Source organism: Elephas maximus, chromosome 10, assembly GCF_024166365.1.
Source record: "Elephas maximus indicus isolate mEleMax1 chromosome 10, mEleMax1 primary haplotype, whole genome shotgun sequence".
NCBI classification, from domain to species: Eukaryota; Metazoa; Chordata; class Mammalia; order Proboscidea; family Elephantidae; genus Elephas; species Elephas maximus.
Genome location: NC_064828.1, coordinates 106,816,359 through 106,960,537, shown reverse-complemented (window position 1 = coordinate 106,960,537; position 144,179 = coordinate 106,816,359). Strand labels below are relative to the sequence as shown.

The 144,179-nt window shown below is 40.4% G+C and overlaps 1 protein-coding gene across 5 annotated transcripts; it reads left to right on the top strand.

Moving 5' to 3' along the window:
* Nucleotides 1–33,636: 33,636 nt before the first annotated feature.
* Nucleotides 33,637–134,431, top strand: BTBD7 (BTB domain containing 7). Of its 5 annotated transcripts, none has more exons than XM_049897616.1 (11): nucleotides 33,637–33,851; nucleotides 77,317–77,504; nucleotides 78,223–79,302; nucleotides 112,872–113,080; nucleotides 114,609–114,684; nucleotides 117,227–117,387; nucleotides 120,940–121,083; nucleotides 122,630–122,819; nucleotides 125,934–126,112; nucleotides 127,470–127,910; nucleotides 129,905–134,431. In XM_049897616.1, the coding sequence occupies exons 2-11, from the start codon at nucleotides 77,423–77,425 to the stop codon at nucleotides 130,718–130,720; spliced, it is 3,378 nt and encodes a 1,125-aa protein (XP_049753573.1). In that variant the 5' UTR covers nucleotides 33,637–33,851; nucleotides 77,317–77,422; the 3' UTR covers nucleotides 130,721–134,431. The 5 variants fall into 5 exon arrangements, with proteins under 5 accessions (XP_049753573.1, XP_049753575.1, XP_049753576.1 ...); XM_049897617.1 differs by lacking the exon at nucleotides 33,637–33,851 and adding an exon at nucleotides 34,063–34,359; XM_049897618.1 differs by having other exon boundaries at nucleotides 127,470–129,993.
* Nucleotides 134,432–144,179: the final 9,748 nt, after the last annotated feature.

Below are 144,179 nucleotides of genomic sequence, written 5' to 3'. Positions count from 1 at the left end.
TAACCATAAATTCTATTAACAGTAACTGCTTATCTTACTGTCTGAGGTACTATGCTAGGAGATTCTTTATCTTTGCTCAATGTTTTATTCCCCACGACATCCTTTAAGACAGTATTTAAGTCCTCATTAGAGAAATGAGGAAGCTGAGGCTTAGAGCTGAACTATGCTGTCCAAGGTTACACCATAATTGGCAGAGCTTGAATTAAAACAAAGATGTGTGTGGTTTTTCAAACTTGAAAGATAATAATAAAATTGAGAGGTACAAATTAAAATAAACTACACATGTATGTATGTACTCACCAAATCCTTGAATGTAGAAATCTAAAGTTGAGGCAATCTTAGAGGCAAATTAATAAAGAATTCTATTTCTCACCAAAAAAAATTAAAAAACCTGTTGTCATCGAGTCTATTCTGACTCATAGCCACTCTATAGGATAGAGCAGAACTGCCCCATAGAGTTTCCAAGCAGCACCTGATGAATTCAAACTGCTGACCTTTTGGTTAACAGATGTAGCCCTTAACCATTACACCACCAGGGTTTCTTAAAGACAATTTAATAAAGAATTCTATTTCTTACAATGAACAGTAAAGTGTGGATCTCATTACTCTAAGTAACAGTACCAAAAGAATATGAAAATAGTATGAAGAACCATTTACCTAAACTGACCAGCTTACATACTTAATCTTTTAAGGTTGATGTCACTAGATAAAAGCATTCAACGCCATAAAATGTCATCTGATGCTGCTAACTGGATGAGATAAATCCTAAGTCTGACCTTGCATAGCAGTTCTCATTATTGTATTTTTCATCAATAAATTTTCATGTTTAGAAATTAATCTGTGATCACACGTAATACCAAACGTGAATAAGCATTTCAATTTTATTTAACACTGAAACGAAACAGTCTTAAAATGACTATATAATTCACCTTTATATAACACAGTATTTAAAAACTGCAAAACATTTATCACAAACACATGGTTATAGAACTGCATACCCAAAATGGCTGCATCATCAACCCGACTACTAAGCACTTCTACTCATTTAAGCAAGCCACAGCCTTTTTCGGAAAGCTTTCGGATGTTAACGGCGGCTCTGCATCTTCTTCCATCTTAGTGTCTTCTGAACTGGTTCAGGTTGCTGAGCACCCAGGCGCCCGGGGTGACGGTGGATGTAAAAATCACCACCAGTCCCACGGTGGCCTCCTGAACGACGAAAGGCATGGTTAGTGAGGATGGCTTCCTGGCACGGTTCCCCGCTGCACAAGAAAAACTGCTCAAAACTTTCTGAAAAATTTCATCAGTTGTCTAACAAAACGGGGCCTGGTGAAATCTAAAAAGCAAAAATTCGATTCCTAGATGACCCGAGTGGATTCGCTAAAAAAAAAAAAAAAAAAACTCATTTTTCTCCTAACGGTCCCTCAGTTCCGACCTTTGAAATGTGCAACACAGATGCTGCCCAGGCTGTCCCTGTTTGGGGCAACACGAGCGCTCTGAGCAATGGCGAGGGCGTCAGAGGAAGCCGAACGATTCACTGAGGTAAAACCACGGCTCTGCCCCCCGCTCTTCGTGCCCATTTTGGGCAACGACGACGGCGGCCCGAGGCCTGCCCGGCTCTGAGGCCCGCGCCCTCCTCGCCTGCTTCCCGCCCAGTCCCCCGATGGCGGCCCCGCGCCCTCAGGAGGCCCTTCGGGCCCGGCGGCCTGGTTCCCCCGCGAGGCCCGCGGCCCCATCTGCGCCCTCCGCCCCGCCGTCGGTCGCCCCCGCTCGGCCACGCGCTCCCCGCTACAGGCGTCGCGGGGCCTCTACTCACCACGCCCGACGTGGGCTGGCGGCGGGGATCCGAGTGGGTGAGGCGACGGTGGGTCCGCAGGCCAAGGAGGACCACGCGGCGGCCGGGGAGCAGACAGAGCACCCGTAGACGGGGCATGGCGCGGCGGCGACAGAGGCGAGCGCGGAGAGCTAAGGCGAAGCGACGAGAGGCAAAGGCGAAGTGCAGCGAGGCGCAGCTCCAGGGCGGGCGGGCGAGGGGGATGGTCTGCGCAGGCGCCGGGGCCGCAGGGGGCCGCCGGTTTCCCGCTTTCCACAGCCCTGCCGGCCCCGCCCCCGCCACGCCCTTCCGCTCGGGGCCCTGTTCAGCCCCGCCCCCCCTTTTACCCTCCCAGGTGGTGGGCACCGTCCATCTTGCCTCCTAGATCCCAAAAGAAAAACCAACAAACCAAACCCCAGTGCCGTCGAGTCGATTAGGACTCATAGCGACCCTATAGGACAGAGTAGAACTGTCCCATAGAGTTTCCAAGGAGCACCTGGTGGATTCAAACTGCCGACCTTTTTGGTGAGCAGCCGGTAGGACTTAACCTCTATGCCACCAGGGTTTCCTGCTGGATCCCTAGGCCCAGCTTTCTACCCTCTTGCACGCTGCCCTTTTTCCTGCCAGTCCTGCCCAACTCCGACCCCAAACCAAGGCTTGGAACCAGTTCTTCTCGGTTCAATCATGGCCGAGGAAGCGACATCGGAGCTGACCTGAATTTTTAAAATTTGGGTGAACCTGAACTATAACCGGAATGGGAAAAATTATGGGTCAAAGCCCTGCTAGAAACTTACTCTTCTTAGAAAGCAACAGCAGCTTATGTGTTGCATAGCAATCACATCTCTTGCCTATTGGATTTTGGGCAGTCAGAAACAGTGGTGCCCCACTCAAAGATGGTACCACACGGCTTTGAATGTGTGTTCACTGCTCAGTCCTGGCTATAGTCCAATCTCACACATCAGGATCCTGAGAGGGCTCACTACCCCTCTCCGGCGTCTCCCATGCCAGGGCTTTGACTTGTAATTTTACCCATTCCGGTGATGGTTTCAGATCACCCAAACTTTAAAACTTCAGGTCTGTTTTGGTTTCACTTCGTTTGCCGTGACTGAACTGGTTCCAGCCGGTTGGAAACCCTGCCCCAAACCCAGTACCTTTTTTGATTTTCTATTAGATAGGATGAGGAGGAACTCAGCACCTCCTCACTTTCCGTCATCGTTCCTCCCCTCCTGTACTTCCCCACATCGCATTACTTGTCATTGGCGGGGCTTATAGCATTTATACTGCTTTCTGATTTAATGTCCATATATTGTCTATAGGTTAATTCTTAACGTAAAAAGCCGAGGGCAAGTATTTGTAAAATGCTGATGATGTAAAAACTATTCATCGTAGAATCAAATAGAATGCTTGGATTAGTAAAGAAAATTGTAATTACGTCACTAAATTTTTGTATCTTTTGAAAGAAAAAAAGAACATATCGTGATGTTTAGATTTAATATTATAATAAACGTTTACCTGCTCTCTAAGATTTTCAGGTTTCTTCACACTATTTGCTTTTCAGTCCTGTTCCTCAGCTAACATTCTGGAATTTCTTTTGATTGCCCTGTTTCAGACGTCTGATTTCGTGATTCTTACATTCCTGTTTCATTTTGCTATAGTATATCCTTAAGCAATTCTTTCAGGAAGAGCTGGTGGGTGATAAAGTTCCCCAGTCCTTGGAAGTCAAAAAATCTTTTACTCCGTAGTTAAATGCTGAGCCTGGGTGGCGCAAGCAGTTTGCAATCAGCTATTAACAGAAGGGTTGGCGGTTGGAACCCACCTAGCGGATCCATGGACCAAAGGTCTGATGACCTGCTTCCGTGAAGATTACAGCCAACAAAACCCTATGAAGCAGTTCTACTCTGTAATACATGGGTCGCCATGAGTCAGGGGCCAACTGTACGGCAACTAACATCAACAACTTAAATGCTAATTTGACCGGTATAGTGGATCAAATGGTGGATATCTTTGCGTCCTAAGCACTTATGTGACATTGGGAGAAAGAGTCTTTGCAGATATAAATCAAGTTAAGAATCTTGAGATGAGATCATCCTGGTTTATCTAGGTGAGCCTTAAATCCAATGATAAAAACCAAAAAACCCTTTACCATCGAATAGATTCTGACTCAGGTATTCAAAGTAACTGTATAGGATAGAGTAGAACTGCCCCCATAGAGTTTCCAAGGTTGTAAGTCTTTTCAGAAGTAGACTGCCACATCTTTCTTCCACAGAGTGGCTGGTGGGTTCAAATCGCCAACCTTTCAGTCAGCAGCTAGCTGTGCCACCAGGGCTTCTTAAATCCAATAATAAATATCTTTATAAGCAACACACAGAGAAGAGACACCACAGAAGAGGAGACGATGTAATCACCAAAAAAACAAACAAACCCATTGCTGTCAAGTCAATTCCAACTTATTGCAACCCTGTAATGGGTCGCTATGAGTTGGAATCTACTCGAAGGCACTGGGTTTTTTTTATAAGGCAGAGTAAAGCTACCCCATAGGGTTTCCAAGGAGTGACTGGTGGATTCAAACTGCCAATCTTTTGGTTAGCAGCTGAGCTTTTAACCACTACACAACACCAGTGTGATCACAGAGGCAGAAATTGAAGTAATGTGGCGATAAACTGAGGAATGCGTGGAGCCACCAGAAGCTGAAAAAGCCAAGGAACAGAATCTTCCCTAGACTCTCTGGAGGGAGTGCTCCCTGCTACACCTTGATTTCAGGCTTCAGGTCTCCAGAACCGTGAGAGAATAAATTTATATTGTTTTAAGCCATCCAGTTTGTGGTAATTTGTTACAGCAACCTAGGAAACTGATACAACTGGTTGTAGAACTTTAGGTTCAAAATCATTTTCCTTCAGAATCTTAAAGACATTTGTGATGGTTAAGATTGTGTGTCAACTTGGCTGGGCCATGATTCTCAGTGTTTATATGTGATCACTCCCATGATGGAATCTGCTGTGAGTAGTCAGTTGAAGGAGAGTTTCCTTGGGGGTGTGGCTTGCATCCGAATATAAGCAGACATTCTGGCTTTCTGCTTGCTCTGGACCCTGCAGCTGCCTCCTGTTCACCTGACCTCCAGTTCTTGGGGCTTGAGCTATCAGCTTATCTGCCAATCTTAGGATTCTTAGATCTTCACAGCCTGTGAGCAGGAGCCCAGTCCTCCAACTTGCCCATCTTGGGTTCGACAGCCCCTGTGGCTCTGTGAATCTAGAGAAGCCTCTACCTAATCCATGGACTTGGGACATTCAAGCCTCTACAATCACAATGAGCCGTTTCCTTGGTATAAATCTCTACACATATATGTATATATTTTATTGGTTTTGCTTCTCTAGAGAACCCAGCCTACAAAAGTATTGTTCCCTTGTTTTGTAGCATCTAATTTAACTGATAAGAACTGTGATAATACAGTTTTCAATTTGAAGACTCAGATCTTTCTTTAGCTCTAGAAAATATACTTCTATTACTTATTTTCTTCTGTTTTCTTTATTCTCAATCCGAAACTCCTACTAGATGTACATTGATTCTCTTTAGTGGTTCTTCTGTGTCTTTCAATTTTTCTCTCACTGTTTATCTTTTTAGCACCTTGTACTGTATCCTGGAAGAGTTCCTTGACTTTTTCTTCTAGCCCTTCTGTTGAATTTTGCATTTTAGAATTACACTTCTAAGATTTTTGTTTCTTTTAGAGTCACCTGGTCATATTTTATAGGTGCATGATCACCTCATATTTCTCTGGGAATATTAATTTGAACTTCTTTTTAAGTTCTTCTCTGTTCCCTGATCTCTGTTTCCTCTAGGATAAGTTTTGGCCCACTAGCTTTGCTTAAGTATCTTATTACCTTCGGTTGTCCTTTCATGCTTATGAACAATGAGAGACCAGGTGAATTACTTGGGTTTCTTTTCTATTGACAATGTCTCCCCAGAATGAAAATTCTGATCACATGTTCTATGTGTATGGTTTGATTATATCAACTGACAGGCAAGCAGGTATCCTCTCTCAACTACCGCGCTCCCTGGCCATGCCAAAGTGATTAAGGTTCTACTCTAGGTTTCTCAACTTCTGCTCTGCCAGCACAAGAAATAATGCCATTTCTTTAGAGGAATTTCTCTAGCTTTAGCCCAGAACAAACTCTGCCAAATATGCACGAGTTTGGAGGAGGAGCAGCTGACCCACACATCCTTTGCACTGACTGTTCTTCCATCTGTCACCTTGAACTTCTGCCCTTCTTCCCACTCCAGCTTGTTGTAGCTGTCAGTTTAAGTGTCCAGGTTGGAGGCCCTCTGTTGTGAAAAGCTTCTCCCTTATCCTCTGCAGCCTCCTGTGTGCTCAGAACTATGACTCCATATTCCCTGCTTTACCTATCAATAAAACCTTATCCATCTTCAGTCTTACAGAAACTCACCAAAATCTTTGAATCACTGGTGTACTGTTGCTCATCTACTTATTTCACTTGTGGATTCATTTCCTCTTGTGCTTCTTTACTGCCATTGTAATTGGTTTTCAGGAAGAAGGACTAGTAAACACAGGTGGGTGCCCTACTTGAATCACTGGTGATGTGAAATCATTAGAAGCTCTAAGCAGGGACCTGTGGTCTGGTTTCCATTTTTCGAAGATCACCCTGGCTGCTGTGTGCCAGGGTGAGAGGCTATTGCAGTAGTCAGTACCGACTAACCACATATGGCTCCTGAACCCTTGAAATGTGGCTAATACCACTGAAGAATTGAATTTTTTATATTATTTAGTTTTATTTCATTTTAATTAAAAATTGATATTTGATTCAGTTACTGGAAGACTTTTAAGTGTGATTGGAACAACTTGCATATGCAAATCTACTTTTTCAACTGTAAATTTTACGAAATCTAGATACAGATGGCTGTCGCAATGGGCTCAAACATAGCAATGATTATGAGGATGGCACATGACCGGGCAGCGTTCTGTTCTTTTGTACGTAGGGTTTCTATGAGTTGGAACGGACTCAACGGCACCTAACAGCAACAACAAATACAGATGAAGTATTTCTGATGAAACTACTATTCAAATTAAAATATGACTATATTTATGAAATACAAAGACTTAATAAGAAAAAATAATGTGAAATATTAATAAGTTTTTATACTGATTACCATATTTTTACACAAATAATAGCACCTTCTACATTTGTTTGCCAACCACTCCCTCCCCCAGTGAGGTATTTTCATAAGTGTGCTAAAAAAAATTAGCGTGGGGTGCTTATGAAAATACCTCGTGGGGGAGGAAGCGGTTGGCAAACAAATGTAGAAGGCACACGATATTTGAGTAAAGATATGGTATATGTTGAAATTAATGCTTTGGATATATTTGGTTAAATAAAATACCCACTGACACCCACTGCCCACAAGTCAATTCTAACTCATACTGACCCTACAGGACAGAGTAGAACTGCCCCATAGGGTTTCCAAGGCTGTAATCTTTACAGAAGCAGACTGCCACATCTTTCTCTTATGGAGCATCTGGTGGGTTCAAACAGCCAACTTTTTGCTTAGCAGCCAAGCACTTAACCACTGTGCCACCAGGGCTCCTAAATAAAATATCCCATTAGAATAAATTGCATGTGTTTCTTTTTAGTTCTTTTAATGTGGCTACTAGCAAGTAAGTAAAGACGGCCCTGGTGGCACAATGGTTAAGCACTTGGCCGTTAACCGAAAGGTCAGCTGTTCAAACCCCCCCAGCATCTCTGGGGGAGAAAACATCTGGTGATCTGCTCCCGTAAAGATTACATTAGAAAACCCTATGGGACAGTTCTACCCTGTCCTATAGGGTCCCTATGAGTCAGAATCAAAGCCACAGCACACAAAAACAACTAGCAAGTTTGAATTTACAGACATGATTCAAATTGTATGTGCCTAGTACTCCTCTAAACACTTGACATATATTAATTCTCTTTATCCTCACAATGTCCCTGTGAGGTAAGTACTGTTATTATCCCTACTTACAGATGAAGAAACTGAGGCACAGAAAAATCAAGTTATGTTGCCATAGTTACATTAAGCGTTCACAACTTTTTTGTCTCAAATACCCAAAACCCAAACCCACTGCCATGGAGTCGATTCCAACTCTTAGCAAACCTATAGGACAGAGTAGAGCTGTCCCATAGGGATTCCAAGGCTGTAAATCTTTATGGATGCAGACTGCCACATCTTTCTCCCATGGAGCAGGACCCCCTTAAAGATTATTGTTAACTCCAAAGAGCTTTTGTTTTTTAAGGTTATTTGTTGTTGTTAATTGCTGTTATTATACCTATCAATATTTACTGTATTAGAAATCTTTAAAATATGTGTAACATGTTTAATGTGTATTTACCAATAAAATGTACTTATTAATTTATTTAAAAATAACAGTAACAAACCCATCACACACTAACATAACATTTTTATGAAATATAAATATGTTGTTGTTGGGTGCCACTGAGTAGATTCCAACTCATAGCAGTCTTATAGGAGAGAGGAGGACTACCCGTATAGTTTCCCAGCCTTTTGGTTAGCAAGTAAGTGCTTAACCACTGCTCCACTGGGGCAGCTTGAACTACAAATAAATTTTGCACAACAAGCCCGCAATGAGAAGAGTGCATTGTTCCACATTTTTTAATCTTTTTAACATCTGGCTTAATAGAAAATTAAACCACCTGGAGTCTCACATCTGATTTTGATTTCAGTCTGTTATAATATCACATCATTGAGCCCCTGGAAAACCCCACTGTACGCTCTTAAGATAATGAGAGTGAAAAAGGCAAACAACATTTTAGTATTATGAAAAAATTTTGTTTTTATTACAATAGATTTGACACTGTGGACTCCCTGAAAGAGTTTAGGGGATTCTTAGATGCCCCAGAAAAATAGTCTGAACACCACTCATTTACAGAATGAGTCCAATAACCAAAAATACCAAACCTGTTGCCATAGAGTGGATTCTGATTCATGGCAACCCCATGTGTTACAAAGTGGAACTGCATCATAGGGTTTTCTTGGCTGTACCCTGTGGAGAAGCAGATCACCAGTCCTTTCTTTCATAGGGCCACTGGGAGGGTTTGAACCGGCAACCTTTAGGTTAATAATTTAGCATAAACCGTTTGCACCACCCAGAGACCTTATAATGTGTCCTATAAGAACTGCTATTTTAGTACATCATCACCCCATTCCCTGGCCACAGTTGAATGGATGATGGGTGGGCTCCTCACTCAAATATTGGGCCAAAGAGCCCTTCTTCAGGGATGTTATGCTTGGGGCTGAAGGGCTGGAACTCAGTCTCTGTCGTAATGGTCAGTATAACTTGGGTGCCATGTTTTTTTCTGCCCTGTGGAGAAAGTCCTTCCATGGTGAGTGAATCATGAAGCCAAGCTGCTAAAAGAAGCAGAAAAGAGAGGAGGGAACACTCTTGACAGTGTTCAAGTCCCTGGCTCTCATTGTTCCTGAAGCTTGAACACTTTCCTGTCTTGAGTTCTGGGCCACCCCATCTTCTTGATAAGTCCTGTTTTGGACTTAAACTAGTTAGAACTTCATTTCCATCACTTGCAACCAAAAGAGTTTTAACTAATATTATGTTGTTAGGTGCCATGAAGTCAACTTTTGACTCAGCAACCCCATGTGACAGAGTGGAATTGCCCCATAGGATTTTCTAGGCTGTAATTTTTTTTCAATCTTTATGGAAGTAGATGTCTTGTGGAGTCGCTGAGTGGGTTTAAATCACCAGCTTTTCGGTTAGCAGCCGAGTGCTTAACCGTTGCACCATCAGGATTAGCCAAGTCTTTTATTCTCAGACTATTTTCCCTTTTAAATTAAAAAAAAAAAGTGACAAAAGTGCTGAAGCAAACTAAAAAAGCGCTCAATAGAAGACAAACCTGACTGAACTAATCCTAATCTTGAAAAGCTTAGAGGAGAGTGCAGTTGATGGAAGAACCAAAGGTTTTTCTCTGTGACAAAAACCCCCTCAAATTACTTTTGACAGTGTCAGTAAATGTGACTCCAGATTCAGCCACAGCACAGTTAAATTCCCTGCCACCCACCCCCACCCCAGGAGATAACACTTTTAGCTCCTCAAATTACCGGTACAAACAACCTTCCTCGGTTTAATTTCTCTAAGTTACAAAAGACTGGCAATGTTAACTCAAACCTCTACAATTTTCAATAAAAGGCTTAGTGGGCCCTCGCTTCAATCTATTCCCAGTGACCTGCTACGAAGGACCTTCCTTCTGCTGTTATATAAAAGGGCATAATTAGAGCTACAACCTGGATATCAGGTTTTTTTTAAGCTCTATGTATACAATGAATAAGGAAGACACTCTTGCTCATTTACCTCTTTTTAATGTGATTTTTATAAATGTTCACGCTCTAAATAAACTGATTTTAGAAATCAGTTCTAGACAATTATATAATGAATCAAGACTGCAATACCTCAGGCCCAAACACCTTGAATTCTCTCCTCTCTAGAGAAACACAGTTAATTACTGTTAAAGAATCAGAGGACTTTGAGGAAGGCAGTGCCTGTCTTTGTGTCTACCTTTGCAACTGAATGACCTTCATGACAGAGAAACTCAGATAAGCACGCAGCAAGGGTAGAAGAGCTGCAAAGGTGGAAAAAAACACTCAAGTTATGCAACTGGTAATGTCAGTAACACACTTTTGAATTGCAAGCACAATGGTAATATAAGATCCAACAAAAGCTGCAGCCCATTATTACAAAGAATCCTGAGAAAGAATTGCCCTTAGGCAGTTCAAAAAATAATCTTGGTGTTCCAAGTTCAGTGTTCTTAGATGTGTAACATTATCAAAAAAAAAAAAAGTTTTTTCAAAAAAATTAGATATGATGAAAATAGTTGTAATTTTCTTAAATCACCTTTTAGTTTTAAAATTTGACATTTCTCTTTCTCTCCTGAACTCCATCTAGAAATTCCTCAATAGATATCTGTTATGCTGAAGTGAAAAGATATTGGCCAAGAACCAAAAGATTAAAGGTCAGATCCCAGCTCTATCATTTATTAGCTGCATAACCTGAGATAAATAAAAAAATTTTTTTTTTTAAGGGGGGTATAATAATATTTCTCTTACAGTGGTGATGGAGTCCCTGTGTGGTGCAAACACTTAACGCGATCACCTGCTAACCAAAAGGTTGGAGGTTGAAGTCCACCCAGAGGTGCTTTAGAATAAGGGGCTGATGATCTACTTCCAGAAAAACCGGCCATTGAAAACCCTATGGAGAGAGGCGTAACCGACGTGGTACCCGAGACAGACGCGTCAAGCTGCCCCTCTGCAGCAAAGACCTGAAAAACTAAGTAAAACAGATACAAACATCAGTCCTGGAACACTAAGCACCAAATGAAGGGATAAAGAACTAGATCAAACACTGAATGGAAAAAAAAACTGAAGGAAAACAGAATGAGGAGAGATACAGAGTGGAGGTCCCCTGCCAACTAACATGGCACAGTGTCACCATCTTGGAGCACAGCTAGCAACAACCTCAGACAGGGAGTACGGGAAGGCAACTTCACAAAGCTCCCAACAGGAGACAGAGCATCCATAACCAGAGAAACATGCTTTCTCACCCCTCACTCTTTTGACCCATACACCACCCCCACCTTTCCTGACCGGCTATGTCATTCCACTTGGCTAAAGACACCCTGGGCCCACCGTTCCTGCGCCCACAAGCTCCTGCCATGCCTTTTTCCCCCTTCTTCCTTTTCTTTCTCTCTCCCACCTAGCCCCATATACCACCTCCCCCGCTTCCCGCTGGGACACACTGCACTACTATGGCTAGAGAGCTGTACACCACCTCTGCCCCCTTCCTGCTGGCTCCCAGGTCTGGCCCACCTAGACAAGGTAGTGAGAGCTATAGTGCCCACAGATGAGCAAGCAGCAAAGCATGCCTGGCCCACACACCCTGACATATCAAAACAAAACAAGGAAGCAGGACTGCAACAAAGGAACACACAATCAATAAATACAGAAAATAATACCTTAATGTCTCAGCGACAGTGGACAATATCAAAACAAAAAAGCAGGACAAAATGGCTCCAGCCAGTGATCAAAATAAAGAATCAGATGACCTTCCAGTAGAGGACATTCAGGCAGCTGACAGGCACATGAGGAAATGCTCATGATCGTTAGCCATTAGAGAAATGCAAATCAAAACTACAACAAAATACCATATCACCTCGACATTACCGGCACAAATCAAAAAACAGAACATAACAAAAGTTGGAGAGTTTGCAGGCAGATTGGAACTCGTATGCGCTGCTGGGGAGAATGTAAAATGGTACAACCACTAAGGAAAGCAATATGGTGCCTCCTAAAAAACTAGAAATAGAAATACCATAAAATCCAGCAATCCCACTCCTAAGAATATATCCTAGAGAAATAAGAGCTGTCACATGAATAGATATATGCATACCCATGTTCATTGCAGCATTATTCACAATAGCAAAAAGATGAAAGCAACATAAGTGCTCATCAACAGATGAATGGATAAACAAACTATGATACACGCAATGGATTACTACCTGACAATAAAGAACAATGATGACTCCTCAATGTGATAGTTAAGATTGTGTTTCAACTGGCGGGGCTATGATGCTCAGCATTTTGGCAGTTGTATAATGTTGTGATCGCTTGCCTGTTGAAATTTGATATGTGCTCACCCCTATGATGGAATCTGCTGAGTGGTACCAGTGGGGGCGGGGCTTGTGTTGGCTCACCACCCACCTCGGCCTTCATCTCTCCACCTTCCACCTCCTACTTCCTTCCTGCTCACCTTGCCAAGGTTTTTGGCTTGTTCTGGATCCTGCAGCTGCCTCTTGTTCGTCTGACCTCTGGTTCTTGGAACTTGAGCTAGCAGCTTACCTGCCGATCTTGGGTTTGCCAGCCCCTGAAGCTACATGAATCAGGAGAACCCCTATCCTGATCCATGGACTTCAGACATCCAGCCTCTATAATCACGTGAGCTGTTTCCTTGAAATAAATCTCTCTCTGTATATATATGTATTTATACACTTTACTGTTTTTGCTTCTCTAGAGAACCCAGCCTAAGACACTCAAAATATCTTACAACATAGATGTATCTGGAAAGCATTATGCTGAATGAAATAAGTAAATCACAAAAAGACAAATATTGTATGAGACCATTATTATAAAAACCCAAGAAAAGGTTTGCCTACACACAGTAAAATAATCTTTGATAGCTACAAGGGAAGGGAGAAATGGGAAGGGGAAACCACTAACTAGATAGTAGACAAGTGTTAACTTTGGTGTATGGAAAGACAATACACGATATAGGGGAAGTGAGCGCAACTTGACCAAGGCAAAGCCATAGAAGCTTCCTAGATACATCCAAACACCTTGAGGGACTGAGTTAATGGGGCTGAGGGCTGGGGACCATGGTCTTGGAGGACATCTAGGTCAATTAGCATAACATAGTTCATAAAGAAAATGTTTTACATCTTACTTTGGTGAGCAGCACCTGCAGTCTTAAAAGTTTTCAAGTGGCCATCTACAATACCTCTGTTGGTCCCATCACAGTCGGAGCAAAGGAGAATGAAAAAAAACAAAGATGCAAGGAAAATACCAGTCCAAAGGACTGACATACTACATGAGCCACAGGCTTCACCAGCCTGAGCCCAGAAGAACTAGATGGTGCCCAGCTACCACCATTGAACGCGTTGGTGGGGGTCATAGTAAAGGATTCCAGACAGAGTGGCAGAAAAATGTGGAACAAAATTCAAATTCACAAAATAAGACCAGACTTACTAGTCTGACGGAGACTGGAGGATCCTCCAAGACTATGGCCCCCGGACACCCTGCTAACTCAGAACTGAAGCCACTCCTTTCAGCCAAGGACTAGATAGGCCTGTAGAATAAAAAATAACACAAGTGAGGAACATGCTTCTCAATCAAATATATGAGACCAAATGAGCAACACCTGTCCAAGGGCAAAGATGAGAAGGCAGAAAGGTATAGGAAACATGGACGAATGGACACAGGGAACCTGGGGTATAAAGGGAAAGGGGGAGAGTGCTGACACTTTGTGGGGATTGCAACCAATGTCACAAAACAATTTGTGTATAAATTTTTGAATGAGAAGCTAATTTGCACTGTAAACTTTCACCTAAAACACAATAAAAGAAAACCCCATAGAGCACCTGATATACTTGAGGTCACCATGAGTCAGAATTGACTCAATGGCAACTGGTTTAGAGTACTGACGTGTAAATTAAATGAGATAATATTTGTATCATGTAAGATTACTTTGGATGAATGTTAAAACCTAATAGGAAAGGAAATTGATTGGTTCACATAATTGAAAAGGCCAGAGGCAGCACTGATTCCAGGTGAAGCTTGATTCAGCATCCCTGATGATACCACCAGGGACTTGATTTTCTCTTGGTCTTCTTGCTCTAATTTCTGCCATATCAGCTTTACCCTAAGGTAGGCTCCCTCCTGTACCCAAAATGGTTGCCAAGAACTCCTAGGGCTACACCCTTTCACAGTCGTAGCCTGTGGAAAAGGGAGCATCTCTTCCAGTCTTTCTTCTGAGGAAGAAGCGATTTTCTTTTGCATCCTGGAGTAGATGGGTCTCTTGATGGGGTTACATGTTCATTCCTGAACCAATCTCTGAAGCCAAGGTGATAACATTTGCTGAAAATCTTAATCAAATCAGACAACTGGGTATAAAACATGGGGTGGATAATCACTTAAACCACTTGATTGGGGAAAGTGAGGAATTACGTGAAGAAAAAGGTGAAGAAAGAAGGGGGGGAATGAAGGACCACAACAATGTGTGCCAATATGCCCTGAAACATAGTAGGATGCTGAGTAAATTGAGGTGAATCCCATCCCTAAGATTCACAGGGGAAACAAATACTTCCAAAAGATTAAGGATTGGCTGGCATTCTTACCTAATAAACCAAAACCAAACCAAACCCGTTGCCATCGACTCGATTCCGATTCATAGTGACCATATAGGATAGGTTTCCAAGGGGCGCCTGGTGGACTCAAACTGCCAACCTTATGGTTAGCAGCCAAACTCTTAACTACTATGCCGCCACAGTTTCCCTTACCTAATAGACTTCCAGAATATTCCCTAGAATCTTAAGTACTTGGAATAGTATCAACAATACCCATCCTGGTTTTTCTTTACAGTTTCATCTATAAAACAAACTGCTTAGCTTTGCCTGTTTTGGTATTTCCTAGATTTTAAGATGTCATCAATTTTAAGACGTAACAATTTTATGTCTCACTAAGAAAGAAAAAACACCTGTCAATTAAATCATGACCCAATGATAAGAGCTCCTCGTAAATAAAATATAACACAACTGCAGCATTGTTAAAAAATATATATTTTAAAAATGTGTATCTTAAGGTAGACAAAATGTAATACATGGAATTATCTTGTATGATTACTTTTGTGTCTTGTTTCTTTGGCTTAATATCATATTTGTAAGATTTATCCATGTTGTTTATAGTTCTAGTTCATTTATTGCATGAATATACCACTTTTTTATCCATGCTATTACTAATGGATGTTTTGGGTTATTTACACTTTTTGACTCATATAAACAATGCTGCTGTGAACATTCTTATTTATATCTTCCGGTACACATGTCTGTAAGTTTTTCTATATACCTAACTAGTGGTATTGCTGGGCTGTAGGACAAGGCAGTTTTCGTCCTTCTAGATAATGCCAAACTGCTTTTCCAAATGTTTATTTCTATTTTCATTCCCACCAGCAGATTTTCCATTAAACCATTTCTTCATCAACACTTGAAATTGTTGGAATTTTTTTTTTTTTTTCATTTTTACCAATCTGATGAGTCAGTAGTGTATCTTATCGTGGCTCTAATTTGTACCTTCCTTACATTAAGATGGTTGAGCCATCTTTTCATTTATATTTCCTCATTTATTCAGGTCTTTTGCCCATTTTCTCTTGGGTTGTCTGTCTTTTTCTTATCAAATTATAGGAATTTTTTTTTGTGTATGCTGGATATAAGTTCTTTCTTGGTTTGTTACAAATATCTTTTCCTATTATGTGTGTTGTCTTTACACTCTATTGTATCTTTAATCAATTGAATTCGTATTTTAAAAGTAGTTGAATCCATCAATCTTGTCTTTATGACCAATATTTTTGTGTGTCTTGTTTAAGAAGTCTTTTCTTCCCCAAGGTCATGAAGATATTCTCCTATATTATTTTCTAAAAGCTTTATTTATTAATTTAATAATGAATAATTACTCATATATTTTTTAATTTATCAAGCACCTACAAGGTACTATCACTGCCCTGGGCACTATGAGATACCTGTTTTCTTTCTTCTTCACCTTTTAGGCTTCATGACATTCAGAAAAATTAATGCAAACGGTGTCACTAGATACAAAGCAACAGGAGGAAAAACGATTTTCCTTTTCCTCATGTTTCAAAAAACCAGCTTCCATACTGTATTTCCAGAAAGGTGAACCAGAGAGGACGTCCGTGAATGGTTATGTATAATAGAAATGGGGATATAAAGGAACAGACCAGGATGATACAATGTGAAATGTACAGTTAGATGTGGGTGGTGATTCAAGTTTTCAGATTAGGTGATTGGGTGGATGAGGTGCCACTCACTGACAGAGAGAATGTAGGGAAAGGAACACAACATGAATTCTAGACTCTTTTGGTTGCAAATGACAGAAACCCACTTCCAACTAGCTTAAGACTAAAGGAGGAGTTAGGGCAACTGAATGGCTTATAAAAACAAAAAGATCTAGGATGGACTGGTTTCAGGCACACCTAGATGCAGTGTTCAAATGATGTCCAGATGAAATGATGACCAGATGACTAAATGAGTTGTGGGATAGCATCAAGGACGTTATATATGAAGAAAGCAAAAGGTCATTAAAGAAGACAGCAAAGAAAGAAAAGACCAAGATGGATGTCAGAGGAGACTCTGAAACTTGCTCTTGAACATAGGGTAGCTAAAGCAAACAAAAGAAATGATGAAGTAAAAGAGCTGAACAGAAGAGTTTAAAGGTGGCTCGAGAACACAAAGTAAAGTATTATAATGAAATGTGCAAAGACCCAGAGTTAGAAAACAGAAAGGAAAGAACATGCTCTGCATTTCTCTACTTGAAAGAACTGAAGAAAGAATTCAAGCTGCGAGTTGTAATGTTGAAGGATTCTACGGGGAAAATATTGAGCAATCCAGGAAGCATCAAAAGAAGATGAAAGGAATACGCAGAATCACTATACCAAAAGAAATTGGTTGACATTTAACCATTTCAGGAGGTAGCATATGATCAAGAGCAGGTGGTGCTGAAGGAAGAAGCCCAACCTGCACTGAAGGCATTGGTTAAAAAAAAAAAAATCAAAATCAAGGCTCCAGGAATTGACAGAATACCAATTGAGATGTTTCGACAAACAGATGTAACGCTGGAAGTGCTCACTTGTCTATGCCTAGAAATTACCTGGCCAACTGACTGGAAGAGATTCATATTTCTGCCATTGCAAATAAAAGTGATCCACAAAGCGGAGGATAAGTACATCATTACATAGCTGCCAAATTGCATCATTACATAACTGCCAAACCACTGAAAATCATAGCCCAGCCAAGTTGACACATAATCTTAACCATCACAGGTTCCATACACCTTATTTGCTTTAGCAGCAAGCTGTCCAGTCTCCTTGGTGGGCCACAAGCACCTCTTTTGCATAATCCCACCCAATTGTTGTATGGAAGTCACAGAGACTATGGCTAGAAAAGCAATATAAACAATTCACTGCACCACAAATGTTAAAAAGCAAAGATGTCCCCTTGAGGATTAAGGTGCACCTGACCCAATCCTTGGTATTTTCGATCACGTCATATGCATGTGAGAACTAGACAATGAATAAGGAAGACCAAAGTAGAACTGATGCATTTGAATTTATGAAAAATGTTGAATATACCATGGACTGCCAGAAGACCAAACTAATATGTCTTGGAAGAAGTACAGCCAGAATGCTCCTTAGAAGAGAGGATGGTGAGACTTTACCTCGTGTACTTTGGACACGTTTTCAGGAGGGCCCAGTTCCTGGAGAAAGACATCATTCTTGGTAAAGTAGAGGGGCAGCAAAAAAGAGGAAGACCCCCAACCAGATGGACTGACGCAGAGGCTGCAGCAATGGGCTCAAACATAGCAAGGATTGTGAGGATGGCACAGGACCAGGCAGTGTTTCTTTCAGTCATATATAGGGTTGCTATGAGTTGGAACTGACTCAATGCCACCTAACAACAACAACAACAAATGATGTCAGGGTTTCTCTTTCTCTCAATTTTTCTGTTTCTTTCTGCCTGGTGTCTTCCTTCTCTCCTGTTGCAGATAGCTTTCTCCTCATAGCTGGAGAAGACAATTTACACTGTCCTTTAAAATTGTAATCTGAGAGAAATAGAGTAGGAAGAAACATCTTCTCTGATAACCTCGACAGAAATTTCCAAAAATTTTCTGATTGGCCTGGTTTGTGTCATATGCCCATCAGGTCTGTCTGAGTCTAGAATCTGTATCATTCACCACTACTAAATCTTGTCTCTTAGTACTAGCCATTCTCCACTACCCCTCCCCCCCCCAAATTATTATAAAGCTCTTCAAAGGCCAGGAACAACTTACATTTTTACTCCTGGCATCTAGCACTGTGCTCAACACATTGTATTGGCTATTTTTTAAAATGTGCATGGGACTGAGTTGAAATAGACAAATCTAAGGATTAGAGCTTAAAATCTAATAAGCATGTAACTTGAGTTAATTCAATATTGCAACAGTGCAGCTACAAGGTGCTCACAAAGTGAATGAATTAAAGGATAGAAATAATCATGGAGCACTTATGCCTGGTTTCTGTGAAGGGGAATCGTTCCCAACTAGTCTAGAATTCTTAGAATGTGCAGATAGGCAAAAAGACAAGGTAGAATTAGTAGACCTTATTTGTTTTTCAACAAGCCTTTGGTAGATTTCCACATCAAAGGCTCTTTGAAGAATGGTGTTATCCTGGAAATTACTTAGAACACTACTGTTGTTGTGATTGTTTTACTTTTGTTTATAAAATTGAGGGTATGAAATAGAACTAATTCAAGTAATGAAAGTTAAACGTAAATGAGAAAGTGTGAAGAGTGGGGTCTGATGTTATTTAACATTTTAATAAATTATCAAGATGATGTGTGGATTAGTGGAGAGACGGGGCCAAGATGTTGGAGTAGTCAGACGGTTCCTGTGGTCCTTCTTACAACAAATACTCGGAAAACAAATTAATCAATTATATATGACAATCTAGGAGCCCTGAACATCAAAGACAAAGTTTAGGAGTCGAACTGAGTGGCAAATGGAGGGATAGACAGTTGAGAAGCAGCGAGGATTTGCCAGACCTGACCTGGCCCACGACATGCAGGCTGAATCGGCTGGCCCACAGGGGCTGAGGCAAGCAGTAGTGCTTGGGACACGTTTTCCACACCAGGAGAAACCGAATGGCAGAAACTCTGCACAAGCCTCCAGAACCAGGGAGACATAGAACTGAATCTGTGAAAGTTAAGTACAAGCATCTAACCTACTGCACTGGATCAAAAAAAAAAAAAAAACCCTTCCCCTTCTGGGAAGTACCTCTCTCCCATTTACCTGCCTCCTCCCGGCTCACCTCTGGTCCAGTCCAGCTTTAGCAATTGCCATGCCCCCTGGGCCGGAATTGGGACTGGTCCCCTGCCCCGAGCTATTCTCCCAGCTTTGGAGAAGGAACAAATTAACAAACAGGAAAAAATAATCTGCCAAGTCCCCTAAGCTGGAAACTCAGGGCAGGCACATCCCCTTTGCCTAGGCACAGGCATAAGGGGTCCACAGACTTTGAATGCCTTTCACCCCTGCCTAGACCTATGTGGGCCCATCTCAACAGTGTAAGCCCTCATTAGCACAGCACAACAGGGTGCATACCTGAAGCCTATTTTCAACTGCAACAGGTAAGGGTAGTGGGAGATTTGTGATATTTGACACTCCCCTGCGCATTAAACACGGTCCTCACCTATACACATCAGGGGCCTGAGGACTGATGGCTGCACCCACTGAACCTAGCCACCTGCAACAGGGGTCCGAGAATAAGTAGTGTCTCCCAGTCCTTACGGCCAACAGCTCTGGGTTCCCGAAGTCGGGCTGCAAAACCATCTATGCACTCTAGAAAACAGGGACATGCCTTCCACTCAGGCACTCAGGAGAAGCCATCAGCCCTCTACCTTACTCAGCACATAACCCCCTACTACAGCCAGATACCTGTGCCTACTCCAGTCACCCCTATGTAGACCTGCCCAACAAGGGCTGTAGGTGAGAACCTGCACCACACACTCAGTGACTGATGACCTGGGCACCTGAGCTGAATCCACACAAGACAAGTAAATGGACTTCTGGGCTCACATACCTAATAACAGCTCTAAACACCTGGTGACAGAATGTGAGAGCTCCAAAGATGCCAGTAATCAAAGTAGCTCACATGACCAGGCTATGTGGGCATATCAAAACAAAACAAAATAAGAAGCGAGGACACAGTAAGCAAACATAAAATAAATAATATAATAACTTATTGATGGCTCAGAGACAACAGTCAATATCAAACCACATAAAGAGGCAGATCATGATGGCTTCAGCAAGCAACCAAAACAAAGAACCAAGAAACCTCCCAGAGGAAGACAAATCTTGAAATTACCAGAGGTACAATTCAAAAGATTAATATACAGAACTCATCAAGAAATCAGAGAGATCAGATGCAAAGCGGACCAAGGCAAGGAACACACAAAGCAACAGAGCCTTATGAAGGCTATACAAGAACATAATGACAAATTTAACAGGCTGCAAGAATCCATACATTAAAAAAAAAAAAAAATTTATACATAGCAAACAGAAATCCAAAAGATTAACAATAAAATTTCAGAATTAGACAACTCAATAGAAAGTCATAGGAGCAGAACTGAGGCAACGGAAGTCAGAATTAGTGAGACTGAAGATCAAGCACTTGACACCAACATATTTGAGAAAAATCAGATAAAAGATCTCAAAAAAATGAAGAAACCCTAAGAATTATGTGAGACTCTATCAAGAGGAATAACCTACGCATTATTGGAGTACCAGAACAGGGGAGAGGATAACAGAAAATACAGAGAGAATTGCTGAGGATTTATGGGGAGAAAACTTCCCAGATACCGTGAAAGACAAGAAGATATCTATCCAAGAAGCTCATTTAAACCCACACAGGGTAGATCCTAAAAGAAAGTCACCAAAACATATTATAATTAAACTTGCCAAAGCCAAAGATAAAGAGACAATTTTAAGAGTAGGCGGGTATAAACGAAAAGACATCTACAATGGAGGGTCAATAAGACTAAGTAAGCTCAGACTACTAAGCAGAAACCATGCAGGCAAGAAAGCAATGGGATGACATACATAAAACCTTGAAGGAAAAAAACTGCCAGCCTAAAATTATATATCCAGCAAAACTGTCTCTCAAATATGATGGCAAAATTGGGGCATTTCCAGATAAACAGAAGTTAAGGGAATTTTTAAAAACAAGCCAAAATTATGAGAAATATTAAAGGAAGTCCTCTGGTTAAAAAATCGATAACATCATATAACAACCTAAGACTAGAACACAGGACAGAACAACCAGATATCAACCCAGATAGGGAAGTTACAAAAATAAATCAAAGCTAAAACACTGAAAAGAGGGAAACAGAGATGTTAATATGTAAAAGATGACAACATTAAAACAAAAAAAAGGGAATAAATAATGTAGTCATAGAGCTTTCATATGGAGAGGAAGTCAAGGCAATATCAAGAAATAAAAATTGGCTTAAACTTAGAAAAGTAGAGGTAAATATTAAGGTAACCACAAAGGAAACAATCCTACACATCAAAATAAAAAAGAAGAAAAACATAAAGACTCAGGAAATACAAAATCAAGGACAATGAAAAAGATGAAAAGAAAATACATGAAGAAAAATGACTCAGCACAGAAAATGAAGTGCAACAAAGAAACTGTCAACAACACACACACAAAAATAAATCTAAGTGACAGCACTAAACTAATACCTATCAATAATTATGCTGAATGTAAATGGACAAAATGCACCAATAAAGAGACAGAGTGGCAGAATGGATAAAAAAAACACAATCCATCTATATGCTGCCTACAAGAGACACACCTTAGACTCAAACTCAGAAACGAACAAAAACTTAAAGGATGGAAAAAAAAATATCAAGCAAACAATCAAAATAGAGCAGGAGTGGCAATATTAATCTCTGATAAAATAGAATTTAAAGTAAAATCCACCACAAAGGATAAGAAGGGCCACTACATAATGATTAAAGGGTCAATACACCAGGAGGACATAACCATAATAAATATTTACACACAGTCATGGATTGAATTGTGTCCCCCCAAAATATGTGTCAACTTGGTTAGGCCATGATTCCCAGTATATTATGTGCCTGTCCTCCATTTTGTGATTATAATTTTATGTTAAAGAGGATTAGGGTGAGATTGTAACACCCTTACTAAGGTCACATCCCTGATCTAAAGTAAAGGGAGTTTCCCTGGAGTGTGGCCTGCACCACCTTTTATCTTACAAGAGATAAAAGGAAAGGGAAGCAAGCAGAGATTGGGGACCTCATACTACCAAGAAAGCAGTGCTGGGAGCAGAGTGCATCCTTTGGACCCAGGATTCCTATGCAGAAAACTCCTAGTACAGGGGAAGATTGATGGTAAGGACCTTCCTCCAGAGCCAATAGAAAAAGCCTTCTCCTGGAGTTGACACCCTGCATGTGGACTTCTAGCCTACCAGACTGTGAGAAAATAAACTTCACTTTGTTAAAGCCATCCACTTGTGGCATTTCTGTTGTAGCAGCACTGGATGACTAAGACACACACCCAATGACAGGACTCCAAAATACATAAAACAAACTCTAACAGCATTGAAAGAGAAATAGACAGCTCCACAATAACAGCATGGAGACTTCAACACACCATTTTGGTGAAGGACAGAGCATCGAGAATGAAGCTCAATAAAGACATGGAAGATTTAAATACCACAATCAACCAATTTGATCTCATAGACATATACAGAACAATCCACCAAACAAGAGCCATGTATACTTTCTTTTCCAACACACATGGAACATTCTCCAAAATAGACCACATATTAGGGCACAAACGAAGCCTTAACAGAATCCAAAACACTGAAATACTACAAAGCAACTTTTCTGACCCTAAGGACATAAAAGTAGAAATCAATAACAGAAAAAGCAAAGAAAAAAAAACCTAATACATGGAAACTGAACAACACCTTGCTCAAAAAACTACTGGACTATAGAAGAAATCAAGGACAGAATGAAGAAATTCACAGAATCAAATGAGAATGAAAACACATTCTACTAGAACCTTTGGCACACAGCAAAAGCATTGCTCAGAGGTCAGTTAATAGCAATAAATGCACACATCCAAAAAGAAGAAAGGGCCAAAGATCAAAACATTAACCCTAAAACTCGAACAAATAGAAAGCAGCAAAGGGAGCCCACGGGCCCCAGAAAAAAGGAAATAATAAAAATTAGACCAGAAATAAATGCAATTGAAAAAGGTAACAAAACCAAAAGCTGGTCCTTTGAAAAGATCAGCAAAATTGATAAACCGGTGGCCAAACTGACAAAAGAAAAACAGAAGAGGAAGCAAATAACCCGAATAAGAAACGAGATGGGCAATATCACAACAGACCCAAGTGAAATTAAAAGAATCATAACAGAATACTGTGAAAAATTGTACTCCAACAAATTTGAAAACCTAGGGGAAATGGACAAATTTCTAGAAACACACTACCTACCTAAAGCTAACACAAACAGAGGTAGAATAAGTAAATAAACCTATAACAAAGGAAGACATTGAAGAGGTGATTAAAAAACGCCCAACAAAAAAAAAACCCTGGCACTGACAGCTTCACCAGAGAATTCTACCAAACTTTAGAGCACAGTTAACACCACTACCACTGAAGGTATTTCAGAGCATAGAAAAGGATGGAATACTCCCAAACTCATTCTATGAAACCACCATAACCCTGATACCAAAATCAGGTAAAGAGTGAAAAAAAATCAGGTAAAGACACCACAAAAAAGAAAAATTACAGACCAATATCATTCATGAGCATAGATGCAAAAATCCTCAACAAAATTCTAGCCAATAGAATTCAACAACATATCAAAAAAATAATTCACCATGACCAAGTGGGATTCATACCAGATATGCAGGGATGGTTCAACATTAGAAAAACCATCGATGTAATCCATCATGTAAATAAAACATAAGAACCACTTGATCTTATCTATTGATGCAGGAAAAGCATTTGACAAAGTCCAAAAGCCATTCATAATAAAAACTCTCAGAAAAATAGGAATAGAAGGGAAATTCCACACCTTAGTAAATTTTTTTTTTTTAGTAAAGGGCATTTATACAAAGCCAACGGCCAAAATCATCCTAAACGGAGAGAGTCTGAAAGCATACCCCTTGAGAACGAGAACCAAACACGGATGCCCTTTATCACCACTCTTATTCAACATGGTGCTGGAGGTCCTAGCCAGAGCAGTTAGGCTAGAAAAAGAAATAAAGGGCATCCAAATTGGTCAGTAAGAAATAAAAGTATCCCTATTTGCAGATGATATGGTCTTATACACAGAAAACCCCAAAGAATCCACAAGAGAACTACTGCAATAGAAGAGTTCAGCAGAGTATCAGGATACAAGATAAACATACAAAAATGAGTTGGATTCCTCTACACCAACAAAGAGAACTTCAAAGAGGAAATCACTGAATCAATACCATTTACAATAGCCCCCAAGAAGATAAAATACTTAGGAATAAATCTAACCAGAGACGTAAAAGGCCTATACAAAGAAAACTACAAGCCACTACTGCAAGAAACCAAAAGAAACCTACATAAGTGGAAAAACATACCTTGCTCATAGATAAGTAGACTTAACATTGTGAAAATGTCTCTTCTACCCAAAGCAATCTATAGATACAATGCAACCCCGATCCAAATTCCAGCAATATTTTTTAATGAGATGGAGAAACAAATCACCAACTTCATATGGAAAGGCAAGAGGGCCTGGATGAATAATGCATTACTGTAGAAGAAGAACAAAGTGGGAGGCCTCACACTACCTGATTTTAGAACCTATCATACCACCACGGTAGTCAAAACAGCCTGGTACTGGTACAACAACAGAAACAGACCAATGGAACAGAATTGAGAATTCAGGCATAAATTCATGTACCTATGAGCAGCTGATGTTTGACAAAGGCCCAAAGTCTGTTAAATGGGGAAAACACCACTTTAGGTGCAAGGAAGAATAAAGAAAACTAAAGATACAAGGGAAAGATTAGTCCAAAGGAAGGACTAATAGATGACATCTACCACGGCCTCCACCAGACTGAGTCTGGTAAAACTAGATGTGCCCTGCTACCACCACTGACTGCTCTGACAGGAATCACAATAGAGGGTCCCAGACAGAGCTGGAGAAAAATGCAGAACAAAATTCTAACTCAAAAAGAAAGACCAGACTTGCTGACATGACAGAGACTGGAGAAACTCTGAAAGTACAGCCCCCAGACACCCTTTCAGCTCAGTAATGAGGTCATTCCTGAGGTTCACTCTTCAGCCAAAGATTGAACAGGCCCATGGAATAAAACAAGACTAAAGGGGTGTATCAGCCCTGGGGCAGGGACTGGTAGGCTGGAGGGAACAGAAAAGCTGGTAATAGGCAACCGAGGGTTGAGAAGGGAGAGTGTTGACATATCATGGGGTTGTTAACCAATGTCATAGAACAATGTGTGTACTAACCATTTGATAAGAAACTAGTTTGTTCTGTAAACCTTCATCTAAAGTACAATAAAAAATAATAATGGCCAAAAAACTGGGGAAAAGACAGCCTCTAACAAATGGTACTGGCATAACTGGATATCCGTCTGCAAAAAAATGAAACAAGACCCATACCTCACACCATGCACAAAAACTAACTCAAAATGAATCAAAGACCTAAATATAAAATCTAAAATGATAAAAATCGTGGAAAAAAAATAGGTACAGTGCTAGGGGCCCTAATACATGGCATAAACAGAATACAAAACGTAACTAACAATGCACAAACACCAGAAGAGAAACTAGCTCCTAAAAATCAAACACTTATGCTCAACAAAAGACTTCACCAAAAGAGTAAAAAGATTACCTACAGGCTGGGGAAAAAAAATTGGCTACAACATATATCCAGTCGGGGTCTAATGTCTAATATCTGCAAGATACTACAACACCTCAACAAGAAAAAGACAAGTAACCCAATTAAAAAATGGGCAAAGGATATGAACAGCCACTTCCCCAAAGAAGACATTCAGGTGGCTAACAGATACATGAGGAAATGCTCATAATCATTAGCCATTAGAGAAATGCAAATCAATACTACAATGAGATATCATCTCACCCTAGCAAGGCTAGCATTAATTCAAAAAATACAAAATAATAAATGTTGGAGAGGTCGTGGAGAGACTGGGACACTTATACAGTGCTGGTGGGAATGTAAATGGTACAACTACTTTGGAAGTCATTTGGCACTTCCTTAAAAAGTTAGAAATAGAAGTACCATATGATTCGGCAATCCCACTCCTTGGAATATATCCTAGAGAAATAAGAGCTGTCACACAAATGGGCATATGCACACCCATGTTCATTGCAGCACTGTGAACACAATAGCAAAAAGATAGAAACAACCTGCATACCCATCAACAGACAAATGGATAAAGATATTATTGTGTATACATACAATGGAATACTACACAATGATAAAGAACAATGAGGAATCGGAGAAACATCTCACAACATGGATGAATCTGGAAGGCGTTATGCTGAGTGAAATTAGTCAGTTGAAAAAGGAAGAATATTGTATGAGACCACTATTATAAGCACTCAAGAAAAGGTTTAAAAACAGAAGAAAGCATTCTTTGATGACTACAAGGGTGGCCAGGGAGGGAGGGAGAAAGTCACTAACTAGATAGTAGACCAGAATTATCTTAGGTGAAGGGAAGAACAACACACAATACAGGGGAAATCAGCACAACGGGACTAAACCAAAAGCTGAGAAGTTTCCTGAACACAACCAAACACTCTGAGGGAGAGAGTAGCAGGGTGGGGGGTCTGGGGACCACGGTTTCAGGGGACATCTAGGTCAATTGGCATAACAAAGTTTATTAAGAAAATCCTCTGTATCCCACTTTGCTGAGTGCCGTCTGGGGTCTTAAAAGCTTCAGAGTGGCCATGTAAGATGCAACAATTGGTCCCAACTCCCCTGGAGCAAAGGAGAATGAAGAACACCAAAGACACAAGGAAATTATTAGCCCAAGAGACAAAAGGGCTACATTAACCAGAGACTCCATAAGCCTGAGACCAGAAGAACTAGACGGTGGCCAGCTACCACCAATGACAGCCCTGACAAGGAACCCAACAGTGAGTCCCTGATGTAAGCAGGAGAAAATTGTGGTGCAGAACTCAAATTCATATATAAAGACCAGACTTAATGGTCTGACTGAGACTAAAGGAACCCCAGAAGACATGGCCCCGCTCTGTTAGCCCAGAGCTGAAACCATTCCCGATGCCAACTCTTCAGACGAAGATTAGACTGCAATACAAAACATAAAATGGTACTCGTGAAGAGAGTGCTTCTTAGTTCAAGTAGATTAAGTGGGCAGAACCTGTCAGGAGGCAGGATGTGAAGGCAGAAAGGGATACGAGCTGGTTGAATGGACATGGGAAACCTGGGATGGAAAGGGGGAGTGTACTGTCACATTATAGGGACTGCAACTAGGGTCATATAACAATGTGTGTATAAATTTTTGTATGCGAAATTAACTTGAGCTGTAAACTTTCACCTAAAGCACAATAAAAAAAGAGACGTGTGGACAATGGAATTCGGTAGTTTGTATTCAACAGCTCTTTCAATTAATGTACAATTAATGTGCTCAGTTGCTAACCCAAAGTTTGGGGGCTTGAGGCCCCCCAGAGGATCTAGAAAGAAAGTCCTGGTGACGTACTTCTGAAAAATCAGCCACTGAAAAGTGTGGAACACAGTTCTGTTGTGACACACATCGGGTTGCCATGAATCGGAGTCAGCTCGGCAGGAACTAGTCACTGGTATCAGTTAATGCAATATTTAATTGACAAAGACAAATAAAGGTACAATAATGCGAAATAATGGTAGGTGGCTTCAATTTAGGTAGGGTTCCATTATACATTTCGGGGAAGCATAGCAGTATAGGGGAATACAAGGTGGGCACCCAAAGCCAATTCTTTTCTTCAGCTAACCAAAAACCAGTGGCTGTCGATTCAGTTATGACTCATGATGGCCCCATGTTTTTTGGAGTAGAACTACATATAGGGTTTTCAGTGTCTGTGACCTTTCAGAAGAAGATCACCAGGCCTTTCTTTCGAGGTGCTCTGGGTAGACTCGAACCACCAAACTTTCATTTAGTAGCCAAGCACTTAACTGCATCACCCAGGGACTCCATTTGCTTCAGCTACCCAGACCCAACCCAGTGCCTGCCCCGGAGATTTTCCAACTAGCTGGGCCAATTTCCCTTGTATTCCTCACTTTTTCGTGTACTTCTGCCCACTGCTACAGCCACGTGCTCAGTTGCCTTATGAGCTAGACAGGAATCCTTTTTTGGACAAGGGGCTACTACAGTCTCTGCTACAATATCCAAACCTTCGAGGATTGGGATGGGGAGTTGCTTAAGGTGAAAGAAAAAAAGAAGTAATACAAATTGGAAAGAGGTATCTTTTTAAGGAGGTGATTAATAATTAGAAGAAAGTCTAGGGAAAAGCAACCAAGATGTTCAAAGAGATAGAGTCCTTCCATTGAAGCATGTCTAAAAAATTAAAATCCTCCAAATAGGAAATGCACAAAATAATAAAGGATCCAAAAATCATTAAAAACACATCACAAAATTCCATATTGCACTTATCCTTTGAAGCTTAAAGGTGATTCGAGAGCAAACCAACAAAAAGACTCTGTGGGACTTAAAGAACTTGTTTCCCAAAAGGAGGGTAGAGACTGAAAATGTAAATACTTTGAAGAGGGTTTTAAATAAATTCCTGGAGGAAAAATACATAATATATTGCTAAAGTCTAGTATAGTGCCTTGGAAGAAAGGCCCGGTGATCTACTTCTGAAAAACCAGCAATTAAAGACGTGCAAAGCTCTTCTCAGACCCTAAGGCCATAAAAGTAGAAATCAATAACAGAAAAATCAGGGAAAAGAAATCAAATACTTGGAAACTGAACAATACCCTGCTCAAAAAAGACTGGGTTATAGAAGACATTAAGGAGGGAATAAAGAAATTCATAGAATGCAACGAGAATGAAAACACTTCCTATCAAAACCTCTACCCACTAAACCTCTGGGACACAGCAAAAGCAGTGTTCAGAGGTCAATTTATATCGATAAATGCACACATACATAAAGAAGAAAGAGCCAAAATCAGAGAACTGTCCCTACAACTTGAACAAATAGAAAGCGAGCAACAAAAGAATCCATCAGGCACCAGAAGAAAACAAATAATAAAAATTAGAGCAGAATTAAATGAATTAGAAAACAGAAAAACAATTGAAAGAATTAACAAAGCCAAAAGCTGGTTCTTCGAAAAAATTAACAAAATTGATAAACCATTGGCCAGACTGACTAAAGAAATACAAGAAAGGAAACAAATAACCCGAATAAGAAATGAGATGGGCCATATCACAACAGACCCAAATGAAATTAAAAGAATCATATCAGATTATTACAAAAAATTGTACTCTAATAAATTTGCAAACCTAGAAGAAATGGATGAATTCCTAGAAAAACACTACCTACCTAAACTAACACAATCAGAAATAGAACAACTAAATAGACCCGTAACAAAAAAAGAGATTGAAAAGGTAATCAAAAAACTCCCAACAAAAAAAAGCCCTGGCCCGGATGGCTTTACTGCAGAGTTCTACCAAACTTTCAGAGAAGACTTAACACCACTACTACTGAAGGTATTTCAAAGCATAGAAAAGGATGGAATACTACCTAACTCATTCTATGAAGCCACCATCTCCCTGATACCAAAACCAGGTAAAGACACCACAAAAAAAAAGAAAATGACAGACCTATATCCCTCATGAACATAGATGCAAAAATCCTCAACAAAATTCTAGCCAATAGAATTCAACAACATATCAAAAAAATAATCCACCACCAAGTAGGATTTATACCAGGTATGCAAGGTTGGTTCAATATTAGAAAAACCATTAATGTAACCCACCATATAAATAAAACAAAAGACAAAAACCACATGATCTTATCAATTGATGCAGAAAAGGCATTTGACAAAGTCCAACACCCATTCATGATAAAAACTCTCGGCAAAATAGGAACTGAAGGAAAATTCCTCAACATAATAAACGGCATTTATACAAAGCCAACAGCCAACATCATTCTAAATGGAGAGAGCTTGAAAGCATTTCCCTTGAGAACTGGAACCAGACAAGGATGCCCTTCATCACCGCTCTTATTCAACATTGTGCTAGAGATCCTAGCCAGAGCAATTAGGCTAGACAAAGAAATAAAGGGCATCCGGATTGGCAAGGAAGAAGTAAAATTATCTGTATTTGCAGATGACATGATCTTATACACAGAAAACCCTAAGGAATCCTCCAGAAAACTACTGAAACTGATAGGGGACTTAAGCAGAGTTTCAGGTTACAAGATAAACATACAAAAATCACTTGGATTCCTCTACATCAACAAAAAGAGCATCGAAGAGGAAATCTTCAGATCACTACCATTCACAGCAGCCCCCAAGAAGATAAAATACTTAGGAATAAATCTTACCAAAGATGTAAAAGACCTATACAAAGAAAACTACAAAGTACTAGTGCAAGAAACTAAAAGGGACCTACGTAAGTGGAAAAACATACCTTGCTCATGGATAGGAAGACTTAACATGGTAAAAACGTCTATTCTACCAAAAGCCATCCATACATACAATGCACTTCCGATCCAAATTCCAACATTTTTCAATGTGATGGAGAAATCACCAACTTCATATGGAAGGGAAAGAAGGCCCAGATAAGTAAAACATTACTGAAAAAGAAGAAGAAAGTGGGAGGCCTCACTCTACCTGATTTTAGAACATATTATACAGCCACAGTAGTCAAAGCAGCCTGGTACTGGTACAACAACAGGCACATAGACCAATGGAACAGAATTGAGAATCCAGATATAAATCCATCCACATATGAGCAGGTGATATTTGACAAAGGCCCACTGTCAGTTAATTGGGGAAAAGATAGTGTTTTTTTAAAATGGTGCTGGCATAACTGGATATCCATCTGCAAAAAAATGAAACAGGACCCATACCTCACACCATGCACAAAAACTAACTCCAAATGGATCAAAGACCTAAACATAAAGACTAAAACGATAAAGATCATGGAAGAAAAAATAGGGATAACATTAGGAGCCTTAATACAAGGCATAAACAGAATACAAAACATTATTAAAAATGACGAAGAGAAACCAGATAACTGGGAGCTCCTAAAAATCAAACACCTATGCTCATCTAAAGACTTCACCAAAAGATTAAAAAGACCACCTACAGATTGGGAAAAAATTTCCAGTTATGACAACTCCAACCAGCACCTGATCTCTCAAATCTGTATGATTCTGTTAAAACTCAACCACAAAAAGACAAACAACCCAATTAAAAATTGGGCAAAGGATATGAACACGCACTTCACCAAAGAAGATATTCAGGCGGCTAACAGATACATGAGAAAATGCTCTCAATCATTAGCCATTAGGGAAACGCAAATTAAAACTATGCTGAGACTCCATCTCACTCCAACAAGGCTGGCACTAACCCAAAAAACACAAAATAATAAATGTTGGAGAGGCTGTGGAGAGATTGGCTGGTGGGAATGTAAAATGGTAGAACCACTTTGGAAATCGATCTGGTGTTTCCTTAAAAAGTTAGAAATAGAACTACCATACAACCCAGAAATCCCACTCTTCAGAATATATCCTAGAGACATAAGAGCCTTTATATGAACAGATATATGCACACCCATGTTTATTGCAGCACTGTTTACAATAGCAAAAAGCTGGAAGCAACCAAGGTGTCCATCAACTGATGAATGGATAAATAAATTACGGTATATTCACACAAGGGAATACTACGCATCGATAAAGAATAATGATGAAGCTGTGAAACATTTCATAACATGGAGGAACCTGGAAGGCATTATGCTGAGTGAAATTAGTCAGTTGCAAAACGACAAGTATTGTATAAGACCACTATTATAAGATCTTGAGAAATAGTTTAAACTGAGAACACATTCTTTTGTGGTTATGAGAGGGGGGAGGGAGGATGAAGAAAAAGAAAAGAGGGTTATTTACTGATTAGATAGTAGATAAGAACTACTTTAGGTGAAGGGAAGGACAACACTCAGTGCAGGGAAGGTCAGCTCAACTGGACTGGACCAAAAGCAGTTTCCTGAATAAACTGAATGCTTCGAAGGTCGGCTGAACAAGGGCAGGGGTTTGGGAACTATGGCTTCAGGGGACATCTCAGTCAATTGGCAAAATAAATTCTATTAAGAAAAAAAAAAAAAAACACGTGCAAGCACAGTTCTACTCTGACACACACGGGTTAGCCATGAGTTGGAGTCAATTTCCAAGCAACCAATTTATTAGACGACAGTGTGGTGTAAGAGTGCCTAGTGACCAAAGGTCAGAACGTCTGGGTTCTAGTCTTGGCTTGCCCTCTTACTAATGCTGTGTGTGTGCCCCTGGGCAAATGACTTAGTATTTCTGAGACTGTTTCCTTAGCTGTAAAACAGCGATAATAACAAGTCTCCTGACTCCTCAAAGGGTGGTTTTGGCGTTCAAAGGAAACCCTGTATTTAACGGTGTTGTGAGAACTCTAAGGGACTCCATAAATATAAGGTACTTTTGTTACTGCATTGCTGAAATTATTGCAAACTCCAGACTAGGGGCATCTACCCAGTGCCGCCGAGTCGATTCCGACTCCTAGAGAAGAGCAATTTGGCTCTCCCAAGTGGCGATGTGTGTTTTCAATTCTCTTCCCTTGTTTATGTGGGTATCTTGTCCAGGAAACTTTTCAGTGTCTTCAAGATATTTTTTAAAGTACTATATATACAATTAGCAAGGTAGGGCCTGTAGAAATATCACACAGATGCTTATGATAAACTGTCAATAAAAAGACACCAAAACTCCGAGTCTGTGAGAAAGGACTTTTCCGAGGAGGCGGTCTGTTCTTTGAGCGGACTGTATTGTGTTTGATCAACCAAGGGATGCGGGCCGAATTGGAACATGAATTGGTAGAACCGGTTGGTTATACAGTAGCTATTATAATTCCAGTCTGTTTCATTAAAAAATGTATCGCAGTTCCCTGGAATAAGCAGGTTGCTCCAACAAGCCTCAAGTTCTTGCTGACCTGAAACTTCGCTCCCAGACCCGGAGCGGAATAATGCGCGCGCACCCGGCTCCGACGGCCCCCGGTCCCGTGAACGCGCCTCCTCCGTCCGCCCCGGCGCGCGCGCCGCCGTCTCGCCACGTGATCCGAGCGCGGCGACGGGGGGCGGAGCTCGGGCCGGCTCCGCAGCGCCGCGCAGGCGCCCCAGGGCCGCGCCGAGCCAAGCCCCTCCTGCTCGCTCTAGGAGTCAAAATGGCGGCGAGGGGAACCTGGAGCGGTCCCGGAGCCTGAGCCACTGACAGGAGCAGAGAGGGCGGCGGCGGCGGCGGCGGCAGGAGGAGGATGGCCGGGGGTGCTGGCGCCGGTGCGGACGGGGGTGCTGGCGGCGGCGGCGGCGGAGGCGACGGCAGCAGTCCCAGCGGCGGCAGCAGCAGCGGCAGGAGGATCCTCCGGGGTGAGTGCCCCTCGGTGTCTCCGTGGCTGTGGAGACGAGGTTCTGCCGGCGGGGCGTCCCGGCGAGGAAGGGACGCTGACGAGGCGGCGGGGCGTGCGGCTGGGACCGGGCGGCCGCGGGAGGCGCTGGGGCGCGGGGCGGGGCGGGGGGAGCCGTCCGTCTGGGGCTGAGGCGGCGGCGGACTGGCCGGTCCCCGTGCGCTCCGAGGGGCGGGCTGGGCTGTGCGCGGCCGTCCCGGGGCCACAGGCGCGAGGTGTGGCGCTCGGGGCGGGGAGAGCGGCCCGAAGCGGCCGCAGCAGGGGCCCGGCCGGCTGCGGGCTCCGAGGGGCGGGACCCGCCGCTCCTGGGACGCGGGGAAAGCGCTCCCGAGACTCGGGCGGCGCGTGTTTACCTGGGCGCGGGGCTGCGAGCGCCCGGGGTGGGCGTGAGAGCGGCCGTCGGAGCGCCGGGGAGGCAGCAGGCCCTCGGGCAGACAGCCGGTCCCTGGGGAAGAAGTTCCGTGGTCCCGGTAAGTTCTCAGGGTGAAACTGGAGTGGAGCTTTGACAGCTGGGGAAGGAGACAATACCTGGGTTCGACAAAGAAGAGGAGGCTGTGCGTGGAGTACTTACATGGCAAAAAGCGTGCGTTTTTCAGTACCTCATCGTTTGCGTAGCTTTCTGCCAGTCTTTCCCCCGAGGATGAGAACTTTCGCACCCTATTCAGAGAAGCTCCGAGGAGTGTTGCCTCTGCTTTGAACTACAATAACACCTCTTCACGTAGCAGCACAGATGATGAGTACTGCGGATTAGGCCTAATTTACAGAAGCAGACTTGATTATCTTTAGTAGAGCACTGTTTCCTATGCTGAAACATCTTACTGTAATGAGGAAATAGGCATTTTTACAGAATTTCTGAGCTTTTCAACGTACAGAATCTTTAGTCTCTGAATAGCATCCATTTCTTTTAGATTGCTGAAATAAATTACTTTCATCCGGAAATGTGGAATGAAAGAAAGAGATGAAATTGCAGCTGTGATTAGACTTGCCCTGGCATTTTAAAGTTAGAAAAACCTTTAGAGAACCGGTGTGACTATTTTACAACTGGGAAACTAGGCCAAAAGAGGTGAGTGACTTACTCAAGGTCTACAGCTGGCAAGGGGCTGGGCCGAAACTAGGCCTCTCCACTCCGGTTTAGAGAGCTCTTTTCACAGCACACCTAGGCCTCTTACTCTTCACTGATTGTGTTCTTCACCACCACCACCATCTCTAGGACTTTTTGCATTAAAGTTGATAACAGAAAAGAGAGAGCCTCACTCTGATTCTTTTTTTAAGATTCTGTTTCCAATTTTTTTTAATAATTTATTTTTGTTGTTGTTGAGAATATACACAGCAGAACATATGCCAGTTTCTGCATGTATAATTCAGTGATATTGGTTACATTCTTCAAGTTGTGCAACCATTCGCACCCTCCTTTTCTGGGTTGTTCCTCCCCCACTCACATAAACTCACTCCCCCTAAGGTTCCTATCTAATCTTTTGAGTTGCTCTTGTCACTTTGATCCCGTGTAGATAGTTAAAAAATGCTCAAGGCAGGCGTTTTTCACTAGTTAAGCTGAATGGTTGTTTAGTTTTAAGAAGGGAATTTTTTTGGTTTAAGTTTTAACAATTATCAAGGCAATAGTTTCGGGGGCTCATCCAGCCCCCTTGGCTCCAGAAAGTCTGGATTCCATGAGAATTTGAAATTCTGTTCTGCATTTCCACCTTTTGATCTGGATTCTTCTGCAGAATCTTTGTTCAAAATGTTCAGTAATGGTAGCCAGGTACCATCCAGTTCTTCTGGTCCCATGACAAAGGAGGCAGTTGTTCATGGAGGCAATTAGCCACAAATTCCATATCCTTGTCCTGTTCCTTCCTCTTGTTGCTCCAGGTGAACAGAGACCAATTGTCATGCCTTGGATGACCGCTTGTAAGCTTTTAAGACCGCAGGTACTATGTAACGAACTAGGAGGTAGAACAGAAACACTAAATGCAATAGTAGGCCAGTTAACTGGGATGTCCCATGAAACCATGACCCTAAACCTCCAAACCAAGGAACCAAATCCCATATCATGTTTGGCTGTACATGAGCAGCCTTGGCAGCTACTCTTTTTTTTTTTTTTTTTAAGTGATCAGGGCTTCAAACCGGTTATGTTCAGTAATTGCCTACCTAAACGAACATGTTGCATAGCAACCAAATTTGTTGTCTGCCATCGCAAGGATTTGAATGTGTGACGCTCTCCACAGCCTTGCCAGTAATCCAGTCTCCCACATCAGGCTCCTGAGACTTTCAGGATCTATGCGGGAGATTATGTTTATGTCAGCAGTGAACTGTTCTGAACTGGTCTGAAGCCCTGAAGTATATAAGTCAGTACTCCATAAACAGTAATCCCCGCCCAATCCTGGTAAGCACTAATAAAATTTGGTCTGTTCTTGTGTTTTCATATAAGTGACACGCTTCCCCCACGAGATATTTTTGTAACCGTGCTATGCTAATTTTTTTACAATGATATGTTAAATTGTTACAGTGGCACTTACGAAAATACCTCGCAGGAGGAGGGCAAGGTTGGCAAACAAACGTGGAAGGTACATGGTATTTGTGTAAAAATATGGTATTATGTTGTTCTATGCCCAGATACCAGCATTTTAAAGAAGTTCTTTGTGTTAGGCTCTAATTTTAGGATTTAAAAGACCTGAGTTGTTTTCCAAATTATACTACCTAGTTGCCATGTATCTTATTGAGTCATAACAGTTTTCTTTGTAGCATGTCACAGGTTAACCTTCAGAAATACAATAACGCCAAGTGATCTCTGATTTTATATTCTAGTCACTGAAACTCACACATCGAACATTGAACTCGTGTTCAGTTACACAGGTGATTATTGAAGATCTGCTTTGTGTTTTGCATTATACTAGGCACTATGGGAGAAAAGAAATAGGTATAACATGTAGACTTTGCCCCAGGTTTCCTGTTGGAAAGATGAGAGGTATCCCCAGAGTCTAGAAGACAACCTAGTGAGTTCTGCTAATACAAAGGATGATATAGATGTATAGTGTATAGGGAGATGAGTAAGGCATCAGGAGTCTAAAGAATCTCCAGGAATAGTTGGGACTTGGGCTGGCCTGTAAGGGTTTAGATTTAGAGATGTTAGAGCACTTACTTTGTGAAGAAAAAGCAAAAGTAAAAAGTGGAGATTAGTTTTCAGAGAAGGGGATAGGAAGAAACTAGAATGAGCCAACAACTGAATTGCCTTGGGAAACTAAAAAGGGAAACGTTAGACAGTCAAAAGAGTATCTGTCTGTAAAAGAGTTTGAGTGTTGGATTGAGGGAAATTTGGATTTTTATCCTCTTGTGAAAGGTTTGGGGAACCATTGAAAGTTTGGAAGCCAAGGATTAATGTAATAAACCAGCAACATGGACATGTCAATGATGTATAGGTTGAGTTAGAATAAGGAGAGAATGGAATGGACCAGCGAAGACAGTAGCTGTTGGCAGTTACCTGAGTATGAAAAGATGAGATCCTAATTTAGGATAGAGTCAGTAGGAAGAATTACATGGCAAGTATGTTTTAAGAAAAAAAATTCATTTATGGGGGCTGAAAGAGTTTCTAGCCTGGTTAATGAGAAAAATCTGGTGTGACTGGCAAAATGACATTATTGCGACATTGAAGTTTTAGGCATCATCATTGTACATTTGAAATCATGTTTTTCAGACCAAAGGAAAATAGTACTGTAGTTATTCAGGTACGTATTCGTATGATTGATTAACATCAGCCTTCCCAAATAACTTAGAAGCATCATAAGGATAGGAAATCCCGTCAATTTTGCTCACGACAGTATTCCCAGCACCTAGCCTAGTGTTTGGCACATAGGTGCTCACTGAGGTTATTAATTAAATCAAACAGAGCACTAAGGTTTAATGCAATAATCTTAAAATTATATCATTTATAATTTTTTTGTGGAAAAAATGCTTGTCTTTTTTTTTTTTTTTTTTTAAACAGCCTTCCCTGTTCACCTAGTTTTGGTACAATGGTAATAAAACAAAAACTTACCTGATTTAGAAAGAAACAGGCAAATGTCGTTTTCTAAAAGTATCTTTTTAAAAGTGAGATAACCTACATTTCGTTTTAAGTTGATATTATTAGGTGCTGTCGAGTTGGTTCCAACTCATACCGACCCTACTACATACAACAGACTAAAACACTGCCCAGTGCCGCACTACCCTCGCAGTCATTATATTTGAGCCCATCATTGTAGCCGCGGAGACTGTCCATCTTGCTGAGGGTCTTCCTCTTTTTTGCAGATCGTCTACCAAGCATGACGTCCTCCTCCAGGGACTGCTCCCCCCCTCCCCCAATAATATGCCCAAAGTACGTGAGATGAAATCTCGCCATCCTTGCTTCTGAGGAGCGTTCTGGATGTACTGCATCCACAACAGATTTGTTCGTTCTTCTGGCAGTCTGTGGTGTATTCAGTATTCTTTGCCAACACCATAACTCAAAGGCGTCAGTTCTTCTTTGGGCTCCCTGATTCATTGTCCACCTCTCACATGCATATCAGAGGATTGAAACCCCCATGGCTTGGGTCAAGTGCACCTTAGTCCTTAAAATGACATCTTTGCTTTTTAACAGTTTAAAGAGGTCTTTTATAGCAGATTTGCCCGATGCAGTGTGTCGTTTGATTTCTTGACTACGGCCCCGTGGATGTTGATTGTGGATCCAAGTAAAGTGAAATCCTTGACAACTTCAGTCTTTTCTCCGTTTATCATGATGTGGCTCATTGGTCTAGTTGCGAGGATGATTGTTTTCTTTATGTTGAGGTGTAATCCATACTGAAGGCTGTAGCCTTTTATCTTCATCAGTAAGTGCTTCAAGTCCTCTTTACTATCAGCAAACAAGGTTGTGTCATCTGCATAACGCAGGTTGTTAATGAGTCTTTCTCTAGTCTTGATGGTGAGTTCTTCACATAGTCCAGTTTCTTGGATTATTTGCAAAGCATATAGATGGAATAAACTGATGTTAGCGTAAATTGTCAGAACCCAAAATTTGAAAGGGAGGCATAATTTGGAGAAATTTTTGAAGCGTTAGTTGAGTCCGGAGTTATAATGAAACTCAAACTTGCAGTAACTTATTTGTAAAACAAGTTCAAGTTTTATTTAATGCAAACTGCAGTGCTTTTTAACTTTCTCTTTATTTTTGAAAATGTTGGCAGTCTGTAAATTTCACATTACAAATTGAATTCTTCACTGTATCATTAGTATCTCATACAGTATAGAAACTTTGGAAACAATGTACTAACTTTTGTAAACTGACATTAAACCCATATAGTGAACTTTAATAATAATGCTAAAGTTGGAGTAAATAGGAGTCCTTTAATTCACAGGATTCACAACAGCCCCTTTTTTGAATATTGTTGGGGTTTTTAAATACAGTCGTGCAGTAATAGAACACTGGCCTGGGAATCCACCCTCCATGCAGACTCTGACTGCTGTTCATAGTTCTGTGATCTTAAGCAAGCTATTTAACCTGTCCGAGGCTAATTTCCTCATCTTACATAGTGGCTTTTCCATCTTATGAAAATTTGTATTCCATCCTTTTCTTGCTATCAGTAATTGCTAGTTAAGCCTTTGCCATTTGTTCTCCCACTCCCTCTCTCCTTCTCTGTACTGTTCTCTATATTGTTACTACAATTGGGTTTCTAAAAAACCAGTTGGAGCATGCCGTTTTCCTACTTAAAGAATCTGTTAACTTTCTGTCATCTGTAGAATAAAGTCCAAACTCACAAGTTTATAGTCTGCCCAGCCTTCGGTTTCCCATCACTCCAGCCATACCAAGTGGTTCTTGTTCCCTATGCATCTGTGTTTTTCATGTGTTTATTCCAGTGTTTGGGAGTTGCCCTTATTCTGTCATGAACTCTGTTAGCTGCCCGTCTGGTATCTACTTCCCTCTCCTTTCCTGACAGAAGTCTGGTTTTGTTCATGTATCCAGAGACCCAAAGGGTGATCCATTACCAACTCCAGGGGTAGATTTTGATTAGTCCACACCAGTCAGATAATTTTCCCTGTAAACTTATTTATTCCAGTCAGATTGAAGGAGAGGAGACTCTGCATCTGGAGGAGAGGATACTTTCTCATAGTCTGTGAACATGGGCATGTGTGGCCCCAGTAGCCATGAGGGATGAAGTCTGCCTTAGGATGGCAGAGCAGAGAGGTAGAAAGAACCTGAGTCTTTGATAATATCATTTAGCCACATATTGTACTAGACTTGGAGCCTGCCCAACCGCTGGACTGCTCTGCATGAGAGATAAATTTCTTTTTGTTCAGGCCAATTCTTTGGAATTATTTCCCATCAGAAATCACCTGATTGATATTAATACAAGCCTCTTTATTCTTGAAGACCTAATTCAAATGTTACTTTACCAATAGCCATGCACTCCCTTAGTACTGTGGACCTCTCTTCCAGCCCTTATCTAATATAATCACTCTGCAGGAGTCTCTATGCTTTGAAACAAAGCATTGAGGACATAGCTCAGTGGTACATAATAGATACTCAGAAGTGAGTTGTTAGGATGGAATAATAACATGAAAAGTGCTTTGTAAATAATTTTCTATAAATATAAAATGTCACTGTCTTTAAAGTGAAAATGGAAAAACCAATTAGGCCAGACATGCAAATTGTTCTTTGCTTGCCCTTCATTATTCTCTAGAAATGTTCGCTTACATAGGAAGTGTGACAGTGTCCTCTAGCCATAGTCTCTTATGTTAAATGAAAAATTCTCCTTACTCTAAGCAGGAAACATGGAAGGAGCAGTCATGAATTAGCTGTTACTGTGCTATTCCTTCTTTTCCACCTCCGTTTCTCTCTCCTTTGCTTCTTTCTTTCTCTTTCGGGGGGAGACAAATGCCAAAACTAACTTCAAGTATAATATATGTCTTTTTTTACTGTCTTTTGAAGTTATATTTAGGTCTGTTTTATCTGGGATTTATTTGTGAATTATTCTTTAGAGAAAAATTTTACAATGTCCTTCTAAGACCTAATTATTCTTTAGACTTTCCCAAAATATTTTTTGTTTACTAAAGACTAGACATGAGAATTTTCTTATAAGCAAAAAGCTTTGTGGCAGAACTAGATGAGTTTGTAGCAAATGTTAGTAATACCTTATGACGGAGAAGTCTCATTATAGCCTTAATTACAGTCATAGTTCTGTCACATGCTTCAACAATAAAGTCTGGCAAAGGAGGAGGGATGGGAAGGAGAGGGAAAATTTTCAGATTCAGTGTACTTCACCATTTGTTGGCTTTAGTCAAGTAAATGAAATTTTAACATAGTAATTTGTGCTTATTTTTAAAACAAGGAAAAGAGGAATAGATTATACATGTAGAAATTACATATTGGGATGATTATAAAAAGACAAAATTGTCATATTTGTCTGTGAGGAACAACCTTTCTTGTTCTGATAGCTGGTTTGCTCACTATTTACTTTGGACAAGTTAACCTCCCTGTGCCTTGGTTTCCACATTTATAAAGAGAGTAGTGCCAGCCTCCTCAGGGTTCACTTGTTTGATTAATTAAGATAATCTCTGTGAAAACACTTAACATGCTGTTTGGAATGCAGGTGCCCAGACATTCGTTCTTTTTTCTCCCAATGTTGTTAATGCTCTTTGGGTTTCAGCTTTTGAGTATTTAAGCCAGGATCTGTCTTCTATATGATCAGTTTTTATGTCTTATGGGGTTATTATTTTCTTGAATAAGAAAACATCTCAATTCAAGCAATACTGTATGTTTAAAAAAAAAAAAAAAGCTCCTCTCCCTCTGGAATAAAGTCCTTGTCATGGGCCATAGGTCATAGGGCTTTTGTTATCTGGCCCTGTTTCCTCTCCAGTCTCTTATCTTTACTGCCACAATCCCTTCCCGCTGCACTCTATTTATAGAATTACAGTACTTTTAATTCTTCAGTGAACCAAGTTTTGTTTTCTCCTTGGGACTTCACATAATTCCCTCAGCTGTTTGGAGCATTTTGACATCCCTCCCCCTCACATCCACCAAAAAAGGGGGGAAGGGTTCACATTTTCTAGCTTCCATCTTAGATCTCATCCCAAATGTCACTTTCTCAACAACCCTACAAGGTAGATACTTTTGCTAGTGTTGGACACAGAGAAGATAAAAATTTTACCCTAGATCCCGCCACCTAGGAATAAAAAATTAACACTAGATCCCACAGTTTAGAAATGTCAGAGCTGGATCCAAACCCAGGCAGTCTGGCTCCAGGGTTCTTCACCCTCACTAATCCCTGTTGCCTGTACGCGGTAATTGCCTACTTACTGGTTTGGTGTACTAGGCTTGCAGCATCTTAAGAGCAAATTTACTTCTGTTTCGTTTGTTGTTACATCCCCATGTGCTTAGTATATAATAGGTGCTCAGAAAATATTTAAGTGGATGATAATTCTCTTATATGAGAGCAGAGTATTTTGATTAAATTCTTCTCAGTACCTTTCACATATGCATGTGTTAGTAAATAGTCTTTTCGTGTTTACCTGTGATAAAAGTGAAATTTTTATGATCAAGTTAATTGTGCTTTTGAAATATATTGCCTACCTACCGAAGATAGTTACAACCAGATTTTTATGACCACTGTTAACACCTTTTAGCTCTATTATAACAATATCATTTTGCAACTTTAAAACCTGGTGCTTTGTAGGCCTCCTTTTCAGATGGTATCCCTGTGGGAACTGTCAAAATATAGATTGTAATTAGCTTCTAAATGGTATGTAGGAAATTTTATAAAATAAACCTTAAAAAGGTAAAATAGCACTAGTAAATGGAATCTCATCATTTATATCCGTTAAGCTTTTAATGGATGTAATTTGTTTTCATATATGGAATTAAACAACATAGAAGCATCCCACATTTTAAACTTTGATTTTACCCAAAAGATAAGTGGTTTATCTACCTCAAGTAGTCACAGAATAGATAATGATTTAAGGCATACACATTGTATTCATGTGTTTATGGGAGAAGTTGGAATGTAGTTATGTTTCAATAGACTTTTCAAATAAATTAAGCCATGAAGTTACTTCAGCATCATGCTGTAATTCTCAGTCATGGTCACTAGACAGAAAACCAGAAAAGTCTTCCTCCTCCACAAATGTTCTCACTTTACCAAGGGCTTTGCATCTTTGGTTAACCTTTCTCTCTTCTGCATGCCTTATGCAGGGTTTCTCCACTGTGGTACTGTTGACATTTGTTTAATACATAATTCTTTGTTATGGATTGTAGGATATTTAACAGCATCCCTGGCCTCTGCTCACTAGATGCCAGTAGTAAACCCCACAGTCTCCCAGTTGTGGCACCCCTCCCACCCCTCCAGTTGTGGCAGATGTCTCCAGACATTGCCATGTAAATGTCCCCTGGGAGCAAAATCGACCTGATTAAAAACTGCTCTACTATATCATTCCTATTCATATCCTCATTTGCCTTAATATCTCCCTCCCCTCCCACACTTCTCCAGACTTGCACATCCCTGTTTACCATTGCCTCATGTCTCTGCTTGCAGCCAGACTTCTGAAAGTTGAAAATTATAAAACACCTGCTCTCTCCAAATTTCCACTTGCAGTTCAATTTCCTCTCTTGCCTTCTGTGTGAGCACTTTTCTTCTGGTTTTCTTGTACCTTTCTGGCTGCTCCATTTTGGTCTCCTTTATCAACTCTATGTAGTTAGACAATAGCATCATCTTTTTTCTTCCTTATTCTCCCATGTCAGTCTACTCTCAAGTCTGCCTTTCTTGCCTCATTTCCTAGCACTTATATGCTATCCCTCATATGACCTATTAATTTCCTGCCCCTATGCCTTTACTCCTTAGAAGTGAGGATGAGACTTCGTCTCACATACTTTGGACATTTTATCAGAAGGGACCAGTCCCTGGAGAAGGACATCATGCTTGGTAAAATGGAGGGTCAGTGAAAAAGAGGAAGACCCTCAACGAGATGGATTGACACAGTGGCACAACAATGGGCTCAAGTGTAACAACGATCATGAGGATGGCACAGGAACGGGCAGTGTTTTGTTCTGATGTATATAGGGTCACTGTGAGTTAGAACCGACTCAACAGCACCTGACAACAACATGCCTTTACTTCAGTGGTAGAATTCTCACCTTCGGTGCAGCGGGCCTGAGTTCATTTCCCAGCTGATGCATGTCATACACAGCTGCTACCCATCTGTCAGGGGATGCTTATGTGTTATGCTGAACAGGTTTCAGTGGACCTTCCAGGCTAAGTCAGGCTAGGAAGAAAAGCCTGCCAATCTACTTCTGAAGATCAGCTAATGAAAATCCTGTGGTTCACAACAGTCCGATCCACTTGTCCATGGGGTCGCCATGAGTTGCGGGCCGACTCGGCGGCAGCTATCAACAATACCGTGACTTAAGCTATTCTCTGTATTGAAATGCCCTTACCTACATTTCTCCATGAAGACCGGAGCAGGTGCTATCTTTCTGTGAAAGCCTTCCCTAATCACCCTCCTCTAACTCCTATGCCATATTCATATTCCCTTTCTTCTCTGTACCCATCATTTGCACCCTTGTGTGTTATTTTTGTAGGTGAAATATGTCCTGCAGTAGGCTGGAAGCTCATTATTTTCTCTCTTACAGTACCTGCTAAGTGCCTTGCATGTAGCTGGTGCCCAGATATTTGTTAAGGAAAAATGAGGAGGTAGGAGTAGAGTGAAAAAGATTTAGCAAAGACCGTAGTGACCTGAGAAGTTGTTAAAGATAGAAGAAAAAAAAAAAAAACACATTTAAAACCGAACATAGAGTTCTTTACATCCGTTTCTTTCTTGACTTCTGTGATATGGGCCTTTCCTGTTTTCCTTCTCCCTTTCTAAGCACCTTGTTTATTAAGGGCCCATTATAATCCAGGCACTCTTCAAGATTCTCGCAATACATAGTTACTGAAAATGGGACATAGTCCTGGTACTCTAGGAACTTAAGTCTATTTGAGGGCTTAGAAATCTGAACAATTCGTTGTTCTTACAGAACTATAAGGACTGTGTTAGAAGTGTATCCAAAACTTTCTCGTAGCACAGAGAAAAGGAATGATTTCTTAATTTGGAGTAAACCTCGTTTAAATGCCACTTCGTCCATGAAGCCTCTCCTGGTCACTGCCCAACCTTATTAGTGTCTTTCATGCTTTCCTTTACTCACTTCTCCTCCTTTTCCAGCCCCCAAATCATCAGCATTTCCTGTGGCTCCGCACGTAGGCTTCCGTTCATTCTTCTCTAAACTTTTTTTAAGGAAATGGATTTAGTTTCAGGGCTTCAGCTAACAGCTTCCTAATCTGTGCTAGCTCCAACAGAACATTTTTTATTGTGCAATAATAACACACAAAGAAGTCCATTAAACAAATTATGTTAAAACCGCCATTACCCTGGTCATGAAATAGAATATTGTAAATACTCCAAAAGTTTCTCTCATGCCTCTTTCGAATCACAGCCACCTTCCTCTTCTTAAAGATAACCACTATTCTCATTTTTATGGTAATTTTTTCCTTACTCTTTCAGAAAAACAGCTTGATAACCTGAATGCCACCTAGATATCCCTAAACATTATAGTTTCATTTTCTCTTTTTTGAACTTTGTAAATTAAATCACGTGTAGTAGATATTCCTTTGTGACTTACTTTTTCACCCAACATTGTTTGTATAATTAATTCATATTGTGGCTTGTAGCAGTAGTTCCTTCATTTTCACAGTTTACCCAGTTTTCCTGTCAACAGTGATTTGGGTTGTTTCCAGTCTGGGGCTTGTGGCAGGGATCCCCAAGACCACCCTAAGGCTCAGTGGTTCACTAGAAAGACTCAGTGGACTCAGGAAAGCTATTACATTCATGGTTACGGTTTATTACAGCAAAAAGATGCAGATTAAAATCGGCAAAGGGAAAAGGTAGATGGGATGAAGGCACAAACTTCCAGGTGTCCCCTCCCAGCGGAGTCGCACAGGGACATGGTGAATTCATCCAGTATCTGTATGTGATAACATCTGTGAAATGTTGCCAACTAGGGAAGCTCACCTGAGCCTTAGTGTCCAGGGTTTTTGTTTTTGTTTTGTTTTTTGTATTTTTGGTGAAACTTTGCACAGCAAATTAGGTTCCCCTTTAACAGTTTCTGTACATATTCTTCAGTGTCATTGGTACATTTTTCACAATGTGTTAGCATTCTCACATTCTCGTTATTTCCATTAATCTGGCTTCCCTACCCTCCCCCCTCCCCGCCCGCCGCCCCATCTTTGCTTCAGTGTAAATACTGACCATTTGGCCTCATATAGATGATTATTTAAGAGAAGCACAGTACTCACAGATGAGATTGTTTATTTTATGAGCCGACATATTATTTGGCTGAAAGGTGACTCCTAGGAGTGGGTTCAGCTCCAAGTTTAAGGGTATCTCAGGGTGATAGTCCAGGGGGATCCTCTAGGCTCTACCAGTCCAGTAAATCTGCTGTTTTTTAGGAATTTTAGGTTTGTCCTACATTTTTCTCCCATTCTATCTGGTCCTATCTGTTGTGTCCCTGGTCAGAATGGTTGTTAGTGTTAGCTGGGCACCATCTAGTTCTTCTGGTCTCAGGATAGATGGGGTTGTGTTTCATGTGAGTTGTTAGTCCTATAGACTGATTTCTTCTTTGAGTCTTTGGTTTCCTTCTTTCTCTTTTGCTTCAGGCAAGTACAGACCAATAGTTGTCTATCCAGGTTTTTAGTACACATCACATAGGCATGCAGCACAGTTGTGACTGATCTCAGCTACTCAGATTCCAGCTCTCACCTCTCTGAGCAAAAACAGGCATTCACCATGAATCATCTTGTTTGTATAAACTATGTGATCAAACTCATACTGCCTGACCCAAGGCCTCAGGTATATAAAAACACCGTTATCAGGCAGAGTATTTCAAGGGACTCAGAGGAGCCAGCCAAAGGCCAGTCGGACAAACCTTTCTTGGGAATGTTCAGGGTTGCATGTGTCTTCAAGTTTTAGTAATTAATGCCGAATTTTTTTCCAGAGTAGTTGTTTAAATTTATACACCGAGCAGTAGTATACGAGAGTTCCTTTTGCTCCATATCCTTCCCAACACATATTATTAGTCTTTTCAATTTTAGGCATTCTGAGGTATGTAGTAATATCTCGAGGTTTTACTTTGCATTTCCCTGCTTCTAACAAAATTGAATCTTTTCGTGTGCTTGTTGGCCATTTGGAATGGGATAATTCTTGGAGCTCAGCAAATTCAAAACAATCTGTCTCTTCTTTCACTCTCCCAAATTTGGAAGCACCTCTAAATGTAATATATTTCTATGAATCACATCACCAATCTCCCGGCCACCTTGCACGAAAATCTCAAAACTTGACTGGTTCCTTACTTTTTAAAAGATCAACATAGAAAAATGGGCAAAAGGATACAGGCAATTTTCAGAAAAGGGGAAGAAAAAAGGCTCTTACATATATGAAAAGATGCTCATTCTCACTCAAAAGGGAAATGCAAATTAAAATACAGTTGTATCAACACTAGCCCAGTGCAAACCTTCCCCACTTCACGTTTTGTCCACTGTCATATAATTGAAAGTATGTTTCTTGGAACACTGCACATGGCCTGATATTGGCCTTTCTTAGGTTCCCGTGATGAATATATTTGGGACCACTGATTAAACAAAGTTGAACAGGTTTCTTAGCTGCAGTACTCTGAGCCTTTTGCAATAGTACGCATGACCTACGTGTCCTGCCTCATCCAACCTCCCCGCCCCCCCGCCCAAAACCTCTTTGCTTTCACTCCACTAGCCACCTTGGCCTTTTTCCTGTTCCTAGAATTTGCTAAACTGTTTACTCTGCCTTAACTCCACACCACCACCACCTCTTGTCAACAGATCAGCTGTACTTGTTCTTTCTCATAGTAGCCCATGCTTTTCCTTCATGACATTTGTCCCTGTGTATAGTTTTATTTATGTAATTATTTGTTTAAATCTGCATGTCTTTCATGAGAGCCAAGACTATTTTATTCACCACTGTAACCCCCCAGCATTTAGTATAGTGCTAGGCGTAGAGATGATATTCAAATATTCAATGAGTAAGTCTACAGAACAGGGCTGTAGTAATTGGTGTTTTCTAAACTAACCAGGATTCCTTTTTTAAAAGGCTCATTTTAGTATATTTTTCAGGCTTTAGTGTTCTATAAAATACACTTTGGGAAATACTGGCATAACTTAATTATAAAATACATGTAGAGTATGAACAAGATAGACGTTAAAAAATAGAGCTTGTAGCTAGGAATTTGTACTTAGTCTGCATTCTTGAGTGAAGCTCTCTTTTAGGAAGATTAATTTGGTGTTGGTGTGCTAGATAAATTAGACTGGAAGCAGGGACCAAGTTTGGTTTTGTGACAATCCGAGGACAAGGTAATAATGACTTGGTCTGAGTTGTTTGCAGTGGAATTGGTGAGCTGGTTTGATATAGGGAATGAGGGTAATGGTGAGATGCCTGTGGTTTTGACCCACAATGCCCAGAATGTCTCTAACAAAGACAAGACATTTGTGTAGAGAGGACTAATTTAGTTTCCTGTTCTACTCTTCTTTAACTTTTCAGTCATAATTATTGAAAGCCTACTATGTGCTGAGTGGTTTAAAATAATTATCTTTTTTGGCTTTGATATGTTGAGTTTGAGCTTCTGGTGAGACGTCCAGCTAGAAGTTAAAGATTTAAGATTGGAGTTTGAGAGAGAAGCTAGAGCTAGAGATATAATTGTCAGGTAATTTATTCTTGTCAAATGATAGATAAAAACAGTGATGTTGAATAATAGGGGAGAGTACGAAGAAGAGAGCCTTGGGGATAGCCCATGTTTTAGTAGTTGTAATAATGGCTTGGGGGCAGTGTCTGACCTCCCTTTTCACAAGGGGGAAGGGAAACCAAGATCAACAGCCCAAAGCTGATTCCTGTGAGGCAGAGGTCAGACATGCCGTCTCTCTCTGCCACCTTTTCCAGCTCTGACACCAGCTGTCCCTCCCACAGCACACACTATTGGGTTTGATAATGCAGTGCAGTGGCCACACAACTCGCAGACCATACGCACAATTATGGGGTTTATTAGGGAAGTGTTTTTGTTGTTAGGTGCTATTGAGTTGCTTCCAACTCTTATCAACCCTACATACAACAGAATGAAACACTGTCCCTGTTCTGCGCCAGCCTCACAATTGCTGCTATGCTTGAGCCCGTTGTTGCAGTCACTGTGTCAGTCCATGTTGTTGAGGGTCTTCCTCCTTTTCACTGGCCTCTACTTTACCAAGCATGATATCCTTCTCCAGGGACTGATCCCTCCTGATAACATATTCAAAGTGTGTGAGATGTAGTCTCACCATCCTTGCTTCTAAGGGGCATTCTGGTTGTACTTCTTCTGGCAGTCCATGGTATATCCAATATTCCTTGCCAACGCCACAATTCAAAGGCGTCAAGTCTTCGGTCTTCCTTATTCATTGTCCAGCTTTCACAAGCGTAGGAGGCGATTGAAAACATCGTGGCTTGGGTCAGGCGCACATTAGTCTTCAAGGTGACATCTTTGCTTTTCAGCGCTTTTAAAAGGTATCCTGCAGCAGATTTGCCCAGTGCAATACATCTTTAGATTTCTTGCTGCTGTTTCCGTGGGTGTTGATTGTGGATCTAAGTAAAATGAAATCCTTGATAACTTTAGTCATTTCTCCGTTTATTGTGATGTTGCTCATTGGTCCAGTTGTGAGGATTTTTGTTTTCTTTATGTTGAGGTGTACTCCATACTGAAGGCTGTAGTCTTTGATCTTCATCAGTAAGTGCTTCAAGTCCTCTTCACTTTCAGCAAGCAAGGTTGTGTCATCTGCATAATGCAGGTGTGCATCAGGGTTCTATCCTTTCACCATACCTATTCCATCTGTATGCTGAGCAAATTATCCGATAAGCTGAACTATACGAAGAAGAACAGAGCATCAGGATTGGAGGAAGACTTAAGATTAGGAGAGTAACAGGTTACAATTCAGGTTCAAGCACACTCAGGATAAGTTCTTCCATCAGGACAGCCTCTTCCTAACTGTGCTTGCAGGTACGCCTCTCCCGAGGCCTCTGCCCAGAGGTGCTCAGTCTTCTGTCTCTGTGAGCCGGGGAAGCCCACCACACCATCTGCTGCTGCCGGGCCTCTGCTGCCAGGTCTCTCCTGCCACGGTCTCTCAGCATCTTCAGGGTTACATCTTGCTGTCTCTGTCTCTTGCTCCCAGGAGTTTCTTAGCGTAGGGATCCTGGCTCCAAAGGATGCACTGACTTCTGCCTGTTCTTCCTTGGTGATGGTGGGCTCTCCTCTCTGCCCTGGAATTGGCTTTCATTTAAGGCAAAACTAACCAATCCCCTTGGTGGGCCACGATTTTTTTATTTGCACAGTCCCACCCAATCACTTGGGTGGGAGTTACAAGACCATGGCTAGAAAGGCCACACAAAAGTGATCTGTTATGCTATAGTAGTGAAAGAAAATGGAGTCATACATAGAAAAATTGTGACTATGTGGTATCCTGAAGGAAGAGAATGTTGCAAAAAAAAATAATAATGGTAACTTTCATGAAGACATGAAAGAAGATAAAGATTGAGGGGGAAAACATTACATTTGGCAAGTTTCAGTAGGAGGTAGAGATAGTTTTGCAAATTAATATCCCCATCTTGACTTAAAGGGATTAAGAAGTAGGGTGTTGAGAAGTGAAGACCAGACGTAAATGACTTATGAAATTGGGTGGTAAAATAAACGGGAGGAGTATAGCAATACTCATAAGTAGTACAGAAAAAAGAACATTTGTTTGGCTTCAGTCTTATCAGTGAAGTAGGAAGCAAGGTTGTTTGCCGAAAGAGATGAGTGAGCAGAAGACTGTGAAAAGCTATAGGAGGAACAGCTATAGGAAGATAAGCAGGAGCCCTAGTGGCACGGTGGTTAAAGCGCTCGTCTGCCAACCGAAAGTCGGCAGTTCAAATCCACCAGTGGCTCTGCGGGAGAAAGATATGGCAGTCTGCTTCTTTAAAGATTTCCAGCCTTGAAAACCCTATGGGGCAGTTCTATTCTGTCCTACAGGGTTACTATGAGTTAGAATCAACGCAGTGGCAACTGGCTTTGGTTTATAGGAGGATAATAGAGTCAGCACGAGTTAATTGAGAGCTAATGAAAGTAGTAGCAATCTGTCTAATATTAAGGATTAAAGCTTAATTAATTACGAGTTTGATCAAATCTTATTTGTCTATATTATCTAGGCATTCACAGTTTGTCACAGCATGGTTATCTCTTTATCATTTTGCTCCCTCCCTCTCTGCTCAATTGGTGTGTTCAGGGAAGGCAAACTTATTTTACCATTCTATTTATGCATTCAACAAAATTTATTGAACACCTATTACATGCCAGACCCAGCTGTAGGCACTGGAGATGTAATAGTGAATAAAACAAAAACCCAGACCTCATGGAGTTTACTTTATAATGAGGGAGGAAGCAAGGGAGACAGAAAACAAACAATTAAAAAATACATGTCAATTCCATTTCTTGGTATATACTCAAGAGAAATGAAAACATTTGTCTCCCCAAAAACAGCACTCACATGTTTAAAAAAACAGTATTATTCCTGATAGTCAAAAAGTAAAAACCCAAAGGCTCATTGGTTGATGGATAAATAAAATGTGGCATAGGCATACAGTGGAATATTATTTAGCATTAAAACGGAATAAAGTACTGATATATGCTACAACATGAATGAATCTTGAAAATATTATGCCAAGTAAAAGAAGCCAGTCACATAAGACCACATATTGTATGATTCCAATTATATAAAATATACAAGGTAAATAAATCTACAGAAACAAAAAGTAGATTGGTAGTTGCCGATGGCCAGGGAATTGGGGAATGGAGAGTGACTGCTAATTGAACTTTCTTTTTGGGGCGGTGAAAATAGTCTACAAATGACTGTGACAATGGCTACACAACTCTGTGAACATATTAAAAACCATTGATTGTTAATTTTTTTTTCTTTGATCTTAAAGATGAGGAAAGTTGGGAAGAACTGAGATCAGGTCAGCTAGAAAAGAGAAGGCTTAGACTTAAGTTGTTTTTAAAAGGTTTGGTGTCAGTTGATTTCATTTCCTCTCTAGAGAAATTAAGAAACCCACTGTAATGGAGTCGATTCTGACTCCTAGCATCCCTATAGGACAGAGTAGAACTGCACCACAGCCTCTCCAGGGCTATAAATCTTTATAGAAGCAGGCTGCCATATCTTTCTCCTGTGGAGTGGCTGGTGGGTTCAAACCGCAGACCTTTATTGCCGTGTGTAAAAGCAGTGTGGCCGAGTTATCCGATCTCCTCATCTAGCTTTACAGGCGGGGAGGAGAGTCATCAGCATCAACAGCCCAAGGCAGATTCCTGTGAGGCAGAGGTCAGACACATCTCCTCTGTCCTTCTTACCTGTTCTGACACCAGCCGTCCCTCCCTCAGAACTCTGCTTTTCTGCTGGGCTTGATAATTCGTTGCAATGGCCACACAACTCATAGACAATACTCACGATTAAGGGGTTTCTTGGGGAATTAACAGGGGACGACTCAGAATTAGAAACAACTCAGAAGAAAGAGGAACAACTGAGGATATCATTCTTCATCAGGATAGCTGTTTCTTGCCCTCTGCTGCTGGGCCCTGTTCCGGACTCTTAGCTCCCAGGTCAGCAAGCCCCACTGCAGCTGTCTTGTACCAGTCTCCTGGTTCCTGCTGTCTCTTACCACTATCGGTGTTGCTACTGCTATGCCACTGTTTCTCGCTGCCTTCAGTGTTACAACTCCTCCCCCTCTCAGTGTCTCCCGTTAAGCCTAGCGGGATGGCAAAGTTGACAGATCCCCTCAGGTTTTCATACACCTATTTGCATGGTCCCACCCCCCATAAGGGTGCTATGCACCTTATGTGTATTATCAGCAAGCTTTCCAATCCCCTTTGGTGATAAGCACCTTATTTGCATAGTTCCACTCAATCATTTGGTGGGAGTTAGAAGACCCTGGAGAGAAATGCCATATAAAAGTGATCCATCACACTGCAGCATGGATTTAAGCAATGTTTGAGGAACTGTATTAACTGTGAGAGTCAATATCTTACATTGACACAAGAGAATGAATGCCAGACATCCTTTGGAAATCAACAAAGATGCCACTTCTCAGGGTCAAATGGTTTAATTTATCAAATCAAACAGAGTGTAGCGTACTGGAGTAGGGGTAGAGAACAATAACAAAAAACACCTGTTGTTGTTGAGTCAGTTCTGACTAACACTGTCAGGGAGACCTCTGATAAGGTGGCATGACAAGAAGGAAGTAAGGGAATCTTCCTTGGATATCTGAGGGAAGACTTTTTCAGGCAGAAGGAGTAGTTATTACCAAAGCTTTGAGGTGAGAGAAGACTTGAAATGTTTAAGAACAGCAGGGAAGATAGTATTTGAAAAAGAGTGAGCAAGGAGGAAAGTGACAGGTGATGGGTTCAGGAGCTATTACCTAAGCATAATAGAGTTTTGAAAGTATATCTACTATAAAAAATGAGATACTATATTCCAAGTTTTAGATATTGTATCTGTAGTTCTAGAGATTCTTCATATTGCTTCATGCCTTTATCCTTGGAGAGTTGAGAGTGGGCTATATTAACAAAGCACATTTTTCAGAGAGAAATTCAATAGCGTTTTAAATTTTATTTTGAAATTGCTTAAATCTGTTAAGGCCCTTTATTTATGTTAGCATTAAGAATGAAGCCATTTGTAAAAATGAATATGAGGAAGATTAATTAAGCTAGTGAGAAATTATTCAAATATACTTTTTCTATATTTGTCAGTTGTGTTTGAAATTTATCAGTATTTGATCATCTGATTAGCTTCTCGGATTTTGTGTCAGAGGCTAGCATTCATTTACACTATTGTATTTTGTAGTATTGGAAGCTTCAAGACCTTCAATACCCCTACTTATCTGGCAAACTTCTGGCAATTTGCTAAACTATAGTTAAGTAAAATTTTAAGAATTAAAATAAAACCTTTAATTCCCAAAGGTGTAATTATGACAAAGCTTACATACTTGCTCACTTCTTAAGGATGGAGGCTTTCCTACTTATTTTAACACAGCGCTTGGTCATCCAATTTCCCTTGGCAGACTTCATGTATTGTAGATTCCAGTTAGAGAACAGAAAGGCAATAATAGACTCTTATGGAACACATTTAGAAAGGGTTAATGTACTCTGGAATCAGATCCACTAAAGGCTCTGAAGAGAAGTAGCTAAATAACTATGAAGGTCACAGAGGTCTCAGGGAACTCCCACCCATCAGTCAGTCTGTTGTATTGTGGTAGCTTGTGTGTTGCTGTGATGCTGAAAGCTATGCCACCAGCATCTCAAATACCAGCAGGATCATCCATGGTAGATAGATTTCAGTGAAGCTTCTAGACTAAAACAGACTATAAAGAAAGGCCTGGCAGTCTGTTTCCAAAAATTAACCAATGACAATCTTATGGATCACAAAAGAACATTGTCTAACTCACTTGGTTTGCACATGTCATCAGGAGAAATCAATTACTGAGGGAGACATTTTGTGAAGTAGAGGGTCAGCGAGGGTGAGGGAGACCATCCGTGAGATATTGTCACAGTAGCTGCATCAGTGGACTCCAGCATGCCGGCAGTTGTGAGGATGACACAGGACCTGGCAGGGTTTCATTCTGTTGTACGTAAGGTCGCCATGAGTCAGAGTCCACTCAGCAGCATTTATCTGTCTACACTGTATACCACAGTGGCTACCAAAAGCTCCCTCAGTTATCTGGAAAATTGATCTACGTCATTTCCCAGCAACGCCAGAGAACTGAGTTACCTTTGTATTTAAGATATAATTAAAAAAAAAAAAAAAAAAGCACATTGAATTACTTAATAACAACTGTGCTATAAACACTATTTAAAGTCAGCTTTATGCTCTGATTGAAGAGTGTATTTACCCCACATAGCCTAATTTGGAGATTACAACAAAAAAGAGGTTTCCTAATTAGTGTTCCCTATTTACATGTTTATAAGTTTGTTTTCTGATATAAAAATGTTTACAGCAGGAAGCCTGAAACTCAGAAGTTACAAAGGGAAAGGCTGACAGAATTAACTATATGAAAATTTTAAACATTTATGACAAAAGCCCATCATAGTTCAAAAAGACTAATATAAATATTTTCCTTTGATATTTTAACGTTAAAAGTGTTACAAATCAATGAAAAGAAAAACCAAATAGAAAAATGGACAAAGAATATAAAGAGATAATTAAGAATACTAAGCGATTTTGCTTTTCTTTAATAAAAAACGCAGGTTAAGATAGCAATAAGACCTTTTTTTTTGCCGTCATATTGGCAAAGGTTAATAATGCCCAGCATTTCCACCATTCTCATGCAGAGTAGGTAGGTGTATAAATTGCAGCTTTTCTGGTACTAAGTGACTAAATTAGAAATGTGTGTACCCTTTGACCCAGCAATCCTACCTAAAATTTATTCTAATGACGTAATTTAGAGTGGGCAAAGGTAAGCATAAAGGGATTGCAGCACTGTTTATCAAAAATTGGAAATGACCCTCAATATGAATTTGGTTAAACAAATTATGGCATACCTATACAGTACAGTTCTCCAGAGGGATTTTAAAAAGGTAAAGTAAAATTGTGCGTGTGGCTATGTGTTTGTATCCCTGTTACATTATTAAATGAGAATAGTTTTTTCCAGAACTGTCTGTAAAATATCCTATTTAAAACTGTTTAAGGTTAATTTATGTCACAAATTAGAAAAGTAGAAATTGGATCTTGACTAGTTATCTTTGTGGAGATAGAAACGGATTTCAGGGAATTGCCTTTCTTTATACTTTCCTGTATGTTAAAAAAAATTTTTTTTTTTTTTTACAAGAAGCATGTATTCTCATAAGCGAATGGGGAAAAATAAAGATTCTTATTCCTGGGGTAGGTAGAGAAGAGAAAATTTAGGATAGTTTGATGTGTTCTAAAACCATTAAAATTCTTTCCAGACTCAGCAGTGTAAATCCCAAGTTTTCAAACCCTCTAGAAAAGGAAAAAACAGGCCATTAAGATGCTAAAAATTATTTTTCCATGTTTTTAATAAAGAAAATTAAATTACATTTTAATTTTGCAAATAGCAAACCTATTGGGATGTGAGATGGTGAAGAAAATACATTATTTGATAGTAGTGATGTGTACCATCACCAAATAGGTGATGGTAGGTTTAGGTTACATACCTGTCTTATTTATCTAGTGCTACTGTAACAGAAATACCACAAATGGATGGCTTTAACAAAGAGAAATTTATTTCCTTACAGTTTAGTAGGCTAGAAGTACAAATTCAGGGCATTAGCTCCAGGGGAAGGCTTTCTTTCTCTTTCGTCTCTGGAGGAAGGCCCTTCTCATCCATCTTTCCCTGAATTAGGAGCTTCTCCGTGCCAAGAACCCTGGGTCCAAAGGACTTGTTTGGCTCCTGATTTCTTTCTTGGTAGTATGGGGTTCCTGCCTCTCTGCTTGCTTCCCTTTCCTTTTATTTCTTGTAAAATAAAAGGTGGTGCAGACCACACTCCAGGGAAACTCCCTTTACGTTGGATCAGGGATGTTACCTTAGTAAGGGTGTTACAATCCCACCGTAATCCTCTTTAACATAAAATGACAATCACAAAATGAAGGACAACCACACAATACTGGGAATCATGGCCTAACCAAGTTGACACATATTTTGGGGGGGACACAATTCAACCCATGATGGTACCCGCCTGAAAATGTTCTTAAGAGCACAATGACTTTTTATCAGAAATGTATTAAACATAAGAGTTGAATAATTACTTAAAGATTTAAAAATCAGCAAAACTAATGTCTGTGCACTTTGCGTAAAAGAAATGTGGGTATGGTAAAGAAAATAATTAGGTTAATAATTCTGGAGCCCTGTACCTAATCATTGTATTTGGCCTATTAAAGAGGAAACAGCCTTTATAATATTGAACCTAAATTTGAAACAATACCCATACTCGATGTCTAGCAGTAAAAGATTTGTAACATAGCTCACTTTTACTTTTTGCTTTTGTTGACTATTTACACTCAATGTTTGTCATTTCTGTTCTAGAGTAGCCTATTTAAGTATTCGTTTCAAATTTTAATATACATCTGAACGTAATAGTTCCCAAGTTTAAGAGTAGATATAAATTTAATTTTCGTAAAGAAGAATATAGCTACATATAAAAATCATTTCTCATAAATGACTATCTCTTTTAATGATTCTTTCCCTGGCTTGAGTTTTCTTAGCCTATTTAGAATGATGTTCTACAAGATTTCCTAATGACTATTCCTAAGTTGGAAACTCTGGTGGCGTAGTGGTTAAGTGCTATGGCAGCTAACCAGAGGTTCGGCAGTTTGAATCCACCAGGCGCTCCTTGGAAACGATGGGGCAGTTCTACTCTGTCCTATAGGGTCGCTATGAGTCAGTTTTTGTTTTGGTATTCCTAAGTTGTTCATGACGTAAATTTCAGACCATGCTAAATATACATTTATAGCAGATATTTAAGAGCTATTTCATAATTAGAAATACTAAGAATATATAGTTTCATTTTAGGAGATGTGAATGAAAAAATTTAGATACCTCCCACTCCCAAAATTAATCTGTGAATCTCTTTATCATAGTCAAAGTTCTAAGAACCACGCAGCTTCTCCTTTCTATATATTCTTTCCCTTATTTCCAGTCTTAAAAGTTCTAATGGTTTCACTTAAAAGAATGTTGCATAGATTAATGGAATGTGATGCCCTTTTGTACTCTTTTGAAAAGTGCATTTCTAATGGGGAGGGGGAGTATCAGCAGGGGACAGGCAGCGCTTTTGAATTATAATAAGTTATATTAGAAAAAGCCCCCGTGTGCTTAACAAGATTCTCGTAAACAAAACTCTTAACAAGAAGTCTCCATTTGCAGTAATACAGTGGAATTTTTTACAAAAATGCCAGTTTAAAAGATACCTTCTTTAATATGTAAAAAAAATGTTTCCTGACTTGACTGTTTTTTTTTTTTTGGTGAGGAGGGAGAGTAGGGGAAAGAGACCTGATCTTTAGCTACTAACTACAGGTGCACAATCTTCAGAATTTTGAAAACCGTCTTTTTTTTTAAGCGGGGGAGTGGGCGAGGCAAATCCATTTGATGGCAAACGCTAACCTGACCTGGATGCATTTGACAGCAAAACCTGACCTGAACTAACATCAAAAACCAAACCCATTGCCATCAAGTCAATTCTGACTAATAGCTACCCTATAGGACAGAGTAGAACTGCCCCCTTAGGGTTTCCAAGGACCAGCTGGTGAATTCGAATTGCTAGTCTTTTGGTTAGCCACGTTCCTAACTAACTGCTGTGTCACCAGGGCTCCATGAACATGTATACTTAACAGTAATCTTTAACTGGTACTTTAAACTGATGACAGGCATTAAGTGTATTTTTGCTGGTAAAACTAAGAGTAAGCAAGACAATCTCATATATAATCACTGTGTTTTATTCTGTAGATAAAGTTTTATTATCAAAAATGTGGGGAGACTATATGAAAGGTAGAATAAACCTGCTGGTTGATTACCTGATATAAATATTAACTGTAATTAAAAAGATACTCCTTAAAATTATTTGCTGAAGGAGAGGGTATTACTAGCTAATTTCAGCATTACATAGTAGAGAACCAATGGATAGTAGCCAAATAGAGGGTATTTGGGGTATTAAATAAAAGTATTAATAACATTACCTATGAGGAAGGAAGGGACTAGGATAAAGTAAATAGGGATAGAAGCTTGACTTTAAATATACCTTGTTTTGTGGATTTGATTTTAGACCCATCTTAGTATTTTATAAGTATGTAACAACACTAAACTGTAGTGCCTAAATATAAAAATAAAAGTTTTGAAATGTTCTCTCAGTTGGTAATAGCACTCCGAGTAGACTATTCCAAGTAACTTAAAAGGCATTTAATTTGACTATACGTCCTAAGTTGGGTATATACTAACTATAAAAAGAATCGCAAGAAAAGAAAATTATTTTTATTTATCATATTGTTGGTGGTAGTATTGATATTTTTGTTCTGAGGCTGTCATGTATATGTTATGTAAGCAGCAATGAGCAACTATGTAAGTAACATTGAGAATAAAGGGTTTGGGCTTGTGAGAAATGAGAATCAGATGTAAGATTGAGATTAGATTAAAATCCTTTAAATCTGAATTTTAATTGGAAGCGTCAGTATAAACCCAGGATATATATGTGTTCATGTATATGCGCCTGTATATATAAATGTGAGTGTGTACAGAATTTTCTAGTTTTGTGCACTGAAAAGGCAGTGAGCATCCCAGCACCCAGGTTGTGTTTTCTAAATACCATTTCCCACTAAAAGGAATTAGGACTCTTAAAAAAGTAGCTAATTCCAGATCTAAGGTAAGAAAAATGCAAGGTAAACCTGGAATAAGATGTTATCTCAGAAAGCAAGGAAGCTATCAGAGAAAACTAGAGTTGTGTTACAAGGTCTCAGTTAAGTAGACATTACGTACCTACTGATGGAAGTACACACTACCACCTGTGAAGCAATCTTGGCCAAAAAAAAAAAAAAAAAGGTTTTTTTAATAAAAAATAACAAAAGTTCTGAATCTGAATAAGTCTCTGAATCTAACTATCAATATACAGTAAATACAGGAACCAGAGAAATATATTAAACTACTTTATGGTTATGCATTTAGCAGTGTCCAGATTATGGAAAACTGCTGTTACCAGTTTATACAACCTGATTTCTTCTACCAAAAAATTGTGAGAAGATGGGGGAAAAAAGAAAGATGGAGAAGGAACTTGTTAAAGGAGATTTAAGAGACGTGTTTTTTTTTTAATCATCTAGTCAGAATGTAGGAGTCTTGTATCGATTCAAACAAACCAAGAGAAAATAAATCAGTAGGGGAAATGTGAACACTGCCTGCGAAGTTCATGTAAGGAATTATTATTTTAGATGTGATAATGGTATCGCCTTTTTTTTTTTTTTTTAACAGCTTTCTGTACATACAGAAATATTTGCAGATGAAATGATATGCTTTGTGGGATTTGCTTCAAAATAATCCAGATGATTGGGTGGAGAGTGCATTGGGACACAGATGATACAAGACTGCCACAGATTGATAATTGCTGAAATTTGGCGATGGGGTCGTTACACTATTCTATCTACTTTTTCTTTTTTATTATAGAAATTACAAAAACTTATCCTGCAAAGGAGGGGGAAAAATAAGTAATAAGGAGTAAAAATAGGGAAGCTGTTCATATGTCTTTGGTGTTTGAATGCTAGGTGGTTTGATTATTTATGGAGTGCAATCCACAATTAAGAGACCTTTTTTTAGTTGTTTACCAACAGTGCAGAGCACTAGAGAGATAAAGAAATATAAGATTTGTATCTTTAACCTTAGGGTAGTTGGAGAGATAAAGTGGAAACTTGAGCAATATAAGAGTTGAGTAACCAACAGCTGACATAGAGTAACATGAGGAAAACATATTTGTTGCTTTCAGAAAGGTCTGTATAGCATCGAAGACTTTGAGATGTTTTCTTGTTTTGTTTTGTTTGGAAGCAAAGGGACTCTAGATTAGGGTAGGGATCAGAAGACCTGGGATCTAGTCTTGGCTTTGCCATTTTACTATGTATTTGACTTTGACTAAGTCATTTAACCTCCCTAACTTCCTCATTCAGAAAATAGAGTGATGCCTGCCTTTACATTGAGCACTTGGTATCAGAATAAAATGATTTAATGCATGAAAAAGCTCTTTGTAAACCATATGTCCCCGTTCTGATGTAAGATAACTTCCACTGTCATCATTAAAAGGAAGTTGGGGGGAATGTAAAAAAGGGGAAGCCATGTCATTGCTTTATTGTTTTAGTGTGTGTGTTTAAATAATTACTTTATTGCTTATATATTTTGAAACATCTCAGCAGAGTCATATTTGAGGCTGTGTGTGCACCCGTAATACCTGCTGCTGTCGAGTCAATTCCTATTCATAGTGACCCTTTAGGACAGAGTAAAACTGCCCCATAGGGTTTCCAAGAAGCAGACAGTGGATTCAAACTGTTGACCTTTGGGTTAGCAGTCAAGCTCTTAACCACTGCACCACCACGGTTCCATAAATCTTTTTCTAGGATATGCCTTCCCCCCCGCCAATTACTAGTACGATTTTTTAATCACACTCTTCTAAGAATCTCAGACTATGTACAAGGAATATGGCTCCTAAGAAACAGTTTTTAGACTGAAATACTTAAAGAATGATTAAAAACAAGCCTTTCCTTACTGAATGTTTATTTTTTAAAAAACTGATTCAACACTTAGTAACTCAGTGCCTACTGTGTGCCAGGTACTGTACTGTGTGCTGAGGATTTAGTGTTGAATAAATGAAATTCTGTCCTGCATGGAGCTTACATTCTAGTGAGAGACAATTAAGTAAACATATAATTTCAAGTAGTGAAAAGTGCTATAAAGCAAAGTTACACTGAAAAAGGAGGATAGAGATTGATGCGGTGGAATATTATTTTATATAGAATGATTGGAAAAGCCCTCTCTGAGGGGATCAGCATTAGAGCAAAGAATGAACCCTGAAGAGAGTTTGTGAAAAGTGTTCCAGGGAAATAGCAGGCTCTAAGATGGGAGCAGGAAACACTTTTTAAAGAGACAACTCAGGAGTCAAATGAAGACCTGTTATCTCATCCAGTGCCCAGTGCCCAAATGAGGAAATGGATTGGTCTACGATATCTCATGAGAAAGAAAACTAAGGAAAAGCTAAAGATGGAAAAAATATATTAAGGAAACTTATCTGTATATTTTGTTAAAATTTCTAGAGAATATCATACATTTACGTATTCATGGGGTGGGCTGGCAAGATATTACTGCTGAGGAGGCAGTCCAATAATGATTGTTATTATTGTGTATAATACACACCCTCATCCTCTGAGATAGTATTTTCTTCACAGATGGGCATACACAGTGAACCCAAAGAGTATTGTCCTTTCAGAGAAGGCAGAAATGAGACAACCGGTAGAGAATGTTGCTTTCAAGAAGCTATCTTTAAAAAACTTAGTTAATGAAATATTTTAATACCTAAGCATCTTAGTTACCTAGTATTGCTGTAACAAAAAATACCACAAGTGGGTAGTTTTAAAGAACAGAAGTTTATTTTCTCACAGTTTAAGAAGCTAGAAGTCCAAATTCAGGGCACAGCTCTAGGGAGAGGTCCTTTGTCAGCAACCACGGGAGCTCCTTGCCATCTCTGTTCCCCCGAGTGTGTTTCTGTGTCTCTTCTGCTCTTTTTATAACTTAGAAGTGATTAGCTTTCAGACCCACCCTGCTCTGGTATGACTTCATTAATGTAAGAGAAAAACCCTATTTACAAACAGAATCACATCCATAAGTATAGATGACCAGGACTTCAGTACGTATTTTGAGGGAACACATTTTGTAAACGCCAAGGTGTCTTACTGATATATTACAATAATATAGATATGTTGTGAGAATGCTTAGACTGAGACACGTTAAGGATTGGAAGAGAGCTTGGAGATCACCTTTGTTTTACAGGGTGCTATCCAGTAATTTTTTTTTTTTATCCAGCAATGTAAAGTTACGCCAGAAATAGCTTTGAGCCTTAAGAAATGAGCAACATTATTCCTTAGATGCTCCATTTATCTTTTTGTAAACATTGGTAGAACATTTATAAATCTTTAATCAGAACTAAATGAGTTCTGTTGAGAATGTGGTACTATTAACACAGGCCCGAGTGTTACCTCTAGAAATGAAAATATTCGTATTAGGAGACTCTTGTTTTTAGACTTCTTCTTTTGTATGTTTTGTTTGCATTATTTCTTCCTTGAATGGCACATTCCGATTAAGTGGTTGGCTACTAACTGGAAGGTTGGCAGTTTAAACGCACCCAGAGGTACCTTAGAAGACAAGCCTGGCAATCCGCCCCCCAAAGGTCACAGCCTTGAAAACCCTATGGAGTAGTTCTGCTCTGCACACATGGGGTTGCCGTGAGTCAGAATTGACTTGATAGCAACTAACAACAGCATCTTTCTGAAACTTCAAACCCATTATTCTTAACACCTCTAAAAAATCCACAGATTGCTTCTCCCATAATTCTTCTTGGTTCACAGCATTGCTAACCATTCAGTCACGCAAGGTAGAAACCTCAGTCATCTTTCCCTTCTTCCTTTCTACCACCCCCTCACCAATTTGAGGAGTATTCCCTATGTGTTCTATAATAAGGGCTTCATACGTTGTCTTAATTTTTTATTGTAGATGTTCTAAACAAATCCAAAAGAGTGTTTTAAGGTGCAGGCTTATGTTGCATAAACAGGGCCTGTACTATCTGTTCCAGTCTGATATATTTGAACTTTAATATCCTCTCCCGCTGTTCCTCCTACAACTTTTTGTAAGTGGGTAGCACAGAGTGAGCACTGGGGTTGAGGAGGGAGATCGGAAAATTTTTATCATAGTTGCAGGGAAGGCCTCTCAAAATCTTACAAGGGTGAGACTTCTGTTTGATTTTCTGCTGCTTCTTATTTTAGTAAGAGGCCTTGTTGGTGTCTCTGCAAGAGGGTCCTTCAGTAGCTAAAGTTTCTCAAAACTTGTTTGTCATCAAACCCGCCATTAGATCTTTCACTAGGACGGCTGTATACAAGATTATCACTGTAGACAACTTGAGGAAAAAACTTAACGAGGAACACATTCATCATTCGGCATACCAACAAAGATTCTGTAAATATCAGTAAGTACTCTGATGGGCAGAAGTCCTGGAGTGAGTGACCATTAAAAGGACTAATGCCCCCATTATGTGTAACTTGATCTTTCTTTTCCCTGAAAACTTATAAGTAGCGTGGCATTTTTTGTCCCCCCTCCATATTTATTTGGACTCTTTCAGTCTTGGTGACATGAGGGAAAATAGGATTTGTACAGAATTTTCTGCAACTTCTAAACTGTTACCATCTTCTTACTTACAAGAACTTGAGTAATTCATGGAATCATTCATGTAACTATTTCTTTGATGATCCAGTAGTTTGGAATTTGAACTGTCTACAAAGATTGCCCTGAATGACGGCACCTTTAAGTATCTATATTCGTGTTTCTGTATTGTCCTTTATTCTCTTCTCCGTATGCTGCCATAGTCTCAGCCAGTGATCACCCAGCATGTTTTTTTAACTCTCCAGCTCTCCAGGTGAAACCCACAGTACCTCATCAACAAGAATATGTCCTTTTTTTTAGTAGACTTTATTTTTTAGAGCAGAAAGTACAGAGAGTTCTCATATACCCCCCTCAACACTCTTTCTCCTATTATTGACATCTTACATTACTGTGGTACATTTGTTCTAATTAACATACTAGTCTTGATATATTTATTATTAACTAAAGTCCACAGTTTACATTAAACCAATAACCAAATCAGTTGCCATCAAGTCAACTCAGTTCTGACTTATGGTGACCCCTGTGTTTCAGAGTGAACTGTGCTCCATAGGGTTTTCAATGGCTGTGATCTTTCAGAAGTAGATTGCCAAGCCTTTCTTCCAAGGCACCTCTGGGTGGAATCAAACCGCCATCATTTTGGTTAGCTGAGCACTTAACCATTTGTGGAGATGGATACTATAAAAGGAAACCAGACAGAAATACTGAAACTGAAAGATGCAATAACTGAAATAAAAACTCAATGGAAGGATTTAACAACAGGTTTGAGCTGGCAGAAGAAACGGTGATCTAGAGGCTCTAGTGCTACACCTCTCTCTGTTTCCTGGGTCTAGGAGGTTCTCAGCACAGGAACCCCAGTTTCAGAGGATGCACTTCACTCCTAGCTCTTCTTTCTTGGTGGCAGCAAGGTCTGGTCCACCCATTGCCCTGGGACTGGTTCTCTTTTTTTAAGCCTAGTGGGATGGCAGAACTGATCAGTTCCCTCGTTAGAGTTCCATTCACCTTATTTGCATTCTTAGCAAGCTGTCCAACTCCCTTGGTGGGCCACAAACACCATATTTACATAGTCCCATCCAGTTCTTTTGTGGAAATCACAAAGACTATGGCTAGAAGGGCCATAATAAGTAATTCACTGCACTGTACTGTGTAACTCTCCTTAAAGAATGAAGGTGAAATTAAGACATTTCCAGGTAAAAGTTGAGAGAGTACGTAATCACTAGACCTGTCATACAAGAAATGCTAATGGGAGCCCTTTAGATGGGAAAGAAAGGACACTAGACAATGACTTGAAGCCATGCGTAAAAAAAAAGATCTCTGTTAAAGGTTATTTCATAGACAAGTATAAGGACAAGTTTTAAGGTATTTGGGTTTGGCAATTCTAGTTATTTCTTCCAGGCTTTATAATGACAGATATATAAAAATATGTATAAATTTATGTTATAGGGCACATAATGTATAAAGATGTAATAGGTGATAACAACAGCATAAATGAGGCAGCGGTGAGGAATGGAATAGGTATAGAGTTTTTGTATGTTATTGAAATTAAGTTGGTATCAACTGAAACCAGGTTGTTGTAAATGTAAGGTGTTAAATGTAATCCTCCTGGTAACCACAAAGAAGATATTTTAAAAAAAAAAGAGAGAAGGGAATCAAAATGGTTTACTACAAAAAATCAGTATAACAGAAAAGTTGGCAGTATTGGAGGCAGTGAGGGAGAAAGAAGATATAAAACACACACACACACACACACACAAACAAGAAAGTGGCAGAAGTAAATCCTTATCAATAAACCAGAAGACCAAATACATTGCCATCAAGTCAATTCCAACTCACAGTGACCCTATAGGACAGAGTAGAACTGTTCCACAGGGTTTCCAAGGTTCTAAATCTTCATAGATGCAGACTGCCACATCTTCCTTCCACGGAGCAGCTGGTGGGTTTGAACTACTGACCTTTCAGTTAGCAGCCAAGCGCTTACCTGCTGCACCACCATGGCTTCTTTCCTTATCGGTAATTACCATCAATGTAAATAGACTAAACACTCCAATCAAAAGGCAGAGAGAGATAGAATTTATAAAAAAAACAAATGATCCAACCATATACTGTCTACAAGAGTCAGATTAGGTTCAAGGACACAAATAAGTTGAAAGTGAAAGAATGGGGGAAAAAAAATCCATGCAAATAGTAACCAAAAGAGAGCTGGGGGTGACAATTTTAATAGCAGAAAAAATAGACTTCAAGTAAAAATCTGTTATAAGAGACAAAGAAGAATATTATATAATGATAAAAGGGCCAGTTTCTCAAGAGATACCAGTTATAAATACATATGCACCTAACACCAGAGTCCCAAAATATATAAAGCAAACACTGAAAGAATTGAAGGGAGAAATAAAATTGTACAATAATAATTGGCAATGTCAAGAGACCACTTTCAGCAATGAACAGAATATCTAGAAAAAAGATCAGTAACGAAATAGAGTATTTGAATAGCAGTATAAACCAGCTGGTTTTACTGGTTATAAACCAGGTAGACCTAACAGACATATATAAAACACTCCACCCAACAATAGCACAGGGGTATACATTCTTCTGTAGTCCACATGGATCATTCTTCAGGCTAGACCATGTGTTAACCCACAAATCAAGTCTGAATAACTTTAAAAAGACTGAAATCATACAAAGTATCTTCGACCACACTGAAGTGAAATTAGAAATTAGTAACAGGAAGAAAACTGGATATGCACAAATATGTGAAAATTAAACATACTAGTAAACAACCAGTGGGATCAAGGAAGAAGTCAGAAAATACTTACAGTCGAATGAAAATGAAAGCACAGCATACTACAATTTATGGAACATAGCAAAGGCAGTGCTCAGAGGGAATAGCAGTAAATGCAGACTTTAAAAAGGAAGAAAGATCTCAAGTCAATGACCAAACTTTACAACTTGAGGAACTAGAAAAAGCTACCAAAGAAGGAAATAAGAAAGATCAGAACAGAAATAAATGAACTAGAGAATAGAAAAACAATCGAGAATCAGTGAAAACAGGAAGTTTTTTTTTTAAAGAGTAATAAAATTGACAAACCTTTAGCTAGACAAAGGAAAAAAGAAGATGCAAATATATAAAATCAGAGATTAAAGTAGGAGATTACAACCGAGCCTGCAGAAATAAAAAGGAACATAAGAGGATAATATGAACGATTGTATGCCAACAAATTAGATAACATAGGTGAACTGGACAAATCCCTAGAAATGCATAAACTTCCTACATTGACTCAAGAAGAAATAGATCTCAGAAGAAATTAAGTTAGTAATGAAAATCCTCCTTTAAAAAAAAAAAGGCCTGGACCAGATGACTTCACTGGGGTATTCCACCAAACGTTTATAGAAGAAGTAACTCCATTCCTTCTTAAACTTTTTCAAAAAGTAGAATAGGAGGGAACACTTCCCAACACATTTTATGAAGCTAGCATTACTCTGATACCAGAGTTAAAGAGCACAAGAAAAAAAACCTGTAGACCAATATCTGTTATGAATATAGATGCAAATGTCTTCAACAAAATATTAGCAAACTGAATCCAAAAATGTATTAAATGTGTAACGATAGATGTATGGACCGTTGGAATAGAATTGAGAGTGTGGAAATAAAAGCCATACATCTTTGGTCATTTGATTTTTGACAAGGGTGTTAAGTCCATTCAATGGGGAAAGAATAGTCTCTTTAATAAATGATGCTGGTACAACTGGATTTCCACATGCAAAAGAATGAAGCTGGACCTGTACCTCACACCATATATGAAAATTAACTCAAAATAGACCAAAGATCTTAATGTAAGAACGAAAATCACAGTACTCTTAACAAGAAGACGGGTAATACTTCAGGACCTAGTTTTTAACAATGAATTCTTAGGTATGACACCAAAAGCATGAGCAACAAGATGCAAAATAGATAAATTGGACTTCCTCAAAATTTAAAACTTGTGTTCATTGAAGAACTTTATCAGCAAAGTGAAGAGACAACCTAGCAATTGGGAGAAAAATTAGGGGGTAGAACCAAATACCTGATAAGCGTTTTATATGCAGAATAAATAAAGAACTCCTACAATGTAACAACTAAAGGCAAACCACCCAGTCAAAAAATGAGCGAAGGACTTGAATAGACATTTCACCAGAGAAGATACACAAATGGCCAACAAGCACATGAAAAGATGCTCAACATCATTGTTGTTATGTGCCATCGAGTCGGTTCGGACTCATAGTGAACCCCATATGACAGAGTAGAACCTGCCCCATAGGGTTCCCAAGGAGTGGCTGGTGCATTTGAACGTGGACTTTTTGGTTAGCAGCCCAGCTCTTAACCATTGTTCCACCAGGCTCCTTCAACATCCTTAGCCATTAGGAAAACACGAATCAAAACCACAATGAGGTATCACTTCAGTCCCACTAAGATGACTATGATAAAAAGAAAACAACAGGTGTTGGTGAGAATGTAGAGAAATTAGAACCCTTTCCATTGCCAGTAGGCTTGTGAACTGGTACAGCCGCTGTGGAAAACAGTTTGACAGTTCCTCAAAAAATTAAACATAAAAATTACCATATGCTAGTGATTCCACTCTTAGATATATGCCCAAAGTAAATGAAAGCAGAAATGTGAACAGATAGTTGTACACTGTCATGGATTGAATTATGTCCCCCCAAAAATGTGTGTATCAGCTTGGTTAGGCCATGATTCCCAGGATTGTATGGTTGTCCTCCATTTTGTGATTGTAATTTTATGTTGAGAGGATTAGGGTAGGATTGTAACACTGCCTTCAGTCAGGTCACCTCCCCGATCCAGGGTAAAGGGAGTTTCCCTGGGGTGTGGCCTGCACCACCTTTTATCTCTCAAGAGATGAAAGGGAAGCAAGCAGAGAGTTGGGGACCTCATACCACCAGGAAAGAAGCATCAGGAGCAGAGCGTGACCTTTAGACTCAGGGTCCCTGTGTGAAGAGGCTCCTTGTCTGGGGGAACATTGATGAGAAGGCCGACGCCCTGAATTTGGACATGTAACCTACTAGACTGTGAGAAAATAAATTTCCCTTTGTTAAAGCCATCTACTTGTGGTATTTCTGTTATGGCAGCACTAGATGACTAAGACCCCAGTGCCCATCGCAGCACTGTTCACAGTGCCCATCGCAGCACTGTTCACAGTGCCCAAAAGGTGGAAACAACCTAAATGCCCTTCAGCAGATGAATGGATAAACCAAAGGTGGTACATACATGAAGAGGAATTTTACTCAGCCGTAAAGTGAAATGAAGTCTTGATACATGCTACAACATGGGTGAACCTTAAAAATATTATGTCAAGTGAAATAAGTCCGTCGTAAAAGGGCAAATATTGTATGATCCGACTTATACGAAATATCTGGCATAGGCAGATGCATAGAGACCCAAGTTTATTAGTTGTTAACAGGGGGGTGAAGGAGAGGAAAAGAGGGAGCTGTTCCTTGGGGAATACTGAAATGATGGAAAATTTGGAAATGGATAGTAATGATGGTGTACAGCATGGTGAGTGTCATTAATGTCACTGGATTGTACGTGTAAGAAATGTTGACGTGGCAGATGTTTTTTGTGTATATATTTACCACACGTATACACACAAAAGGAAGCCAAAGTGTCATCCTGCTATCAAGGAACATATAATCTAGTTATAAATATTTAGAAAGACAGTTTCCTACTTTCCTTTTGCTTTGATTTTATAAACTATCCTCTTGGACTTAAGTCATTTTTTACTATAAGTGAGAGATCCTTCGAAGCACCAAAAATAACACCGCCAGGTGTGTACTCACTTCCCAGTTCGGAAATGGAACTGTATTTGTCTGCTCTGGAAATTTTTCCTTCAAAACATTTAGGAGAAAAAAATTGCAAAGGTAACATTGTTCATACATATAAGAGCTAGGTGCCTGAACACCAACTCTTATTCCGCAGCCTACCAGCTCTGTGACCTTGGGTTAGTACCTTAACCCTTCCACGCCTCATTTTCCTAACTTCCAGTCTCTTCTTATAGGGATACTCATAGACCTGTTCCTCCCATTGCTGAGAAAATTAAAGAAGTTAATTCATGAAAACTGCTTAGGAGTACCTGACACAGGGTCAGTACTCATTAACTGATAGACATTACTGGTAGTAGTAGAACGTTGTTAGGTGCTGTCAAGTTGGTTCCAAATGATAGTGACCCCATGTATAACAATGAAACACTGCCCAATCCTGTGCCATCCTCACAATCGTTCCTGTGTTTGAGCCCATTGTTGCAGCCACTGTGTCAATCCATCTCACTCTTCTGCTTTTTTGTTGACCCTTTACTTTGCCAAGCATGATGTCCTTCTCCAAGGACTGGTCCCTCCTCATAACATATCCAAAGTCTTGCCATCCGGCATTCCGGCTGTACTTCTTCGAAGACAGATTTGTTTGTTCTTCTGGCAGTTCACGGTATGTTCAGTATTCTTTGCCAACATCATAATTCAAGACATCAATTCTTCTCTGGTCTTCCTTATTGTCCAGCTTTTGCATGCATATGAGGTGATTGAAAATACCATGGCTTGGGTCAGGCGCACGTTAGTCCTCAAAGTGACATCTTTGCTTTTTAACACTTTAAAGAGGTGTTTTACGGCAGATTTCCCCAATGCAGTGTGTTGTTTGATTTCTGCACTGCTGCTTCCATGGACATTGATTATGGATTGAAGTAAAATGAAATCCTTGACAACTTCAATCTTGTCTCCTTTTTCCATGATGTCACTTGTTGGTCCAGTTGTGAGGATTTTTGTTTTCTTTATGTTGAGGTGCAGTCCATACTGAAAACCGTAGTCGTTGATCTTCATCAGTAAGTGCTTCAAGTCCACTTCACTTTCAGCAAGCAAGGTTATGTTATCTACAGAACACAGGTTGTTACAATGAGTCTTCCTCCAATCCTGATGCCCTTGTTCTTCTTCCTGTAGTCGGGCTACTAGTTGATACAATGAAACATTCCAGAAATGGCAAGATTTTGCCTGGCAGAAGTTTTTTTAAAATGAGTTCTTTGGTGTTTGAAGATAAATACAGTAATAAGTAATCTATTTTTGCTTCACCTAGAAAGGAGATTTCCTTAGATATTAAATTTTGAACCTTAACATAAAGCTTCAAAAATGTTTTAAAATAGGTTTTTGATGGCACTGTTGATTCAGTTTTAAAAATAAGCTTGACCAAGATAAGCTTGAAAGCCCTTTCCAGCCGCATGACTCAGACTTCTCCGCCTCAATAAACATGTTTAGTAGAACATAATTTTGCCTTACCTTTAGTGAAGGGGGAAACCCTGGTGGTATAGTGGTTAAGTGCTATGTCTGCTAACCAAAAGGTCAGTAGTTCAATTCCACCAGGCGTTCCTTGGCAGTTCTGCTCTGTCCTGTAGGGTCGTTATGAGTTGAAATCAACTCAATGGCAACAGGTTTAGTGAAGTTGCAGCTATTGTAAACGTATTCTTCTGTGCCACTGGAATGAACAGGGTGGTCATCTGATTCTGTATTAGATGGCCCCAAAGAGATTGGCCTGATTGGTAGTTTTCTTTTGCCTCCAATTTGGTCTTATCTTACAGATGCAGAAACAAAGGCCCATAGAATTGTCCCACATAAGTGGCAAATTAGTGGCTGAGGAGAGCTCTCTCCCAAAAGGCAAAGGGTTTCTTGTCTGACTCTGTTTCTGACTTGCTGTTCAGAGTCTATGTCATTTGCTTTTGAGTTGTATCCAGGGGTAGAACTGAAGGTTTACAAACTGGCTCCATCACTTATCTGTGTGACCTTGGGCAAAAAAACAGTACAACCTGCAAAAACCAGAACCTGCATAGGGCAAAAACCTGTTAGAGAAGGAAAACTCAAATATTTTCTACTAATAGAGATAGAAAAGTGGTAAGACTGCACCCTATCAAAGGCAGAAAACTTGTAGGATGTGGAAAAACGAGGCAGTCCCACTGAGTTCTGGCTCTCACAGGTTTCACAGTACTAACTTCTCAGCCTCAGATTCCTTCCTAATCAGTAAAAAAGGTGTTGGGAGAATTAAATGAATTAATACATGTAAAAGACCTTAGAGCAGAGTCGGGCATATAGTAAGCCCTCAGTAAATGTTAGTTGTTATGTTAGGTCAAACATTTTCTGTGTGTGAGAAGGGCTTAGGAAATTGTTTTCTTCTGATTTGGATGTTTGTATTGTTTTAAATTTTATTTCTAGGTGCTGTAGAAGTGTGAGTTTTGACTTTAGGGGTGACTGTTAATCCACTTGCCTGGTCATACCTGGGCTACACATGCTCTCGAATCCCATCTGGTTTGTGCCCCCTTTCACTCTCAAGTGCCCTGGTTTGGACGATACATTTTATGGTCAACTTAGGTTTGACAAGAGTGAAGTGTTACTGTAGTTTTGCATTTCTTTCGTTATGGATTGTCTTTCATATTTATATGTGTCCTTTGTTCGTACCCTTCTATAACTATCCCTAATAATCAGATGGGGAAAACATGTTTGAAACTCAAAGTCCAGCTGTCTTTTTTTTTTTTTTTTTCTCTTGAGACTAACATTTAATATAGAAATAACTCTCTTCCCCATCTTCACTTTCCAAATCAATAAGTCGCTTCACTGTATTTTTGGGAACCCAGTTTCAGCTTCCTTATTTTATAGATGCAGAAACTAAGGCCAATAAAAGCTGTCCCGCGTACATGGTAAATTAGTAGCCGGGGAGAACTTTGTCCTAGTCTCTTGACTCCCATTGTTCTCCTTATTGCAGAGTAGTAAAAAGTATTTTCATAGAGAAGGTCAACATTTTCTGGAGTGCATTATACAAGTACATTCCTTTAATGTTCTGTGGAACAAAGGGGCTCCTTTAGATCATGCAGAATGCTTTCGCTTAGGGATTTACAATGCGCCTTAGCACATTAAGGAGCCCTGGTGGCACAGTGGTTAAGAGCTGAGACTGCTAACCAAAAGGCCAGCAGTTCGAATCCACCAGCCACTCCTTGGAAACCCTACGGGGCAGTTCAACTCTGTCTTATACAGCCACTATGAGTCGGAACTGACTCCACAGCAATGGGTTTTAGCACTTTAAAACCAAACAAAAACCAAACCCATTGCCACCAAGTCGATTCTGACTCATAACGACCCTAAAGAACAGAGTAAAACTGCCCCATAGGGTTTCCAAGGAGCACCTGGTGGATTCAAACTGCCGACCTTTTGGTTAGCAGCCTGAGCTCTTAACCAACTATGCCACCAGGGTTTCCTAGCACTTTAAAGGTGCTAAAAAAAAAAAGTCCTGAAGTAAACAAACCTTTTTGGCTTTGTTTACCTCTGCATTTTCCAAACCTTGGGAAAACTGGAAAATACTGGACTGAGGCTTTTGTTTGTTTTTTTAAATTTCACAGAGTTATTTTTTTGTCCCTGTTGCATTCAACATGATTTTTTATTTCCTCAATTGGGTCTGCTGCAATCGCTGAAGCTTATTTTAAGCTAGTCACATCATCTGATTGGGATTGGTCATGTTGGTTATTAACAGAAGGAAGCTCCCCAGAATGATGATTGTACAAAAAGGGCCGTTTATATCCTCTGGGCCTCTCACCCCGAAGGCCCTGTCTTTCCCTTTCCTGTACTGCCACATTATCCACAGATTGGATTTTAGTCTGTTGCCTACAAAGACAGACCAGGCTGGCCTGGGAAAAACCCTCCCTGGAGAGGTTATACAGTCTCTAATTTGCATTTCCAGCGTTGAAAGACAGTGAATTAGATTAAGAAATAAATGACTGTGCTCAATTTGCCATAGGTTTTTGGTTACCTGAGAAGTAAGTTAAATGGTTCCCTGAGAATTTTGAGAAGAAATATGGCTTTAGTACCAGAATCAGCCAGGGGTTACCCCCCCAGGATTTAGAACTGGAGACACAGGGTGGACTCGGGGATCATACCTGATCCTGAGAAATGCTGCCCCCTCCCGTCTTTCCTTCTTTTTTTTTCCCCTTCTTCCCAATACCTGTGCTTATTTTAGTATTAGAGCTCCACTGGGACATATGAGTGTCACCCAGATCAGTTCTTCCTGGGGGGGTTCCTATTGACCAGGTGCTATTGGGAAAAGACTATGTCCCTCCATTCCAGAGACAGTTATTTCAAGCTGCCTCTCCAGGGTGAAACCCCAGCTGTCCTCATAACACATGGTGCTGCTTAAAATGTCAAATGGCCAGGCATCCTTAGCTCAGCCACGTGACCTCCCCAGTGTATGCTAGGTGTTCTTGTGTCCTCAGTGGGGCTGTTGGTGTTTTACAACCATTGCATGTTTAAATAAAACATTAGAGTATCTAATTGCGCTCATCAAAAAAAATGGAAGGTTTAAAAAAAAAAAAGTTTTTAACATGATTTAAATCTCAAATAGACCAATGTAATAGTGCCTTGAGTCCCTAGAAACCTCACAGAATTGCCAGATGGAAATGATTCTTGTGTGTGTGTGTGTGTTTTGAACTGAGAGTTGTGAACTCTGTCCACTTCTGTGACTGATTTTCCTCTACCAGGAAGCAAGACTCCATTCTTCCTTGTTTTGTTTCAGCACTCTTTGTGCTACAGTAGTGAGTGTTCTCTGCAGGCAATAGAAATAAAAAACCAAATCCAAAATGAAACTGCAGGAAGGAGTAAAGAAGTACATGAGAAGAGGCCTACCATGGGAGTGACAACATGCCAACCTTCCTTTAGAAACCCTTAGATGGTGTTGTCCACCATCCACTGTTACTCCCGGGTTCAAAGCTCGTCTATTTTTTATTGTTATTGTGATGAAAAGATAAACAACAAAACAGTTTCTGCATGTAAAATTCAGTGGCGTGAGTTCCATTTTGCATATCGTGTAACCATTATTGCTGTCCCTTTCCAAGTTAATTCAACCCATTTTGTTGTTAAATTTTTTCCCTAACTTTGGTAAAGGCTTTTATTTTGCATAATGTTTTCATTCTGGATCTCTTTGGATACTTTCCAACCTTTTTGAGAAGGAATTGTCTGTGACATTTTTATGTTTTAAATAAAAATTTTTAATGAATCATACTAGAATTAACTTATAAATGAGGCCACAAACAAACAAAGCTTCCAGGACTCTCTTTTTTTTTTTAAAGAACCACTGAAAATGCCTAATTAGAGCCCTGATGCTCTTGTGACACTCAACTTTAAAACTAAGATTTATTAGATTTACTGTTTTTAAGTTTGAACATAAGTTAACACATGACAGATTTACTTTGTGTTCAGCAAAAATTGACAATATTTCAGTCTAAATTACAAAAGAAAAAAATAAACTTTTCTACATTCCTAGTATTTAAGAACGGAAGACTGGGAATTTGCTTGCACTGAAGTATCAGACAGGAGCCTTGGGGGCACAGCAGTTAGCGCCAATGGCTGCTAACCAAAAGGTGGGTGGTTCGGACACCCACTGTCCTCTCAGGAGAAAGACCTGGCAGTTAGCTTCTGTTAAGATTAATGCCAGGAAAACCCTATGGGACATTTCTGCTCTATCACGTGGGGTTGCGATGAGTTGGACTCGAGTTGAGGACAACCAGCAACAACAACAGCGAAGCATAAAAGTTCAAGAAATTGTTAACTGGATACTCAACCAAGTAAAACTGACTTTGCTGAAAGAATTAATTTTCTTGATCGTTTAATGTTTACAAAATAGTCAATATATTAAACACTTTTATTAGTATCATGCTGGCCTAGGTGTGGTGCAGAGCTAAAATAAAAAGACCAGACGCATGTCCAAAAGAGTGCTTATATGCAAACAGTAATTTAACCTGTCGTCATGATATCTTTAAAGAAGTTATTGTAAATGTACACTGGCTCATGAGACTTAGATTCCTTACCATGTGGTTCTTACAGAATGCACTGTCTTATGTCTGGCTGTCCATACCCTGTAGCCTTTCTGTCTTACAGTGGCATGAAACAAAGTAAAGTCTTATGGTGCTGTGTTCTTATAGGTAGGTAGACAAGTTTCAAATAAAAGGTTTGCTTATCTCAGTATGTGATTTGATTGAAGTTAGTGCTACTTTGCATAATTTCTACATCTAGTTAGTAAAAAATTTCCCAGTCTTGAACATTATAAGTAGATACTTAGTGCTTAAATAATCATATGTATTGTGAAGGAACCTTGGTAATACATATATAGTGAAGGAACCTTGGTACCCCGTGGGGCAGTTCTACTCTGTCCTGAAGGTCACTGTGAGTCAGAATCGCCTTGAAGGTGCCGGGTTTGCTTTTGATTTTATATATATAGTGGGAAAAGACTGGAGAAAAACACAAAAGGTTAACAGTGATTTTCTTAAACTAAGGATTCTTAATTCTCTTAATTCCTAAGGTTATGCTGTCCCAATTACAGAGATGAAAATAAATTCTAAGAATATTGACACAGTTCTGTTTTCCAGCAGGTTTTTCGGTGATTGTGTGTGTGTGTGTTTAACTCTATTTGTTAAAACACTTCATCCTTCGTTATGAGGTTAGACGAACTGCCTACTGATTGGTTTCCTGACAATTCCGATAATAGATTTTAAATTGTGTTTTCTCTTCTTAAACCGTTATCTCTTTGAGACAGATACATTTTCTCTCTCCAGATGGTATAAGGATTTAGAAGTATTCCTGGTAACTCTGTTCTTTCTATTAGGTCCCTACAGCTTCTTCTTGTTATGTGTCTATCTGCTCCTAGCAGCTCTCTGAGTTAAGGTTCTGTGGTACATAATTTAATCTATAATTGTCAAAATTATCTCTTACTGGTACTGCTCTGTCCATACTGAGTCATATTATCAGGTATAGAAAGCAGTATTTTTATTTTAGGGCTTTACAAGGAGGATAGATTAAAAAAATTTTTCTTGTGCTTTAATACGCTTAATAACTTCTGTCAAAATTACTATGGAGCAAGTACCCTAAAGATAATTTAGGTTTAGCTGTCTACTTTTGTTTCCCCATCTTTGAGTAAAATGCCCAATTGTATATAAGGCAGAAAAACAAGAACCCGGTCACTTAATAATCTGCTCTTTGTATATAAAGTATTGGTAGTACTACGTGAGTGTTTGTAAATTGCTCAGAATGTTCACTTACGGCTGGTAGTTTAAACATTGCTTTTTATCCCAAGTACCTTTCCCTGTGACTTGAAATACCCTTGCTATAACTGTTTGTATTTACATTAATCTAACGTGTTACTTTTTATTATCCTCAAAAGGGTGTAGAGTTAAAATTGCATTGAACATAGATTCCTAATTCACATTTAGATATTTACATTTCCTGAAGTTTTTACATGTGAATTTGACACTATGTCATTATTTGCAAACAAAAGCAATTTTCAGTAGCTTGCTTTTTTGTTTTTTTTTTCCTTAAACTGTGTGATTTGAGATACATTTGAAAAATAAGTAAAATTATTTTTGTTTTATATCAAGAAATGGATGAAAAGAGGCTGCTGGATCCAGGACTGAAGGTTCATAAAGGCTTCTGGGATTACACTCTGCAAAACCAGCAGATGGAACGCCTGAGCGACTGAAGAAAATGGGTGCTAATGCATCTAACTATCCTCATTCGTGTTCCCCGAGGGTAGGGGCAAACTCACAAGCCCAGCAGACCTTTATAGGTAACATTTCAGTTTTTCCAACTTCGTTTTCTTTTGTGAATATAAATAGAATTGTGTTTCCCATGAACTTTGTTGGTGAAAAGGTAACTGAGCTGTGGAAAAGCTATTATAGATAATAATTCCATAGCATTTAGGTATTTTCCCCCAACAAATGTAAATCTGGCTTTTATGATATTTATCCTAATCAAATTGCTATAGCACAATTGATTTTTTGTTTTATTTTGTCATCTTGGCCATAATTGTCAGTTACTCTATCCAAAGTAGCAATCTCCATTGGTGTGAAAACAGTGAAATACTTGTTTTTTGTGTCCTGGCCCATTTATTTTGCCCATGCAAATGCCTCGTCGATGTAGTTAAGAAAAAAAAGAAACTTTTCCTAATTATATACAAGTAATTTAAATTTAGAAATATGTCTGTCTAGCTCTCATTTCCAAAAAATCTATGATTAAGATCTATGAAATATGGCCTTTGATAGCCAGAGAACCAAAAGCATTTATTTTAAAATTCAGAATAATCTGCTCTGTCCCTTCTTCTTATTTAATATAAAATTGAATTATTTGAATATTTTTATCCTCCTTTATAAAACAAGTCAGTGTCATTTCAGTGGTTCAGCAGTATCTGTTTGCAGATTTATTCAGCATGAAAATACATTAAAATGACTTGAAAAAGAATGTTAAAGAAAAATAACAAATTTTCTTTTGTTTCATTTCCTTTTTAGGAACATCATCCTATTCTCAGCAAGGCTATGGTTGTGAATCAAAATTGTATAGCCTTGACCATGGCCATGAGAAACCACAAGACAAAAAAAAGAGAACCTCTGGCCTTGCCACCCTCAAAAAGAAGTTTATTAAGCGTCGAAAATCTAACAGGTCTGCCGATCACGCCAAGCAGATGCGAGAATTCCTCTCTGGGTGGGATGTTAGAGATGTCAATGCGCTGGTGGAGGAATATGAGGGAACTTCAGCCTTAAAGGAGCTTTCTCTACAAGCCAGTTTGGCTAGGCCGGAAGCCCAGACATTGCAGAAAGATATGGCCGATCTTTATGAGTACAAGTATTGTACTGATGTAGACTTAATATTTCAAGAAACTTGTTTTCCTGTTCATCGTGCCATTTTGGCGGCAAGGTGTCCATTTTTTAAAACACTGCTTTCTTCCTCACCCGAATATGGAGCAGAGATAGTAATGGACATCAATACAGCTGGTATAGATATGCCTATGTTTTCTGCTTTGTTACACTACCTTTATACGGGAGAGTTTGGAATGGAGGATTCAAGGTTTCAAAATGTCGATATCCTCGTTCAGCTTAGTGAAGAATTTGGAACACCAAATTCCCTTGATGTAGATATGCGTGGGCTCTTTGATTACATGTGTTACTATGATGTTGTCCTTAGTTTTTCTTCAGACTCTGAACTGGTTGAAGCTTTTGGTGGAAATCAGAACTGTTTAGATGAAGAGCTCAAAGCTCACAAGGCTATTATTTCAGCACGGTCTCCATTTTTTCGAAATTTATTGCAAAGGAGGATACGGACTGGTGAAGAAATCACAGACCGAACTTTGAGGACTCCCACAAGAATTATACTAGATGAGTCCATCATACCAAAAAAGTATGCGAAAGTTATATTACACTGTATGTATACGGACGTGGTGGACCTCTCTGTTTTGCACTGTAGCCTCTCTGTGGGGAGTCTCAGTGAAGTTCAGGCTCTCGTTGCAGGGAAGCCAAACATGACCAGGGCAGAAGAAGCCATGGAACTTTACCACATAGCACTGTTCTTGGAATTTAACATGCTTGCACAAGGTATGGCATTCTGATTTTTAATTTTTGATTTCTAGGATTACATTTGTCTTCCAAATTGAAAACACAGCCAGTGCTCCAAAAATTCATTACCCCCTCAAAAAAGTCATTATAAAATGAAGATAGTGACATTTAGATACAAACTTACTTGACTCAGAGAATTGGGCAGGGCTTCAGATTTACATTAAAAAATATCCTGTATCTATACATCCAGCCTACAGCAAGTAAGGCAGTGAGTGTTAGACTCACCATGTGCCGCCTTCATTTAATTTAAAATAAAATTCTTAGTTTAGGACAGCATGTCTTTTGTGTTACAGGTAAACGAATACATGAAAGTTACGTTATATAAGTTGACACATATGAAAAGTGTATATCTGTGGTTAAGTGTCAGAATTAGTATTTCACATCTGGAAAGACATCTTACTGGGGAGATCAGAGGAAGTTTGCTGTTTTGACAGAATACATACTTAGCTCTCTATGGCTATATACTAAAAGGAAACAAGCTTTTGACATGAGATTACTTGAGAAATATAATTTAGCTAATGCATATTGGGTTGCTGCGAATCGGAATCAACTTGACGGCAGCAGGTTTAATGCATAGTTACTAAAAGAACGTTAGAAATTGCCAGTTAGAAAAGAATGTCAATGGTTTGGGTAAAAGACATGAATTTAAATATAGAAAGCTAGGCACAGTTTTTCTCACTTGAGAATAATATACAGCCATGCACTGCATAATGTCCGTTCGGGCAACATCCAACCACATAGACGTCCTTGGTACTATAATGTTATACTAGAATTCACAAATCCCGGTGGGACAACAGGATATAGTGGGTGTGGCCGAATGTAGCAAGTAGAACAGCTTTCTGCATGTAGCATGAGTGTCTCATGTCTTTTGTGTACAAAGCGGTTGTGCTGCCAGTATATAATGGTAGAGTACATGTGTAACCTGTGATACATACGGCTTTATAGTTGTAATAAACGCCTGTGTTACTGGCTTAGGTATGTACTGTACTATACTTTCTATCGTTATTTTAACGTGAACTGTCCCTACTTAAAAATAAAAGGTTTACCGTATAACAGTGTACATATGCTTCAACTTGTAGGTAGCAGCAGCATCCAGTCTCTCGTTATTGCGTGTCTACTGAGTGTGATAGCATTATCTCTGTTTAATTTTCTTTCGAAAATGTTATGCTGAAGTGCATCATAGCTCCTGAACACAGCAAAACCAGTGCTAGTAATAGCAGCAGCAAGAGGCAAAGGAGAAGTATCGATTTGGAAGTGAAACAAAGGTTATTTACCAACAGGAAGGTGGAAAATCAGCGAATGTTATTGCTCGCGATTTAGACACATCGCATTCAACAATCACGATGATCCTCAAAAACAAAGAAAAATTCTCCAAGCCGTTAAAGGATTGGCTCCACTGAAAGCTATGCAACTAACAAAAGTATGAGGGGGACCTATATCAGATACGGAGAAATTGCTAATGATGTGGATTGAGGACCAAACACAAAAGCAGATCCTTCTCAGCAAGCTGATGATCAGTGCTAAGGCATGAAGCCTGTTCAAGATGCTTAAAGAAAACGCAGGACCAGACTACGATAATCGAGTTTATTGCTAGCTCTGGGCGGTTCAGGCGCGTCCAACGACATTTTTCACTGCACAGTGTGGAAGTGAGCGGTGAATCTGCAAGTGCTCGTGTCAAGGCTGCTGAAAAATTTGTTGAAACCTTAGATAAGCTAATTGTAGAGGGAAGCTACTTGCCCCAGCAGATTTTTAATATGGATGAAAATTCCTTATTCTGGAAACAAAAGCCTGAAAGGACCTTCATCTGTAAGGAGGCCAAGTAAATGCCAGGTTTGAAGGCTTTTAAAGACAGAGTGACGGTATTGTTAGGAAGCAGTGTTGCTGGCTACAGGTTAAAGCTGTTTATTATTTGGCATAGTGAAAACCCCAGGGCTTTCAAGAACATTAACAAACACACCTTACCGGTTTATTACAGGGGCAGTAAAAAGCCCTGGACAACACAAATGCTATGTCAGTGTGCCCTTCTCAATTGCTGTGCCAGTCAAATGGAGTAGTACTGCTTGGAAGAAGGCATAGCTTTCGAAATTTTGCTAATTGTAGGCAGTGCTCCAGGACATCCGATTTCATTGGTGACTTCCACCCCAACATCAAAATGGTGTTCTTCCCACCAAACACCACTTACTTATCCAGCCAGTGGACTAATGGGTTATTGCAGCATTCAAGGCCTTCTACCTGAAGAGGACCTTTATTCAGGCTGTTGCTGCAGTTGAGGACACTGGCGAGACACTGATGCGGTTCTGGAAGGAGTACAACCTTTACTACTGCATGAAAAACCTTGCTTGGGCCTGGGATGATGTGACCAAAGAGCGCACGAATGGCATATTGAAAAAAATACGGAAGCGTTATGTCCATGACTTTAAGGATTTGAAAAGGATGATGAGATTGCAAGGATTAATAGAGCTGTTGTTGACATGGTAAACAACAATCTGAGCTTAGACATAGATGATGAGGACATGGAAGAATTCCTAGAGGTGGTTCCTGAGGAACTAACAAATGAAGAGTTGCTGGAGCTAGAGCAAGAGCGAATAGCCGAGGAAGAGCCAAGGGGAAAGGAAACTGCAGAGGGAGAAGAAGAACAGGTGTAGAAGAGGTTCACTGGTAAGGGGTTAGCCACATTCCTTGCAGACCTTGACAGCTTGCTGACGAGTGCTGAAGACGTGGACCTGAACACTGAATGCTTTTCACTGATGGAGAGGAATCCTCGTGCAGTGTTCGCTGCATATAAAGAAAAGAATAAGCAAACTACACTGGACATATTCCCGCAGAAGCCAGCACCTCCCCAAGAAGAGCCTCAGCCAAGCCCTTCAGGCATTACAGGAGGTAAAGTTGTCGTTGTTGATGACAGTCATCAGTGGAGGGTATCCAACCCGAAGCTTTTCCGGTGGAACATTTGAGGAACTTGAAAACAGCGATGCAATGGTCCTGATCCTCCTCCTTAAATTGTGTGTGATACAGGCTAAGAAAGTGTTTACATAAAAGTTTAAAAAGTGAAAAAAAATTTTTTGAAGTTTAAATATAAAAAAAAAAGTTTACGAAGTAGCCTAAATTTAGTTTATAGAAGTAAAATGGGATAAATATTGTACATATAGCTGTATGGTGTATTATAGTGAACATACAGTAATTTAGTATAAGTTCAGTGTCTTATACAGTACAAACCTGTACCAGTAACAGCCTCCAGACTCACGCGGCACTACCTTAGCCCTGCAAGCTCCAATTATAAGTACAGATTACATATTAACCTGTGTATACAGTAGTATATAGTTACAATGTGTTATTATGTATACAGTATTATACAGTATTAACCTACTTAAACCATGTGTTACCTTGGCAGATGCTAGCTGAAATACAGTACTGTGTGTGTACAGTGTCTTGGCTATTAGTCAATAACAGGTACACTGCAGTATCCGTGTAGCTTTCCTAAGTGAAGCAAAAGGTTATTAAACAACACGAAGGTGGAAAATCAGTGAATGCCGTTGCTCATGATTTAGGCATGCTTGTGTAACATCCAAATCATGTAATGTTCTGTTTCACAGAACATGTTGTGGCCATTAAGCAGTGCATTACTGTATATTCTATTGCTAACTTAACAAATTAATGGGGCTTTGAGAAATTAAAAAAAAAAAAAAACCCAGTTAAATAACAATGTCAGTAATAGTTATGCAGAGGAAGGCTTTGATAAATGTGAATAACTATTGTTTACTCTGTAAAATCAAATTTATCAGAAAATGCCTCTTCAGAAAAATTTGAAGATTGCAGCATTAGTGAAAAGGTATAATACTCTATTTTCTCCAATTGTTTTTTTGACAGATTTAAATAATAAGAAACCAAAGTGTACTGTATATACATTGCTGCTTTGAAAAAAAATGAGAAAGAATTCCTGATAAAGTTCTGAGAAAAGCTTTTAATGAAAAGTAAAATTGTGAGCCAATTCTTGGTTCTTTGATACTTGATTACTCTAGCATTCTTTTATCTTCTTAAGTAAGTTATTTTTTATTGTCATTTATGCAGACATTTTAATTTGTTCAGTTTATTTAAATATGTAAAACAACACTCCTTTAAATATTCTCTTAAATTTGGATATACATACCTCTTCTCTTCCCTTTCACTATTCAAAATATACGGTTCGGGTTTTATATGTTTGCTTATTTTTTTACACTCCATGTCAACCTTATCTTTTCCACATACCGATGATAATACTCTGTGTTAGGGCTTATAACAGACTGTAACTTTAATACAGTTTTCATGGAAGGAAAATATTTGGTCACTTGGGAGCTTAGGTTCTAAAACCAGACATGCTAGGCTTGAATCCTCTTTACCACGTCACAACTTGTTTGCCCTTAAGCAAGTCCCTTTAGCCTCTCCAAACCTCTGTTTTCTCATTTGTAAAATAAGAATAGTAACCCTGTGAGGGGAAACCCTGGTGGCATAGTGGTTAAGTGCTGTGGCTGCTAACCAAAAAGTTGGCAGTTCAAACCCACCAGGCACTCCTTGGAAACTCTGTGGGGCAGCTCTGCTCTGTCCTGTAGGGTCGCTATGAGTCGGAATCGACTCGACGGCACTGGGTTTGTTTTGGTTTGGTAACCCTGTGAGATGGGATTATGAGGATTAAAGGAAATGATACATGTTAAGTGATCTGAATAGTGCCTGATACGTAGCAAGCATTCCATAAATGTTAGCTGTTTAATGATAATCTTAGCACAACATGTCTTTCACTACCACATAGCCTTTTTTAAAAGTAACTTAAGTTTTTAAAAATAATTTTATAATTATATTGATTAAACCCAGTGCTAAAAAGCTTCTACAGATTTTTGCTAGGTAATTATTGATTTTAAGTTTTTTTTTTATATATAATATTACTGTAGTGGGTTGGTGCATACCTCTTATTATTGCACTTATCAAACTATTGTAAATATCTGGCTATTTGTCACTCTACAGTCAGCTTTTCTTCAACAGGAGTTCTGCAAGTGGATTTATAATACTCTGAGGCCTCTGTTGCGTATGGTGAATTAACTTCTGTCCATGCATCCAGGATGGTACTAGTTATGTACCATTATGGGGGGAACTGAGATAGGAGTCACTGAAATCATTTTCTGTGTGCAGTGATTCAGGTGAGGATTCCCAGTTAAGAAATGCTTTGAGACTAGACTGTAGGGCAGCTTGTAGGTATGACCGTGTAGTTCTGTCTTTGTGTCCCCAGTAACTGGAACATAGTAGGCCCTTGGTTGATGTCTTTGAAAAAAATGACTGTTACTTTTTATTCCAAATTAAATTTAACTTTAACGTTAAAACCCAGTTTAAAAGTGAAACAAATTCTATCAAGGGTGGCTGGGACCTGAGACTAGACATGCCCTTCAAGGTGGAGGAGGTAATTTAATAGTTTTAAAAGCATCATAAAAAGAGACAACGTAGGCAGACAGCCAGAGTGGTCTGGCAAGTGGATAAAAGAGAGGGTTCTGGCCTACACAGAGAATGTGTTTTACTTAGACAAGTAGGCAGCCACTATTAAACTAATTGCTCTCAAGTTTATTGTAACTCACGGCTACCTAATGTGTGTCAGAGTAGAACTGTGCTCCACAGGGTTTTCAAGGGCTGGTTTTTCAGAAGAAGATTACTGGGCCTTTCTTCTGAGGTCCCTCTGGTTGAACTCAAACTTCTAACCCTTCAGTTAGCAACTGAATGTTGGCACCACACAGAGACTTACCGTTAGGAAGGTGAATTAACAGGTAAGGAGGCCTCAGCTTACAGACCTGGCATTTTAGGATTGGGTTTAGCTTCACTTGGTTTCCATTTAAGCTAGCAGATTTTACTTAAGTTTATTTGTTTTCTCCAAAGCCATGCTAATATTATAGTAAAGGAATAAAAAAAAAAAAAAAAACCCAATGCCGTTGAGTCAATTCCGACTCATAAAGGAATAAAACAGGTATAAACTCTTAAGGGCAAAGATACCAGAGAAGAAAACAGCAGTGGAGAAAAGGATGTTGGGATTTTCGGAAGATAGAAAGCAGATAAAGGACTGATTACTAGCTTAACAGAAAGGAGAGGCCTATAGCTCTAGAGCCTGTAGAGCGAGCTACTGAGGAGGAGCGAGGCAATTCACCAGTGTTAAAACACTGGAATGGCTCAGGCCATGGAAGTGCCAAGTACTCTGGAAAGCCTGGTTGAGCATGGTGTAGAACTGAAAAGAGGAATTTGACTTCAAGTCTAAATAGGGAATGGTTGGACCCTTCACCCTGCCCTGGAATTCACCTTTACATATGGTATTGAGAAAACCCAAACCCAAACCTCTATCGAGTTGATTCTGACTCATAGTGACCCCATTGGGTTTCCAAGGCTGTGATCATTGTGGAAGCAGACTGCCACAGCTTTCTCCCCTGGAGCTGCTGGTGGTTTCGAATCACCAACCTTTTGGTTAGCAGTTGATCACGTTAACCACTGTGCTACCAGGGCTCCTTGCTATTGAGAAAGTGATGTGATTTTATTTTTCTCTATATAGTAAGCCAGTTTTCTCAATGCCTTCTATTAAATAACTCCTTTTCCTCCGATTTGTGCCACCCTTTATTAAGTCCGCACATATACGTGGGTTAGTCCTCATCCTCCATTTCATTTCAGTGGTCCATTTGCCTGTTCTTACGTTAATATAGCTTGCAGCCAGGTGGCAAACCTTGTCCCATCCCCTCAATTCCCCCCTCCACACCTACCCCAACCAAACACAGGAAACCTGAGATTTATTTTCTATGTACATTAAACTGGAGAGATTCCAAATCTAGAAATACAGAGGAAGCTAGGGCAAGGTGCAAGGCTGAAATCTGGAATTATTTGAAAGCCTGCAACTTGAGATGACGTATTTGCCTTCTCCTTCCCTAGTCCCAGCCAGGCATACGCAAGACAGTAAAGTGGAGCTCAGGTAAATTGCCTCGCTTTGCCTCAGCCCAAGAGTATATGGACCTCCAGATACCGATGTTTTGGAGTTCCACAGTGAAATTATGCTTAGGAGTTGTACAAAGAAAAAGCCAGCTTGCCTTTCCGTTGTTCTATGAAGAAGACAGTGAAGCTTGTACAACAGAGCTTCCAAATGGCTGTTTACTGCCTCTGTCTTACATGTGAAAACACATCCAAAGATCACTGGAAATTTGAGGAAAGCTTCCAAATTGAGATGGAGATCAGAACAAAGAGAACAAACAAAGTGCTAGAGGAAACAGGCCATAAAGGGAGTAGAGGAAAACTTCAAAAGATCAAAATATTCTTCTATATTAAGAACATTTTATTACATCAGTCAGACACAAATAAGATGCTATAAAATATAAAAATGGAGAAAAAATGAAAAATAGAAGGTAAAATTGAGAAAAACCTAGAAAGTAACAAAGAAATGGATAACAGTAGGGAAAAGTAAGAACACTAAAGGATTCATTTAGAAAGTCTAACATCTTAACACAGTAGTTTTAGAAATATATACTAGAGAAAAGGGAAGGAAGAAATTATCTAAGGAGAAATCTAAGAAGTATTGCCAAAACTAAAGGAATTTCCATATTAAAAAAGACCCTTCCCTTTCAGAATACTAGGGAAAAAGAGAAGATGCTAAAGTGTTGTGGAGAGGAAAAAACTAGGTTCCATAAAAAAATTAGGAATCTGAATGGTATTGAACTTTTCAGTAGAAACAGCTGAATACTACAATACAGTACCTTCAAAAAGCTGATGGAAAATTGTTTTAAACACAGAAATCTACACTTAGCCAAGCTGTCAGTCAAGTGTACAGCTAATAAAACAATGGCTTGTTTCAGTCATGCCTCAAAAAACTGACCATCCCTCTATCCCCACTCAAGAAGCTACTGGAGGGTTTATTCTATAAAACGGTGAAGTAAACCAAGAACAAAAATGCTGGGATCCAGAAAATGGGGTCCAACACAGGCAAGAAGCAGAAGGAAATCCTGGGTGGCAGCTGCAGTAGGCCTGGTGGACATCTGGTCCAGACCGGACGAGGAGGGGGAAAGGCTCCGCAAGGAGGTATCTCAGAAGATACAAGTCTCCTTAATATTTGAATAACTGGCAAATAATTGAAAAAGATGTAATGGATCTTTTGACATATTCATGAAGAAATAGCAGTAGATTCATAGAAGATGAAATTAATATCTCCAAGGAAAATTTAAAATTACATATGAAAGAAAATATTCTAGTGTATAGCTTGGTTAAGCATTAAACAGCTCTTACATAGTTGATCATCATATGAACATTGAATATTGATTTAATACACATTATAGAAAGTTAAATACTAGAAGAAACACCAAAGAATTCAGAGTGGTTGCCTCTGGGGGGCAGAGAAATAGGGCCAGGGGGATTTTGTTTTTAGGGTAAGCTTTTTATTACTACTAGGCTTTTAAAATTATGTGTGTATACCGCTTTGATTACAAAATTAATTTTTTTTAATAAAACACAGATTTCAGTGCCCCCAAAAAACAGAGACGTAGATAAAGCCACAATCCTAAAGAACTTGGGGATTTATCGTATTATCTATTGGGAATGTTAACTACTGAGATTCTGCTTATAATTTTAGTTCACAAAATGCTTTTACTTTATCTTCATCTCCTGACAGCCTGTGAGAACGGTGGAGCTCAGAGATTAATAACTAGCTAGTTCTTTCCCAAGCCTGTAAGTGATGAAGTTGTGACTCCTGTCAGCTCTGTCTCTACGCCCAGGAATTTGGGCATGGTGAGAAAGGGGAGCAGTATGAGAATCAGTTTCCAGGGATTCAGGTGGGAGATTGTGGCCCTGTCATAGGAACAAAACGGCAGACTAGTTACTGAAACATCACCTCAGAGGAGTCTCAGCCGTGAGCTTGATTTGTTACAGAACCTCTTGGGATGGGGCTAAACATGTATGTGGGGGTAATGTAGGCCCAGCTAGAAGGTTTTAAAAATGTGGGGGTAGGGACCTGGGTAGATCACCACTTGGACTTTACTTCAAAGCACTTAGAGAACAGAGGGCTTTGTATTGTTTCAGCCATTCTTTCCTGAATAGACCAGTGTTTCTGCATTGGTTATTTGATTTTTTGACTACCCAGCATTAGACCCTTCTTCCCAGTTTTGGGAAATTCCTCATTGTATGCGTTTTGATAGAAGGCTAAGCCTACCTCCCAGTATAAACCAGTTACTGTCAAGTCCACTCCAACTCATGGTGACCCCATGTGTGCCAGAAGCAGTTTGCCAGATCTTTCTTCCCAGGTGCCTTTAGGTGGACTCGAACCTCCAACTTTTCAGTTGGCAGCTGTGTATTCACCATTTGCACCACCCAGGGGCTCTACCTCCCAGTATAAAAGCCTAAAAGGTCAAATATTTGCTTTTTCTCTGCTTTCTCTGCCACTGGGGCTTCAGCATGGAACTAACCTCAGCCAGGCAGACACAATCACCCTAGATATCTTGGATTGGTGGCTGGTGACACAGAGAAGCAAGGGCCGTAGAGAATTTTTTCCGGAAGCAGGGTGGAGGCGGAAACACCTAGTGGAAAAGGAGTGAGGTCAGTGGCAGTGGTGCCAATGATGGCATTCTCCGTTGGGGACTGAAGCAGTAGCTCTAGTGGCCAGGGTTCCAAGGCAGCACAAGCACTCACTGGGCTGTTACTGGCATAGGCCTCGCTCTGTGCCCTTCCTTTGTTCTTGTTTTCTGAGACCAGTGTCACGCTTTCCCAGCAGCTCTGTGGGCTAACAGCATCCTTTCAAAGAAATTCCTTTTCTGTTTAAGCTAACTAAAGTTGTTTTCTACTGTTGAAGCTTACCAGCCTGTTTGGTAACAGTACTTATATTAAAAAGACTAGTGTGTATAAAAACCAAAAATTCTAAAAGAAATGGCTAGATTGGAAGAGCCTCAAGAGAAGGACCAGGCGTTTGAGCACTTTAAATTTTCACAATGACACTGGCATACACAACTGTTAAATAATTGAATATAAATTAAAACCAAACCCACTGCCCCAAAGAGTTTCCAAGGAGCGCCTGGTGGATTCAAACTGCTGACCTTTTGCTTAGCAGCAGTAGCCCTTAACCACTATACCACCAGGGTATCCCAGAATATAAATTAAGAGGTAACCTTTTTGTCTTACAAAATGATTCTTTTACTCTGCAAAGCTTTACTCCAGGACTTCTTTAGACAGCTTCATGGAGAAGCATCATTTACCGAGAGTTATCTCAGGTTAAATTACTGTGAAACTTTAAAGCTCAGATTGATATTAATGCCTCTCATAAAATGAAATTTCAGGGAACCATTGTCATTTGAAAGTAAAGCAGCCCTGAAAATGTTGAGAACAAGAATGAGAATATGTTACTGTTTTATAATTTTTTTTGAGGAAAAATCCACTCATTAGAAGAAACAGAGGATTTTCTCACGAACTTTAACAACGCAGGGACCTACCATGAGAACTTACGTTTTATGTCATAAATACTGTTGACCTCAGAACAAAATACCCAAAATTAGCACCAACATCTACATGCATAGTTTATTTAGTGCAGGGTAGTTAGCAGTAGACTTTAAACTGCAGATTTTACTTTTCCATCTTGATCAAAAGGGCATTTTTCATTCTCTGGAATATGAAATTTATTTAAAACTTAAGTTTCAAAATGAACTGTGTAATGCATTGCCCGTATTTTTAGTCATAATACATGTGATTATATTTTATTGAATTAAAAATCCAACCAAGAAACTTAACTGAAAGCAATGACCTAATTTTTATTTCCTTAGCAACTTGACCAGGTTCCAAGAGTGTGAGACTTGAAACAAATGCAGAATAGCAAAGACTGACTGTCCCCACTCACTAATCCATTGCTCCCTCTTCCCAGCCTCTTCATTGTCTCCATGTTGACAGTCTTCCTTCTGTCTCAGTTCAGTTGAGCTGGCAGTTCATTTTATTTCTGTCTGTAATTGTTTCCTCTTCAGCAAATTAGCCTGAGTGTGCTTCCAGGAGAATAATGGAGCCAAGCTAAAGAATGTGATCAACAGATCAGTGTAGTAAATGCCGGTTTCAGTTAAACATGCAACGTAGAAATTCATCTGTTTCATGAATGGCAGTTCAAATGACTCAAGTTTTGCATCTTTAATCATAATGAAATTTAGCATTTAAACAACAATCTTTAAATATTGTGCATTAGAATTCTCATAATTTTATTACATATTTTAGAAACTGAACCATTTTCACATAGACAACAAACTCTTCCACCTCTACCTTGGCTCACTGTTTTTTCGTCTGGAATATCTTTGCCTTTGATCACTAAATGTCCAAATTCTACCCTACCTTTCAAGACCAAACTCACATGCTACTTCCCTTGTTCCAAGTTAAAGTATTCTCTACTTTCTGAGAATTTCTAAAACTTCTTGTTTTTTTTTTTAGATTTTTACACCTTCTAACTTCTTTTGGAATTACCTATGTACCTGTCTCATTTCTTCTACCAACTAGTTTATGTTCCCTAAAGACAGGTTCAAACTCGAGCAAATAGCACTTTGCCCTTAGTAGACTTTCAGTTATATATTTTGATTATTTTTAATACCTGTGAAAACTGAGTGAATTTTTCTTTAAAGTGTGGGGTAATGTTTAACCCTAGAAGTTACAGATAAAATGAAAATACGTAACACCCAACCTGGAAGATAAATAAACCAAAATCAAACTCCTTGCCGTCGAGTCAATTCCGAATCATGGTGATTCCGTGTGTCACAGAGTAGAACTGCGCCATCGAGTTTTCTTGGCTGTAATCTTCACAGAAGCAGATCACCAGGCCTGCCTTCTGTGGCACCACTGGATGGGTTCAAACTGCCAACCTTTAGGATAGTAGTCCAGTGCAAATTGTGCCACCCAGGGCCCTTCAGGAGATAAATACGAAGTATTATTTATAAAGGTAAGTTTAATAAAAACCCAAGAAAAGGTTTACACATAGAACCCCTTTGTTTGAGGGGAGGGGAAGAGTGGGAAGGGGAAATCACTAACTAGATAGTAGACAAAAGTTAACTTCGGTGAGGGGAAAGACAAGACACAATATAGGGGAAATCAGCACAACTTGACCAAGGCAAAGCCATGAAAGCTTCCTAGACACATCCAAACACTCTATGGGACCAGGTACTGGGGCCGAGGGCTGGGGACCATGGTCTCAGGGGATATCTTGGTCAGTTGGCATTATAGAGTTCATAAAGAAAATGTTCTTCATCCTACTTTGGTGAGTAGTGTCTGGGGTCTACAAAGTTTGCAAGCGACCATTTAAAACACAGATGTGGTCAGGACAAAGGAGAGTTAAGAACACCCAAGACACAAGGAAAATACTAGTCCAAAGGACTAGAGGACCACATGAACCACAACCTCCACTAACCTGAGCCTAGAAGAACTAGATGGTGCCTGGCTGCCACCACCTATCACTCTGACAGGGATCACAATAGAGGGTCCTGGGTAGAGCAGGGGAAAAATGTAGAACAAAATTCAAATTCACACACCCACACAAGAAGACCAGACTTACTGGTCTGACAGAGACCGGAGGAACCCCCAAGACTGTGACCCCCAGACACCCTGCTAACTCAGCACTGAAGTTACTCCCAAAGTCCACCTTTCAGCCAAAGATTTAGACAGGCCTATATAAAACAATATATATATAAAACAAACAATAACACACTTGAGGAACCAGCTGCTTAGCTCAAATGAGTAACACCTGCCCAAGAGCAAAGATGAGAAGGTGAGAAGGGGTAGGAAACCTGGATGAATGAACATGGAAAACCGAGGTTGTAAAGGGAAAGGGAGAGAGTACTGACATATTGCGGGGATTGCAGCCAATGTCACAAAACAATTTGTGTATAAATTTTTTAATGAGAAACTAATTTGTGCTGTAAACTTTTATCTAAAATGCAATTAAAAAATACCATTAAAAACAGTGAAAGAGAAACTGCGAATAGGGAGGAGATATTTGCAAAACATCAAAGAATTTGTTTCAATAATATGTAAAGAACTCCAGTAAATCAAGAAAAAGACAACAATATTAGAAAAGTAGATAAAAGACACAAACAGGTATTTCACAGAAGAGGAATCACACAGTATGTATTTGGACACGATAAACATCATTACTAATTAGAAAAATACCCTCCACTATGGATTTCTGCGATTCATCCGTCTGGTTGGATGTAGCTCTAATTCAAGTTTGCAAGGTAACATCGAATTGTTTCACGAAGTGATGGTATCAATATATATACCAGTTGTCAAGGTATAAGAGATTCCGTTTTCCACATCCTCTCTAACACCTAATCATTTTCAAACTTAATTTTTGCCAGTTGAGTATCTATAGAATATCTCGTTGTAGTCTTGATTTGATACCATTTGAATCCCTTGTGGTCTAGTGGTTAAGTGCTTGGCTGCTAACTAAAAGGTTGGTATTTCAAACCCACCAATAGCTCCAAGGGAGAAAGATGCGGCAGTCTGCTTCTGTAAAGATTACAGCCTTGGAAACCCTATGGGACAGTTCTGGTTTGTTCTGCAGGGTTGCTATGAGTTGGAATCTATTGGACAGCAATGTTCATTTTGTTTATAAATATTTAAAGGGTAAAACTAGCAGTATTGTTTAGCTATACCTATATATGTAGTAGAAACAAAGTACATAAAAATATTTGCTTGTTGGGAGGGCTGTAAGGAGGTAAGGGGATGGGCTAGGTTAGCAGGTGTAGGTTATATATAATGTAGTCATTTTTGGATTTGGTGAAGAATACTTGGGTAATTATAAATAAATAATGCAATAAAATGGAGGGAAAAGTAAGTTTAGATGTGGCCTAAGTTAAACTTACGGTTGTAAGTTAAATTTCAAATAAAATTTATCAGCTCTAATTGTTAGCCCATGGATATAAAATAGAGCATCAGTTGATTTTAAAACAATCTTGGAAGCTGGTCAAGACTATTCGTCTTTTGAAGCCAAGAAAATTTAATGCAAGGGTATGCTTACCTTTGCACTAATTCATAATGTAGATCAGAGAACTAATTATCTGAAATTTCAATAATAAAAATTTATTTACAATGAGAATAATTCTGGATTAATTATATAATTCTGAATATTAAATTGGAAATTCTAAGTTAAGCATCTTTTTACCTTTTATTTGTCCTGTGTGATTTATTAAGGGAAAATAAAATTGTAAAAAGTTGTCTATTATCTATTGAAAATAGAGTATTCATTCACTCTTATTTGTATATGTATAAGACAGTAAGTGTAAATGAATATTGTGAACTTTTTAAGTGTAAATGTATATCGGGCACTTTGTAGCCATAGAAAGAAGTGTTATTTCTAAAAATATGTACAGTTCATGTGAAATCTATTGCATGTCTTCTTTTTATTTAATGTTATGTAGAATTTAATTAGAAGCCGTTTTCTCAACAATAAGCAAAACCTTTTCTCTGTGATACTGAAGCCAAGTGTGGGTGGAGGAAAAAGACGAAATAGGGAAAGACTTATAAACTTATGGTATCACGTTGTATTTTGAATTATTGAGATATCTGTTCTTAGCTATACTTTGCATTTATCAACGTTTATATATGATTTTCAGAGTAAAGCAGAATGGTTAATTGTATCAATTGTTTAGCGCTTTTGGTGCCAGTAGACCTAAAATAAGACACATAGTATTTTCAGAGTTTTAAAAACTAATTTTTTAAAAAAGATTTCAGGTTAACATTTATTGAATACTATTGTTATATACAGTATAGTATTCAATAATGATCAATTAAATGATCAGCAGTTCACATCTGCCAGGCGCTCCTTGGAAACTATGGGGCAGTTCCACTCTGTCCTGTAGGGTCGCTATGAGTCAGAATTGACTCGATGACAGTGGGTTTGGGTGTGGATTGTTATGTAAGATGCTACACCAGGGAGGAGAGAATTGAAACCAACAGTTTTTTAATGCCACTATGTACTTAGCTTCATGATAGTCATTTCACATAGATGGTTTCATTTCATCCTTATAACAACCCTGTGAGGCCTGGAGAGTGGGTGCTTATTTGCATAAAGAGGTTTGGAGATAACAGTGCCCAACTTCAATGGTATTTTAAAAATAGGAACTTTGGAGTTAGACATGTATTCTAGTCCTGGCTCTGCCGCTTACTAACCATATAAATTCTGTCCGGTTTCCTCAACTTGTATTCCTCTTTGCATATGTGCAGGCACCAAGTACTCTACCTTGCTCACAGTTGAGAGAGCCTTAACAAATGTTCTAAAAACTCAATTATGCTAACTCTTTAGTAGGAAATTTCTAGAGATAAGAATTTATTTTCCCTACACATCACTTGACAGCACAGTTCCAAGTTTACAAAGTCTGAAGAAGTTACTAAATTCAGACTTTTTAAAAACAATGACATATATATCACACTTAGCCTCAACACCCATATGATTGCAGCACTCATCTGTCAGTTTGTTGTACTGTGGTGACTTGCATGTTGCTGAGATACTGGAATCTATGCCACTGGTATTTCAAATACCAGCAGGGTCACCCATGGACAGGTTTCAGCTGAGCTTCTAGACTAAGAGAAACTAGGAAGAAGGATGTGGTGATCTACTTCTGCAGAGTCATCGTACCAAAAAGAATTGGTCAGTGTTCAACCACTTCAGGACGCAGCGTATGATCAAGAACCAGTAGTATTGATCAAGAACCAGTAGTATTGAAGGAAGACTCATTAGCAGCCTGTGATATGCAGATGACGCAACCTTGCTTGCTGAAAGTGAAGAGGACTTGAAGTACTTACTGATGAAGGTCAAAGACTACAGCCTTCAGTATGGATTATACCTCAACATAAAACAAAAATCCTCACCACTGGACCAGTAAGCAACATCATGATAAATGGAGAAAAGATTGAAGTTATCAAAGATTTCATTTTAGTTGGATCTACAGTCAATGCCCACGGAAGCAGCAGTCAAGAAATCAAACAATGTCTTGCATTGGGCCGATCTGCTTCAAAAGACTTTAAAGTGTTACAAAGCAAAGATGTCACCTTGAGGCCTGAGGTGTGCCTAACCCAAACCATGGTGTTTTCAGTTGCCTCATATGCATTCGAAAGCTGAACAGTGAATAAGGAAGACCAAAGAAAAATTGATGTCTTTGAATTATGGTATGGACAAAGAATATTGAATATACCGTGGACTGCCGGAAGAAGAAACCAGTCTGCCTTGCAAGAAGTATAGCCAGAATGCTCCTTAGAAATGAGGCTAGCAACACCTCGTCTCATGTACTTTGGACATGTTATCAGGAGGGACCGACCAGTCCATGCTTGGTAAAGTCACTGTCAGCTAAATTGACACAGTGGCTGCAACAGTGGGGCTCAAACATAGCAACAGTTGTGAGCATGGCACAGGACCAGGCAGTGTTCCGTTCTGTGGTACGTGGGGTTGGTATGAGTCAGAACTAACTTCTACAGCATCTAACCACGACAGTAGCAACACATATCATTACAATTACAAGGAACATTTAACATTAGATGGCAAAATAAGTTCATAAAAAAATGGTTCACGCCATGGTGGGCTGATTGGTGTTAACTCCCACTCCATTACACTTTGATTCAATTATAGTCCCCTTTTCTCTTATAAACATTACGAGGAATGGCCTAATTGTTACCGTCTTCTAAAGCTCCGACTTATTTTTTTAGTTTTTTGACTTGGCCATAGTCAAGTTTTGGGTCTTAACAGCTTCCACCATCTGGGAATACAAACACTAATGCAGTCAAAGATGCAGGTTATTTGGTGTGAGGAAAATAGGATTGGGGGGTGGCATTAGTATTTGAGCAGGGGAAATGACGGAAGGGAGAAAGGACCTCTGCAGTGTACAAATACCCTGGCTTTTCAGACTCATTATTTAGATATTGAAGTTTCTGCCTTAAAACCAAATATTGCTCTTACCTCCTAAAATATCCAGAGTAGAAGGACTCTGACCAGGCATAAGCATTCCACCTATTTCTGGTTTTAGAAGTACCTGGAAGGAAACTATTGCAGGAATAAAGATTAGTAGTGTTATTATTTAGCTGTTACTGTGTGCAAGACACTGGACTAAACTCTTTCTGTGGAATACCTCACTTAATCCTGCTTTGATTGTTTGCACTAAAATATTTTTGTATCTGTTATATTTAGCAGTGACATGCTAAAAACTTCTGATAAATGTTTTACATGTCTTGCCATTTGAAGATGAAATATCCACACATATGAAAGCGCCATAAAACAGAAAACGCATTTGTACACTTACGTAAATATGTCTTTATTTCTAAGCATATTCCTCTTTGACTGTAATAGACTTAGGCCTTTTCCATAGTGGCTTCGTTTTAGTATTAGGTTTCCACTGACAGTATTCCTTCCTCATGGAAGGTTACGTTAAAGAACGATGGTGACTTTTGAAACTGATTCACTAAAATAATTCTGTACATGGGCATGACATTGGTTTTTTAAACCTATTGACAGCTGAATTTGTATCTCATGAGAGGTTCAGAAAATTTTCTAAGCTAAACTGTGTGACTAAATGGTTTATTTTTTGAAATGGTTTATATTTCTATACTTATACTCATCTTAAACTCTAAGTTGTTAGTTTTCTGCTTATAAGTCAAATAATAAAAATGTTACGTATCTAAAGTATCCATTTCTTATTGAAGTATTTTAAAATATTAGAGCATTTATTGCACTGAGGTAGTGAATATTTAGAATTTTAAACATATTCTAAGGATGTAAAAATCTTGGTGAAGAAAGATTTTTTGTGTGTGTGTGTGATTTGCCTATTCCTAAAGAATTTTATTTCATTCTGTGAAGGGTTAAAAAATTTTTTTAGACTCTTGAAAATATTAATTCAGCAGTAATTGACCAGATTTTAGGAATTTTTTTTTTCTTATTAGTATAGAATCAGTATGACCACTTAAGTAGTGTGCTCAGAAATAAATTACATGCTTTGGTCTTGCTACAGAGATACAAACATCTTCACAGGTGAACAGCACTCCTGAACTACATTTTGATGTCAGTTTTTTAGAGGCACTAAATTAAATAGAAGTAGATGGATACAGTGTAATAAAAACTACTTGGCCGAAAGAATAGTAGCTGTCTGAGTTTTCAAGCAAATAAAGATAAAGATGGAACAAAGGCAAAAAAAGATATAACCTGTTAATTCAAATGGGCTTCTTGGTGTAGAACTGACACTATGACTCTTGTCAGCAGACATTTATTGCGCACCTATTGTAAGCCAGGCCCTGAGATTAAGGTAATGAATAGGATCGTCCGGTGGTAAATATCACTGCCACTGGTGTGTCACGCACCTGTTGTATGCCCGGCCCTGAGAGTGAAGTTATGAATAAAACCATCCAGTGGTAAGTACCACTACACTGTCTCAACGGCGTAACATGGTCAAGTGCTGTAAAAGAACAAAGCACTAGATGCTGAAGGAGCGCATAGGAGGAAGAGAAGCCCCAAACCCCAGTATGGAAAATGCGGAGAAGGGACGGTGTCAAGAGGAACTTTGCAGAGAAGCCTAGACCTAGAGAATGAATAGGAGTTACATAATATTGGCGGTAGTCAATAGCAAAAAGATGAAAGCAACCAAAATGCCCATCAGCGGATGAATGGATAAATAAATTATGGTATAGTCACACAATGGAATACTACGCATCGATAAAGAACAGTGATGAATCTGTGAAACATTTCATAACATGGAGGAACCTGGAAGGCATTATGCTGAGTGAAATAGTTGCAAAAGGACAAGTATTGTATAAGACCACAATTATAAGAACTTGGGAAATAGTTTAAACCGAGAAGAAAACATTCTTTTGTGGTTACGAGCAGAGGGAGGGAGGGAGGTTGGGAGAGGGGTATTCACTAGATAGTAGATTAGAACTATTTTAGGAGAAGGGAAAGACAACACACAATACAGGAAAGGTCAGCACAACTGGACTAAATCAAAAGCAAAGAAGTTTCCTGAATAAACTGAACGATTCGAAGGACAGCGTAGCAGGGGCGGGGGTTTGGAGGGACCCCCGAGGACATGGCCCCCAGACTCTGTGTTAGCCCAAAGCTAAAGCCATTCCCAACGCCAACTCTTCAGACAAAGATTAGACTGGACTGTAAGACATAAAATACTGGTGAGGAGTGTGCTGCTTAGCTCAAGTAGACACATTAGGCTATGTGGGCAGCTCCTCTCTGGAGGTGAGATGAGAAGGCAGAGGGGGACAACAGCTGGTTGAATGGACATGGAAATACAGGGTGGAGAGGAAGAGTGTGCTGTCACATTATAGGGAGAGCACTAGGGTCACATAACTGCATATATAAGTTTTTGTATGATAAACTGACTTGAATTGTAAACTTTCTCTTAAAGCACAAAAGAAAAGATTGGCGGAAGAGTCATTAACAATCTGCAATATGCATGTGACAGTCTTGCTTGCCCAAAGTGAAGCATTAAATAATGAAGGTCAAAGACCAAAGCCTTCAGTATGGAGCACTGCTGAATGTGAAGGAAAAAAGCCTCACAACTGGACTGATAAACATCGTCATTCTACTTGCATCAACAATTAAATCCCATGGAAGCAGCAGTCAAGAAATCAAACGATGTATTGCATCGGGCAAATCTGCTGCAAAAGACCTCATGAAAGTTTTAAAAACATGTCACTTTGATGACTAAGGCACATCTGACCCAAGCTATGGTCTTTTCAGTTGCCTTGTATGAAAGTTGGATAATGAAAAAGGAAGACAGAAGAAGAATTGATGCATTCAAACTGTGGGGTTAGTGAAAAATATTAAATATACTGTGGACTGCCAAAAGAGTGAACAAATCAGCCTTAAAGACATACAAAGAGAATGTTTCTTAGAAGCTAGGATGGTGAGAGTTCAACTCGCTTACTTGGGACGCATCATTAGGAAAGACCGTTCCCTAGAAAAAGACATCATTTTTGGTAAAGTAGAGGGCCAGCAAAATCAAGGGAAACTGTCAGTGAGATGGCTTGACACAATAGCGGCAACAATGACGCAAACATACTAAGGATCATAAAGATGGTGCAGGACCTGGCAACATTTTGTTCTGTTATACATAAGGTCGCCATGAGTCAGAGCTGACTTGATGACAACTAACAATGACACCCAACAGGGACAATCAAATTCCGAACATTAGTCAAAAGCAAGAGAAATAAAACACAAAAACGCAGCCTTTGCAGGGGAAGGGAGACAAATAGTGATACATGTTCTGAAAAAAGACAGCAAAGTAGATCAATGGAATGGGAGTGTTACTATAAAAATGGCATGGCAGGGGTGTCATCTGACCTTCTGTAACTTCATGAGCTAGAAGGAGACTCAAAATAGACAGCCCAAGACTGATTCCTATTAGGCAGAGATCAGACATGCCTCTTTTCTGTGCCATTTTTACCAATTCTGACACCAACCATCCCTCCCACAACCTTCTTCTCTGCTGAGTTCGATAATGCATTGCAATGGCTGCACAGAACTCACAGGCCATACTCACAATTATGGGGCTTATTAGGGAAGTAACAGGTTACAATTCAGGATCAGGAAAGCTCAGGATACAGTTCTTCCATTAGGACAGTCTCTTCTCAGCGATGCCTGCAGGCACGCCTCTTTCTGGCCCCTCAGCCTCTGCCCTGCTCAGGCAAGTCTTACAAAGCTCTTAGCTCTGCTGATAAGTACCCCAAGACACCCCACTGCACCAGTAAGCCTTGGCCCAGAGATGCTCAGCTCTAGCTCCTTGGGTCAGCAAACCCAGCTCCACCATGTGCCTGGAGGCACCCCACTCTGCCAGCAAGCCTTCTGCCAGAAAGCGCTCAGCTTTCTCACTCCATGGGCCAGGAAGCCCACTTGCTGTCTTCTGCCGATCTCCTGCCCCTGCTGCCACCATTTCCATGCCAATGCTTCTCACCATCTCCGGTGTTTTCTCTTCATATTTTGGTCTCCTGGTTCCAGGAACTTCTCAGCTCAGGGATCCTGAATCCAAAGGATGTGCTCCATTCCTGGCATTTCTTTCTTGGTGGTGTTGAGATCCTCTCTTCCCACCACTGGGATGGCTCGTTTTAAGCCTAGGGGGTGGCGAAACTGACCAGTCCCCTCACTAGGGTTTCATATGCTTTATTTGCATGGCCCCACCCCCCACAAGGGTGCCATGTACCTTATTTACATTATTGGCAAGCTATCCAATCCCCTTGGTGGGCCACAAGCACCTCGTTTGCATACCCGCACCCAGTCATTTGGTGGGAGTTACAAAGACTATGCCTAGAAGGGCCATATTAATTTACTGCACCGCATTACTTAAGGGGCTAAGACTAAGTGATAGGATTTTTAGTCAGAAAGGGTATAGCTGAAGTGGTCATAAATGTATTACTTATGACAAATAGACCCTAATGAACCCCATCTTCTGATGTTCACGCCCTTATGGAATCCCCTCCCCTTCAGTGTGAGTAGGATCTATGACTCGCATCTAGCCAATATATTATGGCAAAGGTGATGGTATGTCACTCCTATGATTACATTACATTGTATAAGACTCCATATTAGTAGTAGTCTAATGCTAGAGACTTTCCCTTGCTGGCATTGAAGAAGTAAGCTGCCATGTTATTAGAGAGTTACGTGGCAAGGAACTGCGGGCAGCAATACAAACCAAACCCAGTGCTGTCGAGTCAATTCCGACTCACAGCAACCCTATAGGACAGAGTAGGACTGCCCCATAGAGTTTCCAAGGAGCGCTGGCGGATTTGAACTGCCAACCCTTTGGTTAGCAGCCATAGCACTTAACCACTACACCACCAGAGTTTCCTGGGCAGCAACAGAAAACTAATATATTACTTAATCTTCTTTTATCTTCATAGGTAAAAACAATCTAACAACAAAAATTTCATGTTATTTAACTTATGAGAAAATTGAAATCTGATAAAAACTAAGATAGGCACTTTTGTAGAGGAAATTTAATAACCTCATTTCTAGAATAGGTTCAAATTACTTGAAACATTCTGAGCAACAAATCTGTAGTATTGATTGATTACAGGCAACTAAACTTTGTGAAAGAACCTAGATTGTATTATTGAATGTTCTTTTTCTCTATCAAACCATTTTTTGAAACCACTTACCTTATTTATGATTATTTTTTTCCCTCAACGACCCCCACTCAGACACATGCTGTTCCATCTGCCTGTGCTACCATTTCTTTCCCATCCCCCTAAAGGTTTATTTTAGATGTCACCTCACCTGGAAACCCATACCTTAACTGTTCCCACCTCCCCAAAACTTTAGGTGGCACCCGCATTGTGTACCGGAGCCTCCTGTACACTCCTGTCGTAGCGCTTACAGAGTTGAGGTGACCAACTTCCTTGTAGATAGTTAACTTCTTGAGATCAAGAACTAATTTTCGGCATTGTATCCCCAGCGTTAGTACAGAGCCTGACACATAACTCGGTAAATAATTTTTAAACGAAGGGCTAGAAAGGTAAGGTGGAATCCAGGGCTGAATGGTCCATCGGCTTGACCAAAATCCAGAGTAACAGTTAAAGGGTTTTTATGTTTGTTTTTTAATAGATCAGTGTCAAGACTAGAGGTTTTTGTATCTGCTGTGTTGTAGCCTAGGTTTCCTCCAGAACGAAAAGCCTGGGGAAGGGCTTGCATACAGATAGTTTATTTTGGGAAGTGCTTCCAGAGCACAGGAGTGCGGGACTGATAAGAGTGAAACAGAGAATGAGAGAGAGAGCCAATACGAGAGTGTGTTATTGAGCTGATTCACTGATACGGGCAACTGGGGCTTAATCCTGCTGGAACCATCTGAGGAGCCATATGGGACACACTTCAGAATTATCCGCATTAGGGGTGGGAGAGGGAATCATTTATCTACCAGCTCCCATTCCCCCAGTGGAAGAGATTGCACGTGGGCTGTTAACTCCCTTGTATCTCAAGGTTTGCACAGAGTTGCCCTACTCAAAAATGTCAAAATTTTCATAGCAGAAAGCAAGAGGTACAAAGTATGCTGAGGCAAGGTGCTGCCAGGTTACAACTATGAAATTGGTTTGCTACAGTGAAAGGTAGAAAGGATATGAGGTAGACATAAGAGATATTTAATCCAGTCTACCCCTTGCATCACTCAGATCAATTGTGTTCTCCTTTAAATCCAGTTCTTCTCCAAGCCTTCAAAGTAGTGGTCAGTCATAATTCTACAAAAGACTCAATTCGGAAAAGATGGTGGAGTTATCCACAGTTCCAGATGAGGCAACTGGCTGGAGGCTGTATTTGATATTCTCATCAGAACAGCATCAGTCAGAGCTCAATCAGGAAAGCTTAGCAGCTCTGAGTTAAGGGATAAGGAGTTGTTACAGGAATTAGACCTTACCCAGTTGCAGGAGAAGCTGGGGAAGTGAAGGTTTGAAAGGCAGAGTGGTAGGATCCATAGTAATCATCAGCCAGTCAACCTGAGAAGCCAAGCCCACCCAGCTGCTGCGGTGGTACTGCAGAGGGGGAGCTGATGAACAACAGTTGCTGTCTCTGGCTCTGCAGCCAAAGACCTGATGATGGGCATAGGGTCACTCCTGGTCAGCAGGGCTGCAGTTGGGAGGAAGAGCCAGATGCGAAGCAGACGGTAGCTAGGACAAGGTAAGACCCACTGGTACCTTTGTGTCTACTTGTCACCACATCTAGCTACAATGGCTTTTAGGGAGTAATGGCTACTGGTTCCCTTCTGCCTTCTAAATCTCACATACTTCTCTTTTGGCAAACTCTAGCTTGAAATCATAGAGGGATGGAGGCTGTAGGAAACACCTCTGGCTTAAACACGTTGACACAGTACAAGTCAGCACAACGTCCCTCTTTGATCACCCAACCTAGATTTTTTGCCAGTATTTCAGTAGGTCTAGGTTGCCTGCCAGGTGGAGCAACCCAGACCTTTATCCCATAAGTAGCGCTTAGTTGTTGTATCCATAGTTGCCACAGTTGTCTAGTCTCTTGTTACCCTGGGCAAAGAAGCACCAAAAGACGCCCCAGTGAATTCTTGGGTTCCAGATGAACTTCTTCCTGCTCCTGTTGTGTCATCGTAAGTCTGGCACCCTGGTCCAACACTCAGGATCCATTTCCACATGTGCTCCTCCTCCGTATAGCCAGATCCTGCAATACTTGGGGTGTGTTTACTTTTCTCTCCCAGACGAGGGACTGTATTTTCCTGCTCAAACCACGCTGTGAATCTGATTCTGATTGTTGGTTCGGAGCTAGTGAGAGGAGGCGGGCAGATCCTGAAGACAAGCTTGGACATTCTCAGCTCATCCACCCAAACATCCCCATTCCAGGTCTTTGTGTCTGACTGTTCCTATCAGGACCCATAGAAGACTTACCGAGGCTTCGGATTCAAGTCTTCCTTGTAGCCCTGATATCCTTAAAATTAAATGTTGATCCTGAGTTTTGGCAGTCTGCCCTGCAACTCCAGAGAATAAGAGTCCTTCTGAACAGTGACCTGGAAGTCTTCTGACTTTAACAGAATGCCTTGACTTGACAGTTGGCTAACCTGAGCCAGTTTTGTTTTTTTTATGGCTTCTAAAGCTGTTAACTGAAGCCAGCCAACATCACAGTCCTTATAATTATTAATGTTTCCATACCATTCAAGTATTCCCACTAATACTTCATCTTCTGTTTGCACCTCATTTTAACCCATTACTGGTGAAATTTTAGTATCGCCATTCTGTATGTAGGGGTTCTTGCCACCTCACTTATCATTAGGAACTGGTCCTTTTTGCCATCTGACCAGTGAGTGAGCTAGTTCCAGGGTCTCAGAGATTTCTTGTTTTTCTCTGGCCACATCTCTTACTAGCTGTCTTTGTCTGAGCATCCTCTCCCACCCTCCTACCTTTTGGCTGAAAGCACAGTCCAGAACAAAGGCTTTCATGCCGGTAATTTATTTGGTAAGTAATTCCATGAACCAGAGTGGGAGTTGGGTTGCGGGGGTGGGGAATGAAACAGGGAAGAAGGGAAAGCATTACAAGAGTGCATCAGTGAGCTCGTCACCACAAGAGGTGACCGACCCTGCCTTAATCCTCAGAGGACAAGCCCGTTGCCATTGAGTCAATTCTGACTCGTATCAACTCTATAGTACAGAGTAGAACTGCCCCATAGGGTTTCCAAGTAGTGGCTGGTGGATTCAAACTGCCGATCTTTGGTTAGCAGCCGAACACTTAATCACTACACCACGAGGAGCTCTCTAGAATGCTCTTCTGAACTGCCCTGAGGAATAGTAGAGAGGAGCATTTATCGAACCAGCTCTGGAAGTAGCAGAGTCCAGGAGGTGGCAATTAAAAACACCGAGGCACAGATTTACTTACTGTCCAACCCATATGTCTAACTCACTTTCTACCTTGGATTTGGAATTCTTGGTTGCCTTTTTAAAATAGAGATGCAGGGATGATGTGATGGTAGCAATGTTTTAAAAATCTAATCTTTTCATCAGTGTGCTCAGTATGGATTGGAAGCCTAGAGGGAGGGAGATAAGTAGGAAGCTTTTCAGTAAATGGTATGTGAGGCGCTAAGAATTTGGACAAAGGTGGTGTTAGTAGGAATAGAGAATGAAGAGGCTAATCCAAGAGCATTTTAAAGGAAGAATCAGTAGGACATATCAATAAGTTAGGTATTGAGGGGTGAGTAGTCACAGCTGTTCTAAGATTTCTTGTCTAGAAAAAAGGTGATGTTGATGGACACATTGGCTCCCCAGTGTTATTTAATTTAATCCTCGGTTTATGTATGAGGAAATGAGAACAGGGGATGTGTCTTGAACTGTCACGGGGAGTCAGTGACATAATTGCCTGAATTCCAAACCCGTGCTTTCTGCGACACCTTGTTGCCCTCACTTTCCCCTCGTTTTGTACTTCTTTTCCTCAGGATTTGGAATCGATCACGTACAAGTTAGTGTGAAAGAATCGAAGCTGCTTTTCTCTCAAGCCTGTTGGCACTTTCAGTCTTATTTCTAACTCTGATGCCACTGAAGAATCAGTACTCACGCTCTAAGGCCAGCCTTCACTCTAAACTTGTTACATTGTTTTACGTTGCATTTTGTTGTTAGGTGTTCTCCAGTCGGTTCCAACTCATAGGGACCCTTTGTATAACAGAGCGAAACACTGCCCAGTCCTGCACCATCTTCACAGTCGCTACGCTTGAGCCCATTATTGCAGCCTCTGTTTGTAGTCCATCTCGTTGAGGGTCTTCCTCTTTCTCGCTGACCCTCTACTTCACCAAGCATGATGTCCTTCTCCAGGAACTGATCCCTACTGATAACGTGTCCAAAGTATGTGAGACGAAATATCACCATCCTTGCTTCCAAGGCACATTCTGGCTGTACTCCTTCCAAGACAGATTTGTATGTTCCATGGCAATCTGTGATTTTTCTTTCTTTTCTTCCCCCTTGTCTGCTCTCTTCCTCTTCCCACCCTGCCCCAGTATGAAGCTCTGAATCTGGAAGCTTTTATATATTTCCTGATGGACATGAGCCAGTCAAAAGGTTTCCCAGTCATATTGGTGAAACAAGTATGAGGGTATACCTAGGAATAATGAAGTCTATGAGGGTGGGAATAAAGAGAGATCCTGATACCTTTCAACGTTGTGGCTTATTTTCCTTACCAGAGGAACATGAAGCGGAGCAAAACAAAAAATGTTGATAATAAAAAGAGAAAGTAATCCTACTTAACATGTAGCAATAACAATCGCTTGTTATTGAATGTCAAATTAGTTTGTTTTACTTTGTATTTCAACTTTTTATGCTCAGTCTTGATCACTCATATTGTTTGTGTAGTTCAAATTTTTTAAAAGAGGCGTATTTGCCCACATTGAGGGTCAGAAAAGATTCTCGTGAAAGAGAACAGGAGAGGTAAACACATAGGGTATGGGTCTGTAAAACGTGGGTATCACAGAAGCAAAAAGGATTTTAAGAAGTTTACTTCCTATTACCATATTTTACCCAAATAATGCATACCTTCTACGTTTTGTTTACCAACTGTACCCTCCCCCCACGAGGTATTTTCATATAAGTGCCACTATGCCAACTTTTTAAAATATATTACTGTGAAAAAAAAAAAATGTTAGCATAGCACACTTAGGAAAATACCTGGTAGTGGGGAGGGTCCTGTTGGCAAACAAAGGTAGGAGGTGCACATTATTTGCATAATAATATGGCATCGTCGAGCCTCACAGCCTCCCTGAGCAGAATGCATTGGCCCTTTTAGTCCTTAAATGTCTTGGCTACAGACAGAGTTTTTCTATTACAAGGACATTTGTTAATGAAAGCTTTTGGTTTCATCCAAAAAGTTGCATGGTGTATTAGTCAACCGTTGCTGCATACCAAACTGAGAACCTTGGTGGTATGTAACAAACAGGTATTTCTCAAAAGTTTGTGGGTCAGCTGGGACAACCCTGCCTCCGTTTGCAGCAGCTGAGGCCACTTTGGTTGCCACTATGGGTAGGTGAGGTGGCTCTGTACCCCACATTGTTCTTTCACCTTTTTGGGAACAGCAAGCTGGCCACAGTATGTTCTTCATGTGGCAGTGGCAGATGGCAAGAGGGAAAGCCCAATTCCTGTAAGTATTTTTCGACCCTTTTATCGCATTATATCTACTAACATTTCATTGGCTGAGGAAACCTCACTGTCAATCCCAAAGTCCAGGAGTGGGAAAGTGTACCCTGCCCATGGATGGGGATGGGATCAGTGGGCCGCTGGTGAAGAATATGGCTGACAGTAATATACCGTATGTGGATTAATAGTTTAAGCTCTAAAATTCTGATTTTAAAAGATAAAGTAGTAGTTCTGATAGTGGCATTTAATTGTCTTCAAAGAAATAAATAAGATATGTACTACTTTATAGTTAGGCATAGAGTTGGTAAACCCCATAGGAAGAAAGAAAAGGGAGGAGAAAGAGTTCCCTCTGGAAGTTAGTACCACATGGGAGGAAACGGATTTGAACTGTATGTATCCTGACTGGAAACAGGTGAAGCACAGGAGATAGAGCAGCGCAGTTCAAAGCATGCCTGCAGTGAGAGAAGTTCGGAAATTGAGAGTAAACAGTCAGAAACTTTTGTAGCAATCTGACATTACCGTAATACTCAGGGGACATTTTTACTGAAGTTTATTAAAGTTTTGGTCCACGACTGATTAGAAATTAAAAAGAACAAAAACCTTCTTGACGCACGAGGGTTTAAGAAGTGATGATACAGAATATGTCGTTGTTCTCACCAGAAATGAATGCCTGCACTGCCCATAAATGGGCATTCTGATTTATACATTAGTCTTATGGATTTGGGGTTAGTATTACTTTGTCACCAAGAATCTGATCATCTTTGAGGGTGGCAATAACATTTTTGGACCTTCAAGGCCAGTCTGAAATTTACCAGGGAGATGGCATTGTGTGAAGCCTCTGGCGTCTGCTTGCTGGCCTTTCTCTGCCAGCGTCCTTTCTGTTCTGCTGCTGTATTTCCATTTTCATGCCAGTATTGATAACTTTGACAAGAGGCATATTATCAGTAGTTGAAATCGTTTACCATAATATGAAAATATTTATTTTGAAAAGAAGTCTTTTTAAAAATATACCTTCCAAGATTAGTTTTTGTTGTTGTTGCCTAATTGTTTTCCTTTGACTTTCGTGAGTCAGTATCGCCATGTTCAGTGTATTAACAAGGTGCTTTCTGTTGATGAGAGAAATGGCTCTAAGCGAAGAAGTTCTAATGAACATTGAACAGTAAAAGGCCTAAGTTTAGAGAGTAAAAGGAGAGGCAGATATGAAGAGGGAAGGGAAAGATTTGTTAAGTATGACTTCTCTTCCTAGCTGTATGACCTTGGGCAAGTTAATCTTTGAGTCTCAGTTTTCTCATCTGTAAAATGGGAATAATAATTATAAAACCTTCTTAGAGGTATTCTGAGAAATTAAATATTCTAAAGTAAGAATATAGTACAGAGCTGGGTACATAAGCTTTCAATAGACATGCTAACTATTCTTGTTGTGTTTGTTTTTAGTTACCTACTACACGTCATACACTGTAGAATCAGAGAGAGGGTGGGGCCTCTACCCAAAAGAGCTCTTAGTCTGGTGGAGGAGTCAGACATATATATAGCCCACTGCCGTCGAGTCAATCCCGTAGTGACCTCATAGGGTTTCCAAGGCTGTAAATCTTTAGGGAAGCAGACTGCCGCATCATTCTTCCAAGGAGCCACTGGTGGTTTCAGACTGCCGACCTTTCGGTTAGCAATTGATTGCTCTAACCACTGCACCACCAGGGCTCCTTAGACAAATATATAAGAAAGATATAATACTGTGAGAGTTCACTGCTATTATAGAGAGAAATACAGGGTACCATGAAAGCATTTAAGAGGAGCATTTGACCTAGGCTTTCGGGGGCAGATCATAGTAGGCTTCTGAAAGAGGCACCGTCTAAGCTGTCTTAAAGAATTTAGATGAGTTAAGAGCATTTCAGAGAAAATAGAGCAGCAAATGCAAAGACCTGAAGGTGAGAGTTTGGTGGAGTTTTACGCATTTGTGAGAAATGTAATATGGCTAAATGGGTAGAGTAGAAGCAGGGATGAGGCTGTAGAAGTAGGCAGGGGCCAGATCATGAAAGGATATGTAGGTTGGATTTTATCTTGAAGTCATTGAAAGCTATTAAATAATTTGTTACAGTGAAATACATAATCTGGTTTATATTTTAAAAGATCATTTCAGCAACAGTATGGAGAATGGATTGAAAGGGAGAAGGACTGGACATGGGAATTCTTTTAGGCTCTTGCAGTAATGCAGAAAGTATCAGATTCTGAAACAGGCGATGAAGTGAAGATCCAAAGGAGAGGATGATGGATTTCAAAGGATAGAAGGAGCAGCATTTGGTGATAGATGGGGAAAAGAATCAGTAATAGGCCTGTAGCTTTGGTGACTGCGTAGATGTGATATCCTTCTCGAAAACATGGATTAGGAAGGGGAGAATTAGATTTCTCAGAGATATCTAATTGATTTTTGTATTTTAGATAACAGTGGAATATCCATGTGAACTTTCTAGTGGGAAGCTTACGGAGTAAGTCCAAGTCAGGAGAGCAGTCTGGGTTGGGACTTCAGTTAGAGGAATGCCATGAGAGTTAAGGCTTTGGAGGTGGATGACATCACCTGAGGAAACTGTTCGTTAACAAGATAAAGCTATGTACTCACGGTGCTTGGCACGTAGGTACTCCAGACTATTTGGACAAGTGAAGAGCGCCAAGGGTACTGTCTCATTTAAATCTTGTAACAACCCTATAAGATAGGAAATATAATCTTAATTTTGACAGATGACAAAATTCCAGGCTCAAAAAAGTTAAGCAGTTTGCCCAAGGTGACTTTGCTACTTAATGGCAAACCTGGGAGCTCAAGTCCAATCACAATTTCAAAGCCCGTTTTTCAGACCAAACTTAATGGTCTGACTGAGACTGGAGGAATCCCGGCGGCCATGCTCCCCAGACCTTCTGTTGACACAGGACAGGAACCATCCCCGAAGACAACTCATCAGAAATGAAAGGGACTGGTCAGCGGGTGGGAGAGAGACGCTGATGAAGAGTGAGCTAATTATATCAGGTGGACACTTGAGATTGTGTTGGCAACTCTTGTCTGGAGGGGGGATGGGAGGATAGAGAGAGAGGGAAGCAGGCAAAATTGTCAAGAAAGGAGACTGAAAGGGCTGACTCGAGGGGGAGAGCAAGTGGGAGTAGGGAGTGAGATGTATGTAAACTTATATGTGACAGACTGATTGGATTTGTAAACGTTCACTTGAAGCTTAATAAAAGTTATTAAAAAAAAAAAAAAAAAAGCCCGTTTTTCCTTCTGTGTCCTGCTTCTTTGCCAGCTTCAGAAGTCTAAACATACATGTTACCTTTAATTCTTTCCTTACCTTGGCCAGTATCCCAGTTTAGTAAGATTGTAATGCATCCTTTCAAATAGCCACCTTTTCTCTAGTTTTCCCTGCTTCCGTCCCAAACACATCTATCACGCTGACCTTCCTGTCAGGTGGACTCATCGTACCCAACTCTGTGCCAGTGTCTGCTTTAAAACAGCAGACCCACAGAAGTCCTCCACTGGCTACTGGATGAAGTCTGTCCTCAGCTTGGCTCACCACAAAATCATAAAAAACCGTTCAGAAACTTTTCCATTTTCCCACTTCTCATTAGCACATATTCATGTCTTTGGGTGTCATGTACACACAGATTCCTTGTGGTGGGCTTAGTGTTTCTTGTAAGGATCTCATTTTAATGTTTAGACTAAATACGTTAATCTTATGTTTACTTTGACACCGGCTTTCTAAAAATTATTTTATCTTTGCAGTGGAAGCAGCTTGGAGAACATCTGACCTTAGTTCCCCATCCGGTGTAAGAGTTCTTTGTGCTCTACTCATAATCTGATGAGCCAGCCTCTGCTCCTACACTTTGCTAGAAGGATCCTTATTTTGAGGAAAGAAGAAAGGGACGATTCTAATTGTTAGAAATTTCCTCATATTAACTCAGAATCTCCCTTCTTTTAACATCCATTGGTTTCCCAGGACTTGCCCTAGGGATAACAGTAAAGTCAGCTGTTTTTCCTCTGCCTCATAAAGGTCCCTCAGACACTTGAAGTCAGCTCTTCTGTCTCTCCTCAGGTTTCTCTTACTGAAGCCAAATAACCTTGCTTGCTGGGAGCTTTTCTCCTGTGACAAGTCTCAAGCCCTGCCTTCCTTTGAGAGTTCTGCTGTTTGCCAGTGCCCCATGTAAAACTCAGGGCCCAGAACAGAACACAGAGCCCCACAGGGTGGCAGAACATTATCACCCTTCACTAGGACTGTGCTTGGATTTTGAAAGCCTTTGATTGTTTCAGTTTTATATCAGCCTTGTCACATTTTGCATTCATTCAGTGAAAATACCCAGATTCTCTTTTATGGAGGTGATAGTTAAGCTAGCTCTTCCCTGTCATCTACTCTGTAGTTGATTTTCTTTAAATATAGAACTTCATAGTTTTCCTACTTAAATTTCATCTTCATTTGGCCCCATCTTTTTGGCCAATTAAGATCCTGCTATCCAGTGTGTTACTAACTGTGTTTCTTAGTTTTAGGTCATCTGGAGATTTTGAAGCATGCTTTCCACATCTTCATCCAAGTTCTTGATAAACACGGCAAAAACAGATTCCCCACCACACCTCCGGGTTAATCAGTGCTACTTAGGAATGGTTCTGTTAACCACTGTTGTGTCATTCATCTAGCATTGCTTCATCTTACCTACAAAGATCTCGTTCAGACATTCAACAAATATTTATTTGGCACTTACCATGTGCAGGAGAAGTGCTGGAGGCACAGTGAAGACAGCAGTCCCAGTCTTTGTGGAGCTAATAATCTGGTGACATCATGACATATTTTGTTAAATACGTTGTGGAAATCAAGTTACACAACTATCTGTGATATTTTCCCTGAGAAGGTACTGTATCAGAAAAGGGAATGAGGCATCACTTTAGGTGGACTCCGTATTGGCTACCAGCAATCTCCTCACCTGAACCTGGGATCTTCCCCTCTTGGTCTTCTCGTCTTTTGTGGTTTCGTGATGACTTTGAGCTTTGGAGCTCTGTTGAGTTCATTGATGCCCTTTCTTTTGGCTATATCTTTAAAGCCCTGAGCTCATTAGAAAGCAGCCTGTATAGCCACGTTTTTGTTGCCGTTGATGTTGTTGAAATGCCTCTTCTCTCGTGTTACCAGGACTGCTTTTTATTTTATAGTAAACTTAGTTGTAAAGAATTTCTGTCCAGCTTCACAATTTTCCCTTCTACAGCCTTTGTTACTCAGGTTTTACTTGTGTTTTATCTTTGTATTTTGAAATTGTCTTTCCTGAGGAGAATAGCTGACTATCCTCAGGTTTTCTTCTTCTCTTTTTTGTACTCTTAAGATGCTGTAGTCACTTTCTCCAAGATCCTGGTCCTTTTCTTCTACACCACTTATTTCTTTTAGTTTGCCAGAGTAAGCCCAAGATGAGCATAAAACGTCAGTATTTTGTCTGTTTTCTGAGGGATTAAACTATCAGCAATGCAAGATGTTATGTCTTTACTAGGATGACACTGAGAGCGGATGTCTTCCCAGTTGGCTGCCCAGCCAGCCGTCATCAGGCTGGCATCCTCTGATCAGTCCACTGTCACCCGTCCCCTTCTCTGACTGGCCGGTTCCCACAGCCGTATCGTGTCTGCCTACTCCGCTTTCCCCTTTGGTCCACTGCTCTCTACTGCCCTGTCTTGTTCAGGTTTTAGATTTGCACAAAGATGTTTATTTTCTTCAGCAGTTGTGAGAATTCCCTGCCTTTTCCTCTAGATCCGTTTCTTTAGAGCAGCGGGTTTCCTACCGACGTCATAGTCTATTGTCACCCATCCCACCAAGTCATGGCGATTTCCGTGAGATTTTATTTATCTCCTTGAGTTCATTGATGCTATTGCTGCTACTTTTAAGTATAGTGCCTAGCACACTGATGTTCAATAAATAATATTTATGATTAATCTCAAGAAGTATTTGCCTTCTCTTTTAGGCTGTGAGGATATCATTGCTGAGAGCATCTCATTAGATACCTTAATTGCCATCCTCAAGTGGAGCTCTCATCCATACGGCTCTAAGTGGGTGCACCGGCAAGCTTTACATTTCCTCTGTGAGGAATTTTCCCAGGTCATGACTTCGGATGTTTTTTATGAACTCAGCAAAGACCATCTGCTTACTGCTATCCAGTCAGACTACCTACAGGTAATCATTTATACACCTCTCAAATTCATTGTCATTCATACGTGCACCAAGAAATTCATCTGTACGTGATTATTCTTCCCTCTAGGGTAGGGCAGGGAGAGAGAAACAGGCTGTGATCAACCCCCCCAGGAATGCCCTCTTCACATTTTTAAACTTTGTGTTCACTGGCCCTTCAGGTACACTGCACCTCAACACTGTGAGCAAGCCCAGGTCCTAACAGCTGTACCAAGGAAGAGGCTGAGGCAGTAGGCAGGATCACAAGCACATCCCGACAGTGATTGTCTTGGCTTCCATTGGTGCAGATTCAGTATAACCGTTTCTCTTCTTTTTAGTGGCATTATCAGATACTTAGATTGTAGACAATATCTTAAACAGCACAAAGTAAGAATAATACTCAGTTTCTGATCTACTGAAATGACTATTAAACGATCAGTGTATGTGCTCTACCAAAGTATAATGTTTTCAAGTATTTTTAATCAGAAGTTGTTTTTTAGCAAATTCTTGTCCTTGTATGTCAATCTAACTTGGTGATTTAAACTAAAAATAGCTTTAAAGTATTACAAAAAATATTTTTTGGCAGAGTGTGTTTAAGCTTCATTTTTTTTAGTTGACCGTATTAATTTTATGCTGAAAATTATACAACAATTCTAATACTATGAAGACATAAACCCGTGGAGCCAGTTCTTGTTTTCTTCTGTTTATACTAGAAAAATTATGAAATGCTACCATCTCAGTCAGAATTTCAGTGACAGATTAAATAACTTACCGTCTGTGCTTTTCCTTTTTACGTCACGTTGATTACAGCACAGATGTTGCCATCACCAGGTTTGATTTGTTTAGGGTCGTTGTTCATTTACCTTGGTTCACTGTCCTGACCCAGGCTACGTGCAGTATGTGTATGGGAGTTGGGGTTTCTCAGTTCTTGTAGATTATTGTCTTCAAGAGCTTTGCATTTCTTCTTAAAAGTGAAAAACTTGGAGAGCAGCCCTTTGCTCTAAGGTTTTTAAATAAAGTACAAAGAAATGAGGGGTACACTGCCTTTTCACAGACTGTATTTGAAGGGTCCTCTCCCATCAGTAGGATACCTTCAGCCAAAACTGGAGCAACCAGATACGCTCAAGGAGCCATGCGTGCTTTTTCTGTCCTTGCAGGAAACCTAGTCACTCTGTATTCCTATACTTTTATTTCTTTATCTCCATCTTGTTCCAAAAATAATTTAAGGCAGCTATATAGAAACCATATAGTAAGAGAAAATAAAATGGATGGAGAAAGCAAGATAAAGAAAAAATAGAAATAAGAATAAATGTTTAGCTGGAGCCAAGATCGAGGCTAATGGATAGAACACATGTAATTAGGTCTTATATACATGCTGCTTGTGGACTACAGATTTAAATCTAAAATTTCAAATAGCCGATGTAGAGAGTAAAACAGGGTAAGTTGTGTGCTATATGGGTTAGGAAAAGTCATGAATGAAATTAACCAAATATGTAATTTTACTAAAACAAGTAATATCTATTTTCTGTTATAGGCAAGTGAGCAAGATGTCCTTAAATATCTGATTAAATGGGGAGAGCATCAATTGATGAAAAGAATAGCAGACAGAGGTAAGCTCAGAAAAGTAGCTTGCACTGTACGTTTTTGGTGATTCTTACACTCCCAAAAGCTTCCCGAAATGAGTGCTGCATATCACTCTTGAAAATAGGCTCCATGGCCTGGTCCAGATAAATTTTTACAATCAGTAAGATCCTTTAGTGGAGAGGATATGGTTTGTTAGAAATATTAATATTGGAAAATTTAATTTTTTTATGTTTCTGTGTGCTTAAAATAAGTGTTGATTGATTGACAGCTGTGTTAGAATGGATTCTTTTCATATAATGATGAAAGTGTTACAAATGCATATTGTGGGTGAAATGTTCTGGAATTAGATAGTAGTGCTGGTTGCACAGCATTGTGAATGTATGGACTTAGAGCTACTGAATTATACATTTTAAAATGGCAAATTTTATGTGATACGAATTCACCTCAAAAAAATACGAAAACAAAAAAAAGCATATTGTTTATTTTTAAATTTTGTGAAAGATGAAGGGAAAATCATACTTCCGAATGATGTCTATTTGGGGATAGAGTAGGAAGCGCCGTGTGGGAGGGTGGGCCTTCAGCTTGGAAAGCTTATGGTTCTCCAGCAGCTTTTTGTTTATGTCCTGAGGTAGAACACTCACCTTTCCTCTTCCTCTCGTGAAATATTGTATTTCCTATATATTAGACCCAGATTTAAAATTTTTTAATTAGAAAAATTAAATACAGATTTCTTTTGTCGTTTTTAATAGTTTTCTTAAGATATAATTTACATACCATAAACTTCATCTGTTTAAAGTGTTCCGTGTTTTTTTAGTACGTTCAGAGAGTGCATGTTTACTACATTCGTATTTTTAAATATAATAAAGTATTGTGCTAAACCTGCCTTCAAACTTTTTCGTAGTGTCCCTTTAGTATGCTACTACCCAAGCACTAGGGAACAAAGGCAGTTTTCTTATATTATTTCACTTAATTAATTTTTCTGTGGCCTGCAGAAGCCTTTAGTAATTCTCAGATTTGAGTTTTTTTCATACAAAAACCACTGTAATTGGTAAGTTTTTGAAATGCCAGTATATATATATAATACTACATAATAATGACATAGGCGTATTCGTTGATGTAAGGTAGGTAATGATGAACTATTAAATTTATTGTGGGCATATAATAAGCATTCTTGGAAAAATTCCCCTTAAAACAGAATTTTCAGATTGGGTTAAAATGGAAGAATCTTCTGCAGGAGTGAGAAGGAAGCAAAGCAAACCAGGCTCCATCTTGGCTTTAGTCACCCTCTCATAATAAGAGTTCTGTCCTTACCTGTTAATTTTTGGGAGTCGCATGTAAGGTTTCATTTGAAAACAGAACTCCACTACTTTAAGAAGAAAAAACATTTGAAAAGCAGTGCCTTATAGCATATTGGAAACCCTGGTGGCATAGTGGTTAAGAGCCATAGCTGCTAACCAAAAGGTTGACGATTCATATCCACCAGGCACTCCTTGGAAACTCTGTGGGACAGTTCTACTCTGTCCTATACGGTCGCTATGAGTCAGAATCGACTCGATGGCACTGGGTTTGGTTTTAGTTTATAGCATATAAGTATGAAGCCAGACCGTGGCAAGAAAGAAAATACCTTTTGCACATACTTGGAACACTTATTTTGAATGACTCCAGAAAAAGCGTAACTTCTCAAAACAAAACCCCTTTATGTACATATGTAGCACATGATTGAAGAGAAATTCTAGTTTGCCTGTAAAGTGTTTGCAAAAAATGCAGCGCTTACATTCATGAATGATAAAAGTTGTTATTCAGTGGTAATGTTTTTAAGAAAAGAAAAAAAAATACTGCTCCCTAGATTGAAGACATGATTAATGATTTCCGAAATTTATGTAATTTTTCTCCCTACCTCAAAATCATAAGCATGTATATACTTGACATCAACCCCTTTCAGTAATATCCAATGAAGAAAACCTTTATTCTCTGCTCTGGAAAATAGAAATATATTACATGTCAGAGATCAAAGGTTCACTTTTATGTAGTAACATTCCCATAGTATGGAAATTTAAAAAATTTAAAGCTAGATCCAGTGCCCATTAGGTTTTGCTGCTTTGGGCACCAAGTGATTAATGTCTTGTTAAATTGCTGATAAACATATGGTAGCCTGATGAGAATACTGGTAACCTACAGTGACCAGAAACAGTATACGTCCTGTGATGCCATGATTGTACTGAAAACTGGCCACAAAAGCAAGGAAGCTTAAGAAAAACCCCTGATCAAACTAGATTTTAATGAATTGTCATCTTTTCTCCTCGTGAATTAGTATACAGAAAAGAATCCTTTATTCCTTAGGGCAGAACAGTCATAAAAGAATGTTGCTGTACTGTTGACACCATCCTTTTTCTCTGTCCAAGAACATCTCTGTTAAATAAACTTCTTTTGACAAAAAATCTTTTATAACCTTTTTCAAAGCATGTGTAATCAAGTATATTAGAGTGTTACTGAGACTATACTAAAGAAAAAAAGCTTTTCTCTGAAAATTTAGATTTGGTTGGGAACCTTTCATTTTCTCTCTCATAGAACCAAACTTACTGAGTGGCACTGCTCATAGTGTGAACAAAAGAGGTGTAAAAAGACGAGACCTGGACGTCGAAGAGCTGAGAGAGATCCTTTCTTCTCTCTTACCTTTTGTGCGAATTGAGCACATCTTGCCTATAAACAGTGAAATCTTAAGTGATGCAGTAAGTGTCTTTCTTCATTTGTCCCTTTCATGAAAAGAAAAATATACCAAAATGTACGTGCTTATCTTGTTTTGCAATCATTGTAAATAATTTTACTACTGTTCAAGTATTGCGAAGCTCTTAAGTTCCATGAGGACAGACAGATATCCCTTGGGTTCAATTATGTGTCCCCAGTGTCTGGCACAGTACAAATATTCGGTGAATAAGAGCTCAGTGGGTGAATTGGTCCCATTTTTGTAGGAGCATACTTTGCAGGGGAGTTAGTTGAGTCATTTTCCAGTGTAGACCAAGTAGTTCCTCATTAAAATGGAAAAGGTAGAAGTTACCTTTGGAGACTCTTCAAGAACAGCAATAAATCACGTAGAGCAGGAGGGAGAGTGGGGTTTGTTTGGTAAACTAATAGAATTACTCCAGTTAATGGATGGGAAAATAGATATTATCACTATCAATATTAGTTCTTCAAAGTTGGTTTATAAATTTAATGTAGTTCTTATAAGTCTCATGATAGATTTTGAAATCACACAGAAACATTATAAAAGTCATCTTGAAAAATAAACTGATAAGAATTTTTAAGTTATTTAAAAAGGGCATAATGAAGAAATGCGGTAACTCTTCTAGGATGTAAAATATATTTTAAAACTCTATGAATGTTTAAACCATAACGCTGGTGTAATAGACAAGACAAAATAGTCCAGAAAAAATCCTAGTTAATATAATAATTAAATGTATAATAAAGGAGCTATTGCAAATCATTGTAGTGCTGGAATAACTGCTGAGCAAGAGGTGGAGAGTCACTAACGTTAAACTCTCATTTCACTTGCACACACAGTTAATCCCTGTTAGATTGAAGAATTAAATATTAAATTGAAGCATGGAGAAACTAGAAGAAAACAATTAAATATTTATGGAATCTCTGATTTGAAAAAATGTTCTGTCTCACTAGTAATCATACCAAAAAAAAGGCAAAATAAGACAAGTGTTTTTTTTTTTTTTTTTTTGCCTGTTAAGGCAGTAACCTTTGAAATAATACCTCTGGCCTGTAGGGGAAGTATAGCTGGTACATTGATACCATTGATTTGAAGCAATCCAGATGAATAGCAATTATCAAGAGGCATCAGAATGTTCGTATACTTTGATCTGATAATTCCACTTTCAAATGCTGCTCTTGAAATAATTCCAAGTTCGGTTTAAAAAATTTTTTTAAAAAGCCAAGGAATTGAAAATATCGAAGTTGTCAAGGATTTCATTTTCTTGGATCCACAATCAACACCCATGGAAGCAGCAGTCAAGAAATCAAATGACATACTGCATTGGGCTTACCTACTGCGAAAGAACTCTTTAAGATGTTAAAAAAGCAAAGATGTCACTTTGAGGACTAAGGTGCACCTGACTCAAGCCGTGGTATTTTCAGTCACCTCATATGCATGTGAAAGCTGGATGATGAATAAGGAAGATTGAAGAAGAATTGATACATTTGAATTATGGTGTTGGTGAAGAATATCGAATACACCATGGACTGCCAGAAGAATGAACAAATACATCTTGGAAGAAGTGCAGCCAGAATGCTCCCTTAGAAACCAAGATGGCAAGACTTTGTCTCAGGCACTTTTGGACATGTTATCAGGAGGGACCAGTCCCTGAAGAAGGACATCGTGCTTGGTAAAGTATAGGGTCAGCAAAAAAGAGGTGGACTCTCAACAAGATGGATTGACACAGTGGCTGCAACAATGGGCTCAAACATAGCAATGATTGTGAGGATAGCACAGAACAAGGCAGCATTTCATTCTGTTTTACATGGGGTCGTCATGAGTTGGAAGCAACTCAACGGCACCTAACAATATAGCAGTGGTTTAAAAATACAGATATGCACAAAGGTATTTATTGTTATAAGTGTTATTTAAATATTTGGAAAGCCTAAATGTCTAATAACAGGGAAAATGAAAGTAAATTATAGTGTGACTACTCAACAGACTAGATTATTTTGTTGCCCTGAACAGTGGTTATAAAGACTAGTAAGTATTAAAAAAAAAAAACTATTAAGTATAGTAACATGGAAAATGCAAATGATGAAATATAACTTAAAAAAAGAGGATACAAAATATATACTTTTATGTATTCTGTATTTACATTTGTGTAAAAATTTGTTTGAAAAAGACTGGAAGAATATCATTATTACAGTTATAATTAGAGTTATGAGTTTTTTCTAGTTTATACATACTACAGCAGTTAAGAGCTTAACCGCAAACCAAAAAGTTGGCATTTTGAATCCACCCTCCTTGGAAACCCTATGGGGCAGTTCTACTCTGTCCAAAAGGGTCACTGTGAATCGGAATCAACTCAATGGCAACTTTTTTTTTTTAATATATATAATGCCATATCTAAGTAGTTAAAAGTAATTCTAACTAATGTAGCAATCAGATGCTTATTTAACAATTGTAATATTAGCGAAGGAGTACGGTGGTGCAGTAGTTAAGTGCTTGGCTGCTAACTTAAAAGGTTGGAGGTTCAAACCCACCCAGCAGCTCCACAGGAGAAGTACCGGGCAGTTCTGCTTCCGAACAGATTACAGCCTAGAAAACCTTGTGGGGCAGTTCTCCTCTGTCACGTGGAGTCGCTGAGAGTTGGAATCAACTCGATGGCACCCAGCAGTATTGACAAAACGATTTTTGGTTTCATTTAAAACCTGGGACTTAAGCCAAATTGAACCCTGTAGTATTTGGTTTAGAAAAATGTTTTAGAAATTTGATTTAGTAGTCTTAGAAAATGTGTGTCTCCCTTCTTAACTCCATGCCTAACACATAATTATAATCCTCAGTAAAAACTTGTTAATACTGACCATTAACCTCAATGCCCTGTTAGTACGTCCTAGGCAGTGCGCTGAGTGCTTTATCTGCCTTACTTCATTTAATTCTCATAGCCACCTTGTATTTATGTTCTCGTGGTGTAGATGAGGAAATAGCAGGGCCACCACTTTCCATCAGTTGAGCAGTATCTTAAATTTAGTGCCATACATAAGCCCTTGAAGTGAGGCCCAGGTAAAATGGGATGCCCATGGTCACGCAGCTATTAAATGAGGAGTTAAAGTTTAAACCAAGTCAGCCTTCCTCTAGAGCCTGTGTTCCTAGCCACATATTGCCCTTCATCCTTGTGCTATAGACAAAGGTCCAGGTAGATGGAGGGAAGAGTCAGTGGCTAATTGAGTAAGGAAAAAAAGTGAAAATTGGTTTTCATTGAGAGTTCTGTTCTGGAAGTTAGTCCAACTCATTACAATTTTAAAATAATGTCTCTTGTTTTTAAAAAATCATTCCTCTGTTAGAGAAAAATGGAAAATTATATATACTGTATATCGTATTAAATTATATATTTTATTGGTGAGTCCTTTAAATATTATTAAGCATTTGAGATATTTTTAAATTTCACATATTGCTGTATTTTTATTTAAGTGGCAAAGTTTGGATGTTTTGATTTATAGGTACAAATATTTTTATCCTAGTAGTACTGAAGTATACACAAATCCGTAGTTTATCTTAAAAAAAATTTTGTTTTTTTAAGATGAAAAGAGGCTTGATTAGTACTCCCCCATCAGATATGCTTCCTACAACAGAAGGTGGAAAGTCAAACGCCTGGTTACGGCAAAAGAACGCTGGTATATATGTTCGTCCTCGACTGTTCTCCCCCTACGTGGAAGAAGCAAAGGTAATGAAAACATTGGAGGATATGAGGCTACTTTATTACAAACTGGATACACAACGATGTTTATTGTGGTATTTAAATATTTGAAAATAGCTAAAACATCCAGTAATAAAGTGAAGGTAAATTCTTGTTTGACTACTCAACAGAATAGTTTTCAGAAACGTTTAATTATCAAACGTTTTTAAAGCTTAGGTCATGTTAAAATGCATTTTACACTTTTCTCACTGTAGTTACCTTGTAAATTGTTAACTTGGGGGGAAAACATCATTTTGCCAAATGGTTGTAAGTATTTTGTGGTCTTGAGGATGGAGAAGATGTTACAAAGAAGACTGCCACATTTTGTTTTCCTTAGTGAACATAAACGCGGGGCTTCTTGTGAGTTGTTTCTAGAGTAGCTGACCATTGGGAATTGTGTTTGATTTTAGAATGAGTGTTCAAAATAAGACAGAATTTCAGGCTATTATATAAATAGTTGGCATTATGTTGTAATAAAGAACTCTCAAAAAAAATGATAATGTGAAAATGGAATTCTGTAATTTTCATTAGATGCATTCTAACATAGGAACTTGGAGTTGGCCTTTTGAGGAACTGACAGTCTTCGAAAGTCAGAAATCACCATTAAACTTTCTGAAACAAATGTAAAAGGCAAAACAATTTGGGCGTAGAATTAAGTTGCCTTTAAATTTCCTTATTTTTATTGTCGAGAGTTTCTAGTTTAAGATATATGAAAGGATTTGGGGGAAGTTTACCTTATTTTATTGAATAGGTGTATAATCTAACTCTTACTAAGTAGTTGGCATTTTAAATAGTTGTAAAATTCAGGGGAAAAAACCAGAATGGTTGGGCCTGGTCTTTCTGAAATAGGTTCAGTACTGAGTCACTCAAACAGCCGGAGGTCTTCACAAAAAGTCAATTAGGTTTTGATAAAAGGTCTGTAGTAAACTAGATGTCACCTACGTTCTCCTCTGTGTCGAAATGGGACTGTGGAAGGCCAGTGAGACAGGCCTCCTGGGAACTTGGATGTGTCTCAGGTGGCTCTGCCCAAACGCAAGTGGACAGTTGCCCCTAGTGTGTGTGAATAGTGTTTGTACCTTATCTCAATTTGGCCCTTCTGCAGTTTGGCGAGATAGAGTCATATGAAACTAATTTAACAAAATGGAGTTTATTTATAAGTCTGCTAATTTAATATTTAGTATTTTTTATTTTGAGCATTTTTCACTGGATCTGATTTTAGCTCATGTATGCATTGTTTTCTTTATAGTGCTTTTATGTATAATTTATTTCTTATTAATATCCCTCTATCAAATTTCATATACTTCAATTAAAACCAAACTTTTCAGATGATTATTTCTTTTCAAAGATGCTCCAAAAAGATTCTTTAAAAATTAAAGTGGTACTTTCTCCTTTCCCCACTAATTTTAAACTTTATGAACTAGAGACAGTAAACTAATTCCCATTTTATATGTTGAAGGCAGTAATCTTCCTCCAGGTGTGATTTCACAGCAATGACAGGTTGACTAACTCTATTAATACTAAATTATTATTCCAGTCAGTGCTCGACGAGATGATGGTGGAACAAACAGATCTTGTGCGTTTGCGAATGGTTAGAATGTCCAATGTGCCAGACACACTTTATATGGTCAGTAACGCCGTGCCACAGTGTTGTCACATGGCCAGCCACCAGCAGATCAGCAGTAACCAGTCAAGCCCTCCTTCAGTTGTAGCCAATGAAATTCCGGGTAAGATGGTGGCTTTTCATCAGACGTTTATATTTGCATGAGTAATTCTGTCATTTTCGTACTTGCAGATGTTCGGACCCCTTTGTGTATGTGAATTCTCTCCACGTTTCAATACCCATTATGCCTTTTTCTCTACTTAGAAGCTTTTTGTTTTGTGTTTTATTTTACATTGACAAGTATATGTAGTTTTTCAACCCTGGCCCTAGTGACATTTCCAAAACCCACTGCTGTCAAATCTGACTCATAGCAACCCTTTAGGACAGAGTAGAATTGCCCCTTAGGGTTTCCAAGGCTGTAATCTTTATGGAAGCAGATGGCCACATCTTTCACCCACGAAGCAGCTTGTGGGTTCAAACTGGCCACCTTTTGGTTAGCAGCAAGCACTTAACCACTGCGCCACCAGGACTCCTAGGCGCCACCAGGACTCTGTTAGTGATGTTTAGGGCTCTATAATTCTATGTTGTAGGGAGATGTCATGTGCATTGTAGAATGTTCAGCAGTATCCCTGGCCTGTACTTACTAGATGCCACCCCCACCTCCAGTTGTGACAGCCAGAACCGTCTCTAGACATTGCCAAATATGCCCCATGGGACAAGGTCATCCCCTATTGAGAACCACTGGTGTAGCAGATTTTTTTTTTTTTTTTTTGGTCACTATAGGGTATTCTCACAGTATAAGACCTGTTGGGAAGGTAATATGAATTTATACCTGGGTCAGGAACTTCTTTGAATCGATATATGACCCAGAAGAATGTGAGGCCCATGGGTTTCCTGGAGATCCAGTTTCTCAGGGTCTGCTCTGTGAAGGGGCAATGCAGGCTCATGTCTTAGTATTTTGGGGCAGTTGCCCACAGATAGAGGTGTAACTGTTATCCCCGAAGATTTCTGAGCAAAGGGCTCGAGTGTCACTATGTAAGAGAAGAAAAAACAACAGTGATCCAGTGGTCAGACATGTATGGATCTTTCCAGTTATCATTACTTAAAGCATACATTGAATAACAGTGTGAAGAGAAATATTTCTTTAGCTGATTGTGCAGATTTTGTTGCTTTGGTAATTAGCATTATTTTTGTAGGCTTGGGTTAGTACACTTGAATATCACCATAAAATAATACTTAGAACAGAATCTCAAAACCAAAAACATTCACAATTATAAATGCTCAGAAAACTCAGACTTGTCTTTCTGTAGTTCAGCTAATGAGACGTAGCCTGCTGTAATTGTCGTCTTAGGTCTCTCGCTTCCTTGCCAACCACACTAAGTACTAGAGCTTAGTATAGCTTAGTGGGAAAGACCTGTGGGCTCATATCCTGGCTCTGCCTCTTCATTTGTGTGACTTTGCACAAGCCGCTTGCCTCCCTAGGCCTTCATTTCCTCATCTCTGAAATGAGGGTACTATCTCCTTTCTGGGCTGTTGTGAGAATTTAATGAAGCACCATGAGTAATACCCTTAGGAGTTTGCCTGCACAAAGTAAACACTCAATAAACAATCATGTCCCTTCCTGCAAAAATTAATAATCAATCACCACTCCAGACAATTTACCTAATAAAGATCTATAGGCTTCCTCCCCTCCTCCCCAGCCCTACTGTTTCAAGCCTTAGTACAGGCTCAGGAATTGTGGTAGTAGCCTCCTCACTGATTCCCTGCCTCTAATCTTACTCCCATTCTGTTCTTTACACCAGAGGTCGGCAAATTTTTTGGGTAAAGGCCCAGACAGTAAATATCTTAGACCTTGTGGACAATGTAGTCTCTATCACAACCAGTTAACTCTGCCATGGTAGGCAAAAAACAGCCATAGACAGTACTTCAACGAACAGATGTGGCTGTGTTTCAGTAAAACTATTTGCAAAAACAGGCGGCTGGCGGGAGTTAGCCTGCAGGGGGCAGGCGGGAGTTAGCCTGCAGGGGGCAGGCGGGAGTTAGCCTGCAGGGGGCAGGCGGGAGTTAGCCTGCAGGCCACAGCTCACAGACCCTGCTTTATACTCCTGCCAGAGCATTGTCACTGAATCACAGCTCTGACCCTGGCATTCCCTGCACAGATGACACCTGTTGTACACAGGGTACAGTTTAAACTCCTTATCATGACACGTGCTCTGCCGCTACCCATCTTTTGTCCTTCTGCCTCAACGCTCTTCCTGCTTGTGCCTTTGAGCCCTAAGCTCTAGCTATGCCACCTTCTTATACCATGCAGTCGCTCACTTGAAAGCCTTCATCCTGCGTTCTCTGCCTGGCTAGTTTCCTCTCATTCTTCAAGATTCCACTCAGAATCCACCTCGTCTGAGAAGCCTTTCCCGCCTGCCACATCACTTCAGCACCCTGTGCGGATTGCCCTCCCTGTACTAGTTTACTTCACTGAAGCCCGAGCTCTTAGAGGACTGGGACCACGTCTTTACTCTGGGGACCCTCGAGTCCAGTCCCTAGCACATAGGACTCAAAAACTTATTTGAATAAAAGAATGAATGTGTTTTGAAGACTTAGAGCCTGCTCTGAGATTTAGAAAAGAATATGTGCAAATAAAATTTTAGTTGGGCTGTGAATTAAGATAATACAACTCAGGAGCTGTTTGGTATAATCAACCCTGAAAAATAATTAGATGTTTGAAGCCATTGTCCTGAGATAAACCTTAAAGCAAAAACATCCCCTGAAGTCTTCTTAAAACCAAATATTTTAGCTTAACTAGTTAAAAAAAAAAAAGTCTGCCTTGAGCATTATGCTCTTTTAAGAACTATCTATATGGGATCAAAGTGACCACAGCAACTGGAAAGATTAGATAGTAACCTTAGGGGCAATGAGTTTATGTCAGTGGGGGAGGAACAACTCAGAAAAGGAGGGCGAGAAGGGTTGCACACAAAGTGTAATCAATGTTACTGAATTGCACATGTAGAAACGATTGAGTTGGCATGTGTTTTGCTGTGTATATTCTCAACAACAATAAAATAAAATTTAAAAAAAAAGTATATAAATCGCATGTTGCCAGGAAATGAAAATACTATAAAAAAAATTTGTAAGAGATTCTGATGCAAAACACATGCTTCTTAAGACTCTCATGTGCTCACGGGCTTATCTTTTGTGTCCTCAACTCATGGATTTTGCTTATACGCGCTCTTTCTTCTTGCAGTTCCTCGTCTGCTCACTATGAAAGACATGGTCAGGCGTCTGCAGGAACTCCGACACACTGAGCAGGTGCAGAGAGCCTACGCGCTGAACTGCGGCGAAGGCGCCACTGTCAGCTATGAGATCCAGATTCGCGTGCTCAGAGAGTTCGGCCTTGCAGATGCTGCTGCGGAGCTCTTGCAGGTGGGAAATAGCATTAAACTGGACTGAAAATCGGGAGCCTTGACCACTTCAGGGAGTATTTAGTGATTCTGAGCAGCCTGTTGGGGTTGATATCCTGACTCTGTTTTGTATTAGTTGGTTAACTCGGAGCAAGTTACTTAACCACTCTGAGCATCAATGTCCTTACCTGTAAAATGGGTTGTTGTGGAGATAAGAGGTGCTGACGGTAAAGCAACTAAGTATCCGGCACATAATAAGCATATAAATGTTAGCTGCTATGTTAGCTGCTAAAATATCCCTTGGTGCGAATGTCTGGCAGAGGATGTAGAAAAGCCTCCTGTTCTCTCACCCTGGTTTGGTTACTAGATTGCAGGTTTGGGTGTACTGCCATATTTGGTCTCCAGATTGCAGGTTTGGGCCTACTGCCATACTTCTGGGTCTTCCAGATACCCTTCTTTTTTCTTTCTCCTCCCCCTTCTACAAGAAATTTTTTTTTTCCCCGAGGGCTCATGCTATATAAGCATGAGAATCAAGGAATGTGTGCTTTTTTTGTTTTTCAATCTAGCAAAAAAAAAGAACACTCATTTCTAGTAATTATGAGGTATGAAAGCAGCAGCACTGGTCTGGCAGTGACAAGAGGACCTGTAAAGTAGTCTGATCACAGCTACTCAGACAGCCCAGAGTAAAATGTCATTTCATCTGACCAGGTGATCTAATTGTTTTCTTGCGACCGAGTCCAAACTCCTTCAGCCTACATCTTCAAGATGGTGTGGCGTTCTTAGGCAAGACAGCAGGCCATGTTTCAGTTCATGGTTTTCTATTTTTGCTATGGTCTCTATCTATAAAATATATAGTCTGGTTTTCTATTCATTTGTATTCTCTTTAACATTCTAAATTGTATCTTAATTTACATAAAAGTTTTATAATTTAAGTATTTTCATGTTTCTCAAAGTACTCATCAAACTTAGTCACGTACAATGTGTAAGGGATATTATTTTGTAGTCCTTATTTCAGACTGAGAGTGTTCAGACCTTCTGTCAGAATATTTTAGGAGGGTTATTAGTAGCACATCTTTTCTTCCTTTGGTGTTTAATGTTCATTTTATTTTCTGAGGAAAGACATATTTGAATTGGGTTTTATTATCTATTTCTGCATTATTGCATAATCTTGCAAGAGATGAGTGACCTGCTTGCTGGTTATTAAGATGATTTTTTTCTTGGGCTTCTGGCCTGGAAAAATATGTTGTGCTCTTTACTCTTGCTGAATGTGGTTTTTTCAGGTAGCTTACTTAATTCTTTCAGCCTGTAAATTTCCATCTAAGAAATCTGCTAATGTTCTAACTTTTTTTTTTTTTTTCTCTCTTTTTAATCTTTCTTAGAATCCTCACAAGTTCTTTCCTGATGAACGTTTTGGGGATGAAAGTCCACTCTTGACGATGAAACAGGCTGGGCGATGTCGGGTTAACAGTACCCCTACTGCAGAAACCATGTTTACAGATCTGGACTCTTTTGTGGCCTTCCATCCACCCTTGCCCCCTCCTCCACCTCCATACCACCCCCCAGCTACCCCAATCCATAACCAACTAAAAGTGGGTTGGAAGCAAAAACCTCCCAGCCAGCATCCTTCACGGTCGTTTTCTTATCCCTGCAGTCATTCCCTCTTTCACTCCAGAACACCTCCGAAAGCGGTCCCTCCTCCAGTCTATGTGCCAAGCATTAAAGCAGCACCCCCTGACTGTGCAAACACTGCAGGCTTGGGGAGGCAGACAGTGGCTGCTGCTGCTGCTGCATCAGCAGCAATGACATCTGAGAAACAAGCGGTAAGTCAGCACTTCAGTAGTTATTAGTTGCTGTCAAGTCGACTCTGATTCGTGGCACCTTATGTATGACAGAACGAAACGTTGTCCAGTCCTGCACCGTCGTCATGACCATTGGTATGTTTGAGTCCATTGTTGTAGCTCTGCGTCAGTCCATCTCATTAAGGGTTTCCCTTGTTTTCACTGACTCTCTTTAGCAAACAGAATGCCCTTTTCTGATGACGTGTCAGAAGTGAGTGAAAGTCTCACCATCCTCGCTTGCCAGGAGCATGCTGGGTGTGTTTCTTCTAAGATTGATTCATTCGTTCATTCTTCTGGCAGCCCATAGTATATTCAGTATTCTTCACCAGCACCACAGTTTGAACATATCGGTTCTTCATTGTTCAGATCTCACATGTATATGAGGCAATTGGAAAGACTTAATTCATATAATATTAGAAGTAATTCCTTTGGCCCCAAGATCCGCACTGGGATTCAGCTGTGTCCAGAAGTGTTACTGACAAACTGAAAGCAGAGACTTGAAGGGTATGGAAAAGAGAGAGATGGTATAGGTGAATGAGAAAGGACAGGAGGAGACAGACTAAAGTTTTATGTGGTTGGAGTAGTGGACTGCCTTCCTTGTCCTTAGTTTAACTGCAAGTATTAGGAAGGGTTAATGGGCAGTGGAGCCCTGCTGGCACAGTGGTTAAGCTTGGCTGCTTACTGAAAGGTTGGTAGTTTGAACTCACCCATGGCTCCGTGGGAGAAAAGACCTAGCAACCTGTGCCTGTGAAGCTCACAGCCTAGGAAACCCTGTGGGGCAGTTCTACTCTGTCATACATGGTCGCTATGAGTCCAGATCAGTTCAACAGCACACAGTAACAATGGTCAATATAAATGGATGTACGAGTGTCATAATGGTCTGTTCAAGTCCACGCCTAGAATCTGTGCCTAAGTTCTATTCTGCTGTTCTGTAGAGTCTACTATTCTATAGAATGCACTGATAGGACAAGAAGGGAAGTTTCTTAGGCCACATATACCATCAGGGACAACATGGCAAAAGACTCCCCATTCAGAAAATAGGCAGAAAGTTCACCCCCTTGCATGCCTCTGCCTCCAGGAAGCACGTCCATCAGAGCGCTCGTTTGACTTTGAGTCACGTAGCTAGTGTTCGGAGATACTAATTCAAGAGAAAATTCCGTACTCGATTTTCACTGCATTAGAGGTGGAATTTCTGGTTTATGTAATACATTTGACAAAAAATAATGATCTTTAAATCTTGCTACTTAGTCGCACACTGTTGATAGCGTTCAGTACAGAGAAAAACAAATGATGCATGCGTGTATTAGTTCAGGGAAATGTCGTTAAACACAGCTTATTGGAAGCTATGGACTCGTGTGCACCTTAGGCCAAATTATGATTCTTCGTCACTATCTTAGACCCCTCTACCCACTCTCCCTGCCATAACCCCCACTCCCAGATCAGAAACACAAAGGTTGACAGTGTCTGATAAACCAGATTCCTGTCCTGTCGGCCTGGCCCTCGCATCTGTAATTACAGAAGTTCTACTACTTTGTATTTTAAATAAAACTCCCTTTAAAGGTAATGGCTTTATGTTCATCTCAGTCTTGCTTATAATAATGAAAAGCTGGAAACAACCTAGATGTCCAGCAGTGGGAGACTGGTTAAGTCACGGTTTCTCAGTACAGTGGAATGTTACACAGTAATTTAAAATGGTGGTTTTGAGAAAATTTAATGGTAGAATTATATATGTACTCAATTCTGTGAAAATTATATGCAAGGAAAAAAGGTATAAGACATACCTTGAAATACCTCAAAACACTAATAGTGGTTCCCTCTGGGGAAATTTAGTGGTGATTTCTCTTTTGCTTTTAGTTTTCTGTATTTTTTTTTAAATAAGCATGTATTACTTTTATAATAAAATCAGTGGACGTTATTTTTACAAAGAGGGATCCTGGGGCCCTTTTTAACTACCCCCCTTTTCTTTCTGTTTGCAGTGTACACAACCTGTGCTAAATGAGCTAATGCCAGACATCGCCATGGGGGTATCCACATTGTCACTCAAGGACAGAAGGCTTCCAGAACTTGCTGTAGATACAGAATTAAGCCAATCAGTTTCCAAAGTAGGACCGGGGCCTCCCCAGCATCTATCTTGTATTCCACAGAGGCATTCACACACTTCTCAAAAGAAACACACGCTAGAGCGAAAAACAGATCCTAGGGAAAATCCGCAGGAATACCCAGATTTCTATGACTTCTCAAATGCTGCTTGCAGACCTTCTACTCCGGCTCCTAGCAGACGGAGCCCCCCACCTTCACAGGCTGGGTATTTTGGTCCCGATTTGTACAGCCACAATAAGGCATCACCAGGTGGCTTAAAGTCAGCCTACCTACCTAGCCAGACCTCTCCTAAAAAACAGGAAGAAGCTAGGAGAGAATATCCACTTTCCCCTGATGGGCATCTACACAGACAAAAGAGCGAGCCAATCCACCTTGATGTCATCGAACAACCTCCCCAGCGGTCAGACTTTCCTTTGGCAGCCCCGGAAAATGCTGGTAATGGCCCAGCCCACATGAGGGGACGGACAGCAGTAGAAACCGACTTGACTTTTGGGCTGACTTCTAACAGACCTTCCCATTCTGCATGTAGCTCTGAAGCTCCAGAAGAGAGATCCACTCGGAGACTGGCAGACAGTGAGTCCTTGGGCCACGGAGCCCAGAGAAACCCAGATTTGGAAAGAGAGGATTCAGTAAGCAGAGGAAGGAGGTCGCCAAGCAAGCCCGACTTCCTCTACAAGAAGTCTGCCCTCTGAGAACATCCTCTACATCGTCTGTGCCTGAGATGTGAGACATCCCATTTATGATGCAACCCAGCAACTTAAAGAGCAGTTCATCCGTGCCAGCTGATAGCTCGGGTTCACATGGGCTCCTCCTCGTGTGTGTATATATGTGTTTATTAGACATAGCATGCTGAGAGGGTTCTTTTGAAAGCTGCGTCTGTCTCTTTTGTGTTTGAACAGTTGTGTGGGGAAGCATTTTTAAGAGCAAGCAAGCTGGCACTTTTTTTCTCTTTAAAAATGATGGAATTTTTTTGCACTTGTACATTTATTTTATCTGTATTGGTTTTATATCAGTATGCTAAACTTTATTGCCACATTTAAAGGACTATTTTCATACTTTTTTGCATTTTACCTTTCATCTGCTGATTCCCATGTGCATTGGATTGCACACTAAGATGTATTTTCTTATGAAATAGTTCTGTGTTTATTTTTTAATTACAGAAATTCCAAAGAACAGCACATCAAAATCTTCCTCTTTTTGGTAATGACTTTAGTTCAGAAATCTTCCTGCTCGATCTCCATTAATGTCTTCTTTTTTTTTTTAATAAGTCTCGGGAGCTAGTCTCCATTCCTCCAGCGGGAGTCCACTCAGGATCCTGAACTTTTCTGGTTCCGTAAAGAACACGGAAGGAGAAAAGTCTTCCGTGCCCAGGCTAAAGCTGTTGCTTTCTTCAGGATGGACTGTGTACCAGAATCACGGAAAACTCCAGTAGTGTGCGTTAGAATATCACTAAGTGATGTTCTAAAGAGATCAAATTAATTGGAATTATAAAGCAGTGGAAATAGCAAACAAAGGGTTTCCCTGACTGGATTTTTGATTCTCAGAGTTGACTCTCCAGCTGAGACGGGTGGAAGGAGTGCTTACTGCCTTCTGTTGTCTTGCTCTGTGGGAAACAACACAAAACAAAAGGGCTTCAGTCTTACGGATGTCATTTGGTGTTTGTAAGCATATGTTTTCTTTCAGATGTCTTTCAAAGTATGTCTGAATTTTGGTGTCCTATAGAAAGTTGTTGCAGAATGCATAATGCTTTGTTGCCAAAACAGAAAAAGAAAAAAAGTTGGTTTTTTTCCCAGTTAAACACTACATGTCCTACTTGAACTCCACCTTGGGATGCCGGTTTGGGCCTTTTTCTGAACCACCGCAGCACAGGGGATCTTTGAAGATCCTCCCTTGGAAGGGCAATGTGTGAGCTAAGGACTGTTTTTCTTACTCCCCAATGTAAATATATTAGTATTTGAGTTTTTAAATCACTTCAGCATTATTTGAGCATTCACTTTGTATTTTTACAAACACATACACATGTGGCCGTGGCACTTAGAAGGAAAGACGCTTTCCGAACGTTTCCTTGTGTGAAGGATGTTTGGAAGCCTCTTTTCTGTGTATGTGTGTATATATGTAACTATGAGTCACTCACACTCACCCCAAACTATGCAGGACTCGGGAGCCTTTACAAGCTACCATATAAATGAATTAATTACATGCACTTTTAAGTAAATAGGGTTCTATTGGATGTCAGCAGCTCTGATTTCTCCCAAAACTGTAGTTTCTCTTACAGTCTTTTCCTACTTTACCCTGTGGATATACACTCAGGAATAATCTGACATGTTAAGAAATCCTAACGGTAGATAGTCTCAAAGACGGGAACCACATCAGTGTATCTCCACCCACCGGCACACTGCTGCCTGGCTAGTTAGCTGCTGCTAGTGCGTCCGTCCACGTTGGTGATGCTGCGTATTGCACTCCACATCGCCCGAGGACACGCGGGTCTGCTGGAAGGTGGGCGGGCATCTCCTTCAAGGCTCCTTTCTTAAAGACAGCAAAACACAGAACTCTGTTTTCATTTTTAGGAGGTTTGACTCTAAGATGATGGTGTCTTTTGAAGCCCAGTCTCTGTCCCTCTTCAGAAACAAAAGTTGTTAATCCCATCATATCCTTTAACATGTATTGATATGTGTTGACATGAATTATTTTCATCCGGTTTTAAATTTCTGTTCTGAATCAGACTGTACTGTGCTGATACTGCAAATAAGAATGAATAGACCTAATTGGGGGGGGGGGGTGGACTTTTTTAACCTCTGACCTGGTTTATTAAACTGTTAGACCAGAGCTATCGATCCCACACATCCTTGGCCTAAAATTCATTGGATTTTCTTTCATATCCCAAAATTATAAAAATAGGGGTTGCTGTTCATAATGTTATTTATGAAATTTGCTTTTAATGATTTAGTAGCGCATGTGGCTAAACTCTGTGTATAGAGGGAAAAGTAGCTTTAATCTGTGAGATTGGGGACTGATGTGACTTGCAGCAGGTAAACATGTAGTTCCGTGTGTGGTAGGGTAGGTACTGGTGGACCTTTAGTGTATCTTGTGGAGTGTGGTTTATAAGGTAGGTTGGATAGCGATGTGCCTCTGGCTTTTGAACCTATCCGTTACATCTTTTTTATGGTGTACTAAGATAAATGTGAAGTCTGAGTAAGGTTGCTTTCAGAAAAAGAAAATATATGTGTAAAACAAAACATTTAGGTCACAAGAACTGGCATTTTACTTGGTATAGAAATGTGATGAGAACCAAATCACAAAAATACCAGATCTCCTTTTGAGGCCATCGACAATCAGGCCGTTCAGACAATCACACTTTCAGTACCCACTGTGTGTTGAGGTTAGAAAACTACCATGTAGATCCTAGAGTGGAAAGGGATTCAATTTTCTTAAAGATACTGTTGGTCTTTTTCTTATATTTTTTGTTTTAGTTTTATGATTTTGATGAGTAAGTTCAAAGTCACCTGTGACTCCTAAGGAAAATAGCAGCATGAAAGGTAAAACTACCTGAACCAGTAGTTGTTTAAATGTTTCATGTAAGCTACCCTTCCTCACAGGCCCCTGTAGCTTCTTCTGGGATATGTCGCTAGACCTCAGCTAGCCCAGTGTTTCAGTAACCAGTTAGATTGTAGTGACTTACAGCGAGAGTTCTTTGTGTTTGTCTTTGCGTAGAACTCTCTGTGAAACTTGACTTAATCCTTATTTGAGCTCCCTCAAAAACTCTTGTTCATTACAGTTGTCATCCCTTTGACTTGTTATTCAGGTTCTAGCAATGGACACAATTCTTGTGCAGCTGAGTTCCAGTGGTGACGCAGACACAAATGGGAGGACAGTAATTGCGCAGCCAAGGGGCCACAAAGTGACATCAGTGTGCCATTTTCTGGAGCTGAAAGGTGAATGTTTCTCAGTGACTATACTAGGCAAAACACATGTCTTCATAATATTTAGTTTGCCTTTTAGGGAAAAATATGTTTCATGAAACACTTAAAAATACTTCTTTGCAATTCCGAAGTACTCATGTTTTTATCTTAGGACTGAATTCAAAGGGAAACACTCATTTGACTTTTTTTTAATTATCCGATTGACTTCCAACTTTGTGTAGCTATTAAAACAGCAGTGATGGGTGCTATTCCCGGTTCTGCCATGGTTTACTTTGTCTACGAGTAATTTACTTTCAAACCTCATTACAGATAATTTTACTAACAGAATTACCGTGCACACTGCTAAAAGGTGTTTTCCTGTCCTCCATGAACACTGTTGTATGAACAATGTTTTATGATGTGTTGTCTTTTTGTCCTATGGATTGCAATGGCTGTTATATAATAATTGTATCGGCAAGTCTTTTTTTTTTTTTTTTCCCACCCCTCTAGAAAACCCTAAGATTGTGCGTCAACCTCCCATTTTCTGATAAAATATTATAATGGTGTGGCCGTTTCTGTAGAAAGAATACTTGCAAGTGTGCGTCTTGAAAGTAACCTCTGTGTTTGTGTGTTCATGTGGGTTCTAAGAGATCAGATAGCTCTGAAAGTTCCAGGTGCACCTGCACAGGGCTGTATCTGAGCTCAGTGGGCAGGTGGTACGGAATCCTGTTCTCGATGGGGGGCTGGAAGGTCGAGGTTCCTGAACTCCACTTGCTGTTTGTGTACCACATCTGTACTTCAGGCTGCTGGTATCTTTACAATACTGCATTTCTTATGGTTGTGCTGTTACTGGTATAAAGTCAAGTGCCTTCAATGCTAAAGGCTCAGAAATTTTTCTTAAAACTGATTTCATGTCCTATGCAAGTGTTTTTTACAACCTGCATAACCAGTACTTTGTAAAACTTGTTTACGCTTCAATTGTACATAGTGTTTTTTAAAGAAATATATAGTATTTTTATTTAGGTACCTCCAAACTTGAATTCGTCTGTGTCAAGCGTTGTAAAACGATACATTTCTCTTTTGAGTACCATTACAGTTGTACAAAGGTTTTCACTGGTTCTATTTTTCTACTGTCACTGATAAGCATGTAACACTGACTTTAGCCTACACATAGCCGGCATTTCAAATAAATGGCTTGTATAGAACCTGCTGAGTTGGAGACCGTCTGTTTTAGCGGTGTAGCGTACAGCCTCAATTGTAGACGTGACTGTTCCCTCTAGGGTAGAATTGGGAAGTTTTTTACGTGAATTTCTCCTGTTTCTAGGATTTCATTTATTCAGAGGCATTTTTTAATTACTGGTATTATGGGTTTCTTGGAAATCACAGATATTGGGACATTTCTGAGAGATTCATTTTACAAATTTGAACAGAGAGTTCCCTGTCCAGGGTTCTGTAGAGGAAGTTAAGCTCCCCACCCAAGGGCACTGAGCAGCTGGGGTGGGTGGGGCGCGGCAGTCCGTGTGTGAGGACCCAGACCCCATCTCGGTGGTCACAGCTGCCAGGTGTCGGAGACCTGAGTTAGACTCTGAGCTTTCTTCTCTTTAAAACTGAGCCTCAATGGTATTTTTCAGCATGAAAGAGAAAACAGAGTCATGATCTAGGTGGAGTCTAGGTTTCTGGGGAAAAAGAAACATGCAAAATGGAGAGTGTTCTAATTTCCATTTCATAACATTGCTATACAATAGTTCTTATTTTTAAATTTTACTTCAGTCATCTCACTAATGAGTTCTGTCCTAGTACTTCACTCTTCATGCCTGGCTAGGCGATTCTCTATCTGTATATTTTGTAACCACCTTGTCAAGCTGGGGAGCATCAAGGAAAAATACAATCTCAGGTTTTTGTGGGTGGGACTTGTTAAAAATCTGAAAAAGAAATCAAGTTTTATTTCAGTACTTTTGGATTGTCCCCAGAAAAACTGGAGTTCAGCCTAGCTTGCCTAGCCACCTGAAGCCTTACCTTTTCTCAATACATTGACGAACATTCTTAGGTCACTCTCGTCCCAGAGTCAGGTGATACGAAGCAGGAGGCAAAACAGACAGGGTACCTTTAAACTTGACCTGGGGATGACTTTTGTCCTAAAATTTAAACAGTTCAGGGCAGTAGGAGATTTTTGTAGCTGGGTTGAAAAGGCCCAGGAATTAATGGAAGGAGTCCAACAAGAAATATGCTGGATTCCGTGCTGGTTACGGACCTAGTGCCATCAGTTCCAACTCGTGGTGGCCCCATTTGTTACAGAGTAGAGCTGCTCCAAAGGGTTTTCCTCCCTGTAATTTTTACGGAAGCAGATCACCAGGCCATCCTTCTATAGTGCCACCGGGCAGGTCTGAATCACCAACCTGTAGGTTAGTAACCCAGCACAAACTGTTCGCACCACCTTTGCTAAGCTCTTGATACGTTTTTCCTTTAATCCTTCGATAAATTAAGTACTATTTCCTTTTGTCTTCTATGAATTAGGTGCTATTATCAGTGTCATTTTACAAACGAGAAAACTGAAACAGTGGTAGTAACTTGTCTAAGATCACACTGCTTGTAAGTTGGCAGAGCTTGGGCTCAAACCCCGCAGTACTGGCTCCAGAGCCCAAGTTCTCCATGACTGTATTGTGCTGAGAATCAGGCTGTGAGGCAGTCCAGGCAGGGGGATCCGAATGTGCAAAGAGGTGGAGGTAGGCATTTGTTTGGCAAACATTTATTTATTCATCCAGTAAATACTTGCTGAGCAACTGCTTCCTGCCAGACACTGCTCAGTACTCAGGCAACTGTAATGAGCACGACAGTTACAGTCCCACCCTCAGCAGTTTTGGGCTCTCAAGGAAGAGAAGGCACTGAATGATTGCAGAGGTAAGGCTGGGGATCTGACTGGCTCTGGCGATGGGGAAGACTGCCAGATGGCAATGTGGCAATGAGCTTGAAGGTCCGGGTGCCGGGCGAGGAGGAGGGGAGAGGCAGGTGTCTGGAGAGGTGGATTGGGATATTAGAAAGGCTGAGCTCTGGGAGGAGGAGGAGGGGATTGAAACTCCTGAAGGGTGAGAGGTGGGGGAGGCCTGGACTTGCCCCCCTTGGAGGGCAGAGTAAGGATTTTGAACTTGATCCTAATAGCAATGGGAAGCTAACACAGGGTTTTAAGCAGGGGTGTGATGTAGTCAGCTTTGCGTGTTCCCAATCAGGGCCAAAGTATGAGAAGTGGATCACAGAGGAGCAGGAGTGGCTGTGAGAGACCAGCCAGCGGGCACAGCAGGCCAAGAGATTGCTGAGAACAGCCTTTCCGACAGGACAGGACAGGACAGCTTCACGTGACAGGTCCTACCTACGTGGTGACTGGATGAGGGAGAGATGGACAAGGGCTCAGCTTAGGGGAGAGATGGGGAGTTTAATGTTGGTTAGTTAACTTGGAAATAATTGCTAGGCAGCCAACTAACTGTCAATTTGGTGTCAGCTGGCAGGAAGGGTCAAATGGAGAGGTACTGTGCCATGTCCGCACATGTGGGGGCATTTATAGTCTTGGGAGCAGATGGGGCGGCTTACAGAGAAACTTAAGATGAAAAGAGGGCCCAGGAGTGCACCTGGAGGAACTGCAGCCTTCCCAGGTCAGGTCAGCTAGAGGGTGAGGCTGGCAGGGGCAGCCACCAGGTGGACAGAAACCCAGCAGTGTGGCCCCGCAGAAGGCCAGGCAGAGACTTTGAAGGGAAAATGATCTTCAGAATATACACGAGAAGAGAGCAAAATACAAAATTGCTACCACCTGCCCCCACTTGTGGAGAAGACCAGAAAACAGAGATACATAATAAACCTGTATACATACAAAGTTGTGCAAGAACCTACAAGATAGTAACAGGGCCACCTCTGGAAAAAGACATTGGTAATCTGGGAGGGAAGAACTTTGGATTGTATACTGTTTGTACTGGTTGAATTTTTAAATTCCATGCATGTATTAGTCTTTCAAGTTAATTAAAGGTAAGGGATTAAGGATCAGTTCTGCCCGTCCCCTGTCCCACAAAAAGTTCCTCTGTAACTGCTGCTCAGAGGTTTTGGGAGATCAGGCCCAAAAAGATGCTTCGGGGTTGGCCATACGGAGAAGGTGAGTGAGGCCGGCAAGAGCGGCTTGGTGGCTGGGTAGGGAGAGAAGCCAGGTGGGACGGGTTGAAGTGTGAACAGGAGGTGAGAAGGCAGAGACAATGTGTAGATGATTTTTTTTTGAGGAGCTTAGAGGTGAAGAGGAAGAGAGTGGGAGCTGAAGGAGTTGTCGGGTATAAGACAGCCACAAAAGCTGGGTGGTGTCATGGTTACTAGCCAGCCCACGTTACTGCATCTCCATGTGCCTGTCATGAGAGATTGTCACATGCCCAAGTGCAGCCTAGCTGAGCTTGTCCCCCACTGGAAGACTAGATAGACCCTGCCAACATGGAAAAGGAGGTCAGCTTGGCAAAATTTGTTCTTAAGGACTCTCAGTTCCTAGTCACAGCGAGTTTCTTCAGGAGCTCAGAAATCATCTAGCAGTAGCCAGTAGTTCATTCTACAACCCTCTAAGGAGTTCTCGTTAGGGGAACCAGTCCATAGTTACCAGAATCTCCCATCCCACACTTAAAAATACAAATGCAAATGAGACATTTGGCCATTTCTAGTGTTTGGGCCCAGGTCCCTTTTTGGTTGTCCTGTACAGATTGTCATTGAGTGCTGGGTCCCTGCTCACTACCACAGGGCCTTCAGGGTCCCGAGATCCTCTGTCCCGGGCCACCTCAGGTCCTGCTTCAAATTTGCTCTACCCTGCCAGGCTGGAAGGTGCTATCTGACAGGATGTGAGAGAGTGGCGTGGTTCTACCATTTGTCATCCATTAACCTTGCCTTCGCTGTCCTTGCTCCAAATGCGACTTCACACATCACATCAGTGGTGTCATTGCTGTGTTCCTTGGGCCTGCTCATCTCCCTTGGCTTTACCTTGACCCATCTTACCGGCAGGTCCCTCAGGTCTGTATACCCTTTGCCCATGGATCCCTTTTTATTCAGTCTCAGGGCCAATGCTCACCAGCTTCCTACAGCCACAGTCACTTCCTCAGGGGCTGCCCTGTGGCTCCATCAGGGTCAGGATTAAGATGTCCTCCTCTTTCAGGGCCTCTGATTTGGGGCCATCGTCACTTGTCTCAACTTCAGGGCATCTGCATCCATAAAGTCTGGTGTCTGAGTGCTTGTGACCACTGATGGGTTGTGGCAGGGCTTCAGAGCGAGGGAGGAACTGAAGCCAGGAGACCCCACAGGAGGAAGGGGTGTGTCCCCCAGAAGGCTGTGCCTGGACAAGGACGACCCTTGGGAGTGGACCAGGTGAGATCCAGGCAAACCACTGACCTCAGTGTCCTCATTCTTAAAACAGAGGTGACAGCCATTCCCTTGTTGAGTGCTGAGTAACCTTCCAATCACCCTGAGCAAAAACCAAACCTGACCCACAGTGACCTTATACGACTGAGTAGAACTGCCACCGGGGTTTCCGAGAACCAGCTAGTGGCTTCGAACTGCTCGCCTTTATTGTTAGCAGCCATAGCTCTTAACCATTGCACCCCCAGGGCTCCAACCTTATTGCCATTCTCAAGATCAAGAACCGCCTCCTCAACACCTGCCTCTCTGGGCGAGGTTTCTGTGGGCCCCGGCTGACCTCTACACTCCCCCTCACACCAGTAACTAGCTACGTAAATGTCCTCTGTTTCTGCACTCTGATTAGATGTCCATAAATGCCCCCCACCCTCTGCGACTGAACTAAAAGCACTTGTTCTCATTTCTCCTTGTTCTGACAGACCGACCCAGGCCCCCGAGATTTTCTCTTTAGTCCAGGTGTAGGAGAGCCCTCAGGGGCCTGAGTGCCCCCCACTACTGCTGGGATTGTGCTCTTTGCAACACTGCAGCCAACTGAGCCCCTCTACCTGCCAGTCCCTCTCTCCTGAGTCATTCTGTCATTGCTCTGTGTAAGCCCCTCCCAAACCAAGCCCATTGCTGTCGAGTTGATCCCGACTCATGGCAGCCCCATGTGTTACAGAGTAGAACTACTCCATGGGGTTTTCTGGGCTGTTATTTTTACAGAAGCAGATCTCCAGGCTTTTCTTCTGCAGCACTGCTCGGTGGGTTCGACCAGCCAACCTTTAGGTTAGTAGCTGAGAGCAACCCATTTGCACCTCCTGGGGGCCTTCTTCCATTATCCAGCCTCTCTGGATTCCCCAGGGGCTTCCCTGATCCTACCCACTGTTCCCCACCCTCCCAAGCCTCTCTACCCTGCCTGAGGCTCCTTCCACCAATTCCCCACTCTCCTCCTCTTCCTATTCTGTCTGTTTCTTGCCTTAGCTGAGTCCCAGCTCTCCAGGTCCCCTGCTGTCCTCTCCCAGGACATGGGCTCATTCCCCCACTTCCATGGATCTTGGGGTCAGGAGGGATGGTGGATGGTCTCCTCCCTCTTGTAACACCAGCTGCCCCAAGCTCATCCTCCGGCCCCCTGGCTACTCCTTCCAAACACTGAGGCCCTCGGCTCCAGCCTCGGTCGCTCTCCCCGCCCCAACACCTGCAGTCATCCTGTCCTGAACCGTCTCCAGCCACCTGCTCTTCCTCCTATTCTGCCGCCCGCGCCATACCACACCCTCCCTTTGTCCTGAGAATGGCTGTACCTTTGAAATCTTCACCTCACTTCCCGTGCTTAGGCCGCCATGTTCTCCTTCCTGAGCGCCTGCCTGGGCCCTCCTCCCAGACGCCCTCCTTTGTCTTCCCCTGAGACTCCAGCCCTGACCTCCCCTCTTCCTGAGCCAGCCCAGCCTCCATGGGTGCCAGCCCTCACCTTGACCCAACCTCCTGGCCAAACCCAGCACTCAGCCCACAAATCCTGGCTTTGGAGGATGACTGGAGACAGTTACACAGCCTCTGTCCCCAGGCCCCCAGTCCCTCCTGGCCTTGGCTTCACCTGCTCTCTGGAGGTCACTTTCCCATCTCTCTGCTCTCCTCTTCGCCATCTTCAACTCCCTCCTCACTCTCTGACCTCTCAGAACACAGATGCCTTCAGATGGGAATGCCCCAGTTTTGTGCCCTTTGATCTTCAAACCTACACCTCACCTGCCGCCATCCCCTCCTGGTGCCCCCTTGTGCTCTGAGTCCGTCCTATCCTGTCTTCTAACCACTTGCGCTTACTTGCGGCCCACTGCCATCTATCGCTCCGTCTGTCCCCTCGGTACCGACTCCTTCCCATAAGAGTGTGAGTCTGCCCAAGTGTCTAATTGTGAGAAAAGAAAAAGGACCCTTCCTAGACCGACATTCTCCCCTAGCTCCCACCCTCTCCTCATCTCCTCAACCTGCGGAGAATGGCTGCATGTGCTTGCGGTCCACAGCCTCACCACCCACTTGCTCCCCTCTACAATCTGCTTCCGTGCCCACTGCACACTGCCAGGGTCACCCCCAACCTCCATCTTTCTCAGTTCAGGGGAGCTCCCATGCCGCCCTGTGTCTTCCTTCCATGCAGAGGGCCCTCCCTCGGGGAGCACCCCTGGCTTCTGCCCTCTCCGTTGTACTCTGGCCTGCCTGCTGGTGAGTTCAAGTTAGGAAGCTCGAGGCCCTGCCCCTGGCTCCATCATCCCTCTCTTCTCTCCTTCCTCTTGGGAGCTAGCTGCCCAAAGACCACATAAGCTCTTGAATGTCCTCAACCAACAAGGAAGCTCAGCAGTAATAACCCTGCAGTGTTTTTCCTGCCATGGTGGTGCCTGCCTGCAGGTGAATCTCCCTAATCCTGGGGGTCAGCATGAGGAGCCCATTTAACTACAGATAAAGCCACATTGTCCAAAATCAGCTTTATCAGATATAAAACGGGTGGGTGGGGGGGAGAGAAGTCCATTTATCTTCTTTGACTCATTTCTCAATTGGTTTAGAACTTGTCTAGGGGACAAAAAAAAAACCAGTTACCGTCAATTCAATTCCAATTCACGACAACCCCACGTGTGTCAGAATAAAACTGCACTCCATAGGGATTCCATGGCTATGCCCCTTCAGAAGCAGATCACCAGACCTCTCTTCCGAGGTGCATCTGGGTGGGATCAAACAGCCAACCTTTCAGTTAGTAGACAAGTGCTTAACCGTTTATACCACCCAGGGACTACGTCCAGGGACCGGTCCAAAACCAAACCCACCGCCGTCAAGTCAATTCCAACTCATAACGACCCCATAGGGTTTCCAAGGCTGTAATCGCTACAGAAGCAGACTGCCACATCTTCCTCCATGGAGCCACTGGTGGTTTCAAACCAGTTATCAGTTGATTGCTTTAACCACTGTGCTACCAAGTCTCCTTCTGACTATGGAAGAGGGGGCTATTTATTTGGCCATTGGACACCCCAACAGACCTTTCTGTCATAATTGAAATCATAGCATTGACACCATAGCCCCCGCAGCTTCTGTAACTTGGGGGTCCTGCTTTTCCTCCCACCTGTCTGGCTGCTCTTCTTGACCCGCCTCTTGGGTTCCGTCCTTTCAATGTTGGCATTCCCTGGGAGCTTCCCTAGGCCCTTATTTGTCCTCATTTTGCAAACACCTCCCCAGGGAAGACTAGCTTATTCATTTCCACGGCTTCAATTACCACTGGGGCCAGTAACTTCCAAATCTTTATCCCCAGCCTTGACCCTGGACTTTAGACTCATATACACACACCGCCTCTCAAGTGCTAAGCAATTACCTCCAACAAGCTCATCCCTCCTGTCTCAGAAACACCACATGTACTGGCTTCAACACTTTTTTTTTTTTTTCTCACAGTTCAGGAGGCCAGAAGTCCAAATTCAGGGCACTGGCTCTAGGGGAAGGCTTTTTCTTCCTGTAGGCTCCTGGAGAAGGACCCTGTCTCTTCAGCATCTGTTCCTCGGTTCTTTGGTGATTTCGTGCATCGTGGCCTCTATCTTCGCCTGTCTGTGCTTGCTTGCTCGCTTCGGTGTCTGATCTGCTCCTTTTGTATCTCATAAGAGATTGGCTTAAGACACATCCTACATGGTTATGGCTTCATTAACAAAGAAACCCTATTCCCAAGTGGGCTTGCATCCACAGGTATGTTGTCATGTGCTGTCAAGTCTGACTCATAGAGACCCTATAGGACAGGGTAGAACTGCCCCCATAGGGTTTCCTAGGCTGAAATTTTTACAGGAGCAGATCGTCAGGTATTTTCTCCCACGGTGCGGTTGGTGAGTTCAAACCACCGACTGTTTGCAAGGGCTCCTTTCCACAGGTATTAAAAAAAAAAAAAAAACTCATTACTGTTGAGTCAGCTCCAGCTCATAGTGACCCTGTAGGACAGAGTAGAGTAGAACAGCCCCATAGGGTTTCCACGGCTGTAATCTTTATGAAGCAGACGGCTACATCTTTCTCCTGCGGAGCAGCTGGTGGGTTTAACCTTTCGGTTAGCACCCAGCCCTTAACCACTGTGCCACCAGGGATCCTTCCACAGGTATAGGAGTGTTAGGATTTATAACACATATTTTGGGGAGACATAATTCAATCCATAACACCTCCCCTTTCCTCCCTAAGCCTATCCTGGGTCATGAAAAAGCCGTTTTTTCCACCCAAGCTCTTTCCTGTTCAAAAGCCTGAGCCTTCAGTTGGGAAGGCAGAGTGCCCGCCCAGTGCATTGTTTTCCCCTGGACTCCCAAGTCACTAATGGACACCATGGTCTTTCTCGGTTACCGTGGGCATGGTCTCCATGTCTTACACACTCCAAGCTCCCGAAAGTTAGCAACCCTCCAGTGAATGGTGGGGCCTCAGGCAGCAGCCTCCACTCCCCAGCAGCTTCCTTCTTGGACTAAGTCTTCCATCACCTTTCTTGTGAGCCTTCACATTCCCTGGGAGACTGCCCTCTGTTGGTGGAAAACAGTACTGCAGGTAGGAATGCACCACAGGCTACTGCCTGAAAGGCTGTGGAGATAGGACCTCCTAGGTCTTGTTCCATTCTGAGTTGCAAAAGGTCAAATGCTAAATATGACAGACTGCCCTTAACAGCATCACGTTGCTCTGTGGTGCTCATTCATCCATTTAAAAACACTTCTTGCGAACCTCCTGTATTCCACACCCTAGAGGTAAGATGGTGAAGAAGACAGAAACAATCTTTGCCTTCACAGTGTTAGGTGGAGTCTAGTTTTCATTTTCAAAAAACACTTTCTCCCTGATTATGTCACTTGATTCTGTATCCTCTACAAAAAAAAAA

Excerpts from the sequence above, each read along its gene's own strand:
- BTBD7 (XM_049897616.1), top strand. The coding sequence starts at position 77,423 with ATGGGTGCTAATGCATCTAACTATCCTCATTCGTGTTCCCCGAGGGTA. Across the intron at positions 126,113-127,469 it reads CTGCTGCGGAGCTCTTGCAG|AATCCTCACAAGTTCTTTCC; the intron begins GTGGGAAATAGC and ends AATCTTTCTTAG. Across the intron at positions 127,911-129,904 it reads TGACATCTGAGAAACAAGCG|TGTACACAACCTGTGCTAAA; the intron begins GTAAGTCAGCAC and ends TTCTGTTTGCAG.